This window comes from Brassica napus, chromosome C4, assembly GCF_020379485.1.
Source record: "Brassica napus cultivar Da-Ae chromosome C4, Da-Ae, whole genome shotgun sequence".
NCBI lineage: Eukaryota > Viridiplantae > Streptophyta > Magnoliopsida > Brassicales > Brassicaceae > Brassica > Brassica napus.
Genome location: NC_063447.1, coordinates 53,713,709 through 53,819,491, shown reverse-complemented (window position 1 = coordinate 53,819,491; position 105,783 = coordinate 53,713,709). Strand labels below are relative to the sequence as shown.

The 105,783-nt window shown below is 34.2% G+C and overlaps 10 protein-coding genes and 2 pseudogenes across 12 annotated transcripts; 4 read left to right on the top strand and 8 right to left on the bottom strand.

The window, feature by feature from the left end:
* Positions 1 to 6,945: 6,945 nt before the first annotated feature.
* On the bottom strand, positions 6,946 to 8,295 carry LOC106434870 (LOB domain-containing protein 12). Its single transcript, XM_013875719.3, has 2 exons — positions 7,874 to 8,295; positions 6,946 to 7,653 (listed from the first exon to the last, which is right to left on the bottom strand). The coding sequence occupies exons 1-2, from the start codon at positions 8,036 to 8,038 to the stop codon at positions 7,240 to 7,242; spliced, it is 579 nt and encodes a 192-aa protein (XP_013731173.1). The 5' UTR covers positions 8,039 to 8,295; the 3' UTR covers positions 6,946 to 7,239.
* A 14,552-nt stretch (positions 8,296 to 22,847) lies between these two features.
* On the top strand, positions 22,848 to 26,967 carry LOC106434872 (ubiquitin-activating enzyme E1 1-like). The gene is made up of 5 exons (XM_013875721.3): positions 22,848 to 23,193; positions 23,277 to 23,494; positions 23,845 to 24,639; positions 24,727 to 26,028; positions 26,104 to 26,967. Exons 1-5 carry the CDS (start codon positions 22,944 to 22,946, stop codon positions 26,698 to 26,700), a joined length of 3,162 nt encoding a protein of 1,053 aa, XP_013731175.2. The 5' UTR covers positions 22,848 to 22,943; the 3' UTR covers positions 26,701 to 26,967.
* Positions 26,968 to 28,217: 1,250 nt separating this feature from the next.
* On the bottom strand, positions 28,218 to 30,166 carry LOC106434874 (LRR repeats and ubiquitin-like domain-containing protein At2g30105). Its single transcript, XM_013875723.3, has 9 exons — positions 29,912 to 30,166; positions 29,722 to 29,816; positions 29,508 to 29,654; positions 29,326 to 29,436; positions 29,155 to 29,255; positions 28,882 to 29,068; positions 28,741 to 28,806; positions 28,553 to 28,672; positions 28,218 to 28,461 (listed from the first exon to the last, which is right to left on the bottom strand). Exons 1-9 carry the CDS (start codon positions 30,060 to 30,062, stop codon positions 28,348 to 28,350), a joined length of 1,092 nt encoding a protein of 363 aa, XP_013731177.1. The 5' UTR covers positions 30,063 to 30,166; the 3' UTR covers positions 28,218 to 28,347.
* Positions 30,167 to 32,228: 2,062 nt separating this feature from the next.
* Positions 32,229 to 34,271, bottom strand: LOC106434873 (pentatricopeptide repeat-containing protein At2g30100, chloroplastic). The gene is made up of 2 exons (XM_013875722.3): positions 33,351 to 34,271; positions 32,229 to 33,213 (listed from the first exon to the last, which is right to left on the bottom strand). The coding sequence occupies exons 1-2, from the start codon at positions 34,080 to 34,082 to the stop codon at positions 32,434 to 32,436; spliced, it is 1,512 nt and encodes a 503-aa protein (XP_013731176.1). The 5' UTR covers positions 34,083 to 34,271; the 3' UTR covers positions 32,229 to 32,433.
* Positions 34,272 to 40,908: 6,637 nt separating this feature from the next.
* On the top strand, positions 40,909 to 43,506 carry LOC106434871 (probable N-acetyltransferase HLS1-like). The gene is made up of 3 exons (XM_013875720.3): positions 40,909 to 41,200; positions 42,009 to 42,359; positions 42,783 to 43,506. Exons 1-3 carry the CDS (start codon positions 41,009 to 41,011, stop codon positions 43,407 to 43,409), a joined length of 1,170 nt encoding a protein of 389 aa, XP_013731174.1. The 5' UTR covers positions 40,909 to 41,008; the 3' UTR covers positions 43,410 to 43,506.
* Positions 43,507 to 49,821: 6,315 nt separating this feature from the next.
* Positions 49,822 to 51,669, bottom strand: LOC106434877 (protein transport protein SEC13 homolog B). Of its 3 annotated transcripts, none has more exons than XM_013875725.3 (2): positions 51,475 to 51,669; positions 49,822 to 50,896 (listed from the first exon to the last, which is right to left on the bottom strand). In XM_013875725.3, the coding sequence occupies exon 2, from the start codon at positions 50,884 to 50,886 to the stop codon at positions 49,981 to 49,983; it is 906 nt and encodes a 301-aa protein (XP_013731179.1). In that variant the 5' UTR covers positions 50,887 to 50,896; positions 51,475 to 51,669; the 3' UTR covers positions 49,822 to 49,980. The 3 variants fall into 3 exon arrangements, with proteins under 3 accessions (XP_013731179.1, XP_013731181.1, XP_013731180.1); XM_013875727.3 differs by having other exon boundaries at positions 49,822 to 50,899; positions 51,475 to 51,622; XM_013875726.3 differs by having other exon boundaries at positions 49,822 to 50,902; positions 51,475 to 51,613.
* Positions 51,670 to 52,668: 999 nt separating this feature from the next.
* On the top strand, positions 52,669 to 60,507 carry LOC106434862 (annotated as a pseudogene).
* A 9,680-nt stretch (positions 60,508 to 70,187) lies between these two features.
* On the bottom strand, positions 70,188 to 71,868 carry LOC106434863 (mitogen-activated protein kinase kinase kinase 17). The gene has a single exon (XM_048753954.1). The coding sequence runs from the start codon at positions 71,571 to 71,573 to the stop codon at positions 70,203 to 70,205; it is 1,371 nt and encodes a 456-aa protein (XP_048609911.1). The 5' UTR covers positions 71,574 to 71,868; the 3' UTR covers positions 70,188 to 70,202.
* Positions 71,869 to 73,004: 1,136 nt separating this feature from the next.
* LOC111205279 (endo-1,3;1,4-beta-D-glucanase-like) lies at positions 73,005 to 75,283 on the top strand. The gene is made up of 3 exons (XM_022700891.2): positions 73,005 to 73,711; positions 73,830 to 73,930; positions 74,035 to 75,283. The coding sequence occupies exons 1-3, from the start codon at positions 73,698 to 73,700 to the stop codon at positions 74,157 to 74,159; spliced, it is 240 nt and encodes a 79-aa protein (XP_022556612.1). The 5' UTR covers positions 73,005 to 73,697; the 3' UTR covers positions 74,160 to 75,283.
* Positions 75,280 to 76,960, bottom strand: LOC106350582 (mitogen-activated protein kinase kinase kinase 17). The gene has a single exon (XM_048753955.1). The coding sequence runs from the start codon at positions 76,663 to 76,665 to the stop codon at positions 75,295 to 75,297; it is 1,371 nt and encodes a 456-aa protein (XP_048609912.1). The 5' UTR covers positions 76,666 to 76,960; the 3' UTR covers positions 75,280 to 75,294.
* A 12,588-nt stretch (positions 76,961 to 89,548) lies between these two features.
* LOC106446984 (probable protein phosphatase 2C 25) lies at positions 89,549 to 91,089 on the bottom strand. Its single transcript, XM_013888822.3, has 2 exons — positions 90,176 to 91,089; positions 89,549 to 90,074 (listed from the first exon to the last, which is right to left on the bottom strand). Exons 1-2 carry the CDS (start codon positions 90,935 to 90,937, stop codon positions 89,733 to 89,735), a joined length of 1,104 nt encoding a protein of 367 aa, XP_013744276.1. The 5' UTR covers positions 90,938 to 91,089; the 3' UTR covers positions 89,549 to 89,732.
* Positions 91,090 to 93,839: 2,750 nt separating this feature from the next.
* Positions 93,840 to 99,553, bottom strand: LOC106448769 (annotated as a pseudogene).
* Positions 99,554 to 105,783: the final 6,230 nt, after the last annotated feature.

Sequence of the window (105,783 nt, the reverse complement as noted above, 5' to 3'; positions counted from 1 at the left end):
AACGTTTTAAACTTTTTATAAAAAAATTTAAGTTCTTATAAAAAGTTTTTAAGTTTGTTATAATTTATAAAACGTTTTCTGGTTTCTAAAGTTTATCAAAACACTTTTCACTTTTTAAAAAAATTTTCAATCTATAAAAGGTTTTTATGTTTTTTTTAAATTTATTAAAATGTTTCCTCTTTATCTATAAATATTTTCAATTTGTAAAACATTTTATGTTTTTAAAAAATTTATAATAAAATTTATTATAAACGATTTTAAAAATAATTATATTACAAAAACGTTTTCCTAATTTTAAATTTTATTTTATTTATATATAAAGAATTAAAAAAAATTATTATAAATGATTTTAAATTTTGATTTAAGTAATTCATTAAAATATTATATTTAAAATAAAAAAAAAATTAAATAGTTTACAAAATTTCCGACGGATATCATTTGCCGGAATTTTGTCGGAATGTTGTCCGTCGAAATTTCGTCGGAAATATATCCGTCGGAATTTTATCATAAATTTATCCGTCGGAATCTAGTCGGAATGGTGTCCGTCGGAATTTCGTCGAAAATATATCCGTTGGAATTTTTTCAGAAATTAATCCATCGGAATTTCGTCGGAAATTTGTTTGTCGGAATTTCGTCGTAAATTCGTCAGAAAATCCGGCGAATTTTTTTTCCAACGAGATAAAAGCGACGACTTTTGTCGTCGGAAATTCGTCATAAATGGCTTATTCCGACGCATTTCCGACGAAAATCGTCCGTTGTTTTCTTGCAGTGTTCATCCTAATTCTGGGATGATTTCTTGTTAATATATTTGGTGTTCAGAAAACAAAACATGTAAAAACTATATTTACATGCCTAAAAGCCAAGAAATATGCACACATCAATTCCTCTTGAGTTGTCTTTAGACGGTCTTCAAGCAAACAAACATTTCGTTATCCCTCCACTGGAAAGTTCGTTGAAGTCTGAATAAATTAATTAAGCGTCGACGGGTGTGGATTTATGTGTCAAGTATGTAAGCTTAATTTGCTTCCGCCACTGTCATCAAAGCATTAATCTGGAGACTCTTTCTGCTTTATAATTTACTTGGTTTGGACTGCTTGGTGGATTGAACAAAAACTAGAGAACACATGGCAAAAATATAAATTTACGCACGTTTACGCGTGATTAACAAGGGATATGATTTTAGTCAAAAAAAAACAAGGTATGTGATTGGTAACATGTAGAATGATGAAATTAATTACATCTACAACGTTATTCCATGAAGAAATTACCAAACAAATTTTTTGTGAAATAAAATAAAATAGAAAATGAAAATTTTTTGTTTTCGCTGACATAAACACACAAAAAAATTATTAAGTAAAAATTAAGGTTTTATTAGATTGCTTGTGAAATAATTTTTTTAATATTAATTATTTAATTATACAATAATGAATTTTTAAGCTACTAAAGATTAAATTAGTTAATTATATGATAATGAATTTTTTTATTATAATAATTAGTTTAATTATTAATATTTATTAATTTTATATTATAATACCATTGAAATTATTAACATTTATTAATTGATTAAATAATGTATCAAAAATTAATTTTAATTTAATTTATATTCTACCATTCTGCAAAATTTATCCAATCATACAAAACCACTTTATGTTTTTTATTAAACATATTAAAAAATTTCACACTTTAATTAATTTTTCATTCGGCATTTACTGAATGTTACCAATCAAAGGCCAAGATGTATACATGGTCTAACGTACCTCTTTATATGCTTTGAGAAATTTGGAGAAAGTCTCAAGTTAACTAAGTTGTAGTAACTTAGTGGTATTTGGGCATCGGTATGTAGGAATGTCAAACAGGTTGATCCATCCCGTCCTGTCCCGTACCGCAGCGGGTTCGTCTTCGAGAGGGTCACAGCGGGCCAGGTCCGCGTGGGCTGCGGTCTTCAAAATGGATGACCAAACCCGTACCGCAAAACATGTAGACCTTTGCGGATCGGCCCGCGGGACATAGAATTACAAACGAACATATGGCTCCTGAACGCTTCAAGACCTGATTCAGGACGCTTTATCAGTTTCATGACGCATCGGTAAGTGAGTTTAGTCAAGGATTGAACTGGATAAGGCAATACACTTGTTAGTTAAAGATTTTAGTTGGATCAAAATACTAGTTTATTTACTTTTGTTAAACTCCAAACATTTTAAAAATAAAAAATATTTTAGTTGATGAATCCAAATATTATAACTCATAAGTTCATAACAAAAATGATTTAGTTTTCTGAATCCAAAATTAAATAAAACCAACACCAAATCAAAGATGTTAATTTCAAAAATAAATAAAAAAAAAACACCAATCACACTTCTTGTTCTTCATCTTTATCGCCAACAAGCGACAAAAAGATGGATTCTCTTCTTCACCATCAACTTCATCTTATGCAAATAAGAATAATAGAAGTCAGTTAAAGATATATTGAAACCTAAAACTCCAAAATGTATGATAATATGAACAAATACATATACGCAAAACTATGAAGAACTCATGGCGGAAACTAGATCTTCTTCTTTGGTGGAAAGTGAGTTTTCAAACTTCTTATGATGACTCGAAGAAGCTCCACCGGTGCAGATCGAAGGCGCTTTGAAGACCAGAAGCATCACCGACCCTGAAACCACCATCATCGGAGCTACATACCGTCGAATCGCCTTCTCTCTCTCTCTCTCTCTCTCTCTCTCTCTCTCTCTCTCTCTCTCTCTCTCTCTCTCTCTCAATTTTATAGGCGAAAGCAGAAATGGGGACTTAGGGTTGCGGGTCTTCAAAATCCTGCAGGTTAAGCCCGTCCCGTTTTCGACCCGTCCCGTTTTCAACCCGTCCCGCTTTCGACCCGTCCCGCTTTCAACCCATCCCGCATTGAACCCGTCCCGCGAGGCCCGTAATTTTGCGGGCTTACCAAATGGAGGCCCAATCCCGCCCCGCAGTAAGCCTTTATGGGTCAGGCCCGCGGTACAGATCCTTGATTGCCATCCCTATCGGTATGTATCCATATCAATTATGAATTCGATTTTTTCGGAGAACTAAATTATCACTATTTAGCCAATATAATTTTGGGTTTCGGTCCAAATGATTAATATTTCCGTTAAACTGACCAGATCGGCATATATGCTGTATAAAAAAAGTAATAGTAAGTTACTTTCAACCCATGTTCTAAAACTCGGCTGAGTTACCGATTAATCGGCCGAGTACTCGCTAGGCACCACCTTACCGTGGCGAAAAGACCCTAGTCGGACAAGCTAGGCGGTCAACGCAGTTTGTCCGCGTTTGACCGATTAATAACAAAAAGCACCGTGTAATTGCATAACCGGGTAGGCCCAATTGGCCCATTATCACATATTTTCATTATGTGTTCGTGTTCGTCGTATCCCCTATATATTAATTGAGAAGCATTTGAAAAATTAAAACCTTAATTTTGTATTAATTAAAAAAAACCTCAAATCCTAGGTGACACTCTAAATGTCTTCTAAATTTCATTTCAAAGAATTCTAGAGCATCTAATATAAAGTATAGTTTAATCTAATGATGTCACATTATTTCATAATTATATAACACAAGAGAACATTATATTAACCTAAAATATAGGAAGTGTGTATTCTTTCCTTAAATAAAAGTTATGAAATTACCTAATATGATTTACATATATATGGCAATTAATGATTATGAATAATAAAGATTTGATAATTGCATCCTTCTTCATTTTTGTTTAAATTTATATTATTAAAAAAAATTAAACAATCACATTAACCATATAATAAAAAAATTAGATTTTTTTCTTATATGTTATATTTTGAATTTTTTAAAATGACTTTAAAATTACAAAAATGAGGAAACCTTATATGTTATATATTTTTTCTTAAAACGACTTTAAAATACAAAAATGAGGACATCTTATATGGTATATTTTTCTTATATGTTAGAATTTTCTTATATGTTATATTTTGAATTTTTTAAAAACGACTTTAAATTACAAAAATGTAAGTTTTCCTTAAGTATACGACTAAAAACATTAAAATGACATGTATCAATTCGATGGTTGATTTGAAAGCTTTCAAAACCATATGGAAGATAAAAGTCAAAATAATTTAACTGTGAAAACAATAATGTTCACTTTTTCAAGAATGTGTTCGAGAGAAAAAATAAGGTTTTTATGTCATAATTTGTTTAATGTACACTAGAGAACATTATATTAACCTAAAATATAAGAAGTGTGTATTATTTCCCTAAATAAAAGTTACGAAATTACCTAATATGATTTACATATATACAAAAATTAATGATTATAAATAATAAAGATTTGATAACAATTTTTGCATCCTTCTTCATTTTTGTTTGATTTTATATTATTAAAAAAATAAACAATCACATTAACCATATAATAAAAAAATTAGATTTTTCTTATATGTTATATTTTGAATTTTTTTAAATGACTTTAAATTACAAAAATAAGGAAACCTTATATGTTATATTTTTTTAAATGACTTTAAAATACAAAAATAAGGACACCTTATATGTTATATTTTTCTTATATGTTAGAATTTTTCTTATATGTTATATTTTAAATTTTTTAAAACGACTTTAAATTACAAAAATGTAAGTTTTCCTTAAGTATACGACTAAAAACATTAAAATGACATGTATCAGTTTGATGGTTGATTTGAAAGCTTTCAAAACCATATGTAAGATAAAAGTAAAAAAAAATTAACTGTGAAAACAATACTGTTCACTTTTTCAAGAATGTGTTCGAGGGAAAAAATAAGGTTTTTATGTCATAATTTGTTTAATGTACACTAGAGAACATTATGTTAACCTAAAATATAAGAAGTGTGTATTCTTTCCCTAAATAAAAGCTACGAAATTACCTAATATGATTTACATATATACGACAATTAATGATTATAAATAATAAAGATTTGATAACAATTTTTGCATCCTTCCCCATTTTGTTTGATTTTATATTATTAAAAAAATAAACAATCACATTAACCATATAATAAAAAAATTAGATTTTTTCTTATATGTTATATTTTGAATTTTTTAAAATGATTTTAAATTACAAAAATGAGAAAACCTTATATGTTATATTTTTTTTAAAACGACTTTAAAATACAAAAATGAGGACACCTTATATGTTATATTTTTATTATATGTTAGATTTTTTCTTTTATGTTATATTTTGAATTTCTTAAAACGACTTTAAATTACAAAAATGTAAGTTTTCCTTAAGTATACGACTAAAAACATTAAAATGACATGTATCAATTCGATGGTTGATTTGAAAGCTTTCAAAACCGTATGGAAGATAAAAGTCAAAATAATTCAACTGTGAAAACAATACTGTTCATTTTTTTCAAGAATGTGTTCGATGGAAAAAATAAGGTTTTTATGTCATAATTTGTTTAATGTTCAATCCGATTAACCTATGATGTATTAATTATAGTTTTATTCCATTATTTTTAATAAAAAGTGATCTGATCCATCGGAAAGAAATTATATAATAACAACAAAAAATATTTTATATATATAAATAAAATGATCAAATATATAAAAGAAACTATCGATAATAAATAAATTCACCCTGCGCAAAGCGCAGGTCTTATCCTAGTATGTTATTATGTGTTAACTTTATAGTTGGTATAAGCCACGTGTTTTTATTGGTCTTGAAGATAAATGTTACAGTTCGTGCTCTTCTTCATTTTTACTAAAGAATTTGATTTTGGTTCAGCTATTTAGTTGTGTTTAATCAGTCTGTCTCTGCATGATTATGTTGACTATAGAGCTCAATGTTTTCATGTCTTTTTCATTTTCTATTAATAATGGTTTAGAATATTACTCATTGTTTGTTTAATTATTTTGTTTAAGAACCAATGGATAATCTACCAACCAATAAAAATTTGTTTTTGTTCTTTTTTAAATGTGTATTAGAAGAAATATAAATATATTTTGGAGTATAAGCTTTTGTGTTAGAAATTTATAATATATTTTCTGAATTAACATATATTAATTATTAAAAATTACTCCCCGATTAATCTTCGATTAATCACCGATTTTTTAGTAATTCGCTAGGTCGACTGCGCAATTTCAAACATGGCTTTCAACCCACAGAAGAAGAGTTACTTTTCATTACTAATAAAGTGTTACGCGTAAAGTGGGGATACAGTATTGCTATCAAACTAAAAAAATTAGGATATATAAAGCCAAAAAAAAAGATTATGATATGAATACGACAGTGATAAGTTCTCTGGCTTGGTTCGTTCGTTAAAAACAAGCTAAGGGTATTACAATAATTGAAAAAAAAAATCCGAAAAGAACATGATAGATTCATAGATTATTTTTAGTATTAAGATTCTTTCCCCTGTCGACAGGCAATATTTTGATTTTTTTTTTTATCTACTGATCACATGAACACTAGCAATGGAGATAACATAATCAAATTCAACACCACCACCTCCTCTTTTCTAACTGAATTTTATGAATTAAAAATTATTTGCAAAAACGGATTAGTACAAAAGCAACAGTACATGCGACTTTACGTTAGAACGTGTTGCTTATGATTAATCAAATCAAGTCGGTCGAATAAATAAATAGTAAGTTAATGTTCAAAATAATATTAATAATCTATAGTAAGTCAAACGAATTGTAAAGGTTGAATCATGTCGATTTGTTTTTGAATAGAATGTCGATTTCAACTTGATTTTTTCTTCAGTTTCGACTTCACTTTGTGGCAAGTAGAAACAAAATATTGATCATCTCTATGCTTTAAACTTATCCATTGAACCGGGTAAATTTTCTCTTAATCTGAACGCGAAACCGTTTTGAGTCGGTTCTTCGGGAATGAAAGCGTTGTGGGTAGAGCAGTTTCTTGAAGACTTCAGCCAAAAAAGAAATTCTTAGACTTGAAAAGAAAATTAAACAGGGTTTGGAATTAGATCTAATTTCACTGTTCAAACGATGGGAAAAGAAAAATACAGTGAGAAACCAAATTAAGAGGGAAATAAAAACAGATCTCTATTCTAAAGCTTCTAACTTCAACTCATCACCCACATGCATGCATTAAAGCTTTTGACTTATATTACTTTGCTAACACGAAACTTGTTCCCATCTTCTCTTTTTAAACATAGCCAAGAAGCAAACTTGTCGAGTCTTCATTTGAGTTTTTCCAAACAACGATGATTAATTTTATAACAATGGCTTAAGTCAAGTCCAAAGAGATTCTTGCTTAAGAGGGTCTTGCATTTGCATCTGCATCTGCATCTGCATTATACTACTTGGAGAAGCAAAGTTAGAGTTAAACTGCCCAGAAGACATGGCATAACCCAAGTTGTTATTGTCGTTGTTGCAGTTATTGATATTGTTGTTGTTTAGCAAGAGAGCTTTTTCGTCTTGGTCTAGTTCAAGTACTTGATGATGAGATTGTAAAGGTTGCTCGTGTTGCATCTGGATACAGAGAATCTCGGCTTGAGCCACTGCTAGTTGCATTTGAAGCTGTGAGACTTGGTTTTGTAAGTAGGAGATTGCTCCTACGCAGCCATATACCGGATCTCTAACTCGTGCGTTTGCTTCAAAAACCAGACTATTCACCGCGTCAGCTCTTTGATTAACTGGTAGTTCCTGCGACAATTTATACCAACATTCATATAGTTTTCCAAGCATATTTAGCCAACCAATTCATAATATCATCAAAGTGAATAAAGGTTCTTAGATATGTATGTCATGGACGCACATGTTTTTTTATTTTTGAAAATGGGTTTATGGACGCACATGTTTAAAAAAAGTTTGATACTTGACCAAACACATACTGAATATAATGTAGCTATGGGGAAAATGAAACCTGCAACATTTTGCTGACGTTGCTTGCGCCGAAGACCTTATGAACGATGGCGAATTTGTGAGGATCGTCAGGAGGGAAATAAGGTGCAAAGATACAATCTTTTGCACAGCGTCGTCGAAGAAGCTTACACGAAGCACATGGGGATGATGATCCTGGACCGCCCATCTCTGCTTTGATCACGATCACACCTGTCTTATTAATTTGAATTGTTACCTAAGTATAGAGTTTTCTTGAAGTTTGAGAATATAGAAGGAAGAAAGAAAAGCTTAGTGTTAAAGGGAGAGAGTTAAAGAGTTGTGTATTTATAATAGGTTTTTGAAGGCTTTGGAGAGAGCGAGGTTGGTGTTCACATGTGTTCATTTAATTCTAACTTTAAATGTTTTTTTTGTTATAGTATTTAACTTTAATCAAGAAAACAACCAGCCTTGGTTTTTTTCTGACGACATTTTTTGTAACCATTCTCACGACCAAGTTTATTGAATCCCTTTAGCCATATTCCTTCCAATATTCTTCCGTATTTGTGTTACAATTTACATTAATAATTTTTCGGTTATCTTTAACAATTAAATTAACTTTATAATTTAATTTTACGAATTCTAAGATTTGAATATCTGATTCATTAGTTTATTTAATTCTATTAAATATTTTTACTATGCTTCACAGATTTTTACTAAAACTTTGGTCAATAATTGAGAGAAAGGGGATGATTGGTAAGTGTTGTGGTTTTTATTTTTTGGCTTAAGAATAATAGCTGTAGATTTTATTGTTGTAGCTGTAGATTAATTATTTCCAGAGCACTAAATATAAAACTCTAGAAAAATTGATTTTCAAAGCTATTTTGTTTTCTATTTTAGTTTTTATGGTTGTACCTTTAAATTTTTTTTTAAAGCATGATTGGTAAACCAAAGTGGATGTAGAAAAAAAAATGAGTTGTAGAAGGCACTCACAACACTTATCAATCACCCCCAAAAATCATTTGAGAGAAAAATCATTTGAGGGTAAATATTTCATATCAATCTTAATTTATCTTGTAACTCTTATAAATTTGAAGATATAAGTGGGGTTTACTACCATCATGGACCTCATGGTAACAAAATGGTTAACCCGTTTTTTGTTAAGTAGCAAGACCGGATCAGAGCATAATCCAGTAAAATATTGATCTTGGCTCCCCAAAAATATTGGCCATTATATACATATGCTTCTAAATTATAAAAGAGAATTTTTTAAAAAAGTTTTTTTTAGTAAATTCTTATAGCTTCAAAAGCTCAGATCTGGCTACATTACATTGCTTAGTAGAGATGCAATATCACATTTAAATCTAACAAATTATACTGATTTATGAAGACTTCGAATATACTTTGTATTTTATCATGCTTTTTTTTTTTTATCATGTATTTTATCATGTTCATAACATGCGTAAATAAGTCCACATTTTGGACTATATAGAATGCATGCACATTACAGGTAAATAATCAAACGTCTCAAAATAGACGTCTGCAAAGACGTTATTGACTCTGATAATGGTGAGAGCAATGTGGTAAATTAGAAAAATGCAGTGAGCACCGCACATGCGCGTGATAGGTTGGCGTCCGATGCTGTTTGAGAAGTTTCCCCACGTTGTCCTTTGACTCTTCCCTTTACACGACAGTCGTATATTACGAATCTCTTATATTTCTTTATTCCTTATAGTATTTATAAAATAAGTTGTCAAAAATATTAACCAGTTTCTCGGTGTCTCAATTTTCTCTCTTTCAAAGATTACAAAGTCGAGGAGGTGAGATGGGTGGTTTACAAAGAAAGATATTTACTACCCTTTATGTCTCTTTACTATATCGTGATTAAGGGCTTTTGAACATATACTATTCAATCAAACTGTATATATATCTGTTTGATAAAGAGTATATACTACTTCCATATCTTTTATAAATAAAAATTGTTAATACCGTAGATCATATACTATCATAGTCCAAACAGGTATACGATTCAAAATGAAAGAATTTATCGTTTGGAAAACGAGTTAGAAATCTTACATCAAAAGTGAAAAGAACCAACCATATATAAGCAACATGACTTACATATTTTTAGTAGGTGTTTCAAATATATACAATTTTTAAAACCATTTCTTTGTGTAGTATAAAAGAAAATCCACCTTCTATACACCCACAACAATTAAAATATATATATATGGTTTGGAGAAAATCCTATGGCGGCCTATGTTTGATTTTTCTATCACATACGGAAAAATGAAACAAAAAAAGTTTGTTAGGTTATTAATTATATAAATAAAAATAAGAGTAATAATTAAGAGAGAGAGAGTGTGTGTGTGTGTAATGTTAGGATAATACACTATGGAAGTGAGAATGACGTGAAACCCTAATTAGGACCGAGACTCCTTTTGAAATGACCTCCAACGTGAATGTTTGTTGGCTTGAAAGACATTCACATCAAAACTTCAACCAATCTCTCCTTCACACAAAACTTCCTCTTTCTATTATTAATTTATACATACTCACACTATTTAAAACTTTGTAAAGTGATTATGAGAATAATAATGTTGGAGAGGCTCGTGTTTTTATGGGAAGACACTGATTAAATTATAAACTTGGGATAATTATCATTATTTCTCCCCTGATTTTAAAATGAAAATATATAAAAATCGGGACAGAATCTCTGCAAAGCATCTTAGGTCAGCGACTTCAATGCCTGAAAGCAACACTTGTTTTAATCGTATTACGGAGAGCCAAAATTAAACATTCATAAACTCCATGTTTGGCGATAAACCAAAGTGAGACAAGTCTTATGGTAAACAATTGTTATATATTTTTTTCCTTTTAAGGAAATATACATGTTTTATAAAATAAAAATCAAAAGATATATTGTTATATTTTTCTACATTTTTAATAGTAATGGCATATTGTTTATTTAAAAACAATTATATAACAACTGAAATTTTTAATTTAATATTGTAAGAAGTAGATACTCACAAAAAAAAATCATATTTTTATAACTAAAATTCAATATGTTTAATACATATAAAAACTCCAAAATGGATTTTTTTTGAAATAGAGTTTGATTTTAGAAAAACAGAAAAAATATTATCTATTAAAAAGTTTTTCAGAAAAGAAACAAAATACAAATAGTCTGAGAGCTTGTAGTCAACTGGTAAAGGGAATGGTTTGAGATGTCAACACATTTCTGATTTGATCCACCTGCTATGCTATGCGAAACTAAGTCACATGTTACCGGGATACCTTACATGGATATGTGTCATTGCTTTTGTTCCATTTGAATATCCGAATAGAGGGTCTATCCATGAGCTGCACATCTAGTTGGAGATTAGTCTGAGCTCTTCCATAAGTCCGAGATACCCTGTGTTAATATAAAAAAAAACAAAATACGAATATACTGTAAAAGACTAATGTATATTTCCTGGCACCACACAATGAAACTAATTAATTAATGTTTAGGCATTAACGAATGAGTGTGGTTTCACACATTTCTAGTAAAACAAAAGTTTGTTGCACGATCGTAGTCAAAAAGTGATCTTGCTTTTACCACTGGCTTGAAAACAAGACTGAATTTTTGCACATAAATTTTTGCTTATCGATTTACTAAAGCTAGATGAAAATATCATAGACTAATTTAGCAAACATAAATAGTTTAGTTTTTATACGAAATAATTCCAGGATTATAAATACGTACGAAAATAGTGAAATACTATTATTTGGTAAGCTTTGGAAAACGTTTGACAAATACCCTAAAAACATTTAGTGATATCATTTGATTAACACTTGAAATACTTTAATTAACTTTATTCACAATACGATTCACACAAGATCATTCGATTTATGAATAAATAGTTGGAAAGATATATTATACATAATGGTCATAAAAGTAATAAATAATTACCAGCTACATGAACATCATATATATAAAGAAGAGTAATGTATTAAAAACTACATAAGTTATATGAATCACGTAATAACATATTAGTATATCTTATGTTTCTAGCTCAAAATTTTGATAGTCAAAAAAAATATTGTCAGATTGGAAATTCTGTCATTTTTAGAAGTTGATGGTTTGTAGTTTTTAGACTAGTTTTTGTTTTTTGTTTCCTCAAAATTATTTTTCCTCCAATCAAGTTTTATCTTTTAGTTTTTATTTTTGTAAAAACTATTTCATTTGCCAATCAAGTTTTCTAACAAATAGATTCCCTAAAATTTAGAGAAACTAGTTTTTAAAATGTTTAACCAATTTATGAAGAAAAATCAAAAACCAACTTTTGTTAGCTTTTATGAAAAAACGAATTTTGACTTTTTTTGAACAAACTAATACATTTTAATTAATTAATAATTAAAAAAATATTTTTATAAATATAAAATTATCATACAATTTTTTGTAAATTAGATATCATTTAAATAATAATGTGAAATAATTTATTTGTGTTTCAAATCTCTAAAATAAAATTATGTATTTTATAAATAATATTAATTAATTTTCAATTATCTATTATTTCTAAAAATAAAATAATTCAATATCTTTAATAATTATTAGCCACATTAAAAATAACTAAAAATTATAAAAAATAACATGTTTTATTCATACAATGTATTGTATTAGTCTTGAAAAATAAAAATAACCATTCATTTTAAGAAAATATAAATAATTTTAAATTTTTAAAATTTATAATTAGTTTCAAAATTTTGAGTATTTTTATTTTGTATAACTTATAGTATTTATATAATAAAAATTTGGCTATTCAAGTTTTTAAAAAATTAAAAACAATTATGTAAGAAAAATTTCTAAGTAGTTTCAAACTTTTAAATATTTTATTTTTGTGTAATTTAATATATATTTTCTAAGATATAATTTTTAATGTGATAATTAAAATATGTTATTGTATTTTATTTTAAATAATAATCACTATATTTTGATAAATTTTAGTTGTAAATCTAAAGATTTATTGTTATTTTATTGTATTATTTTAAAATAATGTATTAATTAATTTTTAAAAAATAAAAAAAAATACAGCAAAACTAAAAACTAAAATCAAAATCTAGAAATCAAAAACTAAAAACCAAAATCTGAAAAACAAAAACCAAAAACTAAAATTTAGAAACCAAAAACCAAAACAAGAAACTATTGAAACAATCATCACCTCAATAAAAATGTTTTGAAAAGTTGATTATAATACATAATCAAATGATAAAAAAATAAAACAAAAATAAAATAGTCCATCTATTTTATAACAAGTGTCATTCTAACATTTTTTGTTACACAAAAACAATGTCACTTTAGAATTTCAGTGCAAATTATATTTAATTTTAGCTAAAAATTAATTTTATATTGTATTGATTTTATAAATAATTTTATTTATTTAAAATACTATTTGTTAAAGAGGTGTAATTAATAACAATTTAAATACATTTCAATCACTTTTTTAATCTGTGTGAATAATGTCAAAGTGACCATTATTTAAAAACAGATGGAATAATTTTTTCGGTGAATTTTTTTGATAAGTGTGCTAATTTTTTAATCATGCTAATAGTCTAGACAATTGTTTCGGTGAAAAATATTATAATCTCTTTTGTTCTCTATTTCTTTAGGGAAAGAAAAAAAATAAAAAATATACCCTATGCGGGTCAAATGACATTCGGGATGATTAGTTAGGCTTTATCTCTTTCTTTTAATTTTATTTATTTTTTAAATCATTAAATTTTACCAATCATGATATAGCTTTATTTTTAAAAATTAAAGAATACATAGAATTTATAATAAATTTTAGGAAAAATGATTGCTGGCTAAATGAAGTATTGACCATCACATAGCTAACCATGCAAACTAAAAAAAATGTATATTTAGCTACACGAAGTATATATTATGCATGACAAAATCCTTAAACTTTATGATATTATATAGTTAACATCACGAGTTTAATTTCATTCATCCAAAGAATGATATGTATGTCAAAGACCGTTTAAATCTCTCTTTTCATCTATTAAAATGAGACGTACCTGACGGTAATTTACCTAAATTAGATTTTGACCCTTGTTTTAAAAGAGTAAAAATATTTTTAACAAAATCTAATTTACAAAATCAATATGTTTTATAAATTTTGATAAGTAGTGTTTTAACATTATTATTTTAGTGTATCTGAAAACAATATAATTATATTATTTTTACTCATATTACATATAAAAGTTATATAAGATATTATTTAATTTATTTATTTTAATTCTTTTAATCTGTTTTGGCATGAATTTTTAATAAAAAAATTAATTCATTTGATTAAATATATTTTATTTGATTAAAAAATATTATAAAACATCTTTTATTTCAATTTATTGACTTTGGCATTTTATTTGTTTAATATAAAATTATTAAGTTGATTAATTATTTTATATATTTTTTCATAAACAAAAATTCCATTCATTTAAACTTAGTAAACCTTTCATATTAGATTATTATTCTTTGATTATTTTTATTCTTAAATTTATATAATTTATATATACGCAAGATTATGTTGGTTTAAGTTGACATCAAATAAGTTTTAAGGAAATAAAATGTTAGAGTTATTAAATTGACAGCAAATAAGTTTTATAATTAAGAAAATATCAAAGAAATATATATCACACAATTAATCAAACGAATTATAATTTTTTTAGTAAAAGTTCATAACAAAGTAGATTAAAATAATTAAAAAAACCAAACAGATTAAGAAAAATAAAAATAATATAATTATATAGTTTTAAAAGACACTAAAATAAAAATGTTCAAACATTAAACAGATTAATATAAATAAAAATAATACAATGGTATAGTTTTAAAGTAAACTAAAATAAAAAATGTTAAAATACTATGTATCAAAAAATGTTAAAACATATTGATTTTGTAAATTAGATTTTATTAAAAATATTCTTACGCTTTTAAAATGTGGGTCACAATCTAATTTTAGTTAAATTATAGTAGGGTCGGTCGTATTTTAATTGTTGAAACAGGATATTTAATTGATCTCTAACATCCGCATCAGTTTTTGGATGAATGAAACTAAACTTGTGATGTTGACTACATAGCATCATAAAGTTGAGGGATTTTGTCATGCATAACATCTACTTTGTGTGGCTAGGTATACATTAATTTAGTTTGCATGGTTAGTCATGTGATGGCCAATACTTCATGTAGCTAGAAATTATTTTTCCTAAATTTTACCAAACATCTTGCACAACAACAAAAAATAAACTTTTTTCTTTGGTATTTTGGCAAAAAACCTACTTTCCTTTTTATAAGCTATAGAATAGTAAAATGAAAAAAATAAATACCTATAATATCAAATAAATTAGATAATCATAACAAAAACATCTATAAATATTTTAATTTAAATTTTGGTGTTTTTAAAATTATTCAAATATTTAAAATACCATAAATATTATTTACATATCAAATTTTAAATAATAGTAAACTTTGATAATTTATAAAAAAATATTAATATAAATTATTTTAATTGATAAAAGTACTTATTATTTTATATATATACAACATATTTAACATATTTTATTTTAAAATATTTACAGTCTATAATTTACAGTTACAATAAATTTAAATAAATTAAAAGTTTCTGCAAGAAAAAACTACAATAAGAACTTAACATATACAACCAATTTATCCGTAGCTAAATTTTTATAGGTAAATGTTTACTGCCAGTCGAACTAATTATCACCATTGTTAATAATACGGATGTGAAGTATAGAGGTATGATAAACAGAATGGGACATGGGGGACTAATATTTAATCCATAAAAGAATTCGCAACAAGACAGACTTCGAACATTGTTTTGAACAACCTAATTAATAACCTAATTAACGTCCAAAAGTTGTAGATGTAGTTTCTTTACACAGTATTCAAAGACCTAACCTTTTTGAATCCAAGAAGAACAAATATTTGTGCACTTTTTCTTCGATTTTCTACCCAAGACCAATATTGCTTCTCTCTATCAATGTACCAAAGACATAAAGATCATTGTCAATAGAAATAAGAATATATACTGTGTTGATAACTATTTTACAACTTAAATCATATTGTCAACAGCACAAAATGGTATCATTTTGAATAATTTTTGTAAATATTATAATTACCTGGCGTAATTAATTAGTAACGATACATGAAAACAGTAGTATTATACGCTAATCTAATTTAATAAGATGTTTTATCAATTTAGAGTGAAAAAAAACACAAACTATTTAGCTGATTTTGTTAACTCTTGTCCAACAATTTATTTATTTATTTAGTTTGGTTAGAACAAACAGAAAAGTGACTATTTCTCATTGAGAATTAATATTTTTTTCCTTGTTAGATAATTTGTTTCCTTGTTAGATATAGTTTAATGGTTTTATAGTCATTGTGTTATACGAATTATTTCCTTTGGGCGATGTTCATTTTTTAATAACTTGTTTTCATATGCCATGGCATGTACAACAAAAGCAGATTTGTATATGTTTATATCAATCATACATAGCACTTTTTTTTCTAACACAATCATACATAGCACAAATAAACATATCTCATATGTTTTCCTATAATCGGGAAAATCCGTAACTAACTCACATATTAATCCTGACAATGTAACATATAGTACATTTAAATTATTAAAATGTAGTCCATGGAATTTAATATGCGATTTCGACCAATAGGACGAGTTTGCAACAACTAAGGTATCATACTTAGTTCACATATCTTCTTTGTAGTTCCCAATTATACACATGGCTAAATTAACATTATTATTCATTTGTTTTATATCTTTAGACATATATATCAGCAAAAATATGTTCAAAGATGAAACTAAATTTTAAAAACGTCATACAAAAACTTAGCAGTTGCTATAAATTTGGAACAATCATAAATTCAAAACCATAAAAACTTCGCAGTTACCACCAAATTGGAGCGATACATAAGTTCGGTCATTCTCCTCTCTCAGATACGGCTACTACGTACAAAACATATACACATTTGTTGAGCCAGTTGACTCTAAACTTTAGTCTGAATTTGCATATGGTATGCTTGTAACTAACAAGCTTCGGACTAGTCATCAACGATTTACTCATATCATACATACTTAGTGAGGAAATCGAAGATACACGAACTATATTGATGTCGAGAGAAATTAGCTAAGGAATATTTAGTGTGATATAACTAAAATAACAACATAAATCCAGAGGAAGTTAATGCAAGACCCACGAAACGAGATCCGACACAAAGCTAATTAGAGTTTTTTTTAAGAAACCCCTAATTAATGTCTGTAGAGATTCTCAAAGTAAATGTTTTTTTGATAAAAGCCTCAAGAGAAGTTTCAACCATCACAATAAATGAATATACCACATGAGTCCAAGCTCCTAATCCACTGTTTCCCAAATGTTACTCTTCTTTTTACTATCGTAGCTTTCCTTTGGCTCATTTTTCTCCCTCATTATATCTCACTTCTTAGTATTTATTCTTTCTGTCTCATAAAGTTACATATTTTAAAGAAAAAATTTGTTTCAAAAAAATATATATTTTATTTTATTTACTAATTACAAACTTCAAAAAACTTAATTGCACTTATTAGATTTTTATTGGCTTAAAATGATGGAAAAAATCACAAAAAATTATGCAAATTTAATGTGTTTTTTTAATGTGTTTAATTAAAATATATAAAAATCTAAAATATGTAATATTTTGAAACAGAGATAGTATATCTTACTTATTACTCGTTTAGTTCATACATATAAAATGTTTTAGTTAAAACATACATATTAAAAAAATTATTCAAAAACTATTTAACTATAAACTAAAAAAACTTAACTAATAACAAATAAATTATTAAATATAATTGGTAGCACAGTTTTTCATAAAATTAAAATTTATTTAAAAATATGAAAATATTAAAACATCAAAATTCTTTAAACATCTTACATTTAGGAACGAAGTAAGTAACTTATATCTTCTTTATCCATTTCATTATAAGAAATAGTATGTTCAGTCCATACTAATTTCAAAAATATTGCAATCGTCACGTATATAACAAAAATTGAGCTCGTAGTGAGTAAAATATTTCGATGAGTAAAATATATAAGTCTAACAAAATTGAGCTCGTACCCAATCAGCACAACTTTTCAATATTTATTTTGTTTAAAAATAAAGTTCCATCTACGTACGAGGGAAAACATACTCCATACCATAACCCTAGAAACCATAGTGTTCTAAAGAGGTCACGATTCTTAATAAATACTAGATCTGGATCCGCGCGGTTAATTTTTACCTTTACTTATATAGATATTTGGTTTTATTTCAAGAATGGTATATATTATAATTATATACGTGTATATGTAATTTAGAAACATAAGTATGTTATTCATTTTTTTTTGTTTTTCATCAAATTAATTATTTCAAAATGTAACATGTTTTTGTATCTTCTTTTATATATTTTTGTTTGTTGAATTAGTGTTTTATTATTAAACACATGAACATGTATAAAGTTTTGTAAAATAGAAAATAATTTTCATTTCCAAATACATTGTAACATTTCACAACATTATAAAGTTTAACAAAATAATGCTTATTTCTTCTTAGATTAATCAGTACGGATTATTTCTGATATATGGTTTTATTTAATGAATGTATGAACCGCACATGTTAAATAGTCAATGATTGACTGAAAATAAATCCATTTCGGGTTTTGTGAAAATAACCAAAATTTAAAAACCCAATAAAACCCGCTAAAACCCGAAATCCGGTCACCGGTTGAACCACTGGTTAAACCAGTAGACAACTTTTAGTTTTTAATTATGTTTTTAAAATCTATTTTGTATAATTTTTAATTAAGAAATTATGTTTTTCAGTTTTGTTATCAACATTTTATTAATGATTTTTACTTTTGGTATATTTTAGATTTAAGGTTTAATTTTATTAGTCACATTAAACATATAACTATTTATAATTTTTTAAGTCTTAATATTTTTTTGTTAGATGTCATAAATCTTAACTTGTTAATTTTTTTTAAATAATCTAAACTATTTTTGATATCTTGTATGCATAATAAAAATAAAAATATAGAAACTAAAGTTAAATATTTTCTAAATTTTTTTTAAACATAAAATATTTACATATCCAAACTGTTATTTTATGTTTTATATAAATATTATAAAATACTTAACCTTAGTTTCTATATATTTATTTTCATAGCTAATATATTATTATATAATACAATTAATTTATATATTATTTTGCCGATCACCGGCGGTCGATCCGATGATCTGATGACTCAGAAGGTCATCTGGTTTAGTGTCCGGGTCGGATTTAAAAACATTGAAGCAATCTAATCATGTATCATAAATGATGGTCATAACCCATGTTCAGAATCGCGCTAGGCGTGAGTCGGACGGTTGGTCAGGACCTAGCGAGTTGTAAGAAAATCGGAGATTAATCGGAGATTAGTTTTGAGTATTTTTTTTCTTTTTTAGATATTTATGTATAATAAAGAGTGATTTACCAAGAAAGAAAGGAAAGCTGACGTGGTGTAGTGGTTTCGTTTCTTCTTTAACGTTCAGGAGATCCCGAGTTCGATTCCCCCTGGTGTGTTTCTTTTTCATTTTTGTTTTTAACTCATTAATTACATAATCCTAAATATCTCTTCATCTTCTTTGTTGTCTCTTCCCTCCCTCTAGACCTAAATTGCAATCGTTTTCTCATATTCTCCAACACAAATCAACTTTTTTATAACGATTTACTTTAATTTAACTACGTTTCTTTGTTTCTAGCACTGTATTATGATAGATTCGTGAAGAAATTATCGTTTTCGAACTTGGAAATGGCATAATATGAGGTGTGTTTTTTTAGGCGAGTTTTTGGCCGAACAGAGCTGAATCGCGGCGGAGCTCCGACGCCGAGCGCTGCACCGGCGCGTAATCGGCCCGTTTTAGAACCTGGATCAGAACTGGTTATTCCAATTGTGATTTGTTTATTAACTTGTATAAACCAAACCGGGTAAAATGACTTATTTAGAAAAAATGTTAGGTTCGATATAGACATATTTTTAAACACAGATATGCATCGTATGTGAATCATTAATGATGCAAATATATGTTTCTTAACTGAATCGTGTTTGTAGGAGTAGGTAGTTATTATAGTATCAAATAGAGTGATTTAGTAAGACATAAATGTTATTAAGGAATAAATGAATTTGAACTTTCTAGGAAGGGTTCATTTTTTTAAAAATCGCACATGAATTAAGATTGTGACTTCTGTTTTAATATATAAAATAAGATACAAAATTCATATGATGCATCTAAGGAATGTTTTTAACCCCAAAATGTCGGGGACATTCATGAAAAACCATTTAACTGAATCGTGTTTGTAGGAGTAGGTAGTTATTATAGTATCAAATAGAGTGATTTAGTAAGACATAAATGTTATTAAGGAATAAATGAATTTGGACTTTCTAGGAAGGGTTCATTTTTTTAAAAATCGCACGTGAATTAAGATTGTGACTTCTGTTTTAATATATAAAATAAAATACCAAATTCATATGATGCATCTAAGGAATGTTTTTAACCCCAAAATGCCGGGGACATTCATGAAAAACCATTTGACTAGTTTGTGACCATCGCCCACAATAATCTTTACTAAGTTATTCGCTTGATAGCATGATTTTGCATATATATTTTTATATATGTATGTTAATTAATGAGTAGTTTTTATTTACGAACATCTATCAACTTGGATGTGTTAGGCACCCACAATCAATGTATGATGCATCAGATTTATCAAGAATTGTCTGTTTGCCCCTCCAAAATGATATCAACTTCTAAATGCATCCAAAGCTGTACTAACATATTTTAATTAATCTAGAAGTGGTTCGTGACCAAATCACAATCAACCCCTAGCTTATCCCCTCAGTCATTTTTCCACTACACCTGTCGATCAACAGATCTTTTCTAATGAATATCCTAGTAGTTGAATAACATTTTTCGATTTGATTGCCAACATTAATTGTCAACGAAATGATTTTTTTTAATTGAAATCTCAGTGTTTGGTTTTTGACTTCAGTCTTAGTTTTTACAGTAGCATAATAAAGCAGTTGAATTTTAATAAGAAACTGAAAGAGTAAAGTTAAAGAAGTGTTAAGTAAAACTGAGGTCTACTACAAGCCTAATTTGGTAAACAGTTTTTCCCTATGTTCTTACAGTAAGGAACCCCACAAAAACTCGTACGTGAATGAAAATATATTTTGAAATCTGAAACATAAAATCCTTATATACTTATTTTTTGTCAACAATCCTTATATACTTAATGGGAGAGTTTTTTTCTAACTTTTCTTGCATTCTACATCTATTAGTAGGACCACTCCATAGGATGAATAAATAGTTTAGGTGCTAATGGAGGGATATATTTTAGAATTAGAACTGTCACATTGGGAAGTGGTTCTTGTTAATGTAATTTGGATTCATTCATAAGAAAGAACAAAAAAATCACTAAATTGAAATTAAAACCAAACAAACGAAATAAAGAAGAGAGAACAGACATCTTTGGGCACCTCGGAGAAAAATAAGCATGTGAGACTCGATGCACATCATTAAATGCTTTACGAGATGACATGGAAGATTCGGTTCTCGGTATTTGCTCTTTTGTTTTTTTTTTTCATACCAAAAGAAAAATTAAAATCTTTGAAAACGTTGAGGAGACAAGAAGCAATGTTTGACGAGTTCAGTAAAATTATTAAAGTCTCAATGTTGAAGAGGTGAAAAAAAATACCTGAAAGTTTTTTTTGTGTGTAAACGTTGGATGAGTGAAAATGATTTTCTGTTTTGTCAGAATTCCAAAGTAAAGACCATTTTATAAGACATTTAATGTGTAACTGTGAGATTCTGTAAGAAACAAAAAGAAGCAATCTGAAACATCAGAGCTTCGTGCTACTCCGTGACTTGGACTCTAGCAGTTGCCGCCTCATCTTAGTTATTTTAGAGTTTCATCTCTAGTTTAGTATCGGTTTCAAAATGTAAAATGTAAGTAATTTTGGTTAAAAACACTAATATTATGTCGTTCAAGAAAAGTGATTAATATATAACTTTAACTAACTATAAAAAATCTACATAATTTAATTAGCTACACGATATTCAATAAATATAAAATTATATTAAAATGTTAAAACTTCTGTGAAACAAAACTGTTTTTATTAAAACTATTTATAATATGAAAGAGATAGAATGGTAGTTTTCAGTATCAAAGTTGATTGATGTCATGCAAAAAAATACAAATGTGTCCATTATAAATGTCTTTCTAAATCTTTCACACCATTAAGATTTTGTTATACATTTAAGTATAAATATCTTAATAATGCTTAAAACCGTAATAAACTGCATCCGCAGACCCGTAATCGCATCCGCAATTGATGTAGTTACACCAATTAGACTCTGAGAACAACTCCAAAAGATACTTTATAACTTTAAATATGAATTTTTTTTGTTCTCTAAAAGCATCTAAAAAAAATACTATATTTTGAAGTTTTGGTTATTAAGCCAGTAATGACCATCATCATCTTTTTGAATCAATAAAAATAAGAAAATTGTACAATTATACATTCTCTAAGAGCATCTCCTAAAAGACTATATATTCCGAAGTTTTGGTTTGTTTGGTTCACTGCACAAGTGATGACCGTCATCGTCTTTTTGAATCATTAAAAAATAAGAGAATTGTACAATTATCGTGTTACATTTTGGTTTGGTTGGCTCAAAATCCAGGTGTAGCGAATGACGTCATAACGGGAATGACCCGGTTATTGGACAGAGTGTCTCAAAAGCAAAATGTGTCCCATTGTGTGATAGATATTACAAAGATAAAAAAGTGACCTGTAATCCTATTGGGCTTAAAAACTTAAACAATAGCAGCAACCCTAAGGCCCAATTAAGCCTCATCTCCAACTCAAATCACTTTTCCTCCTCAAAGGTACAACCGTCTTCGTTTTGCTTCGTCTCTCGGTCTCCGAAGAATCAAATTCCAAATTAGGGTTTTAGGTTAATTTCATTGTCGACTCCCTTCCTCTATGCTTGAATCAGTTGCTGCATCGTCGCCGATCAAGAAACGCCGTATCGATACCACTGGTGATAACTCTACGATCTCAGCTTCCAGCAGCGTCGTCCAGCACATGGCTTTCGGTAATAACTCGAACCGTCAGGAGATCGACGAAGATCTGCACAGCAGGCAGCTCGCCGTGTACGGGCGCGAGACGATGAGGCGTCTCTTCGCTTCGAACGTTCTCGTCTCGGGGATGCACGGCCTTGGCGCTGAGATTGGTATATTCATTCTCATTTTCATTTTTGATGAGATTAATTATTAATTATTAATTATTAATTATTGTTTTTGTTTTTGTTTGCAGCAAAGAATCTAATTCTTGCTGGTGTGAAGTCTGTGACGCTTCATGATGAGAGAGTGGTGGAGCTATGGGACTTGTCTAGCAACTTTGTTTTCTCTGAGGATGATGTTGGCAAGAATAGGGCCGATGCTTCTGTTAACAAGTTACAGGATCTTAACAATGCTGTGGTTGTTTCTAGCTTGACCACTTGCTTAACCAAAGAGCATCTTTCTCCTTTCCAGGTCTATAGACTGACTCATTTCCTTGTACATTGGTTCTATCTGCTCTGAGTCTTTGGTTTACTGTATTGTTAGATAGATATGATAACTTTGTGACTGAGTTGATAACAGTTAGGAATGGTAAATCATTTGCTTATCCCAACGAAATGGTTACTATCTTTTTAGGTGGTAGGCTAATTCATCTACTTATTCGTTGGTTCTATCTGATCTGAGTTGTTTGTATACACATAGGAGTGGGAAGTCGTTGCTATCCCAAAGGACTGGTTATTGTCTTCTTAGGTGTGAGTTATACGTATTAAGCTGTTCGTGTTGGCTTGTTAAAGGCTAATTTCATTTACTTTGTTGTGAAACAGGTTGTTGTTTTTTCTGACATAAGCATGGAAAAAGCAATTGAGTTTGATGACTATTGCCACAGCCACCAGCCTCCTATAGCTTTTGTCAAGGCTGACGTCAGGGGTCTTTTTGGCTCCGTGTTTTGTGATTTTGGCCCTGAATTTGCAGTTCTCGATGTTGATGGGGAGGAGCCACACACAGGCATTATCGCCTCTATCTCTAATGAGAGCCAGGCCTTTATCTCCTGTGTTGACGATGAGAGACTTGAATTCGAAGATGGCGACCTTGTAGTTTTCTCTGAAGTTGAAGGTATGACGGAGCTCAATGATGGGAAACCGAGGAAGATTAAAAGCGCACGGCCTTATTCATTCACCCTCGAGGAGGACACCACAGGCTACGGAACGTATGTGAAGGGTGGGATTGTCACTCAGGTGAAACAGCCGAAGTTGCTGAATTTCAAACCCTTGAGGGAAGCGCTTACGGATCCAGGGGATTTTCTGTTTAGTGATTTCTCCAAGTTCGATCGGCCTCCGCTCCTTCATTTAGCGTTCCAGGCACTTGACCGGTTTGCTTCTGAATCTGGCAGGCTCCCTGTTGCTGGCTCGGAAGAGGACGCTCAGCAGCTTATATCCATCGCCACGTCCATCAATACTGGTCAGGGTGATTTGAAGGTGGAGAATGTTGACCATAAGCTTCTACGAAGCTTCTCCTTTGGTGCCAAAGCTGTTCTTAATCCCATGGCTGCTATGTTTGGCGGTATTGTTGGACAGGAGGTTGTCAAAGCTTGCTCTGGAAAATTCCATCCCCTCTTTCAGGTAATATGATTCCTTTTTCTAATGTTTATATAGATAGTGTTTCTCATCTCATGGATCTGATGTTGAACTTCTTATTTTCTATATCAGTTTTTCTACTTTGATTCAGTGGAGTCACTCCCCTCTGAACCTCTGGATTCTAGTGACGTTTCACCGAGAAACAGCCGGTACGATGCCCAAATATCTGTATTTGGGGCCAAGTTACAGAAGAAACTGGAAGATGCTAGAGTTTTCACAGTAGGGTCTGGTGCTCTCGGCTGCGAGTTCTTGAAAAATATGGCTCTGATGGGGGTTTCGTGTGGAAGCCAAGGGAAGTTAACAGTGACAGATGATGATATAATCGAGAAGAGCAACCTCAGTCGTCAGTTTCTATTCCGTGATTGGAACATTGGACAGGCTAAATCCACAGTTGCTGCTTCCGCTGCTGCAGCTATAAACCCCAAGTTCAAGATTGAGGCCCTGCAGAACCGTGTGGGCGCTGAGACTGAGAATGTATTTGACGATGCCTTCTGGGAGAACTTGACTGTTGTCGTCAATGCGTTAGATAATGTCAATGCGAGGCTCTACGTTGATTCGAGGTGCTTGTATTTCCAGAAGCCTCTCCTTGAGTCTGGGACTCTTGGTGCAAAGTGCAACACACAGATGGTCATCCCACATCTGACTGAAAATTACGGCGCCTCAAGGGACCCGCCAGAGAAACAGGCCCCCATGTGTACGGTGCACTCGTTCCCGCATAACATCGATCACTGTTTAACCTGGGCTCGCTCTGAGTTCGAGGGTCTGCTTGAGAAGACTCCCGCTGAAGTGAATGCATATCTCTCTAGCCCGGTTGAGTACACTAACTCAATGATGAGTGCTGGCGATGCTCAGGCGAGGGAGACGTTGGAGAGGATCGTTGAGTGCCTTGAAAAGGAGAAGTGTGAGAACTTCCAGGACTGCTTAAACTGGGCTCGACTCAGGTTTGAGGATTACTTTGTGAACCGTGTGAAGCAATTGATATACACATTTCCTGAAGATGCTGCGACAAGTACGGGAGCTCCATTCTGGTCTGCTCCAAAAAGATTCCCACGTCCGCTCCAGTACTCCTCTTCTGACCCAAGCCTCCTTAACTTCATCACGGCGACTGCTATTTTAAGAGCAGAGACATTTGGGATCCCTGTGCCTGAGTGGACCAAAAACCCAAAGGAAGCAGCTGAAGCTGTAGACAGTGTGATAGTCCCAGACTTTGAGCCAAGGAAAGATGCAAAGATTGTGACGGATGAGAAAGCCACCAGTTTAACCACTGCTTCGGTGGATGACGCTACAGTCATCAACGACCTCATTGCTAAGCTTGAGCGGTGTAGGCATAACTTGTCCCCAGATTTCAGGATGAAACCAGTTCAGTTCGAAAAGGTAAATAAATATTCTCTGATCTGATCGAAAGTAAATTGTCGAGTTGAGTCATGATGATGTGTGTGTTTTTTGTAGGATGATGATACAAACTACCACATGGACGTGATATCGGGTCTTGCCAACATGAGGGCCAGGAACTACAGCATACCTGAAGTCGACAAGCTGAAAGCAAAGTTCATTGCAGGGAGAATCATCCCAGCCATTGCGACCTCAACAGCCATGGCTACTGGTCTTGTCTGCCTCGAACTTTACAAGGTCCTTGATGGAGGACACAAAGTGGAAGCCTACAGGAACACATTTGCCAACCTGGCGCTGCCACTCTTCTCCATGGCCGAACCGGTTCCGCCGAAGGTGGTGAAGCACCGCGACATGGCTTGGACCGTTTGGGACAGATGGGTTCTGAAAGGAAACCCAACACTGCGTGAGGTGTTGCAGTGGCTGGAGGACAAAGGGCTTAACGCTTACAGCATCTCCTGCGGAAGCTGTCTCCTGTTCAACAGTATGTTCCCGAGGCACAAGGAGAGGATGGACAAGAAAGTGGTGGACCTCGCTAGGGATATTGCTAAAGTGGATTTGCCGCCTTACCGTCACCATCTTGATGTAGTGGTGGCTTGTGAGGATCAAGATGACAATGACGTCGATATTCCTCTCGTCTCTATCTATTTCAGGTGAGAATTTTATCAAAAATAAGAAGAAAAAAAAAGTAGAGAAGACGAAGATGAAACTCTTTGTGTTGTGTCTCTCTTTTGAAGACCGTTTTGCTTCGGATCTTTGTGGCTGATGACTGATGTTTACTTGAGAGATAGACACCCATGCTATTTGATCATCTCACTTCTCGTTCTATATTTCTTTTAAGATGTTTTCCTTTTCATGTTACAATTAATGGTGTGGTTTTGCCAGCACTGCACCATCTAAATATAAAGACCTGAGTTTTCGATTTTTCCTCCAGACATATATATCTGGTTTGTAGTTATGTTTCAAGTACTGATGAAGAACTAGAAACGAGAGTCCTTTTTATTCGTTCTAGTTAAGTTAAGGAAAAAGAACCAAATGTTTAACTATTGGATTCAGACAATCCTAGATCTGTACAGAATGCTAAACGCCTTCTGCTTCAACCCTTTAGAGACTATTTTTTTTTTTGTTGCTAAATTGTAAATGTCATTACTAAGAACGAAGGTTTGATTGCAAAATGAATCTGAAACCACAGTCTGCTAGACTGAGACAGCCATTTGATTCTAAGGAGCCGCAAAAAGTTAAAAAAAAACCTCCTTAGAACCTTAGATTATTAAGACCAAGCTTCTATCAATATAGAACTTGAAGTTAATATGACAAAAGAAGAAGAGACAACAGTTTGAGACTCCCTATCCGAAGCGCTTCTTGCTTTAACTGGAGCAATCCTGAAGAAGCAAGAGAAAAACTTGAAAGAGAGTTTAGTCGAACACTCACCGAAGTGGCAGAACGTCATGGTCAGTACTGGAATAGCCGGATGTATTCATTCGCATTAATCTCCAAATTTTAAGTGCTTAATTAATAATATATATGAATCATCTGACTTTCAGACTATTCAAAACTTTTAAATGCTTAATATGTAATTGTTTCAGGTTCCATATATTTCAGGGCGGCTGCAGAACGGTTAGACTTGACGCAAAACAAACAAAAGCCACAACATGTTGTTTACAACTATAAATGGTGTGTTCTTGATAAAGTCTTCTTGGTGATTACAGTTTAGATATATATCTTTAGCCTAATTAGAAACAGCTTTGAATTTTCGTTTTGCGTGTAGAACAAAACATTATCTTGCAAAGTGCAATGATGGCGTGACTATAAGATCTAGAAAACATGCGAGTAGATTTCCTGAGACTGAAAGCGGAAAAAAAAACTCCCTTGTAATGAATGGCTAATGGAAAGAAGGATGAGACGCTCAGCTATATTTTCCCTTCCCATTGAATGGATACATGTTTTTTCTTGGTGGTATCTAACTGGAATGTTTCTAAACATTCGACTATGTTCATTTACATCATCAGTAAAATGAGGTTTGGAATAATGCAAAGAAAACTCATTTGGAGAAAACAAAAACAAAACAAACAAGTTATATGAAGAGTTCTTACATCAAACCATAACAGCTAAGGTTTCATATTTTTTTGTCAAAATGTGAATTCATTTCATTGAAATCTATAGTGACTTGGGTATATTTTAAATAAATTTTATTTATTTGATCCAATTACAAAAGAGTATTATTATATCAAATAAAATGGCCAGGGATTTTAAGGAAATGTAAGAGTTTGTGATGATTCATTCATGACTCTGAGTTAAAACAAGTCACCAAGATTTATCAGCGCCTTCATCGAATTGGCCAGACCCAACAACCCTAAAATCAATCTGCTTCTGGTGCTTCGTACGTCGTCTCTCATCAAACTCACCCCATCCTTCCAACTGCAACAACAAACGTAGAAAGAAAGCTAAAGACACGAACCTGATCTAGCTAAGAGTCTGCTTTAAATGAACTAAAGACAAACAAACAGACCTGGCGGAGAGATTCAACTGTTATCTCTGTGTTGTGGAGTCCTAATGTTGACAGCTGCAAACACATCTTGAACAAAACAGATGGTAGATTCGTTAACCCCGTGTTGTTCAGCTCCAGCGTCTGGAACCACCAAACACACTACTAAGTCTCCGTAAAAGCCGTGTGACAAGAGTAAAGACTTGGTTTACCTTTAGTTTACGCAGTTTTGTGACCGTCTCTGGAAGTTCTGATATCATATTCGCCGAAAGATCAACCTGAAAACTTCCCCATTTAAACGTTATCCGCCAAAAACAACTCTAAAGGTGTTAACAAAGTACAGCTGTTTTTACCTCCATGAGGAAGGAACAGTCTCCAATACTCTCAGGAAGGCTAGTTATTCTGTTATTGTTGGCTTTAAAGATCTCTAGCTGCGTAAGAAGCCCTATCTCATTTGGTAGACTTGTCAACTTGTTGTTGGCCACATCAAGCTGTCTAAGAGACGTCAGCGAACCCACTTCTGATGGCAGAACAGTCAGACTGCAAAAACAAACAAGAACCCACTATAAAATGCTGTGTTCTAGAAACAAAAAGACTACTTAGCATTCAAGACATAAAAGATTCACTTGTTATGGCTAATGGAGAGAAGCATCAGACGCTTTAGAGATGCTATCCCTTCCCATTGAATTGATTCATCAGACAGACCATTCCCTTGAAGAAACAGTTTCTACAAAGACATATAAAAGCTTCACCAAACATAAAGATTTGAAATACACATTAGCAACCAACATTCTTACATGCATAGAGACAAAAGAGCTGATTCGAACAGGTACTTCTCGAATGAAGTTCTCACTAACGTCAAGCACTCTAGCTGCAGATCCACATTCCCACACTTCTTCAGGTATTTCCTTTAACCACAACAAACATAACTTCAACACCAAACCAAAACCACAATGTCTAAAGACCTTCATTACAATACCTTCAAATTGGCTTGAGCTAAAGCAATAACCCCTGTAGCTTTCCACCGATCAGCACGGTTCTTGTCTACAACAAGACCAGGTTTGTTCTGATCCACAACAGTTCTAGATATTGGCCTTGTACTAGCTTCCTTAAGCACTGGACCTTCCTGTAACCTCAATTAGATTCAAATGACAAAACTTTGATGATTGAATCACAAAAGAAAGAAGACTGACCCCTTGATGAAGACCTTGAGAAGCCATTAACATAATCTTCGCACCATCTCCCACCAAAGATTGCTTCAGAGTCGAAGTCTCTACCAAGACCTTACCTTTGAATTTCAAAAAACGAAAAGATTGAATTTTGAGTAAGACCCATCACGAGGATTAAGCTAAAGAAGAGATTGAGATTGAAAAAGGAGGAAACCTTTGAAGATGAGTTTCTGGCCACGAGGAAGAACGTTGGTGATGGGTTGAAGAAGAGACTTTAGTTCTTTGGTTGTAGCGTCAGGTGATACCGAGAGAGGTATCGATCTTCCTCCGAATTTGATTGTGAGCTTGACGGTGGATTCTCCCATTGTGACCTCCAATTGCAATTTTACTTCTTGTTCTTTGCTTCAGATTCAGTTCCAGAAACACGAAGAAGCATCACTTGTCAAGTCATCAGACTTCTTTTTGGGCCCAAAATACAGATCTAATGTGTTGGCCCATTTCAAATAATGCACCTTTCTTATCACCCTCCTCTAAAGAGATATTTGAAAGAGAGTAAAAAAATGTGATAATAGGCCGGGCAGAGTTGCAGTCGGAGGAATGTTGAAACTAGGTCGGGGAGTTCGGTTCCTCGAGTCGGATTGGGACCGATTCTTTTCGGATCCAGGTTCTTTGGTCTGGATTTTTTTGGGTCCTATAAATTTCGATCCAATAGATATTTGTAAATTTTGGGTTCGGTTTCGAGTCGATTCTTCTTGGGTCCGGATCGGTTCGGATCTATAATTAAAATATCTATAAAATACTTATAACTTTGCGATCCATATCGGATCCGGATCAGATTCGGATATTTAATATCTGAAAAGGACATGACATATCCAATTCCATCAAATTTAGTTGATATTTATCATATATATAAATTTTAGAAAATAACTTAAATTAAAATATTAATAATTAAAATAAAACATTTTTAAACTCTAAATTTTACATTTTAAAGCTTCACATTACTTACAAATGTTACAAAATAATAACAAACTGGATTTGGACCCGCACAACCGTGCGGGTATTAATTTTCATGTTTATATATATTTTACATAATTAGAATATATTTTTTAAGTTACTTATATATTTAATTGTTTATATATAATTATTTTAAATATAACAATTTGATAGTTTTCATGATGTAAGTTAATTGATTATTTCAAATCATCACATATATTTGGTATTTTTTATTATATATATTTTATAATTATTTTTTATTCAATTATTATGATCATGATCCGTAATTCAAAGCACTAGATTTTCTTTATCAATATTTTTTATGTTTATTCTTTGAGATAATAACTATATATATATAATTTTAAGATAAATTAATTTTATTCATGTATTATCTAATTTACTAATGTTAAACCGTTCTACTAACATATTATATTTCTAGCATAAATTTTTAATGTTTGTGAAAATAAAATATATTAATTTATCAGTTTAAATTTTATCATATTTAGTTAAATAAAATGTTTTATTTTAAAATGATAGATATAACTATAAAATAGTAAAATTAGTTAAATATAATGTTTATAAAAGATAACTGAGTATATATATATATATTAATGTATAATAACATTAATTTCATTACTAATTACAAATTAGTGAAAATATTTATATACAATTTTTGATAATTAAGATATTGTTATAATGTTTTTCAACACATTTGTTAAAAAAATTAAATATATATATTTATATTTTAAATTAAAAGATATCAAATTATATTATGATTTAAGTAGTTAAAAGATTATATATTAGCATTAAGGAAATACATTTAATAAAAAATTTAAATGATGATCCAAATAAAAATATCACACATGAATCAAGGTGAGTTTGTTAACTAATCCGGGGTTTTAGGAATCGATGTTATATTAGGAATGATATATTATTAATGCATGTTATTAGTAATAAATGAATGACAACTGATTTCTAGTGAGAATCCATTTTTTAAAAAAAATCACACATGAATAAAGTTTGTGACTTCTGTTTTAATATATAAGATATTGTTAACAAAAGATATTTCAACTAAATCATAAAATAATATATATAATAGAACACAAAAATTATAGTTTTGAATATGCATATTTTAAGTCGGGTACAAATCAGTTCTTATCGGGTCGGGTCTATTCAGGTCGATTTTTTCGGATCCGAAACTATTCGGGTCGGTTTTTTTCGGTTCCGGTTCTTTCAGGTAAAATAAATTTAGACCCAAAAAGTATTTGTAAATTTTTTGTTCCGTTTCGGATCGGATATTTTCGGGTTGGTTCCGGTTCGAGTTTTCGGGTCTATGTTAAAATGCCCACGCCTGGTTGAAACTCTATATGATTTTGCTGTGGAGTTATAAGATACCTTTTGATGTTGATGTTGATTTTAGTCATATAGGATTTTGCTGTAAGTTTGAACAGTAGTATTAGTTTACTCATAAATCTTCCAAAGCCGAAAGTATTGATGCCAAATCATAAAAATAGTAAACAGCTCCTATTACAGAAAAATTCACAAACAGAGAATTTCAAAGACTATTTCATAAGTACAGTACATGATTATCAATATATATATATACCATACGCCTAAGTTATTTTCATTACATACACAGAGATTATACGTATTACTGCATACATACAGATTTTATATACCAAAAATAGAAGATCTCAACCTCTCCAAACTTAGTTTTGAGTCTTCAACCTCATCCTCCTGCGTTTACATCATCTTCACTATCCACATCTTATATTTATCCATGTACATATACACAAGACAAGGTCCTACTAAACCAGCATCAAACAGCTTCTTGCACAAACCCATATACGCTTCAGCATCCCGTGGCCGTTGGATCTTCCTCGTCATCCCTTGCATCACAGCCACTCGATCAATATACTCCGGACACAAACCAGAGTCGATCATCGTTACCAACGTCTCCGAAGCCTCTTCAAAGTGTCCACCTTTCACGTACCCTCTGAGCAACCACGACAAAGTCTTCTTCCTTCTCTCAGCTCCCATGAACTCCACACGCCTCAGAAGCCGCGAAACCGCATCAGCCTCTTTCTGCGAAGCGCAGATCGCCATCACAATGTCGTGGAGGTCAGCTTCAGGTTCTCTCCCCGCGAATTTCATCTCCCAAAGCTGTTTCTCCGCTTCTGGTCCACGTCCTGCGCAAATGTACATCGCCAGTAGTCTCTCGTGGACCGCCCCAACAATGGACTCATTATCTTGACCTTCCTGCATCGCCCAGGCTGCTAACTCGAGTCCGCGAGATATGAGCTCTGACTGGTACTTCTCTATGAGCAACCTACCGTGATCATCAATCTCAGCAACAAGACCAGCCCTTGTATATCGCTTCAACTCGCGTAAAGTCTTCCCAAGACTGTTCAGCTCCTTCACAATAGCTGTCATCGCGATGAGATAGCTGTAAGCTTCTGGCTTTAGCCCTGAGTGTCTCAAATCAACAACCAAATCAACAGCCTTCCTATAGTCTCCATCAACCTGAAAGAAACAAAAGTAACTTCCCACATTGTAATATTAGTTTGGGATTCGAACTGGGGATCTCTGACACAATGGTCAGGGTTCTTTCCAGTTGAGCTAATGACTCAAACAAAAGAGGCAAAAGCTATAAACTTTACCACCATTTTCCAAGCAAGATACCCACTGGGCCCACCTTTCCTCCCCTCAGAGCCACCAACAACAACACTGTAACCACCACACCCATCTCTCCTTCTCAAAACCTCCTTAACAAACAAAACAGCACTCTCCTTCTTCCCCATCTCACAGTACAAAGCAATGACCTTCTCCATCATACTAAACCCAGGCCTCAACCCAACGCAATCCATATCAACCAACAGCTCCAACACTTCCCCCGCGCCGCACTCCTCCTCGATCAGCTTCCTAACCCACCCGCACATTATCGAAACCATCAGCTCCATCATCTCCTCGTCGACTCTATCTTCCTTCTTCAGCCACTCGAAGACCTCGAGCGCGCACCACGAGTCTCTCCCTTCTTGCGCGAAGTAGACGAGCATCAGCTGCAGCTCTCGAGGAGAGAGTCTGTGGTTCATCTCCTCGAGGATGTCGGAGGGCTCTCTCGTCATCCTCTCCAGCTCCTCGATCGCCTCGAAAAAACCCTCTCCTATCTCCTCATCCGCTTCGCCTTCTTCTTCTTGGCTTGTGATGAACCGGTCTAGTTCCACGGAACGGGATGATCGGAGCTTCCCGGCGGCGTGGCGGTTGAATTTGAGGTTGCAGGTGATTCGGGAAGTGGGTTTCGCGCTGTGATGTCGTCGGAGAAGAGGTATCGGCGGCGAGAAGGTTTGGTGGAGATGGGTCAACGAGGCGAAGCTACGAGCATAAGCGGCCATGAGTAAAGCTCAGAACTTTACAAAGAAAGCTTCGAATTCAAACGGTCTAAGACTCAAACTCGACGATTCAGAGGTGGTTTCTTGATTAGAGTCGAAGCTACGATAATCCATGGATTGGGATTATCAAAACCCTTTCTTTAAGGAGGAAGACAATAATGAGAGAGGATAACAGAAGAAAATGATATAAAATGAAATAAATGGTTTATTTTCCACGTGGAGGTTTATTAATTAAATGAAGGGTTGAGATTTAATGGTTACTTTTAATCGGACGGTGGTAGGTACATTGAGTCTAATCAATCTTGAAGTAGAGGCTCCGAAGCGCGTACGTGTCATGGCGGCAACTTGTTTCTACACACCGTGCCGCTTCAAGTAGCACAAAACGATACCACGGGTTAAATTACGTTTCTACCCTTCGATATTGGTGGTGACCGCTTTTATCTCGTAATGAATTTGAGGTTGATTTAAAAACAAGAGATCTGATTACGACTCTTTAACGTTTGGTATTAAGAGATATATTAAGATGTTGACTTCTCTGATGGACGTCACCGGCTCCGGATGCTAGGAAAATATGGATTAGTTTTCGTCGTAAGAGTTGTATTTTGTGTTGGGCCACTATGTGGTAAAAGGATAGCTTATAGGCCCAAATGGAATTTGAGTAAAATATGCCTATCTAGGCCAAGTTGAAGTAGTGACAAACGGATTATTCTTTATTAATGGGTTTATTATTGCTGTGGGGTTTATTTAACGCTTTTCAAAGCCATTAACAGACTTTCCGGGCCCTGAAAGTTTGAGAATTTGTATACTTATTTTTATTAATCAGAGGAGTTGGGACTTTGTAGACTCTGACTGTTGCTTTTGATTTCGTTCTTAAAATCGATGCACATTTATCTGGAACAGAATAACTGAACAATACCGAATTGATATAACCGAAAATGAATTTGAATCGAATTTCATAAATTTCCGCGTCAAATACTGTTAAATAATTTGTTTATAAAATAGGTTGATGATACTGTTAAATAATATAGAAAGTTTATAACTTTTGATTTGATTTTATAATAGTGTTAAATAGTTGTTTATAAAATAGGTTGTGATTTAAAATTAAAAAATCTTATAAATATTTTGTGACCATCAAATTTTAAAAAGCCTTTAGAGTGTTACTTCGCTAATCACTCCTCTAATTTTCTTATCTCTTATATATTAAAAGAGAAGCATTGTAATAAATGCATTCACACTAAATTGGACACATGTAACGTGTATAATCATTGTAATAAATGTGTTTACACTAAAATGGACACATGTCACATGTAGAGAGTTTCTCAGCCAAACTCTACATAAATATGTTCAGACTATATACTTTATGTTTTTAATATAAAACTCACATGCATGGTTCTTCTTTATGTTATTTTTACTGTTTACAAATAGAGCTGGGCAAATTATTCATAAATTTTGATTCGATTTGTTATCCGTTTTGATTCGAACCGAAAAATCCGGATATCCGTAACTCTACGAAGCAAATCAAATACTAGAATGCAATATCCGTAAAAAAAAAACAAATCACAAATATCAATATTTATAGAAGCGTATATCCAATTTTATTCGTTATATGCATATATATATATATATATATTTAAAGAATTATATATAAGTTATATATTATAGTTTATATAAATTTTACAATATTTTTGTTTTTAAATAATTTTATTTTAAGAATTTTATTTTTCATGTATTATTTTGAAAAAAATGTCATTTAATATTAATTAACAGTATCTTTATATATTTATCAATCATCTTTATATACTTTTATATACACATACATATGCATATTGACTTGAGCACCTTATAACTAATTATTTATCACAACTGAAATATCTAATTTTTTAGAAGTTAAAATATTATTTTTCTTAATGCTTCTTTCACTATCAACCAAATTGTAGTAAAATGATTTGTCTTGATAATTTTTTTTTTTAACTATTCGTTTAGAAACTATAATATGAAACCATTGGTTTGACATCATGACTATCTAAGATTCATAATATGAAAACAAACAAATAATAGTAATTTTTTATTATCACAGGAAAAAAATCAAAAACATCAAACATTTTTACCGAACAAACCAAATAAATATTGATTTAAAATAATAATTATATTTTAGGAGATAAAAAACCAAAAAACAACCTAAAACCGAACAGATGTCCATATTAAACAGATTAATGTCTCCTTATTAAAAATAACGAAACTAATAATCACATTCCGCGCAAGGCGCAGATTGTTACCTAGTTATAAAGTATTCATGAAAACTAACTTCCAATTCTTATGTGAAAGTCTATCAACTTTCTACACTTGAAAAAGTCACTGGAAATCTTTGGGAATTTCATCCTAGGACGTTGTTCTCCAATCAACTTATGCGCCATGTCTAAGTTTTTGTGGGCCACAACTCCCAAGTTCCAAACTCAACACTATTAAGAAAAGCACTCATATATGAGTATAAGTAATCAAATCAATCCAAAAACTTTGTTTAAATGTTCAAATTTTATAAAAAAAGTGATCATATTTATTCAGTTACGTATTCATTTTGGCTTTGGTTAGTTAAGTTGGTGAAGATGAGATGATTCGTTCCCTACTACTTCTATCAACTTCCAAACATTTCTCAATCATATTATTTTGTAATTGCTTTTGGTCTGCCAACTAATATTTTAGTATGGTAACAATATTGTATTGGTTAGGTCCCCCATTACTCTCCTTCTTCCTCTCTTTGTATATGAGAATTCGGCCAAAAAAAACCAACTTTGCACGAATTGCCAAAAGAAACATAAACTTTTGGGCTGACCAAAAAAACACCAAATTTTCATTGACTTTAGAATTAATTAACAATGTTTTCGCTGACTTGCCAATTTAACACGCCGTCAACAAATTTAACAGAAATATTTGACGTCGTTTATTGTTGGCGTTAAGTGAAACGACATCGTTTTCAAATGATGTAAAACGACGTCGTTTTACATGATTTGAAATTAAAAATATGTAGACCCCTGGATTCGAACCCAGGTTGGTTGGTCAAATGGCAAAGTATTTTACCACTGGGTCACTGGCACTTTCAATGTACTTATTAACATGTTTACTTTTATTTGGTACATATTAAATATAAAAAATTCTCTAAAAACTTAATAAGATCTTTAAAATTCTAAAAAAAATAAAAAAATAAAGAAAATTTTTATAAAATTAATTTAGAAATTAAAATTAAAAATAAAATTTTATTTTTCTTTATAAAAAATAAAACTCTTCCAAAATTTTCTAAAAACTTAAAAAGAACTTTAAAATTCCAAAAAATTGAAAAAATAAAGAATTTTTTTATAAAATTAATTTTGAAATTAAAATAGAAAATAAAATTTTATTTGATTTTTTCTTTTCAATTCGTGAAAAGTTCGTGTTTTTTTGAAAAGAAAAAATAAAATTTTATTTTCTATATTAATTTCAAAATTAATTTTATAAAAAAATTCTATTTTAATTTTAAATTTAATTTTATAAAAAATTTCTTTATTTTTTCAATTTTTTGGAATTTTAAAGATCTTTTTAAGTTTTTAGAAAATTTTGGAAGAGTATTTATTTTTTAAAAAGAAAAATAAAATTTTGTTTTTAATTTTAATTTCTAAATTAATTTTATAAAAATCTTCTTAATTTTTTTTAATTGTTTTTGGAATTTTAAAGATCTATTAAGTTTTTAGAAAAAAATTTATATTTAATATGTACCAAATAAAAGTTAACATGTTAGTAAGTACATTGAAAATGTCAGTAGCCCAGTGGTAAAATACCTTGTCATTTGACCAACCAACCTGGGTTCGAATCCAGGGGTCTACATATTTTTAATTTCAAATCATGTAAAACGACGTCGTTTCACTAAACGCCAACAATAAACGACGTCAAATATTTCTGTTAAATTTGTTGACGGCGTGCTAAATTGGCAAGTCAGTGAAAATATTGTTAATTAATTCAAAAGTCAATGAAAGTTTGGTGTTTTTTTGGTTAGCCCAAAAATTCATGTTTCTTTTGGCAATTCGTGCAAAATTGAGGTTTTTTTTGGCCGAATTCTCCTTTGTATTTGCCTTTTGTTTCATGGATAAAACTCTTATTTCGAGTTTACAAAAAAATATACTCTTACTTCTTTTTTTTTTGTTTAAAGCAGTGATTAACCACCCCTTTAATAATCGACTTATTAACCCAAATCTTTTCTATAGATCAATAAAAATTAAAAACAATCTGCGTTAGGATCATCGTTTTTATTACCGTTGGATAAGCCAATGAAAATCGAGTCCATGAGGCCTAGAGTTTAGTGTCATATAGACTAATTAATTAATAAAACTTTCGTAAATGTAATCATGTGCAAGCTTTATTGATCGAAAGTTCCGACGTGTTGATAGGAAGATTCATATTGCAAAGTGTTTTGGTTAATCCAACTCAATGTGGCCACATTGAAATCCATAAGATTCCTTTTTCGTGCTTGATTTAAGCTGTAGTTAACTAATGCTTATTTTTATTAACAAATCTTATATTTTTATGAATATATAAAATTTATTTATCGAAAAATAATTTATAAATTAGGTTTAAAATGGTTTTTAAAAACTGGACTTACGTGTTTACATTTAAAAAACAGAGTATAGAACTTAATCAAAATTAGGTCTGCGTATTTTATCCGGACCCGAAAATTCGAACAGAACAGACCCGAAATCAAACAAAAAATTTACAAGTACATAATAGATTCAAAATTATTTTACGCGGAAAAACCGGAATCGAAAAGAATCGATATCAACCCAAAAAGAAGCAAAAGATGCATATTTAAGATGAATGTGATCTCTAGCCTTTTGCTTCTTTTGCATCATTGGTGCCTTATTGCATTTCTTTCTCTGTATTACGTTCTTTTCCCAACATCTTGCAATATGCTAAATTAAATATGAATGCCGATTCAAACTTTATGTCGATCCTACTTAAATTTATATGAAATGAATAATGTTAATAAAATGAATTTATAGATATCCTTTCTTAAGGATTTTTTTTTGCTTTGAAACTAGATTATTGTATCACTTGCACACAGTCAACAGAAAAACTACTAAACTATCTTTCTTGGTTATTTGATCAAAAATAATAATATATATACTGTATATATATAGTATTTGCATTTATTATTTATAAAATAATTCGCTTACGAAAATTTTAAAAAAAAATCTATCTAAATACTAATCAGTTGATCATCCAATACATGAATACAGTTTCCAGATTACTATTTTCATTTGCTCTCTCTGCTCAACAAAACTTGTGGCTGGTGACTCAACGAAAAAAACTGTTTTCTTTCATTTGCTCCGAGCTCAGCATCTCAACAATCATTTCTAAACTGTTCTTGAATTAAAATTTATTAACAAACGTGCATGTGCCAAATAAATATCAATCAGAATTGTTGCTTCAAAATTCTGGTATGCGTTTTCCATTGTTAGCAGTTGTATTAGAAGATTAATACATTTTTAGCAGTAAAGAGAATTAGCAAACAAAATAGAAATAAAATTTTAATAAATTGCAAGACAGAATTCACGGACATAGTTAGTGGTGAAAATGGGAAAAGGAGGATTGGTAAAGGGCACAAATGAATAACGAGTGTTCACTTCTAGTGTGGAGAGGTTGAGAGATCCATTCTCTAGTTGTTATTAGATATGGACAAAACACAGTCATCTACATTCTGTATTTTATGTTATTTTGTTCAAAACAGAAGATTAAAAAATGTAACTCCTTTTAAATATTGTATCTTACCAAAATCTTCAATGTCATTTATATATTCAATTTTTAAAATCGGCTGTCTAGGCATTTAGGCATCTTTCTAGGCACTTCAACATCTATCTAACGTTTAAAACTATCTAGATGCTATTATCTCTTCAAATCGATTAACAAAAATCCTTGTCTAGATATCTAACTAGATGTTGATGAATGTTTTTATAATTGTACTTTATTTCTTCTTTAGAAAGTAGAAAAATATAGAAAACATAGTTTTTAATACAATAGAGCAAAATCTTGGAAATCCTATATTTTAGATTTCAGTAGTTAAAATAAAAAATAAGCAATGGTACAAAAATAGGTCTCTACTAATTGGCTAGATACGACTTTGTTTAAACACCCAAATAACACTTAATACTTTTTAATAATGTGCATATCTAACAACGTTAGTCAAATATAAAACGGTTTCTTAGAAGGTAATTTTGTATACTTAAAACATTTGTGTCTTATTGAGTCAAAGTATGTGGGCTTACTTACCTAAATTAGAAGGCATGACCCAACCATTAATAAACAAACCTTATAAAGTAAAATAGTTCAAATATATTTGACAAAATTTAGTCAAGAATTTACAAGCATTTATGAGATTGAGATACATGTTTCTTTAGTCATCTGCACTCTTAATTAGCTTATATATATTAGATTAGTTTCCTTTTTTCTTCCAAGTCAAGATTTTGAAACAATTACAATAACTGGGTCAAATTTATTGCATTTACACATTTGTTAAAAAGTAAGAAAATTTATATGCAAGAGATTTGATGTATTTGTTAAACCTAGTAATTTTAAATCTTGGTTTCATGTAATTTGGGTTAAGTAAACGATTAAGAGCATATATTGGTCTTTTTATATAAAAAATAATAGCATGTATAGGTCATAGCCACAAAACAAAAGTTGTGGAACAGTGCGATTGTACTAATTCTAATTAGAACATTTCTTATATATGGACATATCATTAATTAGATAAACGTGAAGTCCCCCCCCCCCCCCCCCCAAAAAAAAAAAAAAAAGCTCTATGATATTCCGCAATATAACATAAGCTGGGTACCTTGAGTTGCTTATAGCTGATCTTTTCTTATCATTTTGTAGAGAGAGGGGGAGAGACGAGAGAGGGAGTAAAAATGGTGGGGCAATGGGGGAAAGAAGATGATGAAAACGTGGTGATCAGATGCTACAATGATCTCAGGGACATAATTCAAATGGAATGGGTGGAGAAAAGTTGTGAGATTGGTAACGACCAAACTTTTCTCTTCACAGATACTTTAGGGGATCCCTTGTGCAGAATTCGGAATACTCCTCTCTCCACCATGCTGGTTAATTTCTCTCTACTTTCCTCTCTCGGTTTCCTATTCTTCTCTTTGTTATTTTTGGTATGGAGATATATATATATAGTTCGTTTTTCTTTTGTATTTTAAATATAAAATTTTGATGAAGAAAAAAAGATGACCTTAAACTCTAATAACATAGGTTTGCGAATAATATTTTTTTTTTCTTTTCAAAATGTCATTTTGGTATTATATTTTCAAAAAATATTATTCTAAGAGTTCGTAATTTTAAATTATTTTTAAGTTCTTATCAAATGAATTATATTTCATAGATAGATTAGGTAATGAAGTGCTCCTTAAAATAATAAATGATGTATTAGTAATTAAATATGAAATTGTATTCAACCAAAAAATTGTTTGTTTTATCTTTTTTTGGTCATCATTGTTTGTTATATCGTAGTATATCCTTTTGAAGTAACAAAACAATAAAAATGTTGAATGCTTTTTACAAGTAGCCTAGCTACTCTTCAGTCTTAAATATGTGTAACAATTCTGGTGGCGAACCAAATATATATAGAGATAAGGACTACCTGACATAAAGATAACTATTTATATTGTAATTATCCTTAGTACTAATTCCCTAAAGGCTAAAGGTTAGGGGCTCCTAGTTATATATAAACACCATCACGTACATGAATATACACGACAGTTTTACATTCTATTTATCGTACTTCTTATTTAACTCGTGTAAAAACGTTAAAACAACATTTGTGTCAATATATGTTAACACAATTTCAAATAATTAGTAAACCATTTGTATTGATATAAATTATCATTAATGTACATTATTTAATAGGTGGCAGATGTTGGGACCAAGCTGGTTGGTTGCATACAAGGTTCAGTGAAGCCAGTTAAGTTTCATGATAAGTCAGTGAATGTGGGTTACGTTCTTGGTCTCAGAGTCGTGCCGCCTTATCGACGCTGTGGCATTGGTTCGATTCTGGTTCAAAATCTTGAAGAATGGTTCGTGTCACACAATGTTGACTATGCTTACATGGCCACCCAAAAGGACAATGATGCCTCTCTCGGTCTCTTCGTGGGAACACTTGGCTATACCGTCTTCAGAAACCCGGCAATTCTGGTCAATCCAGTAAACCCCGGTCGGAATTTGAAATTGCCTTCTGATATCGGAATAAGGAAGCTAAAGGTGATTTTACTACCCATTCATTAGTTTTAAAAGGCTACTTATGTGAATTATTTCTTAAAATATTATAACTATATCATAAGATATTTAAACCTATATTCACAAAATATAGAACCCTTTATAATATATATTGAGTTCGTTTTGAAACGTAGAATATGTACAAACACTAAGAATTAGTTATATGGAAAATAAATATATCACATATAAACACATTAATTCGTTTTAATATATCACATATAAACACATTTTATATGAAAATGCTAGGAAAATTAGTTTACGGTTGTTCATATGTATATAATATCATCACTTAAATGTGATAGCTTAAGCAACCACATCACAAGATTGTATATAGCATAAAATGAAGTAAAGTTATAAAGTAGGCTCACATGGAAAAAGATTAACATTAATATTTATTCTTTTGAGTAGGTGGAAGAAGCTGCATCATGGTATCGGACACACGTTGCACCAACGACAGATTTTTTCCCGGATGACATAGACCAAATCTTGCGGAACAAGTTAAGCATGGGGACATGGGTGGCTTATTACAACAACAACGACAAAATCGACAGTTGGGCAATTCTTAGTGTATGGAACAGTAGCAAAGTATTCAAACTTAGAATCGGGAAAGCTCCTTTGAGCTATCTGCTTCTTACCAAAGTTTGCAACCTTGTCGGAAGATTCTTGATGTTATTGGGCTTAACGGCATTACCTGATCTGTTTAATACGTTTGGTTTTTATTTCCTTTACGGTGTTCACGCGGAAGGTCCGTTATGTGGGAATCTCGTTAGGGCTTTGTGTGACCACGTTAATAACATGGCTGCCTCAGATGACGGTGGCGCGTGTAAGGTCGTAGTGGTAGAAGTCGACGGAGAAAGTAATGGTGGTGATCTCATAAGATGTGTTCCGCATTGGAAAATGCTTTCGTGTGACGATGACACATGGTGCATCAAACCGTTGAAATGTGAAGAAAAGATGTCTGACTTGGGTGAATTTGACGATATGTTCTGGAAATCAAAATCGGGGACACTCTTTGTGGATCCAAGAGATGTGTAGCTAATCTAGCTAGGGAAACTGGTTGCATGCATGTTTGGCTGATAACTTACCGAATATAAAAATATGCAAAATTAATGACATGATATTAATGATGCAACTCCATGACTGACTTGGGTGAATTTATTTTTGTTAATTATATTGTTCCCGTAATAGTCATTGACCCAATCCTAATCGTGAGACTACATTTAATTAAGAAATCGCATTGCCAAGTGATGATGTCTTCAACCAAATCCTAAACGCTTGAGTGTCAACCGGTAAATACCCAACAGTCAAACCGTACAATTCAAGGGTCATCTATGAACAAACCATCGACCTACAAAACGTTAAGATCATTACTATATGACATTTTGTGTGGTTTGAGTTCTTGCATTTTGTTTGGCGCATGACATAGAGAGAGAAATGGACCCTACACATAGTTAATTATTCATTTATGAATGATAGTTTAGGACCTTTAGGTAAATCATCGTTCTCCATATAAATCTTTTCTAAACAAATTCCTCAAGTAGGTGCCACCATTTGTTGTCCCTGGCAATCTTCCGATCTAGTTTGAGAGCTATAAAGTAGTTAAAGAATAGTCATTTTCATTATGATTTTTTATTTAATGAATACATTTTGTTTTGAATGATATGGTGATTACAAATTTGTAATGATGATATCTCAATATTGTACGAAAATTAATACCAAGGGATTGGCCGTGCCGCCAGTTATGTGGTCCTTTATGTTCCCTCTTATTAAGTTTCAAACCTGATCTTTTATTGATGAGCCGTCCTCTAATTTCAAGATAGATGTAACTCATTTCCTCATAAGTCGAATTACTCCATGTGATATTCATATGGCTCGCACAAATCTGTAAACATTTACATTCATGTGTGTTTAGTCTTACCGGCTTGAGTGATCGAACTATTTGAAGTTTCTTGTTTTCTTTTTTTGCCAATATGTAGTGGTATTTAACAACATGTTTATACAGCCAAATTTAGTGCATGCTACCAGCTGAGTAAAGTAAACCATATCTCAATATGAAAAAGTTAAAACGGTGGGTACTCAACTGTTATCTTTTGGACTATGTATTTAATCATGGCATAGTATAATCAATCGTTTTTTATTTGACTTCATATTATCTACCATTTGCTTAAATTTTCATTTTCTAGCGACCCAATATCATATGCATAAAGATAACGACAAATATTAGTACTCAAAATGTGTATATTTTAAATGAAATCATGAATTTAATAAATGGAGCTGAAACAAAAACAAAAACAAAAATGTTGAAACAGAATTCAATGGGACTGAATTTGAATTACATGCATGTGGTGTATCTCAGTATGGTTGTTTCTTTTAAGACTTGCATAAACGTCGAGATGCTCAACCACGGGAGCTTAATGCAGATAGGAGGTCCGGCCAATTCAAAGATCTTGTAACCTGTCATACTATTTCGCACTTTAAAGGTGTTATCAAACATTTTCTGTAACCATAACTGCTGTTTAAAGACTTAAGAGTCGCCGATCTGTTTCCGAAAGCATTCATATAATATCCATATATACTTTCTTCGTTTCGTTAGCTGAAGATATATCCTACTTGAGTCGTAGATTCTTCTAACCAAATCAAATCAGACCAATTTCCTTCATCTTTTCTTTTCCTGGGGTAACTCAGCATCTACCTATGAATAGGAGAAATCTTGATTTGTTTTTATGTTATAAATTAGTTATAACTTATAACTATTTAGTTCACTTTATTGATAATTTGCTTTACATGTTAGGAACATGTCAACTTCGTTAGCTAGCCATCTAATACAATCTTACTGTCTTGATAACATATCTAAGGAAGATGATGATTAACCAATAGACACAAATCAATAATTTTCACCCAATCGCCCACTTTTGTTTGTATGGGAAGCTTCAAATCAATAGTCATAATCTGAATACCCTAGAAGGATAATACACTCCTACAGTTAGGTGTTGATGTACTCTTGCCGAACAAGGAAGCTGAGTGTGCTTTATATGCCCTTCTTTCTGCGCAAGTCGAAGCAATTATTGGTTCATTTTTCTCATTTTGATTTTATTTATAAAATAGTTTTGGACTTGAACAGATAATAAGTGCGTTCTTTAGATAACTTTTAAGTTATATGTGATGTAAATATAGGTGGACTGAAGAATTACCAAAAATTCACGTACGCTACACAATATTTAGATATATTAAGTTGCGATCGTTTTTACAATGTGAGAATCATACACCATAAAATTAGTTACAAAATCTTGTTTTACATTGTTAAAAGGTAATGATCTAATGGTTTATGTGAATAATCAAACAAATATTTTAACCAACTAAGAACATGTGGCCTAATGCTATATTCGAATGGGTGGAGTACTTGCCGTGTGGGTTTAGACCATGGATCAACAAGTTTTACTATTTGTAAAAAAGGTTGTGGTGTTTTAACCATTGTAGACATTTACATTAATTATACTAGGCTTTCAACATACATCAGGATTAGCTCCGATTTCAGACCGGCGAGATCAACCTTGGTTAGTATATCATTAAGCATTTGATCGCTGCACTTTCGTTTCACCAGGTTTTAAAGGTATTAGGCCGTAGTGGCTGCATCGCTCATGTTAGTTTCTTTCTTTAGTTTTTTTGTCATCAACAACTTATTCACGCACACTTAGAAACACATATGACCCAAACCATTAGATTACAAGCAACAAACCAACTTTTTACTTCCTTCGATTCACGAAGACTGTCATTATAACATTTTATACACAGATTAAAAAAATTAAAATATATTTATGGTTTTATTTATACACATATTTAACTAATAGGAGAAAAAAACAAATAGTATTTGAGATAATTAAATTTACGATAAGATCAATGTATTTTGAAATTAATATTAAACTTAAAGTAAATACAAATTGCATTAAAAAAATTAAAATGACACTCTGGTTTAAATTGTTAGAGGTACATTAAAGATACATTATTGTTTTGATTATGACTTTAATATAACCTCAATAAAGTAGGAATCTATTTTTGCTTTAGTTCAGACACGAATTGATGATACCCATTGGGCTTAAAGTTCAAACTAATAGGTTAGGAAGAAGAGGCTCATGACAAAAGACTGGGGTCAGGGCCCATAATAACTCGGATAGGGTCTAGGGACAAGTAATCTCAAATGCCGCGGTCGTTCTTCTTTAATATGTTCTCCAAGTTGTCTTCCTCTTCCGAGAATCTATAATATAATGAGGTAGTTGCCACGTTCCTGAGTCGCCACGTCAGCATGGTAAGGGATCACACTTTTAAAAAGTGGAAAAAAGTGTCAAGCATATGGCTCGAACCCGGGTTTTTGAGTTATAAACACCAACATTTATACCACTAAACTAAAAGATACTTTGTACAATGATGACCGAAACTAATATATATTTATGAAGTTCGGAAACTTTTGCTTCTTCGGTTTTTTCTGTGGGACACACAATTAATTTTTTTTTATCTAATAATTTAATAAATATTTTATAACTCACGTTTTCAAATGGGATTCGTTAAAAAAATGCCCAATAGACCTCTTTAGTCTGTAAGCGTTCTCTTCAATGGAAGTTTAGGGCTTTCAATTTTTAATCATCGGTTCATGACTCATCTAAGAAACACAGATTGACTCTTTGAGTTCCATGAATCAGTTTATCTTCTTTAGTCTCTACATCTCCTCATCTTTAATAAATTCATCATCAGTTCTTTTATTTTGCCTGATAAATCATGATTGTGTGGTTTTAATTTTCTTTGGTCATCCATTACTTGCACCCTTTGATCTAACCAAGAAGAAGAAGAAGACATTTGTCGTTCATGATGCCATCGAGGACTCAGCTGAGTCACACGTGAGACATACTATCTGTTGCCTGATTGTTCAAGAAGAGTTTATGTGTTGTGAAACATATCTGTTTCTTTTCATCAGTTGCTTTGTTTAATCTTTTTTCCTGCAAATAATGATGACTTTGACAGTTCATTTACGGGAGCCAAGAAGTAAAAGAAGAAGAGGCCAGTGAGTGTTTGACATTTTCTGTCTTCCTGAGTTTTTTTTTCATTCATTAAACTTGGATTTTGAAGATTATGTGCCTCACATTCTTTTTATTTTGATGGTTGTTAGGTTGAATGAAGATCATTGAATAAAGAAAATGTCAATGCTCCAGAAAATTTGGAGGGTACTTTATAAATCTTTCTCTCATAATTCTAGCGACATAAATTTGAACCTTACAGAGGGTATATTACAGAGCATCATAATGACGAGGAAGAGGTGGAGGGAATTGATCTGCACCAGCAATGTTACCCGTGGGAGGGAAGTGACATGGATTACTTATACGACGAGGTAAGCATATCATTAGATGGTTTGCGGTCCATCTTTGAGAGCCGTCGATTGTAAGTGTCTATCGTTTTGAAGTTGAACGGCACTCAGATGTAAAGAATTACTAATCACAAATACCTTACTAGCAGAGTTCTTTTGCACAGTTATTGTCAATGGAATTAACACTTGAAATTGATGGTGCTATATTTCACGTTCCAAATGCTAACACAAGCTCCAATGTTGATTCTCAGCTTTAACATGCCAAAATCACAATGCAGTGGGTGTTGTAAGGTAATTCAGTAGGCACAAATGTTCGGTTGAAAAAAAATTATAAACTGTATTTATGCATCAAACTTATCATCCGTAACATAATAATATGCTTTTTCTGTGCTAGGAACCGTTTGTAAATAAATGTCTCGGATGTATATGACTGCTGAGTTTGTTGCTTTTGACAGTGAAATCACTAAGCTTGCAATGTGTCAGGACAACAAAAGCATCTCAGCTGATGGTTAGCTTTACAATTTCATTGGTTTCTTTTTCCTATTATGTTGGATGGATTATTTTAGATAACAAATATCGCAACAGAGCGCTGGCAATAACTCTAATAGATTTATATATACATTTAGAATTGGAAGTTTGGTGAGAACAGGAACAAGTGCCTCTGTTACGTTATTGGACAGTTATACGCCATTTCAAAAGAATTGGTTTCTTATATTTCCCATAATCAGAGATTTTAATTGTTTTGTCTACTTTGCATTCATACCTCATTCTCCATCTAACTTCTCGGTGCTACTATATAATGATCAAGTCATTTTCTGCACAAATAGGCAAGTGGGGATGTTACGTTGGGTGCTTGGTTTATTGGGCTTGGCTATACAGAGTCTGTTGTGACTCTAAAACTTTTACCTCATTTAACATTGATTTTGGTTCTTGGGAGAATTGCAGATTGTGAATGAAAGGCACAAGCAGGGAAAATATGTGTAGCTGCGTTCGACTCGACATGTAGCGGTATCTGCAGATCCGCCGATCCCATTGTGGAGGTTAACATGCAATGTGTTGACCTAGAAATCATTATTTGGAAGCTACATTTCGAGGCATTTCCTCAACATATAAATAGACCATAGACAGAGTTTGATATTTATAATACTCAGTGATCATAGAATCTGTAGAAAACAGTCATTTTGCATGTTCTATATGGAACCAAGAGATATATCCTTTGTATGATGATTGTATTATGATAGTTACTAACATAGGAGATGACTAGAGAAAGAGAAATGAATATGAATCTCTTATATGGGTAGCTTTTGTAAATACATTTGGGTTTATTAACAGTTGTGACAAGCAATTATGTTTATAGTAAAGGAAACCCGTCGCAGCGTCAATAACAAATGCGACTGTTTTTTGGTTGTTTGGGATTGAAATAGCTTATGAGTTTTCTAAATCAATATAATTGATTTGACTAAAACTATCTTGGATAACAAAAAGAAGGATTGCAAGTTTAATAACTTCTACTTTAGACTTAAATTTCAACTAAATTATAATCAGTCTTTTATCCATATCATCTTAGTTATAAACGTAAGAATTTATTAGAATAAATAAACAGTTTTAACAAATATTTAATATGTGATTTAATAAAAAAAGAACACGTAGGATTTTTAGGATTTAAAAAGATTGAAGACAATAGTTAATGAATATGAAAAGAATACGAAGCAGATGATGAAAAATGATTCGAGCAAATTAGTGGCAACATAGAGCTAAACGAGATAAAAATATCAATCAATAAAGAATGAAAGAAGAATGAGCAGGGTTAAATTATTACACAAGCCAAAACTAAGATAAATCAAACGACAGAACGTAAAAACAAATATAAACAAAACAAGAAGAGAGGGTGAAGATAAAATGCATTGAAAAACTGAATGCTATATTAGTAAGCAAGAGGCAAAAAAAATATTAAAATGCAAAATTTCCGCGCCAAGGTGCGGATAACGATATCTAGTGTAAAAAGAGAAAACACAACGGAAGCAAAAAACAATCTGCAACTATTAAAAGAACATGGCCAACAACATCATATGCATAAAGATCTAAGTAGTCAAGTTTAAAATAAAAGGGAAATTATATATTCATGAAGGTCTGGTTTATTGAAGGTTAAAAAAAAAAAACCAAAAAGTCTAGGAAAGAATAAAATGTCCAAATGTATCGAACCAAAATTAAGAAAATCCCATCCACATTCCCTCAAAAGACCATCAAAAATACCTACGGCTCAAGAACGGTGACTTGTTCCCACTCTCCATCAACAGCCTCTTTCCACACCGTCACATTATTATTCCCGTCGGACACAGCCAGCATGTTACCGGTCAACGACCACGAAACACGCCACACCGGAGCCAAAAAGTCCTTGAGAACCTTGCCTTCCCACTGTTCACCTTCTTTCCCCACCGTCCATATAATCACTTTCCCATCTTGCGAGCCACTAGCAATGGTCGACTTAGGGAGACCCAAGTTCGGCGCCCAAGCCACATCCCTGACCCAATCACTGTGCTTCTGCAGAGCCGGGAAGCAATCCATCTTCCACAACCCGTCAGAGAGCTTCCACACTTTCACCGTATTATCACACCCACCGGAAGCCAGCTTGTAAACCGGATCAAGCAAACCAGAGCTGACGAGAGCGCCAGGCACAGTGGAAGGAGCCCACGAGACAGAAGTCACACCAACCGGGTGAGCTTGGTCGATCTTCGCCGTGTCCCAGCCACCATCAGCACGGCCAGTGAAAACCGAAATGTTCCCATCGGACGACCCACAAGCGAAGGAGAGTCCGAGCTCATAAGGAGCCCAAGCGATGGAGTTGACTGAAGATTTGTGGTCAGTGAAGACGTGAGCTTGAGTCCATTGGTTTTGGCTGCCTTCTTTCCAGAGGATGACTTGGCCATCATAGGAGCATGAGGCTAGGATTGATCCAAACTTCGGGTGGGCCCACGCGACTTGCCAGACGGGACCGCGGTGGCCGGTTAATGTAGCTAGGTGCTGAGATCCTCCAGCGTTGACGCCAGTTATCTTGATGGTGCAGTCAGAAGAGGCAGTTGCAACTTTCTTTCCGTAGTAATCCATTTGGACATCGTGGACCATGTCCTCATGACCCGTTTCAATCTTCTGACCCGGCATGTTACTTTCCCTGCTTCTTAAAAAAAGTAAACAATTGAGAGAAGCAGAAACCACAAGAAACTATACAAAGTATCTGACTTGAAATAAATTGAAAAAATGTAAAAAGCTCATCTTGGAGGCTAATAAATAATACATATAATTAACAAACAAACAAACGCAATACGAGTTGGCAAGGAACCTTCCAGTGGAATTGAATCTCAGAGAATGAAGTATAATAACATCTTTCACGTTGATGTTCATATTATTGATGAGCGGAGAATCATATCTCTCACCTCACACATGTAAGCAGCACATTCGATTTAAAATCAAGAAAGATGTAATATGATTGTGAATCGAACGAAGTTTCAACAAATGTAACAGGTCAATTCTCAGCACATTCTAAGATCGAAACTTTCTAATCTAATCGATTCAAACATAAAATCGAAGCTAATAATCGAATCCAAGACAGACATATGGATCCAACATTTGAGAACTAGACAGACGGATCAGGAGGTGAGATCAAACGAAGATCGATCACGCCGAGAAATCAATCACAATCCTAGCTTAGATTTACCCCCGTGGAAACAACTTAGGGAAGAGATAGCGTACCTGAAGGCACGGTCGATGGACTGTGAGACGCGAGAATGCGAGCCGAAGGGGATGATCGACGGAGAAGATAATCGGTTTCTAAGGTGATTAAAGAAAAAAGATCAAACCTGTAACTGTAACCAAGTAATCCAAACCGTTGTCCAGACACTAACCCGATTCGGTTAACTAGTTAAACCGGATGGAGAGTTTTTTGTTTTTAACGTCCGAATTGATAGAGAGATAATAGAAGGTGAAACTTCAAAGAGTGACTGACAAGCGAGTCCGCGTTACGCGCGAGATTTGATGTATCGTTTTTATGAAAGATATAATTTTGTGTAAATTATTTTTATGTTCAGTTGGTGTGATTTTGTTAAGAGATTAGTGTTGTCTACACCAAATTGCAATTATATAACTAAAAATGTCATGGAAGCATTTTCAGTATTGTCACTGATTTAATTTAGAGTTAGAAAATTTTATAATGGTATAATATTCATAACACTCTTCTACATTTATACCATGAACATTATAAATTAAATCAAATGAAATGTTCAAAACAGAATGAGTTTTCAAAAACCATTTTATTTGTTTCTTTTTTGCGAAGGTATTTAATATAGTTGTTTTGGACAATGTTACTAATTGTTATTATTAACAATTGTTGTTAATTACATTGAATAGTTGACTAAAGAGTAATAAATTTCTTTATTATTACTCTTTCTTTCTTTATTTCTTTTGTTTGATGTTTTTAGTGATATTTTCTTATATATTTTGTAAATAATTGTACTAATTTCATTTTATGTTGCAAGAAGGGTGATGTTTAGATTATTTAATTTTGATACTATATAGTTTGTGTGAGGTTAGCGTTGTTGTTTTGGCTGGATGTTATTGGAAATCTGAATACATATTTGTTTATTAAATGAGATATATATATTTTGGGCTTTGAAGAAAGTGGTTTGAGGGTCTTATGAATATCATTTGTTGATACTAAAAATGTGTGGACTTGGTTTATTCTATTACCAATATAATATTTTCTCAATATTCAAAGTTTGTTTTCAGGATATTTTTGATTGCAATTATGCTAAATCAGATATTTTGTCAGCTCTTAATAACTTTTTTGGGTCTCCAACAATTTAAGTCATTATTGCATTATGAGCTGGAGATTAACTATAGGTATTAATTGTGATTTATTGTATTATTTGAACTGCAAATCCTTAGATTATACAGTATTTAATCTGAATTTTGCAACAAATGATTTTGTGTATTAGTATGCACAAAAAGCTTCTTTGAATTTTTCGTCTTGAGAGAAGAATCGTATTGCAGTGATCATGATAAAAAAAATCCAGAGCATGATAAATAAGATGGAACCGAAAGTACCAAATTTGGAAGTAAACTGGTATTAAATTTAGAGATACCAATTTCTTCTCTTTTTTTATCTCCACTTTGGATTATCTTGTGGTCAATGTGATAGTGTTTGTAATCGTTCAGATCTGATGATGGCGAACGGCGATTCTAGAATCTCGATTACGGAGGATCAGGACGAGAACATGGCGGAGGTGGGGGAGAAATCTAACCCACCAGGAGAGCCGCCTGATAAGTGGATCTCAGGGACTTCGAAGGCGGCAAGTACGGAAGGAGTGGAGGGCATGGAGGCGAACGGTGTTTCTATGGTTCCGAATTCGGAGGATCACGACGCGAGCATGACGGACGTGGGTGAGAGAACCAACAGACCAGGAGAACCGCTTGATAAGGGAATCTCATGGGCTTCGAAGGCAGCAAGTACGGTAGGAGGGGGTATGCCGGTTCCAGAGGTTTTGATCGAGGACTCGTTTGTGTCTAACAGACTCCACGTGGAGTTCCCGAATGGGGAGGATGGAGAACCATCAATTACGATTGAAAACGAGGTCCTCGAAGCGATGAATGGGTTGTGGAAGAAGTGTATGATTGTTAGGGTCTTGGGGAGAAACGTTGCGATCTCTGCAGTGAATAGGAAGTTACGGGAACTATGGAATCCGAAGGGGAGAATGTATGTGATGGATCTACCGAGGCAGTTCTTCATGGTTCGCTTTGAAAGGGAAGAGGAGTATCTGGCAGCATTGACAGGAGGACCATGGAGGGCCTTTGGTAGTTACCTCATGGTGCGAGCGTGGTCACCAGAGTTTGATCCATTAAAAGATAACATTGCTACAACACCGGTTTGGATCAGATTAACGAATATCCCGGTAAATTTTTACCATCGATCGATTCTTATGGGAATTGCTAAGGGTCTAGGTAAGCCAATTCGTGTGGATCCAACTACGTTGAACTTTGAAAGAGCGCGGTTCGCGAGAATTTGCGTTGAGGTTAATCTAGCAAAACCTTTGAAGGGGACCGTCCTAATAAATGGAGACAGGTACTTCGTTTCTTATGAGGGACTAACTGAGATTTGCTCCAAATGTGGGGTATACGGGCATTTAGTGCATGGATGTCCAAGAACGATTGCAGAACGAATGGCCATTTCAATGACTTTAACGGAGGTGTCAGCACAAGTTAAACAAACGACCGCTCAAGTCCCACAACCGCAGGATGATGGCTTTATTCAAGCACGAGGATCGAGAAGAGGAGCACAAGCGTTGCCTCGGTCGTCTACTGGCATGACAGGAAAAAGTTCGAAAGGAGAGACTGACAGATCCAATAGTGAGATGAAAGAAACTAAGAAGATTGTGTTATCGAACAAGTATGGAAGCCTTGATATAGACAGAAAAATGGGGGAAGTAGGAGATGATGTTAGCCCGGGTGAGGAGGATAGGGAGAGTCAGAAGATGAATATCAAGGATAATAAGGGTAAGGGAGTCTTGCAAGAGAAGGGAAGCATTGTTTTTGGCGGGACTACAAGTGTACCATCTGTTTCGAAGTGGGAGACTAAGGAGAGATGGATGGGCAATAAAAAAACGATGGAGGGAGCAAGAGGCAAGTTGAAGAAGATTAACAACAGACCGGTAAGAGGTTTGATCTTTGGGCCAACGAAGGGGGAAATAAACCTATCAGAGTCTGGGAAAAGACTGAGAGTAGAAAATAACAATGTAGGGAGACAAGGTGGAGCATTCAGAGATAACATGGAGAAAGCTAAGGCTGTGCCTGAGACCCCTCAGCTGTGTGATGAGGAATTGGAGAATCCAAGGGATGGTAGTATCAGCGAAGCAGAGCAGCGAACATCTGGTACACAGACGAACCTACAGGAAGATGGGAGAGTGTTATCTCTCGCATAACAGGGTGCCCCGGGAATTCAATCAGATACTATTATATTTATGATGATGAATTGCTTATTCTGGAATTGCCGGGGGGCAAATAAACCTAATTTCAGACGGTCTATTCGGTATATTTTGAAGAAGTTTAAAACTGATTTTCTTGCTTTATTTGAGACTCATGCGGGCGGGGATAAAGCAATGAAAATATGTCAAAGTTTGGGATTTGAGAAATCTTTTCGAGTGGATGCCATTGGTCAGAGAGGAGGTATTTGGGTTTTATGGAGGGATCAGGTCGGGGTTATCACGGTTGTGGAATCTTCTGATCAGTTTGTTCACGTGAAGGTGGTGGTTGGTATGGACATCATACATCTCGTCGCTGTCTATGCGGCCCCTACGGCTAGCCGCAGGAGTGGTCTTTGGGGGCAGTTAAAACGAGTACTGGAAAATATAGATGAACCGGTTATGTTGGGTGGCGATTTCAATACTATTGTGAGGTTGGATGAGCGAACTGGAGGGAACGGTAGACTTTCACCAGATTCACTGGCGTTCGGGGACTGGATCAATGAACTAGCATTGGTGGATATGGGTTTCAAAGGGAATCGGTTTACTTGGAGAAGAGGTAAAGAAACACGCAATTTTGTGGCCAAGCGTCTTGATAGAGTTTTGTGTAGTGCACAGACGCGAGTGAGATGGCAGGAGGCGGTGGTCTCACATCTCCCCTTCCTAGCATCGGATCATGCACCGGTGTATGTTCAATTGGAGCCAGAACAGAGAGGAAATACAAGAAGAAGACCATTCAGGTTTGAAGCTGCATGGCTAAAACATGACGGGTTCAAGGAGTTACTCTCAACGTCTTGGAATAGGGAACTGAGTACTCCTGAGGCACTGGTAGTTCTCAAAACAAAGCTCCAGAAATGGAATAAAGAAATCTTTGGGGATGTGCAAAAAAGAAAGGAAAAACTACTGGGGGAAATTAAGGAAATCCAAGAGGAGTTGGAAAGGAATCTGAATGATGATCTTCTGATAAGGGAAGCAACATTACAAAAGGAGTTTGATGTTGTCCTCGAGCAGGAGGAGGTGCTCTGGTATCAGAAATCACGAGAAAAATGGATAGTACTTGGAGATAGGAACACAAATTACTACCATACGAGTACTATAGTGAGGAGGAAGAGAAATAAAATTGAGATGCTAAAAGATGATGATGGGCGTTGGATTGAGCAGTCGGAAGAGTTACAGAGACTAGCAATCAACTACTATAAGAGACTTTACTCGACGGAGGATATATCCCTAGATACACAAAAGTTACCTCAGCAAGGTTTCACTGCGCCTACATGGGATGAGCTGGTGAGTTTGAATAAACCTTTCTCGGGAGTAGACATGGAATCTGCGGTTCGATCGATGGGAAAATATAAGGCTCCGGGGCCAGATGGTTTTCAGCCGGTCTTTTATCAAGACTCGTGGGAGGTTGTGGGCGAATCAGTCACTCGATGTGGACTGAGTTTCTTTGAATCCGGAGTCCTAACGGAGGGCATGAATGATGCAATGGTAGTTCTCATACCAAAAGTTATAAAACCGGAAAAGATCATGCAGTTTCGTCCCATTAGCTTATGCAATGTTTTGTTCAAGACAATAACAAAAACGATGGTGTTGAGATTAAAGAAGCTAATGCCAAAGCTAATAGGCCCATCACAAGCGAGCTTTATTCCAGGGAGGCTAAGTACTGACAATATAATTGTGGTTCAGGAAGCGGTCCATTCCATGAGGAGGAAGAAAGGACGGAAAGGCTGGATGTTGCTTAAGTTGGATCTTGAAAAAGCATATGATCGCATCAGGTGGGATTTTCTAGAAGATACTCTCTATGCTGCGAAACTACCACATATATGGATTAAATGGATTATGGAATGTGTTACGAATCCTGTTATGAGTCTACTATGGAATGGAGAGAGAACAGAAGCGTTTACGCCCCAACGGGGACTGAGACAGGGGGACCCGTTGTCTCCGTACTTGTTTGTGCTATGCATGGAGAGATTGTGTCACCAGATCGAATTTTCTGTGGCCAATAAGGAATGGAAACCAATCACATTATTTAGGGGCGGACCATCCTTATCACATGTCTGCTTCGCGGATGATCTGATATTGTTTGCTGAAGCATCACTATCACAGATTCGAGTGGTACGTAAGGTTTTGGAGAGATTCTGTGAAGCTTCTGGCCAGAAGGTTAGTTTGGCGAAATCTCTAATATTCTTCTTCGAGAATGTTCATCGAGATCTAGCTAACTCGATAAGTAATGAGAGTGGCATTAAAGGTACAAAGGAGTTAGGAAAGTATCTAGGAATGCCTGTTTTACAGAAGCGAATCAACAAAGAGACGTTTGGAGAAGTGATTCAGCAAGTTGCATCTAAATTGGCTGGGTGGAAGAGGAGGTTTCTGAGTATGGCGGGTAGGATAACTCTCACTAAGTCTGTCCTCGCATCAATTCCGGTCCATATAATGAGTTCTATAGCTCTCCATGTGTCGACTTTGGAACAGCTGGATAGAATTGCTAGGTCCTTCATCTGGGGGAGTGGAGAAGGGAACAGAAAACAACACATGGTGGCTTGGGAGAGAATATGCAAACCAAAAAGAGAAGGTGGGCTTGGTTTAAGGTCAGCTAAAGGAATGAATATAGCTCTACTAGCTAAACTTGGATGGCGATTGCTTAACACACAGGATGGTTTGTGGGTTCAAATCCTGCGAAAAAAGTTTCGGGTGGGCGAGATATATGAAACATCATGGTTGGTTGCTCAAGGAAATTGGTCGCCTACATGGAGAAGTTTGATTTTGGGAATCAGACAGATCGTGGTTCCAAGCGTCTCCTGGATACTAGGGGATGGGCATCATGTCCGGTTCTGGAAGGATAATTGGCTATTGAATGAACCCTTACAGGGTTTAAGCAATGTCGCGATTCCGGAGCCCATATTGGAGGCAACAGCCCGTGATTTATGGCAACAGGGAGTGGGTTGGTTAGTACAACAAATTGAACCGTATATATCGCATCAAAATCGACTTAGGCTCGCCTCGGTCGTCATTGATGAGGTTACTGGAGCTAGAGACAGAATGTCTTGGGGAGAAAGTAAAGATGGAATCTTCTCTGTGAAATCAGCGTATGCCTTTCTTACAAGAGATGACTTACCAAGACCGAACATGGAAGCTTTATTTGCTCGAGTGTGGCGTGTTATGACACCAGAACGAGTAAGGGTCTTCCTATGGTTGGTCTCACACCAAGTGATCATGACTAATATGGAGCGGAAACGAAGGCATATGAGTGATAATGGCATGTGTACGCTATGTCGGAACGGTAATGAGACTATTCTTCATGCCCTTCGAGACTGTCAGGCAGCTGCTGGAATATGGAGGAGACTTATGGCACCAAGCAGATATCAAAGGTTCTGTAACCAGCCACTTCTAGAATGGTTATATGAAAATTTAGCGCAAGACTCAACGGCTGGTGGAGATAAATGGCCAACGCTTTTCGCCCTTACTGTGTGGTGGTGCTGGAAGTGGAGATGTGGGTATGTGTTCGGTGAAACAGGGAAGTGTAGAGACAGAGTGCAGTTTGTTAAGGATAAGACTCAGGAGGTGATAAAAGCGAATAACAATCAGAGGCACAAACAGGTGATTGGGGCGCGAATGGAGAGACAAATCACATGGACACGACCAATGTCGGGATGGTGCAAACTGAACACGGACGGAGCTTCTAAAGGGAACCCGGGGCTGGCGGCAGCAGGTGGGGTGATAAGAGATGAAAATGGAAGGTGGAAAGGGGGCTTTGCTATTAACATTGGCATTTGTTCCGCCCCTTTAGCAGAGTTGTGGGGTGTTTATTATGGACTGTGCATAGCATGGGACAATGGTATTCGACGGCTCGAAGTGGAGGTGGATTCGGAGAGTGTGGTGGGTTTTCTAAAGACAGGGATACATGATACTCATCCCTTGTCGTTCCTAGTACGCTTGTGCTATGGCTTCATATCAAGAGACTGGATAGTCAAAATATCTCATGTGTATAGGGAGGCTAATCGTCTAGCCGATGGATTGGCAAACTATGCGTTTTCTCTACCTTATGGTTTACATTTCTTTGAGTTGGTTCCGGAGCATGTTACTTCAATGCTATCGGAGGACTTCCATGAGATAGCTAGAACTCGGAAATGTTGCATGTAGTTGTCTTTGAAGTTTTTTGCTTAATAAAAAGTAAGGGGCTTTTGTCCCTTGCATCCTACCAAAAAAAAATGTGATAGTGTTTGTATAGGTCCAAAAGAGTTGTGGGGTGCCGTGGATCTTTTATCCCAATACAAACTATTGCAACACCATGAAATCTTTTGCAAAAAATCATTTACACCGTCTATCAGAATTCCATAATTATCATCATAATGTTGTTGGAGACACAGATTAGAAATGAACTTTTAAATAAATAGTTTAGATTTTAATATGTTTTGACCAAAAAAATATATTAATATGTATTTTTGTAAATTTACCAAAACAAATATTTTCAAAATTATAAAATATATTAATTTTATGTTTAATTCCTACATCTTTTATTGTGATGTTAAGATTAATGAAATAGCAAGTAAACTTAAATATATGCATGCAAATCTTATTAGTCTTAACATAAAAATACTTGTAACTTTGCTTATTAGTTTTTCTTGTTTTGTTAAGAGTACTTTACAATAATTTATCTTATATTTTGGAAGTGATCAACCATAACATAAATAGAATCAAATTACGAACATTAAAACCCTGTCACATATAAAATTTGTATTATAAGTTATCTAATTTTTTTAAAAGGATATTTTATTATAAAGCATATTAATTTTAAATATAATTGTGAAACATATTAATAAAGCATCTTAATTTTAAATTAATCAAAATCAATGGAAATCTTAATTACCAATTTAGGGGTGTCAAAATGGGTCAAATGGGTCAACCCAACCCATAACCCAAATGGGTTGATTGTTAATGGGTTATGGGTCAACCCATAAATGGGTTGGGTTGACCCATGACCCATTAAATTAAATGGGTTAATGGTTGATCCATCAACCCAACATTTTTCTAATGAACCATTTTTAAGTTGAAAACCAACTTGATTAAACCAACATGAGTATTGTCATGAGTATAAGTATCAACCGTATAAGTATCAACCCAACATGAGTATTGTCATGATCAAAACAAGAGAATAAGTATCAACCCAACATCTTTATAATCTAGTCTTCGATAACTTCATCTCCTCGATTTCAAACTTGAGCATTGGATCACAAACCACTTTGTTACTCTTCAGTTTACTTGAGGATTCAAATTATGCCACAGGAATCAAAAACTAGCATGGAGGAGTAAGGAACACGAGAGATATGTGACGTACACGAGAGATATGTGACGTTTGAGCAAAGAAGTATCTTACCAGCTATATCAACTAATCAAGCTGCACCATAACTACAACACAATACACATAACTAAAACGAGTTATAGCTACATCTGTTTTCCTACCAAAAATCCCCAGGTAAACGTTGACCAGCGTACCATCTTTTGTTCCCGTTAATAAACCCGTAGCAGGATCAAACCTGGTTCAAAAGAGAGATAAAGAGTCATGTACTCATGTGCATCAGCTCTGCTTTTATGTAACAGGAGGAAAAATTAGCTTACTTGGGGAGAAGATGCCGTGGACATTTCACAATAGCTTCTCAATGCTCAACAAGTAACCTTCTCAAGCTTTGCATTAGAATACTCTTGAAGATCAATAGCTTCCTGTCATATGGTTTATAAGCAAGTTGAAAACAGAGGCAATGTTAGTACATTCCAGATTTTATCACCAAGAGAAAAAAAATCACATGGGCAATAACAAGTTCTATACAAGAATCTCAAAACAGAAACTTGACACAATCAGACTAACATTCTAAATACACGACATACAGACAAAACCCAAAATTCAGAAACCGAAACTATAGCAGAAAAGAGGATTGGATTGGGATGTGATGTAGTAATTGTGGAGGAGATAAAGAACCATTAACAAGGAAATCATAAACCCAAGCGAATCTATAGATCGAACCCAAGCAAAAACGAACACAATCATAAACCCAAGCAAAAACGAACCCAAGCGAGAGAGAGACGGCGAGATGAGAGACGGCGAGAGAGAGAGAGAGAGAGAGACGGCGAGATGAGAGCTTCAAGCTCCTTTCATGGTGAGATGAGGGACGGCGAAAGAGAGAGATGGCGAGAGAGAGATACGTGAGTTTTTTTTTTCTTTTGGGTTTTCTTAATTAAAAACTAAATGGGTCAGAGTTGACCGAACCCAATAAACATATTTAACATGTTAACCCATTAATTTGTTAACCCATTAACCTATTAACTCATTAACCTATTAACCCATTAACCCTTTAGATCAAAAATAAACAGTTCATTTGGGTTAATGGGTCAATTTAGGTTGGGTTAACCCATGGGTCATGACCCATTTTGACACCCCTAATTACCATACATTACAAAAAATTTACAATGACAGATTTCATAAAATAAAATAAAAATATTTTATAAATTATAGTATTGTATTATTGTATTACATATCCAACACCTTGATAGCTTACATTACAACAAACAGTTCTAATGAATAAACATACATAAACCAAACCCCTCAGCCGTTTGACGAAAAAAAACAAAGCCCTCAGAAAATTTTATATCATTGTTTTTATTCATTAGAAAGCAAGACATTTCTTGCTGCTTACTTTTCAACATCTTTTTCAAGAACCCTAACCTTTCTTCCTTGGCACCATCTCCATCTTCTTAGCGTTCGATAAGATCAACCCAATTGTTTATACTTTATTACAATCAAGTACTGCTAGAGTACTAAAACGAATGCAGAAGGAAGAGATCGTTTTTACACAAAAGAAAATAGAAAACTCATCTAAATAGAAAACCACCATGATGATTGTTAACCCATGCGGGTTTTACGTGTGTTTATAATTTTATTTTGTCAAGTGTTTATTTAATACATTATAAGTCAGGTAAGGAAAATAAGACCTTAGCTAAAAACCTAAGTTTACAGGATCATTGAATGGAAAGTAAATCAAAGTAACAAACATAAAATTGAACTGCTGATGACTATATTATTGCTGTCTTGCTCACTGAGTGTTTCCAACAGTCCAGCAATACTGGGAATCAGAAAAAAAAACCCCTCAATTAACACTAACAGTAGACCTAAAACCCTAATCGCAAGAATAGCAAAAAACCCACAGAGTAAAGAGAAGAAAAAGAAAGCAAGACACATACTTTATATGCATTTAGTTTTTGAGTGTGTTAATGGGATCGTAAGAGTCTCAGACACTTCTGCTGTCCACTCTTCTCATCCGTCTCTTCCTCTTTTTCTTCAAATAAATCTGCAGACACCCTGTAGCTTGCCATTTCATCACACGGCTGTACTCTGTGGCTATCGCTGGCATATCTGCAGCTCTTGACCCCTCAGATCCCATGTTCCTCTGCTCTCTCGGAATTTTCTACATTTAGACATAGAGTTGTATGTGTAAAGAGAATGTTTGAACATGTATGAAAAAAGGGAAAATACAATTGACCTTTGTTTGTAATGAGTATTATTCCTCTTGCCAGTGCTTTGGCGTACACAAAAAAGTGTGATCAAATAATTTATGTATGAAAAACTATAGATAACACCCATACGTATGAGTGTATAATATATATGCTCACTTTGTGGCCATTGAGCAACAGTGTTCCATGTCAAAGAGCGGTTATGGATTTAAGATATGAGTTGGGAAGAGGATGTGGATGACAGACATAACCTCAAATGTCTCTGGTACGACTGCCTCGATCACCGATCCAACTCAAAGGAGCAAGTTGAACAAACCCCTCCTTAACTCTCCTGCCATGTGTCACTGTCGCAGAGCATCAGCTTCTCCTCCGCTAAGTTCACATGAGCTGGAATTAGAATCAAAAATCCACGGGTACCATGGTTGTAGTCACTCAAGGAAACTACAGACACGACCATCCCTCAGTTTTCAAATATATCTTAGAATGTAATCTTATAAACTGGTACCTGAAAAATTACATCAAAAGTATATTAAATATCATGGAACTGACTAAAATATTATAAACACACACAATAAGAGTCATAATAGACTTATCAAAGCAAAGAATCATGGTGATCTGAAGGATCTAGATTCCTAACATCCACAAAAAATATAAAGAATACCAAAAACAAAGACAATCAATTAAAGCATTTTGACTGAGCTGGCAAGATAGGACAAAGTAATTAACTGAATCATTATTTCTAAAGACTAAATTAGATAGATAGTTACAGATGTATACAAACTCGATTTTCTAAGAAAGCTAAGCGAGTAATTGCATAGTTCATGCTTATGGAGCTCCTTTAGCAACAGATTCATAGCTAAAAGTGCATAGAAAAAAAATAGTATATGATCACTTACGGTATCGTTGCAAGGCCAGATGAATCATGTTACCGCTTTTGTGTTTGTGTTGTTAGTTGGTGAGCGAGTGAGTGATTCATTGCTTTCGCGGTGGCTGAAACACACGTACAAAGGAATACCTAATCAATAAATAATATTGAAATTAACTCCGAAAGAGTAAAAAATAAAATTTAGATCGTAAGGTGGGAAAATTTTGAGATTGCAAGCTGGATTTTGTTTTTAAACAAAGATGATTATGAGTTTATAACGGAAAACCTGAGAGTCGAGGAAGAGTATGTCCACACCCAACAACTTGCCACCAGCCTTCAGATCAGCAATAGAACAGAGTAGTAGTAGTAAGCCATTAAACTGAGAAAAAAATTTCTATAAAGATTGGAATTGTGAAGATGATTCTCTGAGATCATGACTTACCTTTTTTTATAGATGTAGACCCACCGCTTGGAAGAGAGATAAGAACAATTGAATTCATAATTTTGGTTTGTGTGTAAAAATATTTCATTGATGACGACGAATGAATGCAGCTTGTAACGCCTGAGAGGAGATTAATCAAGATCAAAATAACTCGAATCGACATATACACACCGACGCGAATCTACGAGAGTTGCAGAGCCACGATTGATGTTAGACCTGATCCGTCCATTGAGACGACGAACCCTAAAAATAATTGTTGGCTTCACTCACGTACACAAACCAAATTGGCTTAAAGGGTCCAATTTTGTTTGTTTCGTAAGCCCAACATGGGTTATTCTCACTCAAATCAAACGATGTGTTTCGGTGTTTTGGACACGTGTGGCTTTCTCGTGCAACGACTTTCTGTCCTTGATCCTAGCTGGCAGTACAAGAGAGAAAAGAACTGTTCTTTATATAAATAGATAACACAGGGCGACAACATTCTAAAAGTAAAAATCAATAGTCGCTCCAAGCAGTTTCTCGTTCAATCCGATCATGCAACTACTATGATGGGCCTCCCAAGGCAAGGTTTGACCGGAATCGTCCATCTTTCAGCACACTCTTAGTAATGTCACGAGTTATCCCGTTCGTTGAATACTTTTCCGCCTCAAACGCCACATTAACAAATGTTCCTTTAAGCTGCATGCATAACCTGTTCAAGTAATGCTCGGAACAGTGGCCGTTGGTGTGGTGAGTTTTGAGCTTCCACTATCTCAAGATAATCTGATGCTATAACCACCTCTGGTACTCGTAAGCTTCTCATCGCCCATATCACAGACCTCAATTCAACAACCATCAGGATGGAGACTAGTTTCTTCTTCTTTTTTTGCTAATTTTTATGGGGAGATTAGCTTTTATTACATTTTTTGGAATTTATTAAACTCGATTAAAATGTATGTTTAAGTTGTATAGTTAAGTAGAAACTAATGTTGGTAGATTTATAAACTAATGTGCACAATTCTTCCTACAAATTCAAGAAAATTGAGTTAATGCACAATGCCATCCTTCCCCGCATGAATCATATATGGTTTCCAACTATTCTTCCTATTAGTTTCCATGTTAGTCTTAACGCTTTTGATCCATCTCTTTATTTTTATTTAGCATGTACTTTTCTTGCATTAAAAAAACTATATATATTTTCATAATTTTACTTTACTTTTGTAGATTTGTAGAGTAATTTAGTTTTTTGTATAAGATAATTTTTTAGTTTCTAAGAATTCCATTGTTGCGCAAGTAGAGTATCTCACTCACTAGGATTAGAACTCAATTATTGTCATTCCTAAGATTGTCTTGATCATGTTGTTGTTTCATGGAAATATATTTCTTCTGAGTTGAGGATGTTACCAAAGTTTCGCATGAAACAAAAATCATACGACTAGCCTCTTAGAAAGAATTAAATACGTATAAGTACATATTCACTGAATAATCTCGTTACAACCTATGTTGCATGGAAACTCCGTTGAAGGTCTGTTTCACGTTTCGGAATCGGAATCTCTCGGAAACTTGCGGAAACGCATTGGAAACTCGTTTCTTAAAAATTTCAGTTTGGAAACTTAATGGAAACTTACATTTCTATTTTGGAAACTCGCGATTCTGTTTTGGAAACGTTTAAGAAACTCTTTTTTTTTTTAGAACAATTTCTATAAATAATAATAAATATAAGGATTAGTTTGTTATTTTAATAAATTAGAACAATTTCTTCATGTTGTGAAAGGAACTGGAGCACTTACAATTTTATACATTCAGCAACAAGAAACAAGATTACTCCGCAAAGAGCATAAGATTTGGTATTTATGCACACTAATCTTCGTCTTCTTGTGCACACTAATCTTCGTCTTCTATCTAGAAGAAGTCTTGCATACAAGGATGGTCCCAATCATATGTGGGACGTTGGAGGTGATCAATTTGATTCACTGGATGAGACTAATCTTGGGAGATATGAGTTTGAGGATCTTTCTCTTGATGAATCTGAGTTGGAAGCGGTCATGTTTGATGGAGCTAATGAAAATGAGGCTGAAGATGATGTTATTGGTCTTTGACTTTCTGTTATGATTTTTATTTTAGTTAAGCTATTTGATATTTAAGTATTGGGTTTTGTTATTTTGAATTTTTTATATGACTTTGATGCTTAATGATGATTTATTTTATTATCGTATGATTAAATAGAATGGCTATCTATTTATTTGTATTATAAAATATATTAAACATAATCAAATGAATGCACATATTAATCAATTATATATATATATATATATAAGTTTCTAAAACATTTCCAAAGCAAATAAAAACACAAATCACGTTTCCACGTTTCGAAACGTTTCGTTTCCGCGTATCCTTTTCCGTTTCCATGCAACCTAGGTTACAACTAACTTCTTTTTTTTTTTGATCAACTGATAATTCATTAAAGGAAAAGAAATTTAGTGTGGGTCTGAGCCCAACATTGATAGTTTGTTACAAAGAGAGCCATTGGTTAAGTTGTCTGCGAGCTCATTAAAAGCTCTGGAAATAAACGATGTGTAAAAAGCAATGAAAGAAGAAGCGATGGACGATTCAATGTCAGCTAGCACCCCAAAGAGTTCTACCGATCGTTGATTCGTGGTGATGGCTTGAATAAGCCTCTTACAGGCTTATCTGAGCCAGATGATAGTGAAGTTGAGGGAGAGAGCGTGGTCCAGGGCAGTTCGAGCCGCGAGAGCCTCCGCCATGAGCGCTGACGAAACGTGATAGTGATGACGACATCCTCTGCTGATTTCCTCTCCTGTGTGTTTTGTAAAGATCCAAGCTAACCCCGCCTCTCCCGAATCCTTATTCCAAGCTGCATCGGAGTAGCAGATGATGGTGGCATATGATGAGATCTGGATCGGGATTTGCGGTGGGGGGATGTTTGCTGCTTGAGCGAGTGGAGGTTGGGCATATTCCCATTCTTTTAGAAGTGCAATAGCGTTGGAGAAGATATCTCGAGGTGCGTTTTGTTTGCTCTCAAAGGTGAATTGGTTTCTGTTGATCCACATGCTCCAGCAAATCCAAGCAAAGATGTTGGCTGGTGTTCCAATCAGTGGCAGATTGACCTTGGTGAAGGAGACTTCTAAGGTGTTTCTGAAGGAGGAGCAAGTTAGAGGGTCCAGTGGAACGGTCCATGGGCACAGATCTCACACTACTGTGGCTGGTGCATAGAGGAAGAGAATGTGTTCCAGAGTCTCCTCAGCTCCACACCTTGCGCATAGGGTATGACCAAGTAGACCTCTTTTTCGCAGATTTTCTCTTGTTGGAAGGCTGTTCAAAGAGCAGCGCCACATAAACATCTTTATCTTCGGGAGCAGCTTTGGTGACCAAACGAACTTCTGCCAGTCCCAGGACTGTGTCACCAGTTTGGTGGTTGTCGCTTGAAGCTTTGCTCTTTGTGCTGAATAGTACCCTGATTTGGCTGAATAAATCCTTGTTTGTTGTTGTGTGCAGATGAAAGAGTCCCCTTTGCATGTTGTATTTGGTCGAATGGAGAGAATGGCTTTTTGTTAATTCCGAGAAGAGCTTCTCAACCAGAGTTTTATTCCATTCTTTTGTCTCTCTAGATAAGAGATTGGAGACCATCAAGTCTTGATCTTGGGGAAGAACAGGTCCAATAAGGATCAGATCAGATGAAGTGTTGATCCACGAATTGAATCAGACCAGACCTTAGTAGTTTCACCATCTCCTATGGCTTTTCCTAGGTGTTGGGTCAGTAAGTCTCTGCCGTAGAGAATCCCTTTCCATCCATGAGATGAGATTGAAGGTTTCGTCGCTTTGAGGAAGGAGATGTTGTGGCAATACTTGCCTAGGAGAGTTCTAGCAAGCAAGCAGTCAGGTTTCGTGATGATAATTCTCCGGCTTATCTTTGCCAGTTGTGCTTGGTTGAAGAGTTGGATATCTCTGAATCCAAAGCCTCCTAGCTATTTATCGTTACAACTAACTTTAAAGAGCATATTTGTCTATTTTTTTTATCAGCTTCGGCTATATCTAGCGGTTAAACCCTCCATCTACGAATTCAATAAAATTGAGCTAATTCGACATTTTGATTGTTTGGCATATCCATGTATAATTCATATCCCAAAAATTGTCTTGAATAACATCTTAACTTGTACAAAATTGAAAGAGCCAACACGTATATTTATCTCTCTTTCTTAGCAAATCTTTTTTTAACTATGAAGCTTTCTAAGAAATATTACAAGGTTATCTTGATATATATATACCTGCATAATCGTAAAAGAAAAAGTGTCGCTCGACTATACTACCACCTAGGTATTGGCTATGTCATTTGGCAATATCATAAACAAAGGACGTAGTTAGTCGAGCTATCGACAAACAGATTCGACACCGCATTTACATGGGGCCATTCGTTGGCAGAGGCGGACCCAGTAAAGGATTTGGGGTGTCAGTTGACACAGGTAAAATGATCAAAACAATTGTTTTTGTATTTAAAATTGTATCAGAGTCATCAATCCAACGGGTATTTGCTAAAGGGTTGACACCCCTTAGACCAGGATTAACCGTGGTTCTTAAGGAGGTTCTTAGCATATAATTGTAATTAAAGTAAATGAAAAATAGAAAATACCTTAAGAGCTGGTTCTTAATTAAGGGGAGGAAGAAGCGGATCTTGGGCACACGTGTTAGAAGAAGAAGAGTTTGGTTTTCTCTTTCTCTCTCCTGAAGGATGAGTTCTACGATTGAGTCTCATTCCATCTCTTCCTCAGTTGATCTCTCCTCGATTCACCACTCCAACAAGAGAAATGGGAACGTCGGCGTAACTGTTCCGGTGCCATGGCTTTCATTTGGTGCGTACGCAGGTCAGCTTCTAGGTTAGCTTCCGTGTATGGTAATCAGATGGTTCGAATCCGATCCATCTCCTCTGTTGTTAACCGTCCGTCTCTAGCTTGCAACCCATCTCTGTTTAGTCCTTTTGCCCTTTACTCGACGGCTATTGATCGGATGAGCTCCGAGCAATCGCTTCTCCGCGTGATTGACTCCGAGATCAACACTGCTCTCCAAATCGATGATCCTGATTTGGTAAAGTTTACTCATTTCGCTTGATTTGTGAAAAAGAGTATTCAAAATATGTGACACTCTCTTATCTTTCAATACTAACATTTGGAAGTGTCTAATGCATGTTCCTTATCTCTCTTAGTGGATCTCCAGCGAAAGTGGTGGTGGAATTGTCTAAGCAAGAGCTTGTTCAAGCAGCTATTCTGCTTCATCCTTCTTTTATTACGGTCAATAATATCAAGGGTAAGCGATTATTGGTACTTTGATAACATAGATATTTTCATCTTGTATTCCTCGCATAAACATGGTTACATGAGTCTCATGCCTCGCCTAATGGTTTGGTGCAGGTGGGAAGGTGCCAATTGCTATACTAGGAGCTGAGATTGATCGGTTGTCCCCACCAGCACTCTTGAAACAATTTGAGGAGATTCTTGCTTCCAAACCCGAGGTAAAGCCTCTGCTTCTTCTGTAACTCAACAAGTTTCATCTCTTTGAAACTGTAGAAGTTAAAGTAATTGACTTGTAAAACGGGAATGTGTAGGACAAGAATAGACTATTTGCATGGGACAAGTGAATCTGAGCATACTAGCAAACTCTAGTCTGGGTGATCATAAAATATTTATGTTTAATAAAATTTTTTTTTTTTTAAGAACCCTTAATTTAAGAACCTACCATTGGAGCAATTAAACTAAATGTTTCTTAACAAAAGTTCTTAATCTATATTTATTACTAAAATACTCATTAAGAACTCCAAATGGGGTTCTATGGTTAATCATGGTCTTAACCCTCCATTTAACATTTTTGTTGTGAATTTTTTTTAAAAAGAAAATTATGACACATGTTAATATAACTGTTGGGTCCGCCACTGTGGAGGGGCTGCGTAGGCGTTGGTTATTCGAAGTGAGCTCATATATAACTAGAACAGTCGCATATTCTTTCATTATTTGTAAATTCCTAAGCTAAAATACACATTCCCTGTCTTGTAAATTTTCTATTCTGATCAATAAATTTAATATTCAATAAAAAAAAAGAGAGAAGATTATTGTTATAAAATCGTAGGAAGCTAAAATCAAGTATTCCTACGGGAGGATAACCAATTGCAGAAACATATAATTTAACTACAACTATCCATTAAAAAGTGAAGCAAAGTATTGCAAGAAAATCTAAAGGAGTTTTTTTAAGAAGTGAGTGGAATATTCTTTAAATTTTAGCGTATAATTTATGTTGGTACTTGATACCTAAAACCACATTGAAAACTTGTGGTAACTGGTAAGCCAACATTGGCCACCACTTCATCATAGTCATCTTCCATTTCTCCACCTTATTTCCTTATTTGTGGCTTGTTTTATTTTTAACATTGATCAAAGTTTATAGTATACATCGACATATTTGACCTAACCATTTCAACTACATTAAGGTTATGCTGACAATTTCATGTTGAACCCTAATCACTTACGTTTAGTAAGCCTAATCATACTAATTGCATGGTCCTAGTTCATCCATAACGATATCCAATATATTGGTCAAGAAGCTACCAGACCAAGATTGGGTTGTGTGTAAATGAGAGTTATCAACAAAAAGAGGTAACAGTTGAGAGTTAGGACACTCATCTCACCACGTAAACGAGACAGATAGACCGATCCGAATCACATGCAATACCGAACAAAAAGTTAAGGCTGAGAATGAAAGAGATTGTTTCCGCAAATTTCTTATTATTACTTTGATGATAATAACAACAACAACAACATAGCATACGAACAATAATATTAATGCAAAACGTGGCATATATTTGAATATCCTCTACCACCAATAACAACACCAACATTAGTTCACACGTCACCACCGACGCCGATTCTTCACTTCCCGACGGTGAAACAGAATCATCAGTAGACACCGTTGATATGTTTAATTGCAATTCTGCCCTTGCTGAAACCGGATATTCCCATTTTGCCGCTAACTCTTCGGAAGCGTCGCTTCTAACCTCAATCCAACCATCTGATTCCCAAATTGCACCTACTCTCGTCGCTAATTTACTTATCCTTGCCACCGCTGAAACCGTATCTCTAGACACATCGCTCTCTTCTTCTTCTTCCTCGAACTCGGAACTGACCCAGTCCAATACGCAACGCGGAGACGACTCGGTAGTTAAAACCGAGTGCTGATCTTGACGTAGAAACGGATGATCGAGAAGCTGATCGCAGCTCCACCTCTGACTCCGATCTCGTCTCAAGCATTTCTCCAAGAAATCGCGGCCGAGCTCGGAGACTCCAGCCGGAATAAACGGCAACTCGCTCGAAAACCCGATTCGACTCAGCGACTCGAAACCGTTATCTTCCCACGCTGGCTTTCCGGTGAGCATCTCGATGACCGTACAGCCGAGAGACCACACGTCACTCTCCGGTCCTTGATAATTTCTCCTGACAACCTCCGGAGCCATCCAGAGCGGGCTGCCACGCGGCGCGATCGCAACCGTCGGATTCTCCAACTCGACCGCCGATCCGAAGTCCGCCAGCTTAACGGACCTTCCGCCGTCAGCGACGAGGACGTTCTTCGCTTTCACGTCGCAGTGGACGATTCCGTTAGAGTGAACGTGACGGAGAGCGGAGACGAGGCACCAAACGTAACGGCGGAGGAGCGTTTCGTTAACGATGGTTCCACCGTTAGCCACGTCACCTTCGTGTAAATACTCCAAGTGGAGGTTCCGAAACGACGTCGTCCCTTCTTTAGACACGTCGTCTCCGAGGAACGTCACGATGTGCGGGTGGGGCTTGAGAGAGCGGAGGATTGCGATTTCGTTATCGAGGGACTCGGATTGAGAAGGAAGACACGCGGCGAGGTCTACCGACTTCACGGCGAACACTCTACCGTCGATTTTGCTCACGGCTTTGCTTACTGTTCCGAAACATCCCCTTCCGATGTAAGAACCTCGAATCCAAGGAAATGTTGAAGAAGTGTTTGTGATGCTCTGTTTCTCCATGTGTGCTGCTTGGTTTGCTAACTAACTTTCGTGTGTAAATTCTCGAGGACACACGACGGTATTTATACCTGTGTTGAAGTGCCAAATGTGAACGAGAAATAAAGTTGGCATTTTTATAATTTCTGACGTGGACGTTTCTTTTCAACTTTGTCTTTATTAATTTTCAAATCGTGAAGCCATTTACAAAAAAAATATCCCACTTGGGATTCAGTAACGCTAAATTAACATTAAAGGGTGTAATTTAGATTTTAATGATAATTTATAAATTTGGAGAATTGGTTTTGGACTTGAGTTTTAGATTTTTACAAATCCACACAATTTTATTGTGTAATAAAATATATTAGTAAATATCTATGAATGAATAACACATAACCTTAATTCGTTTATAAATTATGTAACCAATAACAAAGGTTTGACATAAATTTAAAAGTTATAAAAAATAACATTCAAAAATTAAATAATAACGTTACCACATGTTTAATTATATTTTAAATCAGACATATGGATGGATAATCAGAAAAACGGTCTGATGACGTCAATACGACACACTTGGAGAAGTTCTCGGGATGTTCCGAAAGAAACCGAGTATTTTCCATATTATCCTTATCAACACAAGAAACAAGTTGCTACCGTCTGATCGGGTCCGTTGATTCGTTTCCCCAAATATGGTAAAATGGATAAGTCAGCGGCTCTCATTTTTAACACTTCTTTTTAACTTTATAAAAATATTCAACAAATAAACTGGTTGTTTTGATTTACTGCTGAGGCCATTTGGTTAGGGTCGACAAGTGATGAGATCTCTCCGACGAATCGTGGGAACGGCAAACTAACTAAACGTGTCGATTGATTTTCGGATGTTTGTTTTCTGTTGACTTTTGTTGTTGGTTGTGCGTTGTTAGTTTTATTTTTTTGTTTTGTTGACCCGAGTTAATACGCCTTCAAACATGGAATATTCGGTGGTAATCTACCAATCAAGTACTATTCTTAAATGACACACGTAATAGCCAATCATATACATAGAACTTTTTCTTTATTTTAGCTTAGAACTACAAAATTGTTATAAATTAAGCATTGAAATGATCATCCACTTCTTCACCAAACTCAAGCACTATGATCATCCACTTCTTTACCAACTCAAGCACTATGATCATCTACTCATCAAACACTATGATCACCCACTCATTTACCAAATTAAGCACTATCTTTGTTATTTTATGTATTGTTGTTCACTATAAATACCATTACTCATCTCACTCTTTTGTACACCATAAACAAGAACAAGAGTTTATAATCAAAGAACCATTACATCTTCTTCTTCTTCCTTATAATAAACTCTCTCCCTCATATTAGTGTTATTTGCTTCCTACGGGTATTAAATTCTACTCTTATTTAAACTTCTCGATACTATAAATTATAAGTTATTTCATAACACGTTATCAGCACGATCACTCTGCAATTCGGTAAAATTTATTTGTATCATTTATACCCTGTTATAATGGTCGGTATACCGCCTCTACTATTATTTATATCATGTTATAATGGCCGGAATACCGCCTATATTATTTACTAGTAATCCAACGGGTATTTGCTAAAGGGTTGACACCCCTTAGACCAGGATTAACCGTGGTTCTTAAGGAGGTTCTTAGCATATAATTGTAATTAAAGTAAATGAAAAATAGAAAATACCTTAAGAGCTGGTTCTTAATTAAGGGGAGGAAGAAGCGGATCTTGGGCACACGTGTTAGAAGAAGAAGAGTTTGGTTTTCTCTTTCTCTCTCCTGAAGGATGAGTTCTACGATTGAGTCTCATTCCATCTCTTCCTCAGTTGATCTCTCCTCGATTCACCACTCCAACAAGAGAAATGGGAACGTCGGCGTAACTGTTCCGGTGCCATGGCTTTCATTTGGTGCGTACGCAGGTCAGCTTCTAGGTTAGCTTCCGTGTATGGTAATCAGATGGTTCGAATCCGATCCATCTCCTCTGTTGTTAACCGTCCGTCTCTAGCTTGCAACCCATCTCTGTTTAGTCCTTTTGCCCTTTACTCGACGGCTATTGATCGGATGAGCTCCGAGCAATCGCTTCTCCGCGTGATTGACTCCGAGATCAACACTGCTCTCCAAATCGATGATCCTGATTTGGTAAAGTTTACTCATTTCGCTTGATTTGTGAAAAAGAGTATTCAAAATATGTGACACTCTCTTATCTTTCAATACTAACATTTGGAAGTGTCTAATGCATGTTCCTTATCTCTCTTAGTGGATCTCCAGCGAAAGTGGTGGTGGAATTGTCTAAGCAAGAGCTTGTTCAAGCAGCTATTCTGCTTCATCCTTCTTTTATTACGGTCAATAATATCAAGGGTAAGCGATTATTGGTACTTTGATAACATAGATATTTTCATCTTGTATTCCTCGCATAAACATGGTTACATGAGTCTCATGCCTCGCCTAATGGTTTGGTGCAGGTGGGAAGGTGCCAATTGCTATACTAGGAGCTGAGATTGATCGGTTGTCCCCACCAGCACTCTTGAAACAATTTGAGGAGATTCTTGCTTCCAAACCCGAGGTAAAGCCTCTGCTTCTTCTGTAACTCAACAAGTTTCATCTCTTTGAAACTGTAGAAGTTAAAGTAATTGACTTGTAAAACGGGAATGTGTAGGACAAGAATAGACTATTTGCATGGGACAAGTGAATCTGAGCATACTAGCAAACTCTAGTCTGGGTGATCATAAAATATTTATGTTTAATAAAAATTTTTTTTTTTTTAAGAACCCTTAATTTAAGAACCTACCATTGGAGCAATTAAACTAAATGTTTCTTAACAAAAGTTCTTAATCTATATTTATTACTAAAATACTCATTAAGAACTCCAAATGGGGTTCTATGGTTAATCATGGTCTTAACCCTCCATTTAACATTTTTGTTGTGAATTTTTTTTAAAAAGAAAATTATGACACATGTTAATATAACTGTTGGGTCCGCCACTGTGGAGGGGCTGCGTAGGCGTTGGTTATTCGAAGTGAGCTCATATATAACTAGAACAGTCGCATATTCTTTCATTATTTGTAAATTCCTAAGCTAAAATACACATTCCCTGTCTTGTAAATTTTCTATTCTGATCAATAAATTTAATATTCAATAAAAAAAAAGAGAGAAGATTATTGTTATAAAATCGTAGGAAGCTAAAATCAAGTATTCCTACGGGAGGATAACCAATTGCAGAAACATATAATTTAACTACAACTATCCATTAAAAAGTGAAGCAAAGTATTGCAAGAAAATCTAAAGGAGTTTTTTTAAGAAGTGAGTGGAATATTCTTTAAATTTTAGCGTATAATTTATGTTGGTACTTGATACCTAAAACCACATTGAAAACTTGTGGTAACTGGTAAGCCAACATTGGCCACCACTTCATCATAGTCATCTTCCATTTCTCCACCTTATTTCCTTATTTGTGGCTTGTTTTATTTTTAACATTGATCAAAGTTTATAGTATACATCGACATATTTGACCTAACCATTTCAACTACATTAAGGTTATGCTGACAATTTCATGTTGAACCCTAATCACTTACGTTTAGTAAGCCTAATCATACTAATTGCATGGTCCTAGTTCATCCATAACGATATCCAATATATTGGTCAAGAAGCTACCAGACCAAGATTGGGTTGTGTGTAAATGAGAGTTATCAACAAAAAGAGGTAACAGTTGAGAGTTAGGACACTCATCTCACCACGTAAACGAGACAGATAGACCGATCCGAATCACATGCAATACCGAACAAAAAGTTAAGGCTGAGAATGAAAGAGATTGTTTCCGCAAATTTCTTATTATTACTTTGATGATAATAACAACAACAACAACATAGCATACGAACAATAATATTAATGCAAAACGTGGCATATATTTGAATATCCTCTACCACCAATAACAACACCAACATTAGTTCACACGTCACCACCGACGCCGATTCTTCACTTCCCGACGGTGAAACAGAATCATCAGTAGACACCGTTGATATGTTTAATTGCAATTCTGCCCTTGCTGAAACCGGATATTCCCATTTTGCCGCTAACTCTTCGGAAGCGTCGCTTCTAACCTCAATCCAACCATCTGATTCCCAAATTGCACCTACTCTCGTCGCTAATTTACTTATCCTTGCCACCGCTGAAACCGTATCTCTAGACACATCGCTCTCTTCTTCTTCTTCCTCGAACTCGGAACTGACCCAGTCCAATACGCAACGCGGAGACGACTCGGTAGTTAAAACCGAGTGCTGATCTTGACGTAGAAACGGATGATCGAGAAGCTGATCGCAGCTCCACCTCTGACTCCGATCTCGTCTCAAGCATTTCTCCAAGAAATCGCGGCCGAGCTCGGAGACTCCAGCCGGAATAAACGGCAACTCGCTCGAAAACCCGATTCGACTCAGCGACTCGAAACCGTTATCTTCCCACGCTGGCTTTCCGGTGAGCATCTCGATGACCGTACAGCCGAGAGACCACACGTCACTCTCCGGTCCTTGATAATTTCTCCTGACAACCTCCGGAGCCATCCAGAGCGGGCTGCCACGCGGCGCGATCGCAACCGTCGGATTCTCCAACTCGACCGCCGATCCGAAGTCCGCCAGCTTAACGGACCTTCCGCCGTCAGCGACGAGGACGTTCTTCGCTTTCACGTCGCAGTGGACGATTCCGTTAGAGTGAACGTGACGGAGAGCGGAGACGAGGCACCAAACGTAACGGCGGAGGAGCGTTTCGTTAACGATGGTTCCACCGTTAGCCACGTCACCTTCGTGTAAATACTCCAAGTGGAGGTTCCGAAACGACGTCGTCCCTTCTTTAGACACGTCGTCTCCGAGGAACGTCACGATGTGCGGGTGGGGCTTGAGAGAGCGGAGGATTGCGATTTCGTTATCGAGGGACTCGGATTGAGAAGGAAGACACGCGGCGAGGTCTACCGACTTCACGGCGAACACTCTACCGTCGATTTTGCTCACGGCTTTGCTTACTGTTCCGAAACATCCCCTTCCGATGTAAGAACCTCGAATCCAAGGAAATGTTGAAGAAGTGTTTGTGATGCTCTGTTTCTCCATGTGTGCTGCTTGGTTTGCTAACTAACTTTCGTGTGTAAATTCTCGAGGACACACGACGGTATTTATACCTGTGTTGAAGTGCCAAATGTGAACGAGAAATAAAGTTGGCATTTTTATAATTTCTGACGTGGACGTTTCTTTTCAACTTTGTCTTTATTAATTTTCAAATCGTGAAGCCATTTACAAAAAAAATATCCCACTTGGGATTCAGTAACGCTAAATTAACATTAAAGGGTGTAATTTAGATTTTAATGATAATTTATAAATTTGGAGAATTGGTTTTGGACTTGAGTTTTAGATTTTTACAAATCCACACAATTTTATTGTGTAATAAAATATATTAGTAAATATCTATGAATGAATAACACATAACCTTAATTCGTTTATAAATTATGTAACCAATAACAAAGGTTTGACATAAATTTAAAAGTTATAAAAAATAACATTCAAAAATTAAATAATAACGTTACCACATGTTTAATTATATTTTAAATCAGACATATGGATGGATAATCAGAAAAACGGTCTGATGACGTCAATACGACACACTTGGAGAAGTTCTCGGGATGTTCCGAAAGAAACCGAGTATTTTCCATATTATCCTTATCAACACAAGAAACAAGTTGCTACCGTCTGATCGGGTCCGTTGATTCGTTTCCCCAAATATGGTAAAATGGATAAGTCAGCGGCTCTCATTTTTAACACTTCTTTTTAACTTTATAAAAATATTCAACAAATAAACTGGTTGTTTTGATTTACTGCTGAGGCCATTTGGTTAGGGTCGACAAGTGATGAGATCTCTCCGACGAATCGTGGGAACGGCAAACTAACTAAACGTGTCGATTGATTTTCGGATGTTTGTTTTCTGTTGACTTTTGTTGTTGGTTGTGCGTTGTTAGTTTTATTTTTTGTTTTGTTGACCCGAGTTAATACGCCTTCAAACATGGAATATTCGGTGGTAATCTACCAATCAAGTACTATTCTTAAATGACACACGTAATAGCCAATCATATACATAGAACTTTTTCTTTATTTTAGCTTAGAACTACAAAATTGTTATAAATTAAGCATTGAAATGATCATCCACTTCTTCACCAAACTCAAGCACTATGATCATCCACTTCTTTACCAACTCAAGCACTATGATCATCTACTCATCAAACACTATGATCACCCACTCATTTACCAAATTAAGCACTATCTTTGTTATTTTATGTATTGTTGTTCACTATAAATACCATCACTCATCTCACTCTTTTGTACACCATAAACAAGAACAAGAGTTTATAATCAAAGAACCATTACATCTTCTTCTTCTTCCTTATAATAAACTCTCTCCCTCATATTAGTGTTATTTGCTTCCTACGGGTATTAAATTCTACTCTTATTTAAACTTCTCGATACTATAAATTATAAGTTATTTCATAACACGTTATCAGCACGATCACTCTGCAATTCGGTAAAATTTATTTGTATCATTTATACCCTGTTATAATGGTCGGTATACCGCCTCTACTATTATTTATATCATGTTATAATGGCCGGAATACCGCCTATATTATTTACTAGTAATTTAATTTATTTATTGGTCGGCCGAGCCGCCTTATATCCTGTTTATTATTTATTGGTCGGCCGAGCCGCCTTATATCCTGTTTATTATTTATTGGTCGGCTGAGCCGCCTTATATTCTGTTTATTATTAATTGGTCGGCCGAGCCGCCGTATAATTTATTTATTATTCTGCATTGATCGGCTGAGCCGTCGCATGATTTATTGTCATATAACATAAATATTTCATTGTCATAATTTTTCACTTTTATGAAATTTTATAGATTTGATTGACCGTTTAATACGATATTTTCGGACTAATTTTTGGTGCACTCGATTTAACCCCAACGGTCACAAAGAATTTTTTTCAAAAATTTCCCCTTTCTCCAACGGTTATGAACAGTAATTTTCATCTATAAATACAACTCATTTTCACTTCATTTCATCATCCAAAACATTTCATCTTCTCTCAAAAATTTCAAAATCGCTCTCCTCCGATTTTTCAAGAAAGATGATTCGCGCACTTTTGTTTTTATGTGCCATTTTTATTTGTGTTTCTATTTATGGTTTATTCGATGGAGAATTTACTCCGAGTGAATTTAAGATGATTATCGGTTTAATTTTCTTTACATCGCTTCTCCTTGTAATTGCTTGTATGATTAATGTAAACGGTTTTTAAATTATGAAGTTCATAATAAATGGTTCATTTTAAAATTGCGAAATTCTAAATATATATATATATATATAGTCATTTTAGACGATGATATATATATATATCAACGCTTGTCTATATGTAAGAATAATAGTTATTTGATGAATTAAATTTTGCTTATTATACTTTAATATGCTTCATGGTTTAATGGTATTAAGGAAACATACTTTATGATTCATGGTCTACATCATAAAAGAAATTATTTGTAATCGGTTAGTTTTGTGGTCGATTAGTCTTTGGTCTAATATCATAAAAGAATTTGGATTATATGTTGATATTTACTAATGTAATGGCCATGTTTATATGAGCAAAAATTTAAAGTTTTCAGGATTGTGTATTCTCTCGGAAAGATATGTACAAATTATCAGCCAATTCAGAAACGTGAACAGCTGAAACTTTCATCGCCGATATACTTCTGTTTATAAGATAAGTATTTTTATGCTTTATATACAAGTTTAACAAACTTGATTAGATAAATCAATTTGCATGAAGTTGGCAGTGATATAAATTTGTTCATTAAATTGATTGATAGGTTAAACTTTGTTAAAAAGCATGAGAGTAATAATATAGTCTATATAATAATTACTATGAAAGTTTTATTTATTTTCTGATATAATAAGACACCTTTGTTAATACATATTTATATATATTTGAAATATTTTGATTTTATTACCATTTATATTGAGGATTTTAAGTTTAAAGCTTGACTCTAAAAGATCCATAAGTTTTGGAAGATAATATATATAAAAAAGGTATTATCACCTGAAGTGATTACCTAAAGCTCATTTTGTATTTTGCATTTAAAGATTACAAGACCCGAAGTCTGTAAATAAAGCCAACTATGTTGGATGTTAAGTTTAAAAGTAAAATTTCTTCAAGAAATTTTTTTTTATGATGCATATATATTGAAAAATATCTATTGATAAATCACGTCTAGTTGATTATGATTCATTCTCCTGAAGAGAATATGACATTTAAAAAACTCATAAATAGTGGTTTTAGACGTGAGCATAAATGAGGTCAAGGTCCAAAGAGTTTCTTTATAGAACTCATACTCTCACTTAAAGTTGAGAAAATAAACATGGTAATAAAGAAAAGAAATTATGACTTCATCTGAAGATGAAAGAAAATTTATTGTGTGTACAATACAAGGTAGTAAAACTTATAGAATGCTTAAAAAGAGGATATATATGATGCTCCAGAAGTATACATAGTATTACTGCACATAAAAATTTAATTTAAAGTTCTTAAGAGTGCAATTTAAAGTTATTAAGGTATTGTATTTTTATAAGTATCAAAAGTTAAAAGGATTTACGAAAAATACATAACCCATGTAGGATATGTTGTTGATTAAGAAAATGAGATACATTCGAGATTGATAAACCTGTAGTATTATACTCTCGAGGGGAAGAGTTAAAGAATCTCACTTTTTATGATAAGTCAAACATCTAGAAGATTATGTTTACACTAAAACTAAGATTAATGAATTTTTCTCAAAGTAAATCCGTAAGATTTTGAGACACTTATGTTGAGACAATAAGCAAACGAAATGATATATACATTTCAATCAGAAATAATTCTCAAAGCAGTATAAGTATTTTAGAGAAAATATCTACAGCCTCTTATATATTGTACTACACAAAGATTAGTATAATGAAGATAAATGTATAGTAAACTAGAAGTTTACATTTGGCATGAATCAGTTAGACCATTTTGGTTCATTAATAATGCGAATATATACTTAAAGGTCATATGCATAGTCATATAAGAACCAGAAGATTCTTCCGAATGATTTGACATATGTTGCTTACCCATAAGATAAAAAGGTAATATAGTTTTCACCAGCCAAAATAAGATATTGGCATAAATAACGAAGATGTTAGTGGACTGATCACCCACTATGCATTTTTATTGGTGAATTCACTTCTTAAAGTCTTTAACGACTATAGCACATTCACTGAGATAAGTGCTAAACATTTTGAGCAACACTGGATCGCATCAAGCCAATAAATATTCACTAGTTCTCCCCATCATTGGTATAGAATCAGAAACCAATCATTTTCATCTAAGAATGTTGGATGTTGCTCCGCCACAGAGCTTCAAATGAAGATGTGTTTTCAAATGAGGTTGGAAATATATGTTGGATATAAATCTCTATTGACACTTAAGAATCCAGAGCCATCCCCGAAAAATATAAGTAAGGCTATACATGAATTCTAAAAGTGAGTTAGTACTTCCAACATAAGGGGGAGAAAATAAACAGCTGGAAAAGAAAATAAGTTGAAATGAATTATCATTGATCCTCGGGCTAAACACAATGTGAAATAGAAGTCCAAAAGATAATTCATTTCAAAACTTACTAAAGCAGTTGCCAGACACAACCCATATAAATATAGTGATCAAGTCACATATACCAGTTGTAAATGCTCCAATAAAAATAAATGTTTTACAAGAACAATATCAAACTGCTAGTCACGCCTGCAGCGTGGTAGACAGATTGGTTCCCAAGATAAATCCTCGTAAATGAAAAGGAGCATATATTGATAATGGTCAAAACGAGGCAATATAGTTTTGTATGATCTCCAGAAGAGAAATTAAACATGACTGACGAAAATTCAGGTACCTGAGACAAATGAAGAGATCTCAATAAGTTATGTCATGTACGAAACAAAATGGAACCGATAAGAAAATTGACGTCGATGATATTATACATGCAAAGTAGCAGTTGATATAATAAATGAGAAAGAGGATCATGAAAGAAAGTCTATTGAAAAGTGTACACAAAGAAATGATTGGCCAAATCAGAAAGATGCAATAGACAAAGATATAAACTTCTTGTGAAATAGAGAAGTATTTGGACCAGTAGTCCATACACTAAAAGGTGTAAAACAAGTGAGATGTAAATGAACCGTTACACACAAAGAATGATCAATATGAAATTAATTGTGAAGAGACATAATTTCATGTGGTAGATGCAACTAGTTTTAAATTTCTTATAGTCTGGTAATAAAGGAAGAACTTGAATGAAACAATCCACTTGAAAAATGTTAATCCCTGAAAGTATAATCCATGAAGGATTGATGATATCAAAATCATGTTCCCGGGAACTCTGCATATTCGATCGAATTGAAACAAACTATTTTATGGGATATATGAAATATTATAAGGTTAACAAATGTATCCATTTGTATTTATCAAGAGATTATAAATCAATAGAATCATGATTTGAATATAATCAAAACTCCTGAAGAGTTATAGAAAAATTATATTTTGAAAGAAAACTCTTGACAATACTATATTATTTTTATGTATTCTAAACTGGAGATCTAAAACTGAGATGTTATCATAAAGATCCTTAAAGTATTTTATTTAAGACGCTCGTATATGTTTGGTCCTGAAATACCATACGTAAGAGTGTTATTTAAGAAAATTATTAATCTTTTTCATTACTGAAAGATGTAATTTCATATGAAAAGAAAGAAAATCATAATAGTAACTTCTATAGTTACAAATGAATAATTCGTATGTACGAGACGAATTTCTATACAATTATATGTAAGAAATTTGGTTTGAAATCCAAATAGACCAATAAACTATTGTCTAAGTCAAAAGAGAATTATGGACAAGAAGTCTAAAGGCCCTAGATATCATAATAGAAATGAATAGAGTTTATTCTCTTAAGCTTAATTCTCTGAAGAGAGTTGATTGGAATGCATATCCTGAAGATATTATTTCCAGAGAAAGAAATATGATAGTAAGTGTGGTTGTACTCTTTTTCCTTATCATGGTTTTTTTTTTTCCCACTGGGTTTTTCCATGACAAGGTTTTAACGAGGCAACAAAGAACATACAAAAGATAGACAACCAAAGAGAATGTTACAATTTGAGAGATGAAAATCTATCATTGTTCTAAAGGTTCTATGACTACTCATTCGAGGGGGAGCTTACGTAGTTGTACTCTTTTTACTTTTACTACGGTTTTTCCCATTGGGTTTTCCATGACTAGGTTTTTAACGAGGCACCACGTAATACAAGATGGATGATCAAGGGGGAGTGTTATAAATTAAGCATTGAAATGATCATCCACTTCTTCACCAAACTCAAGCACTATGATCATCCACTTCTTTACCAACTCAAGCACTATGATCATCTACTCATCAAACACTATGATCACCCACTCATTTACCAAATTAAGCACTATCTTTGTTATTTTATGTATTGTTGTTCACTATAAATACCATCACTCATCTCACTCTTTTGTACACCATAAACAAGAACAAGAGTTTATAATCAAAGAACCATTACATCTTCTTCTTCTTTCTTATAATAAACTATCTCCCTCATATTAGTGTTATTTGCTTCCTACGGGTATTAAATTCTACTCTTATTTAAACTTCTCGATACTATAAATTATAAGTTATTTCATAACAAAAATGACAATCAACTATAATTGCCTTTCTTTAACAACTTGCAGATATATACACAACACAATACACTATGTCAGATTTGGAATTAGATAAAGAAACATTATGTCAGATTCGAAATTAGATAAATAAACATTATGTCAGATTCGAAATTAGATAAAGAAACATTATGTAGAAAGTTATAAATGTGATGGTATCTAAACGCTATAAGTTTTTGTAAAACAATTTTATTTTTGCCTAAAAGTGAATAAGTCTGATAACGAAAGTAGTTTGGACGATTGACTGCTTCAAATTATCGACTTTTTCTGACATACCAATACACATCTCGTTATAATAATTTTGCTATATCTACAATTATTATACTAAAATAATATAGAATTACGCATTCTTCTGAGTTTATGCCCACTCGAACAAAAACATATAAAAAAAAGTTTATATTATATCATTAAGAAAAAAACACATTTAAATTCAAATGGGATATAAACGAATGCACTAATAAAAAGCCACTAAGATGCATGCATGTCTTCATGTTAGCTAGTCGGCCTTGGACAATATATGTCAATGAACCATGAGTTTTGGTCCTAAATTTCAATACACATAGAACATATAATCTCCAAACAATATATTTTTTAAAACTCTTACAAAATTGTTTACAATCCCATAAATTCAGAACTGGTCCTATCGTATAAATATATACTCCATATTTGAGCGTTGTATCACGTTAAACGTTAAACGTTGAGCGTTGCCCCAACTTATTATAACCGCTTAAACATTGTCAACAATCAATGTCGACGAGGGTACACCGGCACACTGAAAGTACGCGAAGCATGGGATTCTCAAAATAATAGCTAACCGAATAAAAATTGGAAGTCAGTAAGAAGCGTGTATCAACAGAGTTAGTTGTCCCCAAAGAAGTTGATATGAGACATGAGAGAGAGGTTCATGACTTTATCACTTCCGCACCTAAATGAACTAGATCTTTGGTGGGGTACTTCGGTGAAACTTACGTGGCACGAAATCGCTGGTCCACGTTCTCCAATAGAGGACCAAAGACTCCAGTTGTCCGAACTCACTTACTTTTTTGTTAGACGATTGCACTATTGACGTGCCTTCACCACTTCCAGTCCTCCACCTCTACTTTAAATAACCCTTTTTGTTCTTTTGTTGGGTAATAAAACAGAGAAATTTACTCAACGTGATCCTTGATGGAATGAAAAAGACAAATGCTATTTACGTGATCCTTGATGGAATGAAAAAGACAAATGCTATTTTAATCTGAATGCTTGAGCAAACGTGATCCTTGACAAAGAAGAAAAGTTCATCAAAATAATTTTTTTAATATGCTACTGATTAGTTACTAATTCATGAGTTGACAAAACATCAAGTTACGAATACTTCTGCTACTTTTATACACTTGCCATCTACTTATGGTATTTACCTATTAAGAAAAGTCACTTCTTTTGGAAGAAACATAAATCTGCCGCAATTATCCTATTTAAAGATAATATATATATATAATATGTTGTTAAATAAGTTTGCATTGTTTGCTTGTGGGAGATCTCTGCCCTTCCGTGAACGTGAAGTACTAAATTAACGGTCCACACTTGCTGGATATCCTTTCAATTAGAGTCCAAAAATAAAAAAAATTTTGAGATTTAACGGACCCATACCATATTACCAAGTTACAGATCAAGCAATCCACTTGGAATACAAAATATTAGACAATGCAAGTGCAAGTGCACCATGTCATTCGTTGGTACTAAACTTTTAAATGTATTTTTATATTATCGAAATCGACTCTACATATGTATGATCTAGATTAAAGTAGTTAGGTCATTTATATACTAAGAGAATTATAAAAGGCTTAAATAATCAGAAGTGTTTGACATTTTAAAGACAATATTTTATTTATGTTGATTTGCTATAATAATTGTTTTAAATAAATTAAATAGTATTTTGGGTACTAAAGATGCATGGCAAAGAGCAAAACACAATAGAGACATAAGTTGCTGTTTATGTTGATAAGTGTCGTGGGAGTAGAAGACAAAGACGAAGCAGAAAACACTCGAAACTGAGGTGGCCGACAATACAACATGCTTATGTTATTGCAACTCTGAAGAAACCTCTAACAACATCATCTTCAACTTTTTATATAGGATCTATTCAAGATCATGCACACTGATCTTCGTATCACAAGGATAACGATCCGATCGGTAGTAAACGGTGTGTTATCATGAGTATCTTAACAAAACAAAATTGAGGAATCTGGACGGTGGAAGCATTATAAGCGTAGTTGATGCGGTATGGACTGTCACAATGTCGTGTGAACTGCATTGTATGGTTATGCAAAAAAAAGAACTGCATTGTATGCAAATTATTATTAATAAAATATGAAAGCTATGATTTAAAACATAAATGTAAGCAAATTTGTATATTGTTTTGATAGATTTTCGCCCAATGTAAACGATCAATCTAATTAGTGATCAGTGGAGCACATTACTTCAAATCATACAAGTAACCGAGTAATTCTAAATGTGAACAAACCTTACGATAAACAGTTTTAGACAAATGCATTTTGGATTAAAGATTAAAAGATTCATATAATTTGAACTATTTGCACGTATGGCTACGACTCCCTTCCAATTCATTAATTAATTCATGAATTACAGAACGGGTAACTATAGGAGTAAATAATTTATATACTAAAAAATACTAGACTATAATTTATATACAGTTGAAAATGAGGGACCACACGCAAAGAAAACACTTCTAACGTTTTGAATCGATAGTAAACACCAACCATTGGCCAGTTGTAGGGGACGAACTCTGTCTTCCATAGCGAGAATATTTAATTGCATGCGATGGGAGTGTGACTTGTATATATTATTGATGTTTTCTAATGCTTGTTTATTTTTAAATTATGGATTTGTTGAGAAGTCTGATTCAGCAACTTTTTCTTTTCATGCGTCATTCGTCTTGTACAAAATGAGATGAAAAAGAGACTTTGACTTGTAATAAGATGAGATAGGTGTGAAACCCTCAATTTTTCAAAATTAATATATGAAAAAAATACAAGTAAAGTAGGTTTTAGTTATTAACTCAATGTCGATCTTGTAGGTCATGGTGTTTATTTGCTAGGCTTTCATCTTCATAAATATGTTTTTGGAAGAAGAAAAAACAGTGATATAAATGAATTTGATAGATAGAAGCTAAGTTAAGCGACCAAACTTGTAGTTTAGTTACATTGAAGTGGTGGAACACATGATGTGTGTGCGCGGAACACTCAAGATCATAATTAATGGGAGTTTTTAGGGTGAGATTCTTATCGGAATATAAGAAACCGTATCTTAACTTTTAACTAAAAAAAACTAAAAACTGATTGTTAAATAAGATATTTAAGAACCGATTCTTAGTTTTTTTAGTTAAACGTTAAGAGACGGTTTCTTATATTCCGCTGATAACTCCACCCTAAAAACTTCCATTAATTATGTTTAAACTGCTAAGAGCATAAATATCTCAGGATTTTAAAAGAGGTTTTTGACAAAATGTGGGTCCCACTGACGCGTGGATCTCACAAAAATTTTAAAACCAGTTTTCAAAATCACCAAATAAAGATCGGTCTTTGGAGAGTTTTTGCACTGTTTGCGGGTCCCACCGATACGTGGCGGTCCACGATTGGTTTATTTTTTTAATTTTTTTTTATTTGAGAAAACAAAAAAAATAAAATTCTTAAGGACCCTATTTGGGTTTTACCGATAATCATGGTATAAATTGGCGGAGATTTAGTTTTTTGGTGAAGTAAAATAAGAATTTTAGAACAAACACAACAAAGAGAAAAAGTTCAACGACGTGCCGTTTTGGGGTCCATTAGAAAACCAGAAAACAGCAACGTGTTCTCCGCCTACAACACAAAAGCATGTGTTTATCTTTCACGTGTTGTTTGGTTCGTTCTTACTTTGACCATTGTCTTCTTCCTCTTTTCACAAACACTTTTTTTTGTCAACCCTCTTTTCACAAACACAATCCTTCTTTTCTTATTTGTTCCCCTTATTCTTTATCGACCTTCTCCACGTCCATAATCACTATCACCGCACAAATTTGGTTTTCTATTTATTTATTTATTTATTTATTTTCATATGTTTAAAATTTGCGATTTATATCGATGATACAGTACGTGACAATTTCATAATGATGATTCAGAGTAACATATGTGACTATAGATGTGGATATGGAAAATGTGCTCAGTGTACGTTATAATCAGTTATAATATAGTCACTTTTGTTACTTTGGATCAACAAAGCAATCAAAGACTATAAGAGAGAGTGGTTTACTACAGGGAGAGACACTTGTTTGATGGTAGAGGGTTTAAGACTTGTAATAAATGTTTGTGTAAGACCTCATGTCAAACCCCCTCTGATTTGTGCTAGAAACCCAAAATTCTATAATCATAGTGATTTTTTGGACATATTTTCTTGGTCAAAATACCAGAGCTGATATCAAGTCCTCAAAAAGGAAGCTTTAGCTTGTGGCTTCAATTCATATATATTTTAGAGGCCGTTGAGTATTAAAATATTTGTGTAGTCTAGTTGTGATGGTCTATACAATGGGTATTATGATTTGGGAGTCCAAGCTCCTTTTAACTCCCATGGCTATATACATTTTTTGCTTCAAGCTTTCAAATTCTTAGAGCGGCTCTAGACCTTTCATAATGAAAAATTTTAACTCGTAGACTGTTTCTCTATGTTTAATCTTCTAAGGGTTGTTTCAACTTGTAATTCATGCTTGATTTGTCTCATAGTTTCTCTCAGACGATAAAATCCGATACAAAACAATTGTAAACTCACTCTTCTTGATATGAAAATGCATTGGAAGTTAAGGGACTTTTATCCATGTTAACATTCAACAACATTGTTAGGATATGTCTGCTATAAATATGACTACTTAGGTGATTTATAGTAGTTTCAGTGTCCTAACAAGATTGAAAGTAGAAAACATGAATAAAGGAAATATCTAACAAGACTGTTACAACTAGACAAAACAAACATATCTTTCTAGCTTCTGCATGAAACCAAGTTGAGATCAGTACCGGCGTTAGGAGGAAGCGGGAAGTACTAGCTTCCGGCCTTCTTAAAACTAAATAAAATATCAGCTTTTGTTTTTCCAAAAATTTTATTAGTTCAACCGGCAAAACAAGTATAATATGTAAGTTTTTTAAATTTTTTTACATGGTAATTAACCTAAGCAACTACACTCTTTTTTTCTTTTTTTTCTTAAAATTATTCCTCCCCAAAATTTTCAAGCTTCCGGCCCAAATGTTTTCACAAGTTTCAGGGCCGGACCTGGTTGAGATACAAATACAATTGAAGATTAAAACTAAACCTTTTTGAATGAATGCTACATTTATTCATATCAAAAACTTTATACAATAAATGCATCATGATAAAAGTCAACTGCTATTTACGATCATGTAAATGCTATCGGCTTCCAAACCAAACTTGCATTGCAGTTTTAATCTTGAACGTCATGCCCAGTTGATCAAAACTAAACTTCATGTGTGCAAATAACTGCAGTCAGAGAAAATAATCAGAATAGCACTAAAATTTTTTTTGTCACAAATATAGCATTTAAAAATAAAAATGACCAAAATAGCACTTAATGTTTTATCAAAAGAGATAAATATACATTTATACCCCAATGATAAATTAATTTAGACATTAGGGTTTAGAGTTAATAGGTGGGGTTTAGGATTTAGGGTTTAGGGTTTAGAGTTTAGGGTTTAGGGTTTAGAGTTTAGGGATGGGGTTTAGGGTTTAGGGTTTAGGGTTTAGAGTTAAGGGGTGATCGGTTTAGGATTTCGGGTTTAGGATTTAGGGTTTAGGGTTTAGAGTTTAGGGTTTAGGGTTTAGAGTTGGGGAGTTGGGTTTTGGGATAAGATTTCAAATTTTGAAAAATAAAAAAAAAAATTAATTTTTCAAAAGATAAAATGCTATTCTGGTGATTCTATTTTTTGAGGGCTATTTTTGTGACATAAATTTAGAAATGTGCTATTTTGGAAATTTTCCCAATCGGTTATTTGGTTTTCTGTTTGGCCCAATGTTGGTGAATTTGCAAGAATTTTTAAACCGAATGGCCTCTTGGCCCTCTTCATTCTTGAAATTAGATTACATCTACATTATAGTATTATACACTTAGGGCAAATAATAATAATGAACTGATAACTAGATTAACTGGACCAATGCTTCATACAAGTACATAGGCCACACTGAGCTAAGCTTTTCGCTAAGTTAGAAAGAATAAATGATTAGTAAAGTTATAAATAAAGCAAAAATCACAAGACGCCCTTCAATTTCTAAAGAAAATCCTCTAAAAATCTCTATCTCTCTTTCTAGATGAACTGGCGCAAAGGGATCAACATCACACTGATATCATCCGATGATCCTCGTGAAACTGAGAGATCGACAAGCTTCTTACAGGCTAACAACAATGTCTTCTTCTCAATTCCTAAGCAGAAGGGACGAGTAATGTCTACTGCTTCTTGGTTACTCACTTTGTCCCATAGACCATCCGATGCCAAGATCAAGAACTCGTGCTCCTCATCGATTCTTAACGTCTTCGTCTCTGGTTCGGCTATAACCCATTTCTTGAGATCAGCATCACCTATCGCTCTCGACACAGCTAAAGATCCTTGTATCCTCCAAACACCACGAAACGTATCAACATATCCGCCCTGCAAAAACAATTAATCTATTTTTAGAAACCCTACTTTCCATATATATCAAACGTTGTATACTAAAAATAGAAACTCGACTAAAAAGTTGAGATTCTCACCGTGGTTTCAATTCTTGTCCGCTCATCATCTCTAGAGGGACGGTGGTCGGAAGAAAGAGCCTCCGCGACGCCTCCCACGCTCATAACGGCGCGACAGTCACCAGCATTGGCGACCACGAGGTTCCCGTCTCTGAGCATAGCCGTGACGCAGCAAGAACCGCCTTTAACGTCTTTCCCCTTGAGAAACGCTGCGTCTGTGGTCAAGTAACCGCGTTTCACCGCGTCTGCCACGTCAGACTTATTACAACCAACCACTTCTTTTAAAACGTTATTGTCTAAGTTCTTGGCCGCAAACTCAGACGCGTTGACTCCTCCGTGACCATCGTAAACTCCGAATATCGCATGTCTGCGATCTCCTTCGAGATTGGTTATAGCGGAGAAGCGATCCTCCATAGCTTCTCTCCTTCCTCTCTTACAGTAAACAGAGTAACCATCTCCTATCTTCTCCACCTCTCTGCTCTCCTTCCTGAGCGTTGTAACCGCGATCTCCGACGCGGTGGCAATCGGTATATCGAGCCTCGTGGGCCGTTTCCTCTTCAAAACTCCTCCGGGAGGAGACTGCGTGGAAACAGAGTCTGACCCGAGGACTAACGGCGCAGGAGCGAGTCCGGTCGGTGGTCTCTTGAAACGAAGACGAAACGGAGATTTAGGGGAAGAAGCAGTGAGAGAAACGGTTTCATGCGGCGAAGAGAGGATAGAAGCTTTGTTGTTGCAGAAAAGAGATAACACCGGAGAATTGCAGACGGCGATGGAACACGACATGGTTCTGTTGAGAATGTTTATGTTGAAGAAGATTGATCTGTCTCGCTTGTTTTGTCTTCCTTGCTGTTCTGTTTTTTTTAAGGGGAGAGAGAGAGGAGGAGAGGTTTAAATATAAAGGAGAAAGAAGGTGTGAATTGTTGAATGAATAATGATAATTGAGTCCGTGTTTATCGAGCAATTCTCTTTAGTCTATTCCATTGACTTTCAAAATGACGTATACGCCCCTCTTGCAACTTCCATTCCTCCATTTACGGCTGCGTGTGTCCTTTAACTTTCTACAAAAAGGATATTATTCTGAGGAAACAGATAAGCTAAAATAGAATCCTGCTCTTGTTGACCAGATCTTTTTAAAAAGGAAGAAAAATAATTATACTGTACTTCTTTTGATTTTATTTTTTGTTTGAAAATACTTCTTTTGATTTTGGTGATTTTATTTTATAAAGCTATGTTTTACAAACAGATAAATAAATGTATGTAATGATGAATATTTGAGATAATTTTTTAGTGTAAAATTGACTGGATATAAATCTAATATTAATTTTTATATCATTTCTTTACTTTTACCGAAATTAACATTTATAAAAGAACACAATCAACGTTAAAAACCTAGTGAAACAATTGTGTAAAATAGGGGAACTTTCCTCCCAAAGTAATACATAAATTGTGTAAAAGACTGAATCATTCAAGTTTCAAACAATTTATTTTTAGTTTTATAGAAACAAATTATGCCTAGTGGATTAAGAAAAGGTCTCTGTAGCATAAAATTCAAGGAAAGACAGCAAACCCCAAAAGAGAATCTGGTAGGACAAGACAGTAATTCACCTCCCCCAAAACTAGAAGAATATAAAGTAAGCAGTTTTGTTGTTTTAATTTGTGAGGGTAAAACGGACATTTAAAGTTGAGTCAAAAACACGTCTAAAAGGAAAGGAAATAAACAACAATCTGGACATGTGGCGTTTCTACTAGGTAACGTATCTGTGTTAAAGAAGTGTTGATCGATAACTGTCCACCTTTTTTCAACTCATTTTCACTAAATAATGAATGAAGACAAATTATAGGACCGTTTCTGGGGCCCTTTAGAGGCTACAAGTTGCAATTTGATTGGATGAATTTATTTTTCGGGCTGGTCGCAGCGCAGCTTCTTAGCAAGTGACCGTTGAGGACTCGGAAGAGTCTTCTTGATTTGTTTCTTTCTTCCTTTCTTGGCTTCCATTTGATGATTGTTGTGAAATTAGTTATCACAATTCATACGAGGTCTTCTAATTTAACAAGTCTCCTTAACAGTGAAATTCTTTTGTACGAGTTGTCACAACTATTACTTGTAGTTTCTAAAAAATATCTAATTTAAAAACATAGAAAAAGGAAAAAACAGAAAAAGATGAAGAGAAACTATTCTGATTTAACAAATTTTACAAAAATCATGAGATACTTTTGTAAAATTTTCACTGTGATTAGTTTTAGGCTTTTATTAGTTGAAAGTTAATTATCAAATTAATTTATAATAAAACTATGTTTAGGAGATACTCCAGAGAATATTTTATCACTAATAATGTTTTTAATAACATATAGATTTTTCTTTTATAAATTGTATTCGTTGGAAAAATAACACTATATAAAGCGATATTTATGGTTTTGTAGTCTGATGAATGGAGAAGAGTTCAGAAACAAAATCTGAAGACGAATAGAAGAAAAAGAAAATTGAATTGTTGTTGTTGCAAATAAAGCAGTATTTTGTGCAGAAGCCGATTCCATGAACCAGAGCCCCTACAACCACAAAATAGCGAAAATCCACTTAATTCAAGCAGGGATACTCATGGCGGCAACAGTCACCCTTAACAAGCACGAATACCGTCGAAAGAGCAAGCCCGAATCCCAATAACCATAAATAAATTATCTCAAAATTCCTCCACTATCCAAAATCTATCTAATAGTAATTTATCTCAACAAGCATAACTAAATAACATAGCATTTATTTGCACATATATATGATTTAGCTATTCCCTCGCTCGTTCACGAAATCTATCTACTACTGTAGACAATTAGATGGGTTCTGCATGTACTTTTCAAACGCAATCACGTATATATACCATCATTATAAGCAAATTGCCATGAGTTGAATAATCATTAGTTTGAACTTTGAATCATAACAATAGTCAGTAAAGGTATGATTGTCTGATTGTGTTCAAATACTGTTTATGTTTAGCTTGGGAATGAGTCACATTAAGACCCCAACTTTTACGATTGGACTTGGTCATAAGATTATTATATTCGTTGACTGTTAATTATAAGTTTTTAAGTTATTGTATTGTACACCGTTTTATTTTACTTCAACCGTTTGTTTTTGTTTTGTTCTTATTCTTTTGGTTAAATATCGTAAATTCGTAATCTGTTGGTTCACCTTCAAATTGTCTTGAAATTTGTCTTCTTAATAATACGTATTTTAAATAGAAATGTGCCATAAGAACGTACTTCAGACTAGGGTTGAGTAGTTTGGCTGGTGCTGTTCGTCTCCAGCTGTTGAACTTCCTCTTAATATATTTTGTTTCTCTTGTACTTTGTTTTCTCAGCTTCTCTTTGTTTCTTCACTTCGGGTTGTCTCCTCCGTGTTTTGTATCATCATAGATACTCTATATTTTTCTTCTTTTGTTTACACGTTAAACACAATCTTCACTCATTCTTTCTTTCTTTGTTTGATTTTTACCTTGTCCACCTTAGAGATAAGAGAGAACACACTTTTCTTTAATTGTCTACATTGCTTCTAGTTCCTGTTAATCTCAAACACACATACTTATAGTAGATTCTCTCTACTACTACACATACTTTAACAACTACAACTTTAGACCTTACTTCTACTATAAACTCTAACAACAACTCTACACAATACTTTGATTATCCACTATACTGAACTTTGTTAATTACTAATGTTTTTTCTCAATAGATCCTGACACATTCTTAACAACAATCAGTGAATAAGTATGATAGAGAGCCTCACGGATCACAATTATATGTTTGGTTAAACGTACCAACTTACAATAAAAAGCAAAACTATAATTCAATTGATACATTTGGTTGATAAATGGTAATCAAATCTTAAAGCAACAAAGCAGCATAGAACAACTGGTTCCAAGTATCAGGGAGACCAGGAAGACACCAATGGCTACAATCAGATGAACGATCAGGATTTTTCTTTAGAGAAGGATTGAGATCTCCACTGTAGATTGAAGGATGACCGTCAATTCGAAGAGCTGAAAGCATAGATATATCCATCAATGAGACATGAGATTTCATCTCTTTCACCACTTCGTCAATCACTTTCTTCTGGTCTACGTATGAGCTTGTTGGGTACGATGTGCCACTATACGGCGTGGTTTGACCGTAGCAGGTTTTTCCTCCTTGAGTTATCGTTGAAGCTTTTGCTCCTGAAGTCCACTCATTTGGACTGCAACACATTTTCACATCAAGTTCGTATAAATCAATATTTACTTTCTAGCTTTTATGTAAACATGCAATTTTGAAATCCAATAAGTTAATTCGACAATTTGATGTATATTAAGAAAGAAAGAAAAACTAAATTTTATAAAATTATAACAAGGGAACAGTATTATTAAATATTATAGGCATGATAGGATACAACATTAATTGTTATGTTGGTTGTAGATTATAAATCATCTTGCTTTGCAAGCTGCAAGTTGCAATGAGGAGAAGCTTTCTCACTGGCATAACTAACAAATGGACTATCATTTGGAAACACACAACTCATGTAAAACAGACTATTCTCATCGTTATCCTTGTAAGTCTTTTTTCCTAAAGTTAGTAATGCAAAAGGTTTTTTTGGTGCAAATGTTAAAAATAATGCAATAATGCAATACTGCAAAAGTTTTTCTCTTTTAGCCGTCAAATCCATCCCACATTGCCACCAACCCTGAACTTTTTCACAAGAAATAAAAATCTCGTTTTGAAATGCTGAAATGGAGATCTTTGCCATAAGCAACTACTTTTTGTTGGAACGTTAATACATTAACGAAATAAGTAATGCAATTGTTATGAGCACGTATTTACTTACATCTAGATCTTTTTTGGGTAGCTAGCGAAAATGAGGCCACAATGTAAAGTGCTAGATAGTAGTTTGGTAGCAACTAGAAAGCCCTATATATAATTAATATAGTTTGGCATGATCTAGCAACAGCCTCGATTCAATGCATGTGTTTAGCTATGTTTGTGATTGTGTTAAAAAAAAATGTTTAGCAATGTTTGTTATTTTTATTAATTAAATACGTTTTGGTAGTTATTTTTTTATTTCATACGTAGAATTTATTTTATATCCATTGTTATCTCCAAGTTTTTAAGATCATAGCGCAGACCGTGTCAGATCTAACTCATATATATCATACATGACATTTGGGGTTTTGTGATAAAGTTGATTCATATAATTTATTTGTAAATAATCAACACATGTTCTTATACATGAATTAACCTCATCACAAAACCCCAAACCTCATATATATATATATATCATAAGTAAGTTACTAATTTGGAGATAACAATGAATACAAAATCAAAATTAAGCTTAGAAAATTAAAAGAAAAAACAAGAACGAGAGAGGGACATACTTGTAGTGTGTGGGTGAGACGGAGAGGAAGAAAACTCTAGCGAGGGGCGAGTTGATATAACGAAGGACCCAATTAGACCATGTTGTTAGTCCTTTTCGCATTGCCACCAACCTATCCATGTCTCCGTAATATCTCCCTCCTATCTCCATCTGCTCCCACCTGTGTTACTCACTCCCACAAAACTTTCACTTTTCACCCAATTTACCCTCCTTTATTTACCCCCAAAAAGATCTGTATAACCCCTTAACTACATGATAATTCACCTTATAGAGGTTACAATGTAGCTTACCCTCGTAGAGACCCTGTGTGGCTCCACCAATGACCAGTGTTGAACAGCAGAACGTCGGCCGTGCGCCAAGCGTCGGATGCATCGACAGAGATTTCATCGAGTTTAAGAGTTGTCTTTCCGTGAATTTTTTCTATGTCTACAAGATAAGGAGCTCTATAGAATGATACTTTAACGTCGTAATCCTGTCATTGATTCATCCATGTAAATTTATTAGCAAAAACTCTAAAGTAATACGAGGTATGACTTACGATTTAAAGGGTAATTAACGAATAATGACCAGAGAATGAGAGAAAGCAAGAGACAACAAGAATGAATATGGATGCTGATATGAACGATCTAAGAAAAAAAATGTGATTTTTTTTTTTGTGTCAAATGTCACTTTTCGAATTTCAACTAATTTGTAAAGAAAATATCTGAATTGTTTTCGGCAAACTAAATTTGTTTTCACTCTGATTGGGTAATAGATAAGTGGGACGTGCGAAAAGCTATACTAACTCCGTTCCCGAAATCAATATGTTTCAGATTTTTTTTTTTGCACAAAGATAGATTTTCTATATTGTTAAGGTATTTTTTTATATTTTTGAGGAACATTAATTGAGAATATTTGAATTGATTAAATTTCATTGGTGGAAAATTATTGGAAAATGTATAATAAAGTAAAAAATAAATTAAATTATAAACATTTATTAAATTTTTAATAAGCGTGCATACTCTATAAAATCTTAATTAAGAGGAACATGTTTTGTTACACTAGCTAGTGGACCTTACTCTAATCAGTAGATATTTCATCTAAGTATCTAAAATATTAAATATTTCATATTCATGCACAGAATTGCAGCAGTATAATAGAGTACTATACTTTACAGTGTACATAATAGAAATTAGAATAGTAAATGATGTTGCTTTCGAGGGTATTTGTTCAATTATTCCTTTTATTGGACCAGTGAAAGTGCCACCGACGATGTCAAGTTGAGCAGCTACTCAGAGTGACAACGACGTTTGGAATTATACACTTCTGACTCAATTTTCACGAGTTTAATTGATCCAATTCAACCGACAGTATAAATTTGTGTTGGAACTTACAAGTATCTTGAAGGTTGAGAGAGGATCTTCATGGATGATATGTGTATGAATGAACGGTGCTGATGAAATCATCATGCACATCAACGACTCCCACTGGTTCCTACCCAATGAATCACCTACGAACATTATTGTTTTGTTCCTCATCTCTTGTAAAAACTTCACTCCATTAAACCTGCTTTGCAAAATAAAACCAATTACACCAAGTTAAACTAATTAATCATTGCATCGACCTCAACTAATAATTAGACAATTCCAGTAGAAAATTTTTAAAATGGGTGTCTTAAATCCCCTAGACTATATTTACGAAGTGATTTTGCCACATGTCATTTCTACAATCAATTTCACAAAACAAATATGACTACTGAAATTGATGACATGTCTTATACCTTAATATGACATGGACAATTGCATTTAATGTTAATTTATATTTTTGGAATTTTTTTAAAAAATATGGAAATAACTCATAAATCATCATTAAAATAAATATATTCACATATGACATTATAAATCTCGAAATATAATTTAATTATATATTATTAAATTATACAATTTTATTACTAAAATTTTCAAAAATGTATACAATTTTTTTTAGAAAATTATAAAAATTTAATCGTAAAATCATTATTTTCTTATATATCTGCAAATTTTATAAATATTGTTTAATTTTAATTTTTGGTAATTATGCAACTTTTACAAATTTATTTAATATATTTAATTAAAATAAATAGATAGAAAAATCTATCTAAGATTATAAATTCAAATATATAAATTACAGAAAATTTACAATATTAATAAAATTTTATTTTAAAATATAATTTAAATTTATCTGTTAAAAAATATTTTAAATTTTTTTACTGCACATGGCGCATTCAGAGATATAATTATGTTTAATTATTAGTTTCTCAAAATCATAGAAAAAAAGAACATTAATTTTTGAGATATTTTATGTAACTTTTATAATGACAGATACAAAGTATTAATTTACTAATATATTTATTTTATAATTTGTTAGCATTTAAGTGAGATATTTTTATATAGATGCTCTAAGTAATTATGTAAATAGCAACAAACTCCGCCAACAGCAAATCAATTAATTCGGTTTTGTTAATGCATTTCGAATCTTTTAAACTTGTACTTATTGCACCTCTTCCATAACTTTTTTTTTTTCAAAGTAATACATCCCTGACTTACATGTTTAATTATACAAACTGTTAAAAATGTCCATAACCATAACGATAAGATTTTGTATATATATATATATATATATATATATATATATTGTAGTCGTTCTATAAATGTGTTGTAATTTATGGGATCACTGATATTATCCAAATCATATAGAGAAATACCATATAACAGTTAAAAAAGTTGTTGTCGCTAGCCTCTAAAAAATTACCAAAATAATTTTCATTAAAAGAATTACTTTTTGGGTTAATTAGTCTAAATTAGAATTTAGTTTTTTTTTTCTGGGAAGAGGTTATAGGGTTTGGGGATTAGGGTCTAAGGTATATAATATTTAATTGGAGTTTAATTGTTTTTTTTTAAAATATTTATTTAAAATAAATATAATATTCATTAAGAATAATTTAATCTTTTTATTCTCTAATGAAACATCTTTTGTTCATTTTCTTTCTTGTGTGGTATTTTAGTCATAAATACTTGTTTTATGGTGTTTTAGGAGATTTACCAAATAATATATACTTATATATGACATCAAACAAAATTTATGATGGAAACTGCTTAAAATTATATTTTCATTAAGTTACTAAATTTGGAATATTAAGAGTAAATGAATTTGTCTAGATTATTTTTTGTAAGGATAATCTTATGCATGTTTAAATACTCGAGGACATATGACAAATTCGATATAAATATTCCTTCTAATAGAATAGCTAGTGATAGTGAGTTTTGTTAACCTTGGGACGTCGCAATTGAAAGGTTTCCACCGGAACTTGAGATAATCGGAGTCAGGTCTGCCGTAAGTCTGGCAGTCGAATCCCCGATCTATCATTCCTCCGCCACATTCTTCCGCTCGGTAAAGTGGTTAGGTCTCATCCCGTACCCACTTGCCGGCGAAAAGATCACAGCTACCTCTGTTCACCGGGAAAACCGCCCGACGTGGATGCTTGGCGAAGTTGCTGTGGTTGCTGTTGTCCAGAACCGGCCTTCTCCGGCCAAGAGGGAGAGGCGAAGCAGGAGTGGCGACTTGGAGAAGGAGAAACAAGAAGAGGAAAGTGAGACATTGAAGAGCCGACATTAAAGAAGCTTGAAGGGAGTGAAGGGAAGAAATGTTGTTATTATATTTTGTCCTTTGCATGTAACTTGGTACGTTGATACGTATGTTTTGAGGACTTAATAAAGCCTCAACGAACTGCATCTTTAAAAAGGACAAAACTATACGGGGGCTGAAATTTATTTCAAAAAAATATTAGGTGTTTTTAACTTGTTTTGCCATAAATAACCACATTGTTACGAACGTAATCAAAAGTAAAAATTGACAGCACAGAATAACGAGTAAATATAATAAGTGTGGAGCCCACTATCACTATGTTCGCACAGCAACTTCAACTTTTTCATTTCTATATAAATTGATCATTTCGATCTATTGTAACATCCATCTCAAAAACACAATCTCTTCTCCTTTATAATAAAATTTCTCTCTATTCTAGTGTCATCTTCTTCGTACGGGTATAAAATTTTGCTTTGTTTAAATTCCCGCGATACAATAAAATTTCAGTTCTTTTTATAACAAGTTATCAGCACGATCGTTCTGCAATTCGGTAAAATTTATTGTATCATATATACTCTGCTATAATGGTCGGTATACCGCATGTACTATCATTTATATTATGTTATAATGGCCGGAATACCGCCTATATTATTTATTAATAATTTAATTAATTTATTGGTCGGCCGAGCCGCCTTATATTCTGTTTATTGTTAATTGGTCGGCCGAGCCATCGTATATTCTGTTTATTGTTAATTGGTCGGCCGAGCCGCCGTATAATTTATTTATTACTCTGCATTGACCGGCTTAGCCGTCGCATGATTTGTTGCCATAATTTTTACCTTTACTAATTTTTATGAAATTTTATAGATTTGATTGACTGTTTAATACAATATTGTCAGACTGATTTTTGGTGCACTCGATTTAACACCAACGGTCACAAAGAAAATTTTTCAAAAATTTTCCCTTTCTCAAACGTTCATGAACAGTGATTTTCATCTATAAATACAACTCATTTTCACTTCATTTCATCATTCAAAACATTTCATCTTCTCTCAAAAATTTCAAATCGCTCTCCTCCGATTTTTCATTTCAAGAAAGATGATTCGCGTATTTTTGATTTTATGTGCAATTTTTATTTGTGTTTCTGTTTACGGTTTATTCGTTGGAGAATTTACTCCGGGTGAATTTAAGATGAATATCGGTTTACTTTTCTTTACATCGCTTCTCCTTGTAATTGCTTGTATGGTTAATGTAAACGGTTTTTAAATTATGAAGTTCTAATAAAATTATTATTTTGTGTTTTAGAAATACAAATGGCAAACATCGAGAAACTCCAGTTCCCGGCTCTGAAAGTAACCGGCGAAAACTATGTCAGATGGGTCACAAATGTGAAACCTTATCTTGTAATAAAAAAGATAACCGAAGCGATAAAAGTCGGTAACAAATCACCACCCGAGCATATAGCCGAAGCGATAATCTTCCTGAAGAAGCACTTAGATGAGAATCTAACTCACGACTATGGAGACGTTGAGGACCCAGCCGTACTATGGCAAGCCTTGAAAGACAGATTCGATAATCAAAAGGAAATCAATCTCCCTCACGCTCTTGAAGAGTGGAAAACCCTGAGGTTTCAGGATTTTCAAAGGGTTAGAGATTACAATTCCACTATCTTGAGGATAGTTGCACAATTAAAATATTGTGGTAACCCTGTCACCGAAGCAGAAATGCTTGACAAGACATACAATACTTTCCACAAAGAACACAACGTCTTATCCCGAATTTACAGAAAATGTGGGCACACCAAATTTTCTGAATTGATGGTAACACTCATGTTGGCTGAAAAGAACGATGAGTTACTAATCAAAAACCATAATTCCCGACCTACGGGAGCCAAAGCATTTCCCGAAGTGAATGCTACGGCGGTAGAATATTCGGGAAGGAGAAACCAGACCAACCGAGGTCGTGGTCGGCGTTTCAACAACAAACGTGGAAAGCCTTACTATCCTAAAAGTATTAGATCTAACAAATGGGTTAGATCTGAACAACCTCCTAAAGGCAAAGAAACCGAAGAGGATACCACAAAGAAAAGTGAGACTGTATGTTACAGATGTGGATGTAAAGGACATTGGTCTCGTACCTGTCGTACTCCCCCACATTTGTGCATGTTATATCAAGAGTTCATAAAAGAAAAGGCTAAAGAGGTGAACCTCACGGAAAACGTTGAAGGGACCTCATACCTTGAATCCTCTGATTTCGCAAATGAGCTGGACTAGAATACTCTTGAAGAGTACGGAAATGTTTCTAGTAAGACTACTGAATAGTCCTCATTTGTAATGTATAATAATTATGTTTTCAAAGAATAATGTTGTTTTAACAACAATATATGTATAATTATTGTGTGATTTCTTTATATAATCAATGAATAAATTTCACGTTTCACTGTTGTTTAATGTTTATGATAATTTCAGAAATGGATCAAAACGCAAATGGAACAAAATCAAAGAAAGAGATTCAATAGATATGTATACTAGATAGTGGAACAACGCACACTATCTTGAGAAAAAATATATATTTCTCAGATATAAAACCAAAAAGAATTATTGTCAATACAATATCAGGTCCTGCAGACGTGATTGAAGGAAATGGCAAAGCAAACTTTACATTGCCAAATGGAACAAAAATTTCCATAACTAATGCACTATATGCTCCAAATTTCAGGAGAAATTTGTTGAGTTTTAAAGACATATATTGTCATGTCCCCGATTCTGGATAGGATCGTCCGGACGGACTGCGGTGCGTGGAAATGCACCAGTATGGTCATATGGCCCAAAGACAAGCGTGTCATAGCCTGGTAGTAAGGTTAAGGGCATCAGAAAGCTAAGGCATAGCTAATCCAAGAAGGAGACAAGCTCAAAGGAGCTGGACAAGCGAGCTGGTTGCTGGACAAGATCCAGGTGAAGCTCGATGAAGTGAGTGATCAGAATGGATCCTGGGAAAACTAAGTCTAGGTCTGGAAATTGACCAAGGGACTTAGAAGGATTGAAGAAGATAAAGGAAACAAGCTGGACACAGTGTATAACAGCTAGGCGATGCAGTAAGCAAGCTCGACCAGCTAGGTGAAGTGTAGTGCAGCTCAGTGTAGCTCACTGAAGAGTGTGTCAGCTCCCTGAGATAGATGGACTAGCTCACTCAGCTGGGACAGCTGGGGATCAGCTCAACTCAGCTGGACTGAGTGTTCAAGTCATGGGCAGTTGGGCCGGGTCTGGACAGTGGCCGGGCCATGTGGGTGACCCGTGTGTGCCGATGGGCTGGTGGGCTCTTGGGATTGAGCCAGGGGCGTGGGCAATCAGTCTGGGCCTTGTTTGGCCTTGTCCAGGGTTGGATTGGCAGTTCCAGGGCGTGTGGTAACTGCCAGAGGCGAAAGGGTGTGATCTGGACCATTGATTTAAATCAATGGCCGGGATTGAAACCGAAGGGATGGGATGGTTAAAAAGTAACCACCAAAAAGTAACCACCCCTTCTTCAATAAAAGGCAGGCAAGTCCGTGCCTTTGCAGGCACACCAGGGCTTCTTTCTACACCCTGAAACACAAAGAAAACCAGAGAAAAAGAGAGAGAGAGAGAGTCGGATTGCTCCATCCAAGATCAAGAGTGGTGTGAAGGCAGCAAAGAGGCAGTTTTGAGGGCAATCACAAGGGGAGTTGAGAACGACCCTTTGATGGTGATTGATCATGGATGATCATGTCCTAGGCTTCCTCTGTGCCCTGGGAACACACTCAAATGGTCAGGAGGGAAGGGAGAGGCCGGACTCCACTCTCAATGGCATGAACAGCCTTAAGGGCAGATGTGTGTAGAAAGGCAGTTTCATGGGCACCGAAGGGGGAAGTGATGGTCGACCCTGTGATGATGTTTGATCATGGATGATCACATCCTGGGCTTCCTCTGTGTATTGGGAACACACGCATTTAACCAGGAGAGAAGGGAGAAGGCCAGACTCCACTCTTACAGGCCAAGACAGCCTTGAAGGTAGATGCAGTGTAGAAAGTGGTTTCATGGAAGTTCCATGGAATGACTAATGGGTGTGACCCATGAATGGAACTTATCAATACTGGAAGTATATGATAAGGATTGATAGAGGCGTGCACTGGAGGAGCATGACCGAACATAATAAGGAGTGACACATGATCTAATCAGATCATGTATAAGGTAACCGGTTTTATGATTACCTTTTGAATTCCAATTCTGTTGACTGAGGAATTGATCATGGTCAAGTATGGCATGTCCTTGAGGAATATATATATTATGAATGATTATGGTGTAGTCTGTTGGATCAGACTTGATGACACTAAACCATGGCCTTGGCTGGTTAGGAGAAATCCTCAATGGCCTTGGTTTGGAAGGTATGATCGGATCTCATAGTTCCTGAAAGACTTGAGGGGATCTGATGATTGATTCTTCTTAGTGGGTATTTATAATGAATTATCATGATTTTTATTGGGTTTTATCGAATTGATTTAGAGATGGTCAGTGTGGCCGGTTTGGCTGTTCGTGGCCAAGATCTCTAGGATCGAGGCCGGTTCTGAAAATTCTGATTATGGCATTCTCTTAGTTGAGAATTATCATGAATTTACATGAATTTTATTTAGTTTTTGGATCACACTTGAAATCGGCCAGATTTGGGTTTAATGAGAAAATGATCGGTTAGTTATGGAACCAGCCATGCAATGATAGATCCTTGTGTTAGGTTATCGGATCATATGCTTGTGTATTGTGAAATGTTTGTCACTTATGATTATTGATCATAAGGAATGTTAGTTATCAACCTTGGGTTGGTAAGCTATGTGCAAAGCATTGGCTATGTTTTTGGAGCAGGTTTGCTTGCGGTCGAAATTGCACCTGAGGGCATATTGGGGTCAGATCCTTGTGTTAGGATATCTGATCATATGTTTGTGTGCTGGAACATATTGTAACTTATGATATTGATCATAAGGAATTGCTGGTTATCAACCTTGGTGTTGGTAAAGCAGACCGTGTGTGATCTGATCATGGGTAAGGATGGACGACCTGGTCCTTGGATGATGGATCAAGGTGTCTGATCTGATTGATCAAAGGATGCACCGGTGGTAAGAGCAACACTAATCAGGTTCAGTGGGACATGGTTCCATGACTGATTAGGAAGTGTGAAGACTCATCAGTTCTGAGTCATGTGGGGTGGTTGGTTGATTGACTCAGGATCTGATGGGCATTGTTAGTCCATGAGCTGGACTTGGTATCATAAGTTGATAAGGCAAAAAGGATGTGGGACAGTGCTTGAGCCGGTAAGGGCCAGAAGCATGTCCTTAGCTGTTTGAAGACTTCTCAAGGGTTACTTATGTCTGTGGGGATGGTTGGCTGAATGACTAAGTACCCAAGAGAAGAGTTTATGAAGGTATAAGGGAGTTGGACGAGTGGACGGGGAGTTGGGAAAGGCTACCTCGCAGCTCGATCAGCTGGTTTATGAGTTCATTCAGCTAGTGTAGCTGGGCCGATGAGCTAACAAGCTCCGTGGATGTGGCAAAGGTATGATCTAGCAATGTTGCATAGATCTAGATAGAATGGTTAGGGGAATGGAACCTCAGATTTGTATGCCTTGATTTGGGTTCGGGATTGACCTTGGAGCTAGCTGGTAGTTGAGTATACTAACCATTAGCCGAGGTGATTCGACCAGACAAATTTTATATTGGTTATATACCAATGGTTAAGTAGATACTATTCCGCTGCGTATGTGTTGTATTGATCTAGCTAGGGAATGACTAAGGTAGTCTTGAGCTAGGATCTGAGTTAGCCCTCGCCAATGGGCGATATTTTAAATAAAGGGCAAAATTTTTAGAGGTTCGGTCTGGGTATGGACTGAGCGACGTGAGGCATCGACCGCGGCCTAGTCGGCCGGGATCGGGTCTTACATATATCGCCAAGGATATGATACTCAGTCTGTAACTGAGAATGGAAAGAAGTGTATATATATAACTTCTGATAAATTTGGCAAAAGACACATATTGGAAAAGTTTCCAGAACTTCCTTCGGGATTACACCATACTTATATCGATGCAATCGAATCAAATTTTATGGTAAAACAAAATCCAGAAGATTTTAATTTATGGCATGATCGCCTCGGTCACCCGGGCACCACAATGATGCGTAGAATCATAGAGAGCTCGCATGGTCATTCACTGAAAATCCAGGAGATTTCTCAAGGGAATAAAATGACATGTGTTGCATGTTCTCTAGGAAAATTGATCGTAAGGCCATCGCCAACCAAAATCGATAAAGAATCACCAAAGTTCCTTGAAAGAATTCAAGGTGATATATGTGGACCGATACATCCACCATGTGGACCATTCCACTATTTTATGGTATTAATTGACGCATCCAGTAGATGGTCACACGTTTGTCTATTATCATCTCGAAACATGGCATTTGCGAGATTTCTAACTCAGATAATCAAACTGCGGACACAGTTCCCTGATTATAATATTAAAAAAGTTAGATTAGACAACGCTGATGAATTCACATCCCAAGCATTCAATGATTATTGTATGGTAACGAGAATTGAAGTTGAACATTCTGTGGCTCATGTTCATACGCAAAATGGTTTG

Excerpts from the sequence above, each read along its gene's own strand:
- LOC106434871 (XM_013875720.3), top strand. The coding sequence starts at position 41,009 with ATGGTGGGGCAATGGGGGAAAGAAGATGATGAAAACGTGGTGATCAGA. Across the intron at positions 41,201-42,008 it reads CTCCTCTCTCCACCATGCTG|GTGGCAGATGTTGGGACCAA; the intron begins GTTAATTTCTCT and ends ATTATTTAATAG. Across the intron at positions 42,360-42,782 it reads TCGGAATAAGGAAGCTAAAG|GTGGAAGAAGCTGCATCATG; the intron begins GTGATTTTACTA and ends TCTTTTGAGTAG.
- LOC106434873 (XM_013875722.3), bottom strand. The coding sequence starts at position 34,082 with ATGGCCGCTTATGCTCGTAGCTTCGCCTCGTTGACCCATCTCCACCAA. Across the intron at positions 33,214-33,350 it reads ATCTTGCTTGGAAAATGGTG|GTTGATGGAGACTATAGGAA; the intron begins GTAAAGTTTATA and ends TGTTTCTTTCAG.
- LOC111205279 (XM_022700891.2), top strand. Across the intron at positions 73,931-74,034 it reads TACGGTCAATAATATCAAGG|GTGGGAAGGTGCCAATTGCT; the intron begins GTAAGCGATTAT and ends GGTTTGGTGCAG.
- LOC106446984 (XM_013888822.3), bottom strand. The coding sequence starts at position 90,937 with ATGTCGTGTTCCATCGCCGTCTGCAATTCTCCGGTGTTATCTCTTTTC. Across the intron at positions 90,075-90,175 it reads GGACAAGAATTGAAACCACG|GGCGGATATGTTGATACGTT; the intron begins GTGAGAATCTCA and ends TTGTTTTTGCAG.
- LOC106434877 (XM_013875725.3), bottom strand. The coding sequence starts at position 50,886 with ATGCCGGGTCAGAAGATTGAAACGGGTCATGAGGACATGGTCCACGAT.
- LOC106434874 (XM_013875723.3), bottom strand. The coding sequence starts at position 30,062 with ATGGGAGAATCCACCGTCAAGCTCACAATCAAATTCGGAGGAAGATCG. Across the intron at positions 29,437-29,507 it reads TAGCTCAAGCCAATTTGAAG|GAAATACCTGAAGAAGTGTG; the intron begins GTATTGTAATGA and ends TTGTGGTTAAAG. Across the intron at positions 29,256-29,325 it reads GCTCTTTTGTCTCTATGCAT|AAACTGTTTCTTCAAGGGAA; the intron begins GTAAGAATGTTG and ends ATGTCTTTGTAG.
- LOC106434872 (XM_013875721.3), top strand. The coding sequence starts at position 22,944 with ATGCTTGAATCAGTTGCTGCATCGTCGCCGATCAAGAAACGCCGTATC. Across the intron at positions 23,194-23,276 it reads CGGCCTTGGCGCTGAGATTG|CAAAGAATCTAATTCTTGCT; the intron begins GTATATTCATTC and ends TTTTGTTTGCAG. Across the intron at positions 24,640-24,726 it reads AATTCCATCCCCTCTTTCAG|TTTTTCTACTTTGATTCAGT; the intron begins GTAATATGATTC and ends TTTCTATATCAG.
- LOC106434863 (XM_048753954.1), bottom strand. The coding sequence starts at position 71,573 with ATGGAGAAACAGAGCATCACAAACACTTCTTCAACATTTCCTTGGATT.
- LOC106350582 (XM_048753955.1), bottom strand. The coding sequence starts at position 76,665 with ATGGAGAAACAGAGCATCACAAACACTTCTTCAACATTTCCTTGGATT.
- LOC106434870 (XM_013875719.3), bottom strand. The coding sequence starts at position 8,038 with ATGGGCGGTCCAGGATCATCATCCCCATGTGCTTCGTGTAAGCTTCTT. Across the intron at positions 7,654-7,873 it reads ACGTCAGCAAAATGTTGCAG|GAACTACCAGTTAATCAAAG; the intron begins GTTTCATTTTCC and ends AAATTGTCGCAG.